At 42.2% G+C, this 141,065-nt stretch overlaps 1 protein-coding gene across 1 annotated transcript; it reads right to left on the bottom strand.

Moving 5' to 3' along the window:
• Positions 1–45,240: 45,240 nt before the first annotated feature.
• FAT2 (FAT atypical cadherin 2) lies at positions 45,241–131,969 on the bottom strand. Its single transcript, XM_040440299.1, has 24 exons — positions 131,792–131,969; positions 95,548–98,817; positions 94,539–94,853; positions 76,280–76,341; positions 75,786–76,097; positions 75,130–75,340; positions 72,414–72,553; positions 71,336–71,611; positions 70,802–71,012; positions 64,800–68,846; positions 64,470–64,666; positions 62,568–62,721; positions 61,835–62,068; positions 61,177–61,563; positions 60,346–60,560; positions 59,700–59,837; positions 58,821–58,964; positions 58,541–58,738; positions 57,300–58,101; positions 56,998–57,143; positions 50,548–50,953; positions 50,294–50,447; positions 48,715–49,271; positions 45,241–46,600 (listed from the first exon to the last, which is right to left on the bottom strand). Exons 2-24 carry the CDS (start codon positions 98,801–98,803, stop codon positions 46,140–46,142), a joined length of 13,023 nt encoding a protein of 4,340 aa, XP_040296233.1. The 5' UTR covers positions 98,804–98,817; positions 131,792–131,969; the 3' UTR covers positions 45,241–46,139.
• Positions 131,970–141,065: the final 9,096 nt, after the last annotated feature.

The raw sequence follows: 141,065 nt of genomic DNA, 5'->3' as shown, positions 1-141,065 counted from the left end.
CTCAGATTGGGTCACTGTCACTAGTGGAGTACCTCAGGGGTCAGTATTGGGCCCTATTCTCTTCAATATATTTATTAATGATCTCGCAGAAGGCTTGCATAGTAAAATATAAATTTTCGCAGATGACACTAAACTGTATAAAGTAATTAACGCTGAAGAGGACAGTATACTACTACAGAAGGATCTGGATAGATTGGAGGCTTGGGCAGATAAGTGGCAGATGAGGTTTAACACTGACAAATGTAAAGTTATGCACATGGGAAGGAATAATGCAAGTCACCTGTACATACTAAATGGTAAAACACTCGGTAACACTGACATGGAAAAGGATCTAGGAATTTTAATAAACAGCAAACTAAGGCTACTTTCACACTAGCGTTCGGAGCGGATCCGTCTGATGTTTCATCAGACGGATCCGCTCCGATAATGCAGATGTTTGCATCCGTTCAGAACGGATCCGTCTGCATTATTACTTAGAAAATTTTCTAAGTCTGAAAGTAGCCCGAGCGGATCCGTTCAGACTTTACATTGAAAGTCAATGGGGAACGGATCCGCTTGAAGATTGAGCCATATAGTGTCATCTTCAAGCGGATCCGTCCCCATTGACTTACATTGTAAGTGTGGACGGATCCGCTCGTCTCCGCACGGCCAGGCGGACACCCGAACGCTGCAAGCAGCGTTCAGGTGTCCGCTCACTGAGCGGAGGCTGAACGCTGGCAGGCGGATGCATTCTCAGTGGATCCGCCTCCACTGAGAATGCATTGGGGCCAGACGGATGCGTTCGGGGCCGCTCGTGAGCCCCTTCAAACGGTGCGCACGAGCGGACACCCGAACGCTAGTGTGAAAGTAGCCTAAGCTGCAAAAAACAGTGTCAGGCAGCTGCTGCCAAGGCCAATAAGATAATGTATTGCATCAAAAAGGGCATAGATGCCCGTGATGAGAACATATTCCTACTACTTTACAAATCATTAGTCAGACCACACATGGAGTACTGTGTACAGTTCTGGGCTCCATTGAACAAGGCAGACATAGCAGAGCTAGAGAGGGTCCAGAGGAGGGCAACTAAAGTAATAACTGGAATGGGGCAACTATAGTACCCTGAAAGATTATCAAAATTAGGGTTATTCACGTTGGAAAAAAGACGACTGAGGGGAGATCTAATTACTATGTATAAATATATCAGGGGTCAGTACAGAGATCTATCCCATCATCTATTTATCCCCAGGACTGTAACTGTGACGAGGGGACATCCTCTGCGTTTGGAGGAAAGAAGGTTTGTACACAAACATAGAAAAGGATTCTTTACGGTAAGAGCAGTGAGACTATGGAACTCTCTGCCTGAGGAGGTGGTGATGGTGAGTACAATAAAGGAATTCAAGAGGGGCCTGGATGTATTTCTGGAGTGTAATAATATTACAGGCTATAGCTACTAGAGAGGGGTCGTTGATCCAGGGAGTTATTCTGATTGCCTGATTGGAGTCGGGAAGGAATTTTTTATTCCCCTAAAGTGAGGAAAATTGGCTTCTACCTCACAGGGTTTTTTTTTTGCCTTCCTCTGGATCAACTTGCAGGATGACAGGCCGAACTGGATGGACAAATGTCTTTTTTCAGCCTTATGTACTATGTTACTATGTTATGTACTATGTTACTACCCTTTTGATAAGTGATCTGAGAGTTCAGTTTCCATGAAAAGAATGGACCAATATTTGTTAATATTCTCCTTGGTCTCCCTGTTTGCTGCATCAAAAGTTGAAATGAGCCTAATTACTTTTTGGTCAGTTGGAGAAGGTTTTTTGAGGACCAGTAGGTCATTCCTATTCTGTGTCTGTGCATTATAAAATGCTTCATGCAGAATATACTCCGGATATCCCCTCTGTGAAACCTTTTGTACAGTTTCCTGGCTTCTATATGCCATTCTCATTCAGTATCACAGCAGTTTCTACAGACTCTTAGATTCTGGCCTTTGGGTGTCCCTCTTTTGAGTTCCGGCAGGTGGTAGCTGTTCCAATGAAGAGGGCTGTTTGTTGCCGTGGGGTTTAAAAACACCCATAGAGACCAATTTGCCCCCTTGTTTCCAAACTTCCACGTTGAGGAATGTAATGGAGTCCAAGTGTACTTCACATGTGAAAGAGAGACCTATATCGTTGCTGTTATGGGAAGAGATAAAATTCATGTTTTTCATCCCAGTCCAGATGACAAAGAAATTTCAAGTAAATACCTTGTTTTTAAATAGTATGTAACAGCAACCAAACTCCAATAATGTAGGATTTAACTATATAAGGATTCCACATCTATGCTCGCTAGAAAACACGATGGCTCAATATTCAGAGATTTGATTTTCCACAGAAAATCCATTGTATCACGAGTATTGAATTCAGCAAGGCAAACTGATATTCTGACTCACAGGTAACCCTGTCCCTAAGGCCTACATCAAGTAAGCATTTAAGGTCAGAAAGTAAATGCTGTGTTGGATCTCTGTATCAGTAGTTGGGTCCTGTATGTTTAAGGGTATTTTCAGAATGTCATGCTATGCTATGTATATTGATGTAATTCCTTAAACCACCACTTCACATGAACTAGGCGGTGCTGTTGCTAAAAATATATATAGAACATATAGGGAGTATGAGACAGAACAGTGCAGATGAAAGCCAGTTGAAACCAGCAAGGGCAGCGCCAGTTTGGTTCTTGGCCAAGGAAAGCTACCTCCAGCATTAGACCTAAGATGTCAGATGCCTTAGCCAGACTGAAGGAACAGATTAAGAAAGTGGACAACCAAAGCTAGGGTTTGACCTGCTGTACCTGAAGTAAGCTGACATTTAGCCACCCCTCTGAGTTGCGCGCAGACCAAGAGTAAGCCTGAACAGAAGAATACAAGAAACCCTATGTGATGACAGAGTATAAGGCGAGCCTATTGGAGGTGAGAGTGTTACCTCAGCCTATAGACTCCATTAGCAACCAATGTGAGACAGGAGTTAGCCTACAGTGCCTGTTCACAGTTTACAGTGAAGTACAAGCTGTATGCAGAGCCGCATTCCTATATGGACAGTGTGAACACTTATGGAAATTGTGAGTAAGCCAGTAAGGCAAGACATATGTATAATGGCCATGTGAAGCAGTTTATTGATGTGAACTCCACACTAGAGATGGCCTTGCGGTTCACCCGGCGGTTGTTTTGCAGCGAACTTTGGACATATGGCGATGTCCACCGGCGCCATATTCTTTGCATTGTGCACTTGTGCATGACACTTCCATCACATGGAACAGGACAGCCAATTGGGACGTTTCAGCACATGGACACACCGCCTACCCTATAAATAAACCCGATCTGGCCGCCATTTTACATTCTGCTTTTTGCCAGTGTAGGGAGAGGTTGCTGTGTGGAGCAGGGACAGACTGTTAGAGAGTATAGAGACACCAAACGCTAGCTAATAGGGCCACAAAAGTCCTTTTAAGGACTGGAATAGGTGTGCTATCGATAGGTGTGACATAATGAGGGGTGTAATATACTTATAATATACTTTCTAACATGGAAAGTTTATTATAGTGCATATGTATTGTGCAGCAGTTGTGTGTGGTTCTGCTGCGATACTGAAGCTATACAGAGGAACAAACGCTATTGGAATAAGTAATTGCAACTGGTGTGATATACCAGTTGTCCCTAAAAAAATCTGATTGAGGCAGGGGTGTGATATACCTATAATATAATTTCTATATAGTGCATTTGTATTGTGCAGCATTTGTGTGCGGTTCTGCTGAGATACCGCAGCTATACAGAGGGACAAACACCATTGGAACAACTAATTGTAACTGGTGTGATATACCAGTTGCCACCCCAAAAATCTGATTGAGGCAGGGGTGTGATATACCTATAATATAATTTCTATATAGTGCATTTGTATTGTGCAACATTTGTGTGCGGTTCTGCTGAGATACTGCAGCTATACAGAGGGACAAACGTCATTGGAACAACTAATTGCAACTGTTGTGATATACCAGTTGCCCCCCCAAAAATCTGATTGAGGCAGTGAGGTGATATACCTATAATATAATTTCTATATAGTGCATTTGTATTGTGCAGCATTTGTGTGTGGTTCTGCTGAGATACTGGCCTGAAGTAAAATTGTTATCGAATGACCGTCTAATATACCTCCAGCCACATAATCACTTGATGTTTTCTGTCCGGTGAATGCCTAATGTTTGGGGCCTGTACGCCACTCGCCTGCAGTAAAATTGATATACAATGGGCATCTAATATACCTCCAGCCACATAATCACTTGATCTTTTCTGTACAGTGAATGCATAATTTTTGGGGCCTGTAATCTAACTGGCCAACAATAAAATTGTTATACGGTGACCGCCTAATGTACCTCCATCCACATTATCAATTGTTCTTTTCTGTACGTTGAATGCTTAATGTTTGGGCCATCTACTCCACTGGCCTGCAGTAAAATTGATGTCCAATGACCTTCTTATATACCTCCAGCCACATAATTACTTGTTCTTTTCTGTTCAGTGAATGAATAATTTTTGGGGCCTGTAGTCCACTGGCCTGCAGTAAAATTGATATCTATTGACTGTCTAATATACCTTCGGCCACATAATCACTTGATCTTTTATATACTTTGAATGCATAATTTTTGGGGCCTGTAATCTAACTGGCCAACAGTAAAATTGTTATATGGTGACCGCCTAATTTACCTCCAGCCACATTATTAATTGTGCTTTTCTGTACAGTGAATGAATAATTTTTGGGGCCTGTAGTCCACTGGCCTGCTGTAAAATTGATATCCATTGACCATCTAATATACCTCCGGCCGCATAATAACTTGATCTTTTATGTTCAGTGGAATGCATAATTTTTGAGGCCTGTAATCTGCAATCTAACTGGCCAACAGTAAAATTGTTATACAGTGACCGCCTAATGTACCTCCAGCCACATTATCAATTGTTCTTTTCTGTACGGTGAATTAATAATTTTTGGGGCCTGTACTACACTGGCCTGCTGTAAAATTGATATCCATTCGCCGTCTAATATACCTCCGGCCACATAATCACTTGATCATTTATGTACATTGAATGCATAATTTTTGGGGCCTGTAATCTAACTGGCCAACAGTAAAATTGTTATACGGTAACCACCTAATGTACCTCCAGCCACATTATCAATTGTTCTTTTCTGAACCGTGAATTAATAATTTTTGGTGCCTGTACTACACTGGCCTGCTGTAAAATTGATATTGAATGACCTTCTAATATACCTCCAGCCACATAATTACTTGTATTTGTTCTTTTCTGTCCAGTGAATGCCTAATGTTTGGGACCTCGGAGGAATTCAACACCTGTGACGACCACGTGTTATCGAATTTCAACTATTATCATTTGGTTTTTTTTCAAGAGGGGGGATTTCGTTACCCATGTTTTTAATCCAATGTTATATTTTTTCTTCTTTTAAACATATGTATTTGACATCTTTTTGTACTGGCCTGCAGTAAAAGTTATATCCAATGACCGTCTAATATACCTCCAGCCACATTATTACTTGTTCTTTTCTGTCCGGTAAATACCTAATGTTTGGAGCCTGTACTCCACTGGCCTGCAGTAAAATTGATATCCATTGATCGTCTAATATACCTCCAGCCACATAATCACTTGATCATTTATGTACGGTGAATGCATAATTTTTGGGGCCTGTAATCTAACTAGCCAACAGTAAAATTGTTATACAGTGACCGCCTAATATACCTCCATTCACATTATCAATTGTTCTTTTCTGTACGGTGAATTAATAATTTTTGGGGCCTGTAGTCCACTGGCCTGCAGTAAAATTGATATCCAATGACCGTCTAATATACCTCCAGCCACAACATAATTACTTGTTCTTTTATGTCCGGTGAATGCCTAATGTTTAGGTCCTGTACTCCACTGGCCTGCAGTAAAATTGATACCCAATGATCATCTAATATACCTCCAGCCACATAATTACTTGTTCTTTTCTGTCCGGTAAATGCCTAATGTTTGGGGCCTGTACTCCAGTGGCCTACATTAAATTTTTTATCCATTGTCCGCATAATGTACCTCGAGTCACATAATCACAATTTCTTTTATGTCAGGTGAATGCCTAATTTTTAAGGACTGTACTCCCGTGGACTAAAATTTTTTTTTTCTAGGCTCCAGCAGTGCACATTTCTGAGAATTTCCCTTTAACACGCATAAAAATGTCCCCTGATTAAAATACATATTTTTGGGGGGAATTTTTGCCATTGATCCCCCTCTGGTATGTCACTGTCCATGTTGTGGGATGATTTTTGCACTTCTTGTAAGTATTTGGTGGCTGCAAATATGACCTAAATGGTTTTTTAGGTTTGCCTGCCATTAAAGTGAATGGGGCCCTCTGCGAACTTGTGTTTTGCGAACATTTGATCGCGTTCGCGAATCGTCCCAGCCGATGTTCATCCATCACTACTCCACACCTTGAAGATAGTCAGCCAGAAGTTGAGTGTGACCAGAGTCAATACCTCACCAAGAGCCTGTTTCTAGGATTGCAGCCACAGATAACTGTGATGTGCTTTGTATGGATTACAAGACAACTACCTCTTTCTGTCACCGCCACTTCTGTGAGAAGGTCTGACAGACGTCCTTCTCTACCTCTTGCATGATGTTCTTTGTTTTGGTTTCACTTTCTCATCTAATTTTCTTCTCCCAGGTGTCACCTATTTAGACTAATCCTCTTTCCTTTATATTCCCTCCCATACTGCCTCACTTTGCGGTTTATACTACTTCCTGGATTTAAGTGTTAACTGCTGGAGTCTTCTGCTGCTGCTGCTTGTTCAGATAAGTCCATTCATGTATTGTGTTTCCTTGCTGGCTTGATTCTAGGTGACCCTGACTCCCTCCGTATGAAGTGCAGGGAGCCGGTGGTCGTGTCCCCTCACTATTATAAGGTTTTCAGGTGTCACAAAGTCTTAGGTACGGGGCCATACAATCATCTACCTTTGAGACCCTTGTATGTGCTTAGCAGTCAGGGTGAGCTCTTAGGGTTTTATAGGGGTCACCTATATGCTCCTTAGTTTGGGATCAAGCCAGTCGGACGTTTATTCATAACTTCCAGCTATCTGCAACTTCATCCGTGACACTTTCATGTAAATGAACCTTTACATCTACCTCAAGGCAAATGATTAACAATAAATGTTCCAGTTATTTATACAAACTGACTCCTCTTTATTTCAACACCTCATTTGCACACGAGGGTGCTGGCATCACAAATCTCAGAGACCCTGCCATAGCTGTACCTAAAACCCAATACCACCAAGGGCACCTCAACCAACATCTGGCAGGAGATCCCTCAACACCAGAGTGTGCCCCACAGGAATCCGGTGCTATCCCTCCTGTCACTGCATGCCGGCCCAGGGAGCTGCATAAACATGAGTACCAACCACTGCACCAATCAGCCCACCACACTCACACCTTGCACATCTGTCGCCCGGTTGCTGCATAATCACCAAATTACACCCCCTTATCCAAGGATTTGATGTAGTGATCTTTCTCCAAATTAAGTAGGGCCTCCATTTCTACCTGAAATGAATTTTGGAAACGTGCCCTTCTCGCATCCATTCCTTCCAAGTTGGAGACAATCATTTGCAAGAAAATATTGATATAGTCTAAATTGACTAAGGGGAGCAATCTGGTGCTCCTAGGTCGCAAATCTGTAATGGTGTCTCACCAGGTTTCTGGAAATCTTGGTCAAATAAATCAATGAGTAACTGTAGATTGGGGATATCAGATTCAGAGATACCCAGATTCTTGCAGGTGCGTCTATTTTAATTTTTGAAAAATTTGTGCCACTTGAGTTTCCTCACAAAGAGGTGCAATTTTTTAACCCATGTGAAAATGTTAAAACTGGTTGTGGGCACAAAAGATAAACCTTTCTTTAATAAAATCTCAATCTCACTCGACGACAAGTTGATAATTTGCATATTATCCTGGTTTTCTGTTGTGACCCCCCTTGATCCGACAGTCACGGCGGACAGGATACAAGATGCACAGAATATAAACAAACAAGTGTCTAGGCAAGAAGCTGGGGATGAAGGTCACCTCCTGACAAATCCCTACCAGCTCTCCCTAGACTTCTATGCCCACGTTCAGACCCTGAAGGTGGGAATGACCGTGTCCCCGTGCCTAGGCTGAAGATACCCTAAAATCTCTAAGATGATGAAAGGGGGAAAGAGGCAGCCTGCTCCCTCAGCCTAGACAGACAACCACAAGAAAGCAACACCAACTTATCTTTTACTGAGCAGGAACAGCAAATCCTTCCTTCCTCTGAGCCAGACAAAAGCTATAACCCGCACAGGACACTGGCAGTGGGCCGTAATTTAAACTCAAACCAACGACCCCACCCAGTGCACCTGAAGGGAGGCGGATATAGCTCAACTTCAAACAAAAACAAAAGGATACACACGTGCTGCTAATCTGGCAGACCTCCGCACATAGCCTGAGCAGGGCATAACAGTACTCCCCCTTCTATGGGTGACCTCCGGACACCCCGGCCTAACTTTATCCGGGTGGGATCTGTGAAAAGCCTTCACCAGTCGGCTGGCACTAACATCCACAGCCGGAACCCACATCCTCTCCTCAGGGCCGTATCCCCTCCAGTGTACCAGGTACTGAAGGGAACCCCGAAGAACTCTTGAGTCGAGAACCCTGGATATCTCGAGCTCTAAATTTCCATCAACCAGAGCAGGGGGAGGAGGCAATGGCGATGGTTCCACTGGTTTCACATATTTCTTTAGTAAAGACTTGTGGAACACATCATGGATCCTCCAAGTCTAGGGAAGATCCAGACGAAACGCTACTGGATTGACCACCGCAGATATTTTGTAAGGTCCAATAAATCTTGGACCCAGTTTCCAAGATGGTATTCTCAGTTTAATATTTTTAGTAGACAACCACACCAGATCACCCACACACAGGTCCGGACCAGTCACACGTCTCTTGTCAGCCATTCGCTTTTACCTCTCACCCATCTTCTCCAAATTCACTTGGATCCTCGCCAGATAGAAGACAAGGCAGAAGAAAATCTCTCCTCCTCTGGCATCCCAGAGGAACCAGTCGCAAAAAAGGTACCAAACTGAGGATGAAAACCGTATGCGCCAAAAAATGGCGACTTACCCATGGACTCCTGCCTACGGTTATTCAAAGCAAACTCTGCTAGGGACAAGAATAAGGACCAGTCCTCCTGATTCTCAGCCACAAAGCACCTCAAGTAGGTCTCCAGGTTTTGATTAGTACGCTCTGTCTGCCCATTCGACTGCGGATGAAAAGCCGAAGAGAACGAAAGTTGAACGCCCTGCAAAACCTGGAGACAAACTGCGTGCCCCTATCAGAAACCACATCCGAGGGAATGCCATGCAATTTCACGATATTATCAACAAAAATCTGAGCAAGAGTCTTGGCATTGGGCAGACTGGCTAACGATACAATGTGAGCCATTTTACTAAAACGGTCAACAACCACCAAAATTACTGTTTTCCCGGAGGAACTCGGCAGATCCGTAATAAAGTCCATAGACAAGTGCGTCCAAGGACGAGACGGAATAGACAAAGGAAGAAGTGAACCAGCAGGTCGAGTGTGAGCAACCTTTGACCGTACACAGGTTTCACAAGCTGCTACGTAATCCTTAACACTCTTACGTAACCCGGGCCACCAGAACTTCCGGGACACAAGATCAAGGGTGTCCAGGATGTCCAGCAAGGACAGTATCGTGATGTTCCTTGAATACCTTGTATCGTAGTCCATCAGGAACAAACAACCTCCCTGGGGGACAAGAACCATGAGCCCCCTCCTGGGCTCCCAACACCTCCATCTCCAATTCGGGGTACAGGGCGGAGACCACCACCCTATCAGCCAAAATCGGAGCAGGATACTCTGAATCACATCCCCCAGGAAAACTGCGAGACAACGCATCAGCCTTGACGTTTTTAACCCCCGGGCAAAAAGTAACTACAAAATTGAGCCTGGTAAAGAACAGTGACCATCTGGCCTGTCTAGGATTCAGAGGCTTGGCAGATTGTAGATAAGCCAAATTCTTATGATCCGTATATACTGTAATGGGATGAGACGCCCCCTCCAACCAGTGACGTCATTCCTCAAAGGCCAATTTGATGGCCAGCAATTCCCTATCTCCTACATCATAAGTCCTCTCGGCGAAAAAAAAGCACACGGAACCCATTTGCCAGGAGATGAACCCTGCAACAGCACTGCTCCAACCCCCACTTCTGATGCATCAACCTCCACCACGAATGGTTGAGACACATCTTGCTGCACCAGAATGGGAGCAGACGCAAAACATTGCTTAATAGCCGAAAAGGCCTGCAATGCCTCATCCGACCAGACATAGACGTCGGCGCCCTTCTTAGTCATATCGGTCAGAGGTTTTACAATGGTAGAATAGTTCAAGATACATTTTCTATAATAATTAGTAAACCCCAAAAACCACATCAAAGCTTTCTGATTCTCCGGTCGGTCCCATTCCAGAACCGCCCGGACCTTTTCGGGGTCCATACGAAAACCAGAGTCAGAAAGCAGATAACCCAGAAACGGAAGCTCCTGCACAGAAAACACACATTTCTCCAATTTGGCATATAATTTATTCTCCCGAAGGATCGACAAAACCTGTCTCACGTGATCCTGATGGGTCTTCAGATCAGGAGAGTAAATTAGAATGTCATCCAAGTAAACTACCACAAACCTCCCCACAAAATGATGGAAAATGTCATTGACGAATCGCTGAAATACCGCTGGCACGTTAGTTAACCCAAAAGGCATAACCAGATTCTCGAAATGACCCTCGTGCGTGTTGAAGGCCGTTTTCCACTCATCCCCTTCCTTGATTCTGATCAGATTGTAGGCCCCTCTTAAATCCAACTTGGAGAACACCTTGGCTCCAACAATCTGATCAAAAAGATCGGAGATCAAAGGAAGGGTTTACAGATCACGGACCGTAATACGGTTCAATTCCCGGAAATCCAAACAAGGTCTCAGCGATCCATCCTTTTTCTTTACAAAGAATAAACCCACTGCAACCGGAGACTTAGATGGCCTAATATGACCTTTTGCCAAACTCTCGGCAATATACTTCCGCATGACCTCTCTTTCAGGTTGAGAAAGATTGTAAAGCCGAGGCTTTGGCAACTTAGCCCCTGGGATGAGATTAACTGGACAATCATAGTCACGATGAGGGGGCAATTCCTGAGCCCCACCCTCCGAAAAGACATCCGCAAAATCGGAGAGATACTGAGGTAAAGCCGTAGTAGACACACCAGAGATAGATGTGCCAAGACAATTGTCCGAACAAAATTCACTCCAACCAATGATCTGTCTTGCTTGCCAATCTATAATTGGGTTATGTTTTGTCAACCACGGTAACCGTAAGACTATAGGAGCGGGCAAGTCCTTCATGACAAAACAAGACATGATCTCAACATGTGAATCACCCACCCTTAACAGAATACCGTGAGCAATATGAGTGAGACTCCTTTGAGAATGAGGGGAAGAATCAATTGAGAAAACCAAATCTCTCTTTCTAAAGTGCAAGTACTTAGACCCAGGTTTTGAAGAAAAAGAAAATTAATAAGGTTTACCCGAGCACCACAGTCAATGAATACTTCAACAAAACAAATTCTTGAGTCTAGCGCCACCATAGCTGGAAGGAGAAAATGAGTATTACAGGGAGCTTGCATACCTGCTTGCTCCACCACCTCATTCACACTACCAAGAGTCAGGGATGTTTTTTTTTCTTTACGTAAACCTCTTTGTGATTCTTTCTCATCAACATGCGGTTTAACAAAAGGACAAGCAAAAATAAAATGACCACTTTTTCCACAGTAATAACATAGTTTATGCAACTCAGACTACACGAATACAATAAAATTAGCTATCTGGGTACCCTCACATAACATAAAATACAATTCCAAAGACAGATTTAAGCTGTGCGGCCAGTCTGTCTTCTCCTTTAAAGTTAGTATGGGCCATAATCCTGAGGCAAGAGGCTGGTAGCCAGCCCCCTCCGAAACCCAGTGGCGAGGTTGTTTTCGCCACAACTACCATGCATAGAGCTGAGCCACTGTATCTAAGCCTGCCATATAAGAAAAGTTGTATTATAGATATAGATAGATAGATATTTTTGAGGAGAAAGAAAAGACAAAACATATGTCTTGAGGCTTGTGTCTCTGATCTTTTAAGACACTAGCAAGGACCGGACTGCTAGTGTTGTATCAATGGGTCACATTTCAGTGGCGATGCTGCTGAAAAGGTACAGAGGGGTTGCAGCAGACAAATGTGTGGAGAAGTTGTACATGTTGCCCAAGCTGCTCTTGTGCATCAGATGCTGTGAAACTTTAATTACATCCCTGAATATGGCTCCCAAGTCAGAAACTTCTCCACCACCATGCTGTGCTACAGCATCACTGGAACAAATAAGTACAACACCTGCTAAAGGGAGAACCACCACCTGAAATAACAGTTGCAATAACTATATCAGTATTATATAGCAGTGTCTTGAGAACCTGTTAGAAGGACCATATGATCACAGGTCATGTAGCATGTAATGACAGTGGCAGGCAGTATAGCAATCAACGTTGGACTGGCCCACCAGAGTACCAGACGATCCTCCGGTGGGCCCGGGCTCTGAAGCCATAGGGGGCCCCAAAGGTCTAGGTCTAATATTTTTCTCTCATTTGTTTGATTTGGTTATCTTTATCTACTTTTAGGATTTCTGGCCTTTGCTATGGGGCTTCATGATTTCTGTGTACACCCAAACCTATATATTAAGGGATAGTGCATAAATTGGATTCTGGGGGAGGGCGGAGCTTGCGCCGGTCTGAGATGGCCGCTTGATTCCGAGCTCCGTCTTACTGACAATACTCAGCACAAGCAATCTTTTGCCTTCCACCCGAAAATGGTGAAAATAGGTAACCCCAAGGCAGGGGAACACTCCAGATCTAACAAGAACCATGCCCAAGGTGGTGACATGGACAGATTTATTAAAAAGGCGGCTGCAGCTTTTGTCGCCAGAGACCCCAAGATGGCGCCGGCTCAGCAACAGAAAGCAGGCCAGCATGATAAATCGGATGAGGAGAGTGAAACCGAAGAATTACAAGGTAGAGGGGCTCTTCCGATTACTAGAAACTACCTGAAGAATACTTTAAACAAAGCACTGGAGCCCTTACTCAGCGAATTCGCAGCGATGCGACAAGATATGAGGCAAGTGGGCGAGAGGGTCGAAACGCTAGAGAATAACCAGGCCCAGATGCTGGATCACCAGAGGGCCACAGCAATCTCATTCCGAAAATGCAGTACTTACCTGAATGAGATGCAGAACGCCTTGGAGGATCAGGAGAATAGGGGACGCCGGAACAACTTGCGGATAAGAGGGATCCCTGAAACCGTCCTCCCTTCTGATGTTCCTGCGGCTGTAGTTTCCCTCTGTGCCTCCCTCCTAGGCCCTGAATTCACCTCAGAGATCACAATTGAGAGGGCACATAGGGCATTGCGGCCTAAACCGAAAGTGGATGAACCCCCAAGGGACGTCATCTGTAAGTTTTTGAACTTCCAGGTTAAGTCTGCTGTCCAAGAAGCAGCCAGAAATAAATCCGACATTTTATTTGAAGGTGCGCTAATTTCGGTTTATCAAGACCTGGCCCCATCCACCTTGAAAAAGCGAAAACATCTTAAGCCTCTAACGGAGTGGCTGAGGGCCAACAGAATCTTATACAAATGGAACTTTCCGTTTGGCCTTTCCTTTTCCCAAGGTGGCAGACGTTTCAACATTGCCTCACATGCTAACCTAGAAGCCGTTTATGACCATCTTCAAGTTCCACCTATGCAAATTGAAAATTGGGATCAATTCCAAGACCTCTATGCCTTACCAGAAGTCCCGGAGGTGGCAGCCTTCTCCCTCCAACATACTCCTAAGGCTCAGAAAACAGGGAAGAGAAGCCGTCAACTGACACCTAAGAGACTGGCTCAAGATTGACTCTCCTGCTCTCCTAGCTACAACCATGGACAGGGGTGATATTCTTTTGCAGGACCTTAGCGGATCTATCCAGAACTTTAGCCTTTTTCTACATAGTTTTACCCATTTCTGCTAGTAGATCCACTATATAGCCTCTTATTAGTCATGTATAAGATAGCTATTGTTAGACAGTATTCACATAACACATGTCTATCTGTTATTTACCCCTGTCCATCATCAATATTTAATAGGCCTTCTTCAATACTTATAACCCTAGGTCCCTTCATTATAGCTAAACAAGGCCTTTATTCCTTCCTTTCTTTCTTTCTTTTACCCACCTGGGTTCCTATCAATTATTGTTTAGAATAATAACCCGTTACTGGGTTGCACCCATATGTGCTGAATGTCATGTAAACTGGTCTTTGACCAAATATCCCCCATGCTTTACATTAGTGGTTTTCACTCCACTTCATGTTATTTTTTGTATTTTTCTTTTGTTCTCATTGTTTCCCCTGTCCCGTTACTTTATTTTAGGTACCTGACACAGACTTCTTTGATCAATCAGTGGTACATGCAGGTTGGCGGTTTCCCAGCTTCTCCTCCAGATGGGGTAGGACCTCTTCAGATCGTGAGTGTCCTCTCTTGGAGGTTCAGCACACATGATACCCTAATGTTCACAATAATATTCAACTATGACTGACATCCATATAGCTTCCTATAATGTGAAGGGGTTCAACTCACCCTCTAAGAGAAGCCAGATCTTCTCCATCCTGCGTAAGGAGGGAGCAGATGTGCTGTTCCTCCAAGAGACACACTTCAGATTTAACCACTACCCCAACATGGAATTTTCTCACTACCCCATTTGGTTTCATAGTGGGGGGGCTACTGCCTCATCTGGAGGAGTCAGTATAGGTTTTAAGAGGAAAATACCTTTCAAACCAACTAATCACCTCCTAGACCCAGAGGGCAGGTTTGTCATGGTGAAAGGCTACATAGGTTCCCAAATGTATTCTTTCATCAACCTATATGCCCCTAATAGTAACCAGGCTAAATGGCTCTCTTCCATTGCTCAAACAATCTCCTCCTTTAGGGAAGGTATAGTCTTAGTGGGAGGAGACCTTAATATAGCCCTTGACCCGCAGTTAGACTCTTCCTCACATAAAACCCCCCACACTAGGCGCTCCCTAAAGTTCATTAAGAATATATTCTGGGATCTTCACTTGATAGATGTGTGGCGTACCCTGTATCCAAGCACATTGGACTACACATTTTACTCACATGCCCACGGTTCATATCACCGTATAGATTACATTTTTGTATCTAAAGAGCACCTACAACTATGCCAAAAAGCTACCATAGGGTCTATACACCTATCTGACCACGCTCCTATATATCTAATGATAACTTCCCCTATACAAAAACCCAAAAGCTTCAGCTGGAGATTAAATGAATACGTCCTTGGTAACGCTGAATCGGTTAAAAAAAATAACCACGTTATTGGATGAATACTTTAAATTTAACTCCCTTCCAGAATTATCACCACAAGTCACATGGGATGCTCATAAACCCTTCATTAGAGGCGAATTTATTAGTATTGGCTCCCACTTAAAGAAACTGCGGGAAGGCAAAATAAACAGCCTCCTCTCTACAATAAGAAAGCTTGAAACAGGCCATAAAAAAACTAGGTCTGAGAACCAACTTCAAGAATTGTCCAAAGCCAGAGCAGAACTGAAGGCCTTATTACAGAGTAAATCCGCAAAGTACTACCTTAACTCCCAATTCAAGTTCTATGCACACGGCGACAAAGCCACCAAATTTCTAATAAGTAGGATTAAGGCCAGGAGGGCAGACAATTATATACATCAACTCTCCTCTCCAAAAGGCGAGTCAATCTTTGCCTCATCAAAAATAGCGGCCCAATTTAGAGACTTTTATGAGGCTCTTTATAATATCCCTTCCTCATTTTCCCCGTCTGCTCACTCTTCATTAATTGACACCTTCTTGAAGCCCCTGTCATGCCCATCTCTATCTGTCGAACAGAAACATTCCCTAGAGGCCCCATTCTCCATCAAGGAGCTTTCCATAGCTTTGGCCCAAATGCCCCAGGGTAAAAGCCCAGGACCAGATGGTCTCCCTGCATCCTATTACAAGACTTTTAAAACACAACTCCTACCCCACCTACTCAAGGTCTGCAATCATACTTTGCAAAATATCCCCCTTTCTAGAGACATGACGACCGCACATATCGCCTTGATTCCTAAAGAGGGGAAGGACTCCAAAGTGTGCGCTAATTATAGGCCTATATCTTTGCTCAACATTGACCTTAAGCTTCTAGCGAAACTTTTGGCTAACCGCTTGGCAGTCCTTCTCCCTCTTTTGGTACATGTGGACCAGGTGGGCTTTGTTCGTGGTAGGGAAGGTAGGGACAATACGGCCAGAGTTATTAATATACTTGGCCATGCCAAATGCACTTCTTCCCCGCTATTACTCCTCAGTACTGATGCTGAAAAAGCGTTTGATCGCATAAACTGGAATTATTTAGACCACGTTCTAGATCTGTTCGGCCTGCCTGGTCCATATATCAAGGCGGTATTTGCCATGTACGAGCAGGCCACAGCTCAGGTCATGGTCAATGGTGGTCTTTCTACTCCCTTTCGAATACACAATGGTACACGCCAGGGATGCCCATTATCCCCCCTCCTATTCATCCTAGCTATTGAACCCCTCTTAATAAAACTTCGAACAGACACTAGGATTGAGGGAACGTTTCTGGGAGGTAGAAGCCATAAACTAGCCGCCTTTGCAGACGACGTTATGATCATGACCTCTAACCCTAAAGTTTCCCTTCCTTTAATCCAGGAGCATCTAAGGAAATACAGTGAAGTCTCAGACTTCAAGATCAATGAAAGCAAATCCATCATTATTAGTACGGGTCTATCTCCTCAACTTAAACGCTGCTTGATGGTAGACTCCCCATTCAACTGGTCATCCCCCACTGTAACTTATTTAGGTGTAAAGATTAGTCCAAACATCTCTGACCTCTTCTCTCTCAACTTTACTCCCATGAAGTCCATCCTATTTGATGCACTAGAAAAACTCAACAAATCAGCTCCGACACTTTCTTGGTTTGGCAGGAAAAATCTTCTCTCTTCCCTTGTCATTACTTATCTTCAGCAAGTCCTACCAATTCCTATCCCAAAATCTTATTATACCGCCCTCAGACAAAAATTCAGTGCATTCATATGGAAAGGCAGAAGAGCAAGACTCTCCTACTCCTTCCTATCTCGATCCAGAGCTACAGGTGGAATTGGCTTGCCAGATCCCGAACTATATGGGAGAGCCATATCAATGACTAGAGTCATTGATTGGTTGAGAAACTCAAAAAACAAATCTTGGGTCGCCCTTGAACAAAACATCATTGGCATGCCAACCAGAGCTTTATGCTTAGGCTCTGACCTACCTCCATCCACTAGCCTTCAGTCATATCCAATAATTAAAGCCACCATTGAAACATGGAAATGGTGGAACCAGTCACATTGCTCAGTCCCCTTTCCTTCCCCTCTGACCACGATTAGTGACATTCTTGGTTCAGCCTCTTCTGGACCTCGTAACACCTTCTCCAATTCAATCAGATCTTCAATAGTCCCTATATCATATCTTTTAGAGCCTCAAGGTTTAATGCCCACGTCCGACACCATCAAATCATTACTTAAACCTCAACCATGTGATCTTACACTTATTCCGCTTATTAAAACCTTCATTCGAAAAAATAACTCAAAAGGTGAGCTCCAACGACCTCTTACATGGTTTGAAGCGTTAATTATAAATTTGAACCCACCAAAAAAACCTATCTCTCTTATCTATAATAAACTGAGATCCCCTCCCCTAATTTCCAAACCGGCTTTTATCCTTCATTGGGAGAAGGAGACGGGTCTAGAGATCCCTTTTCAAACCCTGCCTTTATTATTTGAAACCCCTCATAAATTATCTAGATGCGTAAGAGCCCAAGAAAACGGTTACAAGATACTATCGCAATGGTATATTACGCCTATTAAATCAGCTCACTTTACTAGACCCTCCTCTAATATATGCTGGAGATGTCATGAAGAACCAGGCACCTTCCTTCATATATGGTGGTCATGTACTCCCATTAACAAATGGTGGAAAGAGATCTTCAAATTATGCAACCAGATTTGCTCTTCAAATGTGGCCATCTCTCCATATGGGGCGCTGCTTACTCTTTTTGACAAAGAGACTTCCTTAGTTCCCTCCTACCTTTTTAAGCAACTCTTGTTAGCAGCTCGTTTATTGATCCCCAAATATTGGCTACAAACAATTGTTCCCACAATGGAACAGTGGAGGCTTAAGGTCGATCAAATGCATCGATTTGAAGAGCTAGCCTCATGGGAATCAAGATCGCACCTGATATTTATGAAAACATGGTCACCTTGGACACAATACAGGTTCCCTTCTGCCGCTATAAACTCATCATAATCCTAAGTATATAAACTCTATAGGTCATACTAAACTACCCTTGCAACCTCCAGTCCTACCACTTCAAAAGTTTCTGGCCATGGGATTATTATCTAAATACATTATAACCCACCCTTCCATAAAAGATGGTAGTGTCCATCCACATGGAACTATGATCTTTTTTCTGCCATATGCTGATTGTGATAAACAGAATAATTAGGCTGTGTTTCCTACATTCTGAACTGTAACAGCTATATGTTTGTGCTCGCACTGCCTACACCATAAATGCTCTGTATGTGCTCGGTACCATATTACACCACTGTTGGTGTTGTTCATATTGTATTTTCTTAATTTGAAAATAAAGCTTTTTAAAACCTAAAAAAAAAAAAAAAAAAAATTGGATTCTGTTCTATGAAATTAAAAAAGCAAACTTATCATCAGGTTTTGCCCCTAATCCATCATTGACACCAAATACATGATATAACAATTACAGGCATTTGTCAAAGGTTTATAAGGATCCGGAAAATGCAAACATAAACATCTAGACCCATTGCATTGTCAATTCTTTGAACTAGAGATGAGCAAAACTAATTTTCTGTCATCACCAATGCATCTAGAGTGGCCATACACTTATTAGGTGTTAGCTGAATGCTTAGTTAATATTCCTACCTCCCCATACACATGCACACTTGGCTCATCCAAGCATGCATATGATCTCAATAGGGAAAGAGGAGTCACTAGAAGATGCCTCAGAGAACAACAAGATCAAGCATGTTCAACATTCAGTTAGGGTCCATTCACACATCCGCAATTTCGTTCCGCATTTTGCGGAACGGAATTGCGGACCCATTTATTTCTATGGGGCAGCACGATGTGCTGCCCGGATCCGGAATTGCGGACCCGCACTTCCGGGTCCTCAATTCCGTTCCCGAAAAAAAAATAGAACATGTCCTATTCATGTCCTATAAGGGAGTAAGTATGTATGCGGAACGCACACCGCCGATGTCCGTGTTTTGCGGATCCACGGATCCGTGGATCCGCAAAACACACACGGGCGTGTGAATGGACCCTTGATGTGTTTGGCCATATTAAAATAAATACAACAAATGTAGTAACTTTGCAAATAGTCTTGATTTCAAATCACCTACCGTTTTCTGTTTATGACTCCTAAATATCTGCATCTGTATTTATGGTTACAGAGTACAAACAAGCCATGTGTAGTCTGATCCTGCATACATACTTACTCCCTTCCGTTCCATCGCCCCTGTTTCTTGCTAACCGATGGAATGTACACTATATGGGAAACACAATTTTTTTATTGAATTCAGGTGTTTTATTTAGTCCCATTGCCACAGGTGTATAAAATCCAGCCCCTAGCCATGTAGTCTGCCTTTACAAACATTTGTGAAAGGATGGGTCATTCTAAAGAGTTCATCTAATTCAAGCATGGTACTGTAACAGGATGCCACCGTTGCATCAAGTCAGTTTGCAAAATGTCTTCCCTCCTAGATATCCCACCATGAACTGTTAGAAGTATTACTGCAAAGTGAAAATGTTTTGCAACCACAGCAACGCATCCACAAAGTGGTAGACCATATAACATTACAAAACGGGGTCAACATTTTCGGAGCTGCATCGTGCATAAAATCATCAATGCTCTGCTTACTCAATAACTGCAGAGTCCAAACCTCCGTTGGCATCAACATCAGCACAAAAACTGCGCCCCAGGTGCTCTTGGCATCAGTTTCCATGGCTGATCAGCCATGCAAGCCTTACATCACCAAGCGCAATGCCAGGTGTCTGATGTAGTAGTGTAAAGCGTGCCACCACTGGACTCTGGAGCAGTGGAAACCTGTTCTGTTGAGTGACAAATTACGCTTCTCTATCTTGCAGTCTGATTGATGAGTCTAGGTTTGGCAAATTCCAGGAGAACATTACCTGCCTGACTTCATTGTGTAAACTATAAAGTTTGTTGGTGGAGGGATTACCTGCCTATAAAATATGTTGGTGGAGGGGTAATGCTATGGGGTTGTGCAACATCCCCTGGTGGCAGTGCCAGGAGGAGGGTGGGAGTGGTGGCACTCTCTTGGGCCATGCCTTGGGGCACACCATAAGCCTATTGGGGAGTCCTGCCTGACGATAATTGGGAGGCCCTTTGGTCATATATGGTTGGCAGGGTGCAAGTCAGGAGTGCAGGTGAAGGGCTGGTAAGTTTAATGGAGTCAATGACCAGACCTGATTGCTTGCAATAAATGAAGTATCTCTTTACTGAATAGATAATGAGAGTAGTAGTTCGTACCGCAGCAAAAGGCACAGTTCTAAGGTATGTTACAGAGTAGGATTCTCCCAATAGTTGTGGAAAGGCAGAAGCAAAGATCATCCAAAAAAGCATAACCTCCAAATATTTTGTGTGACAGTGATTTTTCAAGCGTTTCTATGGACAAGTTCTTACTGTTCTGTTTTCCAGATTATCATGGTGATGTTTTTGTGTAGCACTGCTGAAAAATTGCTTGTCCTCATGCTCATGTGTCTTGATGTGTCATGTGTAATACCTTCCTTAGCCCATTCTTCATGCTCTGTGGAGTGAACTTTGACAAACCTGACTGCAGCAACAAATTATAAATCATTTGCTTGCACATTGTGTAACCTGCTGCTGGCAGTTAGATTGTAAATGCTGTATACATGTACCTCTATTTTTATACAGCAGGCATACCATTCCACAAAAGCATATTAACACAGATGACAAGCTCTCCTAATCCTTCAAAGGTGCTTTCCATGACCCAGCAGGCACCGCAAAGTCTCCTTACAAAGAACAACTCTGTAGGCTGGGAGTCGGAATATACTTCAGTTGCTGAACTGTCCATGATTTCTCTTGTTAGGGTACATCCACCAGAAGTGTAGCTAGGCTTTTCAGCACCCAGGGCAAGGGCGCACGCCCCCCTTCCCCTGCACTTGCCACCCAACTTTATAAGATCATAAAGAGGGATCAGCTGCCGCGGCACATTTCTTTTATATCAAGCTATGCCTCTAACTCTGACCAATACATACCTATACTCACCCAATACCCTTAGGGTTATGAGTAAATAGCTTACAATGTAACTTTTTATCTTATCCTTATAAATGTGCGACTCCCATGCCTAAAACAGCCTTTGACTGAGGTGCCGAGGGGTTGATTTAAGGGTTTCAGGGGAGGGCTCTCTGTGCCAGAGAAGACTTGTGGTCTGCACCAGGTGAAAGTTTTTGGGCACAATGGCAGAAATAGCAGATGCTACCCTACTGGACTTACAGGAGAAAGTTGCCCGGGAAGGTTCAGCATGGCTAGCCCCCCTTCTGTCAGCTAGTGTGTCGGGAGCTCTGTGTTCCCTCAGGCAGCTGCTACCTACACTACCTCCTGCCCTGCGAGTTCATCTTGCCGCCCCTGCCCATTTATCTCCTTCCCCTGTCAAGCACCACAGGCTCGGCCGTGCTCCGTCCAGGGCACCGGCGTACCATGCAGTTAACCCCCATCTAATCCAGCAGCTCCAGTGGCACCTCCCTCTGCCACCATCTCCAGGCCCCCTGTGAATGTGCCCAACATCAGCACTGCTGTAGTGGTCCCGCTACAAGGAGCGCTTGTACAACCCCCTCCTTCCTCAGCAGTGACACAGCTTATTGTGCCCCCTGTGGCGGTGTAGTCTGTGTTAAAACCATCTGTCAGACTGTGTAGGTGGTTTGGCCAACTGTCATTGCCTTCCCATGCAGCTGATGCTGTTCTCCCTCCTCCTCTGCCCCCTGTTCCTGCCCCATCTGATGCCTTACCAGCTGCTGCTAATGCTCCTGCTTCAGGGAGGCACAGGCTTTTGCCACCAGAGATACATCTATGCTGCTCCAGATAGCAGTGATGAGTTTTCTGAATTAGAAGCTGTCCCAGACACCCCACAGTATAGGCAACGTTCTAGTCCTATTGACAGCCATACTTTGGTGAGTGATTCCAATGCTGTCAGTGGCTGTGGTCGTCGGGGCGCTCACAGTTCCATGGCTTCCTCGAGTTTGGACCGTGGTGTGGAGCCAGTTGGAGTCCATTCAGTAGGTCTCACAGCTGTAGATCGGATCACAGTGGGCGGTCACGTTCCAGTGGATCCTGTAGACATAGAAACCAGGTGGATTAGTCACCTTCCAGTGTAGACAGCCAAAGACGTGCATCCAGAGATGATCATCGCAGATGCAGACAAAGTCATGGGAGGCGTTTGGACATTCGTTTGGGAGGTGTCCAGGACGATGGCACCTGTGGTACTGGCTACAGACACTCCTGCGCTGCCTTCTCCTCCGGTTTCCATCGCAGTGGCTGCCCCACTGCCACATAGTGTTATTGAACATGCAAATTTCCGGGCATGTTAGGGCTAGGGGTGGAGTAGTGGTTCTCCATAGACTAGAGGGTGACAACTGTAATTTGATGCTACAGTGTACATCCTACCGTTTTTGGTTTAGACATTTTACTCTCTGGGTTACAGGATGAAATAGACAGGGTCCTATTCATACTATTGGGGGGCGTTGGTGCTCAGTGTAGGCCGTTGTCGTAGGGGGGACCTTGTCTAAGAAGAAGATGGAGAAGTTGCAGGCACCTGAAGGTTTGTCATGCTCACCGCGGCAGCAGTGACCTGGCATGCGAGGTGATGCAGATGTACAATGGTTTTGGCGTTAAGTGTTAGACAAGGTCCTCCAATTTTTGTTAATTATGCTGTGGCCTCTCCTCCCTTTTTTTTACTACAAAGAATTGGTGTCCCTCTATTTATTTCCTAAAATAGAGAGCTCTGATTTGGTTAGGGTAGTGACAGTCACGTCAGTCATTTTTAGCCTGTTGTTGGAGTAAAAATAGTCACAAACCACCTTTTTACAATTATTTAGGAGTGGCGACGGTATGATGGGGGCCCGGACTGAAAACAGGTGTAAAAGAGGAGTAAAAACGACTCCAGTCAGAAGAAGTTTTTACTCCAGGTGCACGGGCTGCAGGAGGTGCCCCTTATTCATAAATTAGGGTAATCCTCGGGCAGTGAAGACAGGGAACAAAGATCAGAGTAAAAAGCCAGTCTTTATAAATGACCCTCAATATGTACGCCTGATAAAATCTACCATAGAGTACAATACACACCTACTGGCGGTACCAATACACCTTGGGATAAATGAACTGGTCCTACCACATCCAGGGTTTCGCTGGCCTGTTGGCGTGATGTCCACTGCATCCGGAACAAGGTCCCTGTGGTGAAAAAGAATAATCACATAAACATGGCACAGTAACCAGGGTTGCCAACTGTCCAGAAATTTCTGGACAGTCCGTAAAAAAAAAGTCTAATGTGTTATGTGCCACTTGTGCAGGGGGTGGGGCGCTAGGTGCCTATTTTGCTTAGGGGCCCATCCAGGGCCGTCTTTAATATTGATTGGACCCTGGGCAAGAATTTACTTGGGCCCCCTGGATCCCGCCCCCCCCCCCCGCACTTTGCTGTACTTGCTATACAGCAGCACTTACCTGTCACGTCCAGGGCCTCCAGGTGACGTCTCCTCTCTGTCATCATCTTCTCTGTAGATCTTCTCTCTCATCATCTTCTCCACTCGGTCTGGACAACTTCTCTCAGCCGCCTCGTCTCTGCAGAGTGTGACACACAGACATCTTAGCTTCCTCACATTCTATCATTATCCCCCAACTGGAGTCCCCACAGTGTTATCCTTCTGCTTGCTGTACCCCCCCCCCCCCCAGGGGTGTAGCTACAGGGGGTGCAGAGGTAGCAGTCACCCAGGAGCCTGAAGGGGCCCAAAGACACTTGTGCCGCATAAGAAGACACACAAAGCACTGAGGGAAGGGGGGCGCCCAAGCTGAACTCTTGCACCGGAGCCCACGAGCCTTTAGTTACGCCCCTGCCCCCCCCCAATACCCCCAAATACTATCCTGAAGAAACATTACTGCCCCCCATAGTAATAGTGCTCCTCATAGTCCCACCAATAGTAATTCCCTTCTAGAATGCCCTCATTAGTAACACTGCCCCATCCGTGATAATGCTCCTCAACAATGCCCCCATTATTAGAAGAGTCCTCCCATATTAATAATACCCTCACAGAGCCCCCCAGTAGAAATAAGGCCCCCTATTGTTCCCCCAGTGGTAATAAAGCTCCCTACTGACCCCTCAGTAGTAATAAGGCCCCCATAGTGCGCTTAGTAGAAAAAAGGCGGATCTATAAGACCCTCCTATAGAGCCCCTAGTAGTAATAAGACCGCCTATAATGTCCCCTGGATCTGCAGTGCCCCCTGCAGTTATAATCCTCCCTTCACCATACAGTCCAATGTAAATAACATCACCTCCTCCCCAGCCGCCTCCAATGCACAATCCCATGTAAACATCACCCCCTAAGGCTACTTTCACACTTGCGTTCGTGCGGATCTGTCCTGTACTTGTACAGGACGGATCCGCACCGATAATACAAACGAATGCATCCGTTCAGGACCGATTCGTTTGTATTAGATTTGAATTTCTAAGTCCCAATACGGATCCGTCCTGACTTACATTGAAAGTCAATGGGGGACGGATCCGTTTACAATTGCACCATTTTGTGTCAATGCAAAGGGATCCGTCCCTATTTACTTACATTGTAAGTCAGGACGGATCCGTTTGGCTCCGCAAGGCCATGCGGACACAAAAACGCTGCTTGCAGCATTTTGGGGTCCGCCTACAAAACGGAACGGGGGGCTGTACGGAGCCGAACTAATGCATTCTGAATGGATCCGCATGCATTTGGGGCTGCTTGTGAGAGCCTTGAAACGGATCTCACAAGCGGATCCCCAAACCCAAGTGTGAACGTAGCCTAAACATTAAGTCCCATGTACATAAACATCATTCCCCCCCACCATCCACTTTCAACATACAGTTCCATGTCAATAACATCCCTCCCTTCAGCCCTAACATACATCCTAGTTAAATAACTACAACTCCCAGCATTGCTCTGCCTCTCCCTTAACTTACCTCTCCTCATGTACAGACATCAGCATTAGGCTCCTTCTCCTTTTCACTCCGGTCCAATCCTGCACTGGTCACATGATGGTGACATCATCCAGGTCATCCTATCACAGCCTGTTTTGCTGATCACATGACCTGTGATGTCACCACAGGTCCTTCACCTCTTCCCAGACAGTGTATATTAGATTCAGTTGTATTGCCGTTCTGTGTACGGCAATACAGTTGTATATAGCAGGCAGGACATTCGGGGCCTGGGACAAAACATCAGGGGCCCAGGCCCCGAATGTTTTAACCTAGTGAATGGGAGTCAGGAAACGGAGCTCCCTTGGGCCCCAAGGAGCAACTGGGCCCGGGGCAGCTGCACCTTTTGCCCTGCGGCAAAGACGGCCCTGGGCCCATCAGGGGATTTACCTGTACCCCTGTTTCCAAAACTTTTTTTCCTGTGTCTGTGAAAAAATTGATGTGTCCATTTTTTTGAGGCTGGTGGTACTTAGCTAGATAATTTTGGTGGTAATTATCAACATTTTACAGCTCATAGTAAATGCTGGTAATGAGTTCTTATCAACATATTGAGCTATAGACACATCAAACGTATAATCTTTATCATTCATTATAGTTTTCGTAAAAAATGTTGTCTGTCCGTGATTTTGGGATAAGTTGTCCAGAAAAAAGAAAAATTCTGGTTGGCAACCCTGATGGTAACTGTCCCTGTTAACTCCCCAGTAGGGGGCGGTGTCCTGGCTCTGTAAGATCTAGCTATCCTAATGTATAACAGGGTAATCCAGGGCATTGCTTTCCGCTTAGTGTGACCACACAGTACTAATGCCCCCTCACAGTACTAATGCCCACATTGTGCCGCCTTACAGTAGTAATGCCCACACAGTATTCATGTCCACATTGTGCCCCCTCACAATATTAATATCCACATTGTGCCCCCTCACAGTAATAATGCCCACCTTTTGCCCCCTCACAGTAGTAATGCCCAGATTATGCCCCATCACAGTAGTAATATCCACATTGTGTCCTCTCACTATAGTAATGCCTACATTGTGCCTCTTTCACAGTAGTTATGTCCACATTGTAAACTCTCACAGTAGTTATGCCCACATTGTGCCCCCTCACAGTAGTCATGCCCACATTGTGCCCCTTACAGTAATAATGCACGCATTGTGCCTCCCTTACAGTAGTAATGCCCTCTCTGTGCCCCCTCACAGTAGTTATGACCACATTGTGCTCCCCACATGGTAGAAATGCCCACATTGTGCCCCCTCACAGTAGTTATGCCTGCATTGTGCCCCCTCACTGCAGTTATGCCCATCTTGTGCCCCCTCACAGTAGTTATGCCCACCTTGTGCCCCCCTCACAGCAGTAATGACCACATTTTGCCTCTTTTAGTAGTGCCCCCTCCAGTTCCATTAATAAAGTTTAAAAAAACGCCCAAATGCCCACCTGTTTCTCTGATGCTCGGCACATCCGGTGCTAACCAGCAGCTGCACAATGAGACCACACACACATTGCGCTGCTAGGCTGTGTAGGAGGAGGCTGATTTCCAGGCCTTCATGCCCCTCTCACACAGCCCAGCATTGCGATGTGTGGACTGAAGGGGAGTGCTGCAACTCAGTGTAACAGTGAATCAGAGAGCGGACGGCTCCCTACTTCACCATCTAAATTATATGCCTGGGTGTGCCCTTGCTACGCCCCTGCATTCACAATTTTTTTATGAAAATGTAGACCTTTTTTATTATATATAGTTCGTTTTTTCACTATATAGGAGAGAGGCAGTAAGACTCAACAACAGTGAGGAGGAGCGTCCTTACTGTTCTGTACTGCACTGTGAAGACGGATTAGGGATAACTCCAGAGACAGTTTTGTAATGAAAAAGTACAAAATCAACAAATAAAGTATATTGTGCAGCACCCACAGTGGAGGATGAGAGTGGTAGTGGCTCTGACTATAGGATATGTTACAGTGGTTTCCTTCAGACTGTCACTCCCTAGCCCAGTGCAGTGAGAAGAGGGTGCACCCTTTCTTCCCTAGGGGCCCTCCCTGTAGTTGGGTCTCCTGCCTGATGGTAGTTTGGGGTGCCCTTGATGCTGGTATTGTATGGGTGTCTGGCAGGAGGTGTGGTAGTGCAATGGAGCGTATGGTATGGTAGGAGTACCTCTCTCAGTACAAATCCTTTTACCAGATGGTGAGGTATGAAGGCCGGCAAAGTGGCAAATAATGGCGCTCTTGGTATGCATATCTAGAATCTATGTCTAGCAACTGTAATTTGTCAATTATGGCTGTAATGTCCACTGCAGGATACAGGTTTTAGAAGCAATTCTGGCCAGGACATGGTTAAATGTGATGGGTGTCTTAACCGTAATTGTAGCTGGCCAGCTAAGACCTGTCCTAGGTTGCTAACATAGCTTATATGTTTATACAGCTAGACCTGCCAATGACCTTAATACAGTTCCTATGTTTGTGTGTTAAAGACAAAAGCAGAGTTATTTACAGTGACTTCATGTTTGGATGTCATGTAATAGTTATATTTTGTGCCCACAGAAGCAGAAAAAGATATTGTGCGTTTAAGATTCATTATATAATGTAAGGTAAGCTCAATGACACAGCAGACACAGCAGAAAGCATATAGTTAAACTGTCGCCTGCTGGGCAGGAGTCTTGACCAATCACAGCCAGCCTCACACACAGCTTGTGTGGGAAATTTCCCTAGCAGGAGCTGCTGGAATAATTATTCACCAGAGAAAGAAGCTGAACAGACACACACTCCACTAAGAGCTGTGTTTTATGGAAGCAAGAAGCCAAAATAGGTATTTAAAACAGTTATATAATGGTCCTACTGTTTATATAGTGATTAGAACTGTATACTGAACTGGTTATATGTGTGTTTACTTACAGTTCCACCAAACCACAAATTCAATTGCATACAAACGAACTACTGAGCCATACAATCCAAACAAATTGCATACAAATGCGAACTGCTCATACCAGATCATAAGCAATTGTATAGAGAAAACTGCAAACCAAGTAGAGCAAGTGAACTATTGGTTAACCTCAGATTTACCTCTCAGAGAAATCATAAAGTGCTTAAATAATTTAAAGCGAGAGTACAGATACTGGAGAAAGAAATATTTCCACCATTTTATGTTGAATGACAAGATTGAACAGTTGAACCACCATCTTATGCATACTGCCATTTTATGAATCTTTATGCAACACGTGTTTTGTACATGGACTATCTGCTGCGGAGGCGGCAGTGTTATATATATGAAGAAAAGTTGAAGTTAATAAAAAAGTTATTTCAAGCATTTGGTGTGCTCTTTAAACCTACTGTTTCCATAAAACGGCGCTAGAGGAATTACAGAGTAATAGACTAAAAGTCAGAGATATCAAAATTCTTCTAATGCCACAGCACAAAAGGCACTTCATAGTGCTGCGCCTGCCACAGTAATCCCTTACAAGCAGCAGTGTGTATAGCTGTAGTGGCAGGTTACCTTGCTGACTCCTATGGTTGGACTGCAGATTCTCTTTCATTCTCCCTTTCTTTGTGTAGCAGAAGCAGTAAATCTCACAGAGATCGGTTAGTCTCTGGATCCTGAGACCTAAGAAGAAAGAGCACATGGACTTGTTTCCTCCCTCATTACTCACTAGAACTCCCCCTCCAGACAGGAAGTCGGACCAGCCCACTTCTGCCAAGAGGGGACGGACAGGGTGGTAAATAGTGTTGAGCGCGAATATTCGAAAAGTGAATTTTTATCGCGAATGTCGGCACTTCGAGAATTCGCGAATATTTAGAATATAGTGCTAGATATTCGATATGACGAATATTCAGGTTTTTTTTGTTTGTTTTTTAAACACAGTACACATCAGGTGATCATCCCTCCCTTCTTCTAGCTTGTGGGCCAATGAGAAGGCTTTGTCACAGCTTAGCAACATCCCTAGCAACCAATAGAAAAGTTGCCTGCCCCTAACTATACAAGTTGCACGTATAGCGAAAAAATATGCGCATCATTAATTGCCGAATAAAGCTATTCTAATGTTCTGCCGTGCCAACCATTTTTTCCAGTCTTAGGAAACCTATACCAGCTTGAAAAATGTAGCATAAGTGACCCACGCTGGTATTTCGAGCGCATTACGCGAATAATACATTGCCGATTTTCGCAATCATGAATATAATCTCTAATTCACAAATATATGACGAATATTCTACAAACCGGATTCCAAAAAAGTTGGGACACTAAACAAATTGTGAATAAAAACTGAATGCAATGATGTGGAGATGGCAAATGTCAATATTTTATTTGTAATAGAACGTAGATGACAGATCAAACGTTTAATCCGAGTAAATGTATCATTTTAAAGGAAAAATACGTTGATTCCAATTTTCACGGTGTCAACAAATCCCAAAAAAGTTGGGACAAGTAGCAATAAGAGGCTGGAAAAAGTAAATTTGAGCATAACGAAGAGCTGGAAGACCAATTAACACCAATTAGGTCAATTGGCAACATGATTGGGTATAAAAAGAGCTTCTCAGAGTGGCAGTGTCTCTCAGAAGCCAAGATGGGTAGAGGATCACCAATTCCCCCAATGTTGCGCAGAAAGATAGTGGAGCAATATCAGAAAGGTGTTACCCAGCGAAAAATTGCAAAGACTTTGCATCTATCATCATCAACTGTGCATAACATCATCCGAAGATTCAGAGAATCTGGAACAATCTCTGTGCGTAAGGGTCAAGGCCGTAAAACCATACTGGATGCCCGTGATCTCCGGGCCCTTAAACGACACTGCACCACAAACAGGAATGCTACTGTAAAGGAAATCACAGAATGGGCTCAGGAATACTTCCAGAAACCATTGTCAGTGAACACAATCCACCGTGCCATCCGCCGTTGCCAGCTGAAACTCTACAGTGCAAAGAAGAAGCCATTTCTAAGCAAGATCCACAAGCTCAGGCGTTTTCACTGGGCCAGGGATCATTTAAAATGGAGTGTGGCAAAATGGAAGACTGTGGTCAGACGAGTCACGATTCAAAGTTCTTTTTGGAAATCTGGGACGCCATGTCATCCGGACCAAAGAGGACAAGGACAACCCAAGTTGTTATCAACGCTCAGTTCAGAAGCCTGCATCTCTGATGGTATGGGGTTGCATGAGTGCGTGTGGCATGGGCAGCTTGCATGTCTGGAAAGGCACCATCAATGCAGAAAAATATATTCAGGTTCTAGAACAACATATGCTCCCATCCAGACGTCATCTCTTTCAGGGAAGACCCTGCATTTTTCAACAAGATAATGCCAGACCACATTCTGCATCAATCACAACATCATGGCTGCGTAGGAGAAGGATCCGGGTACTGAAATGGCCAGTCTGCAGTCCAGATCTTTCACCTATAGAGAACATTTTGCGCATCATAAAGAGGAAGGTGCAACAAAGAAGGCCCAAGACGATTGAACAGTTAGAGGCCTGTATTAGACAAGAATGGGAGAGCATTCCTATTTCTAAACTTGAGAAACTGGTCTCCTCGGTCCCCAGACGTCTGTTGAGTGTTGTAAGAAGAAGGGGAGATGCCACACAGTGGTGAAAATGGCCTTGTCCCAACTTTTTGGGGATTTGTTGACACCATGAAATTCTGATTCAACATATTTTTCCCTTAAAATGGTACATTTTCTCAGTTTAAACTTTTGTTAGAAGTTGGCACCTCCACATCATTGCATTCAGTTTTTATTCACGATTTGTATAGTGTCCCAACTTTTTTGGAATCCGGTTTGTACAAACTATTCTAAAAATATCGCAAATTCGAACATTGCCCCCGCTGCTCATCACTAGTGGTAAATACTGCCGCTGCCAAGCACATACCAGGTCATGCTGGGTATTTATGAAAAAGGATCTGTCACTCTGTCACCATGATCAAATAAATTAAACCAGGCATATAGCATGCTAGGGTTGATCATTCTGTTTAAAACTATACATGTCTCGCCACTGTATGTGCCCTACACATTTAAGAAAAAAATTAATTAAACGACAGTTACACTCAGTGTCGAACTGGGGTACCTAGGGCCCACCACTAAAATTTATTTTGGGGTCCCACCATATAGATACATTCAAATATAATAAATAATCTAACAAGTTTTTTATATATGCACATAGGTTGGTGGAGGTGCTGTACACTGAATATATGTATGTAGTGCAGTAAGTCTACTGTGTTATGTGCCACTTGTGCAGGGGGTGGGAGACTAGGGGCTTACCTTGCTCAGGGGCCCACCGGGGGATTCCCCTGTACCCCTGTAGGCCAGTCCGAGCCTGGTTACACTTGAAGCTAAGTGCTATATATCTGATAGATTATTATGGGTCAGAAAAAAAGTTGCAATGTGCTTTATCAACACGGTGTTCATCCTGACACCATATTTTTCAATGTATTTATTCCAGCGTAAATACACTGATAAATCCTGCATATTTTCACTCACACTCTAACTAATGCATGTATACATATGCTCAGTGTCAGACTGGGGTGCCTAGGGCCCACCACAAAAATTTATTTTGGGGGCCCACCGTACAGATACAGTACATTCAAATATTACCTGCTGACACAGCAACAAGATGCTACAAGATGATTGCTTATGGGGGTCCCTGCAGCGACTTTCAGAAGGCAGGTCCCTGGGAAAGGAGGATACTGGCTGGTGGCTTCTGTGCCTAGAAGTCATCTCAGCCACCTGATTGCATCTATAATAATATAATGGGTACACTGGTTTCTTAAATAATCTACCTACTTTTTTATATGAATTTAGGCTGTAAGCTGCCTATCTGTAAGTCTAATGTGTTATGTGCCACTTGTGCAGGTGGTGGGAGACTAGGGGCCTATCTTGCTTAGGGACCCATCGGGGGATTTACCTGTACCCCTACATACGCTACACCATTATGTAGTGTACGGGGACTGTAATGCCCGTCACTACAAAAGTGTCACTTGGTGTGCTGTCGTCCCCCCTTACTTATGGGGAAGTTGGTATATGTCATCTTTATAAAATGTCATGTAATGTAATGCTATGTATTTCTCTGTTACTGTGAAACTTGCATGTACAGGCCTGCTAGGGGTGTCATTCCAGCTCTTAGTCACTAGAGGGAGCTAGAGACTAGTTTATATAAGGCCCAGTCAGGGAAGCAAAAGTCAGTCTAGTCTAAAGTAAGTCTTAAGTGGGAGTCTGAAGCTGCAGCCTGTAGTCTGAAGTTGGAGCTTAGACTATGTCAGAGACAAGTCCAGGCCTGAAGCCTGCGGACCAGGAGAGGGTATTGCAGTCCCTGTAACCGGGTTCCAGATCCAAGGAGAAGGTTCCCCTCCTGAATGTATATATGCAGAAGCAGGAAGACCACTGTTAAACAGCCTGGCAGTTCAGAAGTTTCTAGAGCCTGAGGAAGCTGAGAGGGACAGAGGCAAGCCAAGGAAAGCAAGAGGTACTTAAGACCACAGAGGAGGTACTTTATAAGGATAAAACCAAGGATATACGCCAGAGTTAAGGTATTGGACCTTGGAGAAGAGTTTCTATGTTCCAGGATCAGTCAGGAATAGAGTGCAAGCTGCCTGTACTGCAAGTCCTGAGTTAAACACTCTGAAGTCACCTTGCTGTAACTGTATTGCCTGCATCGACCGTATTGAAAAATCGACTGTATGCCAAGGAACTGCGTTTCCGTTAATGTCCCTATATTCATGATAACTACTAAAGTTGGAGTTCTGCTTTAACCTCACGTGTTCCTCAGTTATTCCTGCTATCAGCAAACGGCGTGCCACCGTTTAATTGGCACTGGCGTCACGAACATTTCTTACCATCACCTGCCCTTGCAGAGAGTCAGCTGTCTCAGGTTAGTGTCTATTGCACTACAACACCCAGGAACATTTCTACACCTAACTTGAGTACGCTGCACCTCTCTTTTGGCGTCACGAACAGGATACGCACGCTTTCTAGTGCAAGAAGCGTGAACTTTGTGCCTTATACAGTTGCCCTGTGACCAAAGTGACAAACTACCTGTTTTATTAAAGTGGACTTTGTGGACTGAAAAACATACCCAAAGTGTACCTAAAACCTCCAAAAAGCGCTGTGCAGTGTTGCGCTATCAAGAGGAAGGAAATCGCCACATTGGAGTGTGGTTTTGTGGACTTTTCATCATCCTGCTTGCTGTCAGTGAATAGACAGCGTTTCTACCCAAAGATGGCCGCTGAGGCTACTGAAATAGCTGCTGCGTCATCTTCATCCCGAAAAGGCGGGAAAAATTGGCGCCTTTCTGAGGAAATAGCGGGAAGGAGTTCAAGGTCAGGCGCCACTGCTTATCTGGACATTTGCATGTCGGCCAGCATGGACTCCGCCTTCCATATACTGGAATACCTGGGGGGCGGCCTCCCAGTGCAATGGGAGGTGCTGGCTGATCTTATTGGCGCCACCCTATCGCTCTCCAGAGAAGGATCGAGCATGTTGGGAAGTGAACAGAGCGTTGCTGCAACGTCCGCGCCTGAGATCCCAAAAATTAATGATGTTGGTGTAGAGCCAGAAGAGGCTCCACCGGCCTACTCTCCGGGACCGGAGAAACCCGCCTGCCCGCCACGGGAGAAAGAACCAGAGCCCTGCTACGGCTCCTGGAGAGACTTCTTTCAGCCCTCTTTCAAGTGGTCATCACTTATGGCAGAGATCCGGGAGGCCGCTATAAAGCGGAATACAAAGACTAAAATCTATTATGAGGAATTGACCAAGACTATCCATGAACGACACACCAACACCCAACCCCGCCTGGAAAGGAGAAAGGGGTTGGTGGTGTCCTTTGACAAAGCCCGTGGCTACGGGTCCATACAAGATTACCTGACTGGCAGAGACCTATATGTTAACAGAAGGTCTGTCAAGAGAGACTACCTCCCTTCCTATCAGCACAGCCTCCGCGAGGGAGAGGAAGTGGAGTTCACCCCTGCCGAGAGCCTGAGAGGCCCTTATGCCACTGCCGTGACCCGTCCCAAGCGAGAACCTGAGGACTGGGAGGCAGAAGAAGAAGACTACTCTGGCTGCGAGCGGGAACCGGAACGCTCTCCAGAGTCGGCCCATCACGCCTTCCAGGAGCGGAGCTCCTTCATTGGGCCTAACGTCTTCTGGCAGCCAACCGTGTTGGAAAAATGGGTGAGCCCTTATCCTTCCCCCGAGCTGCCCCGTCGGGAGAAGACCATACAAGATATGGAAAACTTAAAAGGACTTCGCAATACCTTTGAGAACATCCGGAGGGGTCGGAGACCCGATGCACCACCAGAACCTGCAGAGGCCGAGTCCGCGCCATCGTTGACTGTACCTGCGCCGGCGGCGCCATCAGATGACAGCGACTCCGACACGGAGAGCATCGGTGAGCAGATTGTCCGGCTGGAGGAGAAGTTGCGAGAGCTGCGCAAGATCGCGACCGCCAGGATCCAGACGCCGCCAAAGAAGGACGAGGTAAGGGTGCCTGTCACCACCCGTAAACCACCGTCTGCTAATGTTGCTCCGTCAAGGCCCCAAGGAAGACCCGTTATTCCTGTGGGTTGCTGCACCGAGCCCACCGGACCGCTTGCGGCGGCGGTACCAACTGCCTTACATCCCCCAATCATCATGCCGGGACCGGTACGGTCCACCCAAGGGTTTACCCCTAGGCCCATGGGGCCAATACCTATTAGGGGCCCCTTTACCTTGCAGCTGCCCCCTAACACCGTTATGTGGGCCCATCCTCCTGTAGAGGACTACTACAGGCCGTATTTGCCAGCAGGGCCAAGTGATTATGACATGCCACTGTGAATCAGCCTGCTAGGCCTTTGATTTATTGCACCAAAGAATGATGTTATTAACCCTTCCAGGACAGGAGTCCTATGTTTCCCTGGTCCTTTGTTGCTGCTGCCAGTTCATCCACGGCTTAGTGGTAGGTGTTAACCGCTGAAATTACAAGGTCAACAAAGCCAAGTTTGTTTCCAGGATCTCCTGCCTGCTTTTGCTATCCCACGCCAAGTTGTGCCTGTTCCTTTGTTGCACCTTTTACCCTTTACCCCCTTTTCAGGTTGATCAGGGGTATTACAGCACTTGTTTTATATTGTGCAACTTGATACTAAGGAACCGTGCCCGGAGACAGACTCAAAAGAACCTGAGCCTCTGAGATTCTTATTCTTTTTAAAGGAAATGTGCCCAGAGATGGACTCCACCGCACGAGAGCCTCTGTGATTTAATAGGGAAATAACCTGGGTACGGACTCATATTTGTTCTTTGAGCCTCCAAGAACTTTTATACTGTTTTATCTATTTTACTGTTCTATTATGGACTTATTCATTGTCATGGACTATCCTGGTTATAATGTTACACTGTGCCAGGTCAGCGCCCCAGTTCCATTCACTATCCTGAGAAGAAGAGAACGACGCCCCTTGTCACTACCCTTCACCTTTATCAATTGGACCTGATATGAATGTAAATGCAGATGAACTACATAAATGTATGCCTGCATGTCTCTTTTTCTGTTTCAGGTAGAGATTCCAGTTGGGCGAGCCCTGATGGAGTACGAGGTCGTACTCAGCTTAAAGCAGTGGGGTATGTAGTGTACGGGGACTGTAATGCCCGTCACTACAAAAGTGTCACTTGGTGTGCTGTCGTCCCCCCTTACTTATGGGGAAGTTGGTATATGTCATCTTTATAAAATGTCATGTAATGTAATGCTATGTATTTCTCTGTTACTGTGAAACTTGCATGTACAGGCCTGCTAGGGGTGTCATTCCAGCTCTTAGTCACTAGAGGGAGCTAGAGAGCCCTAGTTTATATAAGGCCCAGTCAGGGAAGCAAAAGTCAGTCTAGTCTAAAGTGAGTCTTAAGTGGGAGTCTGAAGCTGCAGCCTGTAGTCTGAAGTTGGAGCTTAGACTATGTCAGAGACAAGTCCAGGCCTGAAGCCTGCGGACCAGGAGAGGGTATTGCAGTCCCTGTAACCGGGTTCCAGATCCAAGGAGAAGGTTCCCCTCCTGAATGTATATATGCAGAAGCAGGAAGACCACTGTTAAACAGCCTGGCAGTTCAGAAGTTTCTAGAGCCTGAGGAAGCTGAGAGGGACAGAGGCAAGCCAAGGAAAGCAAGAGGTACTTAAGACCACAGAGGAGGTACTTTATAAGGATAAAACCAAGGATATACGCCAGAGTTAAGGTAATGGGCCTTGGAGAAGAGTTTCTATGTTCCAGGATCAGTCAGGAATAGAGTGCAAGCTGCCTGTACTGCAAGTCCTGAGTTAAACACTCTGAAGTCACCTTGCTGTAACTGTATTGCCTGCATCGACCGTATTGAAAAATCGACTGTATGCCAAGGAACTGCGTTTCCGTTAATGTCCCTATATTCATGATAACTACTAAAGTTGGAGTTCTGCTTTAACCTCACGTGTTCCTCAGTTATTCCTGCTATCAGCAAACGGCGTGCCACGGTTTAATTGGCACTGGCGTCACGAACATTTCTTACCATCACCTGCCCTTGCAGAGAGTCAGCCGTCTCAGGTTAGTGTCTATTGCACTACAACACCCAGGAACATTTCTACACCTAACTTGAGTACGCTGCAATTACATTCATACACTGGACACATAAACTGCACACTATACTCCACTTACCTTTAGACATTATACCTTGCCAATGACAATTTTTTTTTGCAGGCTGGGTCATGAGATGGGCAGCTTATTATCCCCTTACCTATCTGTCAGACAGCAGGAGAGGGGGCAGAGACCGACTGCTCCTGCATGATAGTGCAGAACCAATAGACCGTGCACGATATTTCAGAAGTAGGTATCCGTCTGGTTTCCTTTATGCAGGGCTAAAAACAAAGTCCTGCATAACGGAAACCGGATGGAGCAATTATGCTTGCCCATAGACTTCCATTATGATGGATCAAAACGTAATGCCTCTAAAGGTTTCCGTTTTGATTCCCGTCTTATGGATTCCTTTATTTTCCGCTATAACCATGTTATAAAGGAAAACAGTAACGAAATGCATAATAACGGTGATGTAAACCCGGCCTAATGTGAAAGAAGCCTAAGGCTGAGTTCAAATCACAAGCTTTCTGTTCTCCTGATCCGTCAGAAGGAGAGAGAGAGAGAGAGAGAGGAAAAAACAAACAAGATCCTGTAAAATAATGGATCCTGTTGCATCATTTGGCATCCGTTTGGGCCATTTCCATCTAAGATCCCTTTTTTAGACAGAAAAAAAGTCGTACACGCAGTACTTTTTTCCTCGGGTCTAAAAAAAAAGGATCTCAGACGGAAATGCCTCAAACAGATGCCAATATAAATATATAAGTATTTAGGGGGTCATTTATCAAACTTTTGTGAAGTAGAACTGGCTTAGTTGCCTATAGTAACCAATTAAATTCCACGTTTCATTTTGGACAGCTCCTTTGGAAAATGAAAGGTGGAATCTGATTGGTTGCTATGTGCAACTAAGCCAGTTCTACTTTACACCAGTTTGATAAATGACCCCTTTACTTTTTGCTTCGTTCTGTCTCGCCCTGCAAGTTTCCTCACTTTAGGCACTGGACCTCCAGTACCTAGTGGGAAATATGGCCCTGTCTGTAATAGAAAGTTTGTAATATACTTACTGTTCCAAAGTTGTGAGAATTAAACTCTAGGGAACCCAGTCACTTGACACTCCTCTTCTTAAAATCCAGCTTCTGCCAACTTCACGTCCTTTACCAGGATTCTGGCCTGGGCTATGGACAGAACATCACTTCTACTCTGGGTGGGGCCAGAACTATTTGTGTGCCTGGCTCATAGTCAAACTCCTAAATCCACTTCATCTGCAGATGTGCCAGGGAAAAGAATTGTTCTGGCCCCATCCACATTGGAAGTGTGGTCCCATTTATAGCTCAGGCCGGAAACCTCGTAAAAGACATGTTGGTGGAAGCTGGATTTTCAGAAGAGGAGAGTCACGTGACTGGGTTTCTGGGAGTCTTATCCAGACAACTTCGGAATGGTAAGTATATTACAAACTTTCTCCCTACAAGGGTATTATATGTAATTAAAGTGGGTTTGTGGGGCTCGCTTGATTCCCGACAACCTCTTTAAAGTAAATGTTCACCACTGTGTGTTAGGCCCAAAAGTCTACACTAATTTCTAAATATACCTTTATAGTGTTTAGAGCTCCATTTGACAATTAACATTTCTGTAATTTGTTCCAAAGTTTTGTGGCAGATATTCATATGCTCAACCAACACTTCTGGTTATGGCTGTCAGGAAGAAGATGGTAGCTGTATACCAAATAGAGGAGGACCTTTCACCTCTCCTGACATGTCTGTTTTAGTAAGTAATTGAATTCCACATGGGATGAAAAGTATGGAACATTTATTCTTATGACTCTATGTCGTGCCATAACTTTTATTCCTACTAGAAGTTTATGAATAAAGGTCCATCTGGGTCCGACACTGTCCAATTAGTGCTGGCAGTGTCGTTTTTGCATAAACGTCTAGCAGGACTAATAGAGCAATGGCACAACATAGAGTCATAAGAACATATGCCCCAGAATTGTTACTGCAGGGGCACTGCAAGTACTTACTAAAATGGACATGTCAGTAAAGGTGATGGGTCTGAAGTCTTTGCTCTGACTAAACATCCCTAAAAAACTATCCTTGACTTGTGCACTTTAGGTCCTGTGTTCTTGAATTGTAGCCACAATTTTGTCATAGGGGATCCAAATCATTATCTACATCATTGTCCACAAACCAGCTGCCATTATACAAGGTATTAGTATAGCCAACAGTTATCAGTGTGCATGATTATATCAGAGGTGAGATAATAAGCTGCTGTCGTACCTCTCCGGGTATGATCTTGGATTTAAACATCTGCTGTTGGTGGAATGTCAGGAGGCCCTCATACACATTAGATCAACCAATCCTAATGAACTCTGCTTGGTCAGCCAAATTATTCTAATGTGAATGGCCAGCTTTACATAGGATATGGACAATGATATGTATCTTCACAATATGCATATGACACAGATGAACTGCCACAATACACCAAGCATTGGACTGAATTTGCTTATGGTCATTCTGAAGGACTACCCTCTGTATATACAAAGTATATGTATGTTCACCTTTAAGTAATTAAGGACTTGTCAAGAGGGTTTTATACCTGGTAGTTATTGGTTCTGTTTTGGATCTGGTCAAGCTGCCAGTTCGGTTGATGTACTGCTCCAAATCAATGTTAAATGAATCCGTGCACGGAAAGATCAAACTGAGACACACACAGCTGGGGGTCAAAGCAAGATCTCTGGTTTATTGCGGAACAGCAGACAGTATATAGGACTGCGAATATAGAACAGGAAGGAGTGGGGGTGTAAGGTGTATATCTTTTCTATTGGCTATAAACTCAGTATTTTCTGTCACGTCTATGTTCAAGAAGAAGTTCCCCCCTCCCCTCTTCCAGATGGGGGAAGCTGCTTGCTTGAGATGAACAGAAACTGTCTTAAGGCACATAATGAAGCATGAAAGTAAGATTCTTGTTCTAGACTTTGGCTGGGTGCCTGGCCGCCATTTTAGCTAAAGTATAGTTCTCAACAAGCAAGTATCCATTTTGTCTCAATATTCCATAACAGTTCCAAGGTCAGCTCCAGATTATGCTTTGCTGTATTATAGGGGTCCTGTTTTATAAGGAGCCCATTACTGTCATAGCTTTGGCCCACAGGACGATCCTCTGGTGGGCCATTCCAACCCTGAATGCAGCACAGGTAGTGTTGTCATGGGTAACTTGACCATTTAAACTTCAGTTTTCAACATCAATCAGTTATGACCCCCAAACGCCTAATATGATCTTTAAAGTGAAGTATGGGAGCTTTTATATAATTCTTTCCTTAGTCTTGGGTCATTGACAAATCACCAAGTGACAGGTATACGTCAATGACAACTCAAGGGTCCTGTTAAGTCCATAGAGTTGCACTCTGTGTTGAAGGTGATTATTAACCATCTCTTCTATTGTACAGGGATTGCTGAAACTTGTCCTGTCATTAAGTCATTGTGTCACTGTCCCAACTTGTGTCTATTTACATGATGTCATCATACAAGCAGCCATTGATGTCTCTAATTCCTGGTATTCTATGTCTTGATCATATAAGACCGTAACTAATTCAAACAGGATTCCACCACTTGAAACTAACCAAGATGACCTGAAATTATAGGTGGCTCCTCATAAAATGACTGACTGCACCTGCTGACCTTCATGTGGGATTCCTCACATCAAACAGGCAATGTGTGACATAATTGATGGGCTGAGATGACAGCAGGTGACTGGAAACTTAATGCATGGACACATCTTTGAACATTTGTTGTGCAAACATTCAATTTTGTCTAGAAATTATTATATTTTTTCAGTATGATGATCTCGAATAATCCTGTAATCCAGAAAAATTAATTAGTGATAAGCCAAAACTGCGTCTTTCAGCCCACCGCCCGACTAACTAGCAGAAACTTACTATATTAACCTCGGGAACAATGCTGATACTGATGGTGATATCAGATATGTATTTGGGTGTTGTCCTTTTTTAGGTGACAGCTTCTCCTTCTACACTTGGACTACTTGGTGTTTGTGTGTGAAATGTTACGCAGCAACCATTGACATTAATAGAGAATATTGATACAAGGAATCGTCCAGAGTGAGAGACCCTTTTTTCTGCAGTTTTTTGTTCTGGTTAATAGAGGGTGGGTTCCTGATTGGGGGATGTCTCTCTAATAGCTCATTATGACTTAAAGGGGTTGTCCGACTCCCACATCAAATTTACTTATGGCCAGAAAGTGCTCAGCCTACAAAGAAAAAAAGAAAAGCCATTTACCTATACTCAGTAATTATGTTCCAGTGCCAAGGCCCCTGTCCCCGCTCCTCCTATTCCACTGTCTGCTGAAAGTGTGATATCCCGTCTTTCATCACGTGCACCGCTGCAGCCATTAACTGGCCTCAGTATTCTGGTGCTGCTTGTCACCACTGAGGCCTGTGAATGGCTGCTGTGGTGCATGTGATAATGGGTGAGACGTCACACTTCTAGTTCATAGGGGACCCTCAGCTGAGCACTTTCTGGCCATGAGTAAAATTGCTTTGTGGGTCTGAGAGCCCATTTAATAGGGTATATAAAGAAGTATAATTAAAAAGGAGCTACACATGGGCGTTATCAGCTCAAGGTAGTGCTCACGGTTTACTGCTAATTGCTGTGATGCATCTGAACTTGCAAACTGAAATAATGGCAAGTCCAAGTGCAGCCGCTAATACACACGCATGATAGCACCCTAAGGCCCCCTTTACACTAGTGAGTATTCCGCGCGAGTGCAATGCTTGATGCAAACGCATTGCGCCCGCATGGAATCCGGACCCATTCATTTCAATGGGGCTGTGTACATGAGCGTTGGTTTTCACTCGTCATCACTTGTGCATTGCGTGAAAATCGCAGCATGTTCTATAGTCTGTCATTTTCACGCAACGCTGGCCCCATATAAGTGAATGGGGTTGCGTGAAAATCGCATCGCATCTGCAAGCAAGTGCAGGTGCGACGTGTTTTTTACTGATGGTTTCTAAGAGATGTTGTTTGTAAACATTCAGTTTTTTATCATGCGCATGCAAAACACATTAAATCGCATTGCACCCACGCGATAAAAACTAAACAATTGAATGCGATCGCAAACAAAACTGAATGGACTTGCTTGTGAAATCGTGCAGTTTTCACTGAAAGCATCCGCAAAGCATCCGCAAAGCATCCGGACCTAATCCGGACATGATCGTCTGCAAGGGGCCTAAGGCTTCTTTCACACTAGAGCTAAAATCTTCCAGCAGAGGAACAGCTTGCCGGAGTTCATCGTCTCTGGATTGCTAGATACTATCTTTCCCCGCTGGAGCCTATTGACCATGATTTGTCTTGCCCTGTTTCCGGCATTAGTGCTTGCAAACAGGCTGGATACCAGCCGTGTCCCTTTATAGTCAATGGGCTCCGATGGGAAAAGGTAGTATCCAGCTATGCCAGATACAATGAATTTTGGCAAGCTATTACTCTGCCGGAACAGCCTGCTGAAATATTTTAGTGCTTGTGTGAAACTAGCTAGCTAGCTAAGAAGTACTGAGGTTGCAATCACCCCTGGGCTCTAATTGCTTTAAGTGCCCTAGTGGCCACTCTAGGGCCTCATGCACATGACCGTAATTTCAGTCTGCAGCCGATTTGCATTTTATGCGGGTTGGATGCGGACTCATTCATTTCAGCTTTTAGCTCCATCATTATGTTTTTAGCTCTGTAACGTGACATCACTGTGTTCATTACTGCTATACTGCTCCATCACTGTGTCCATTACCTCTATACTGCTCGATCACTGTGTCCATTACCTCTGTAACGTGACATCACTGTGTTCATTACTGCTATACTGCTCCATCACTGTGTCCATTACCTCTGTAACGTGACATCACTGTGTTCATTACTGCTATACTGCTCCATCACTGTGTCCATTACCTCTGTAACGTGACATCACTGTGTTCATTACTGCTATACTGCTCGATCACTGTGTCCATTACCTCTATACTGCTCCATCACTGTGTCCATTACCTCTGTAACGTGACATCACTGTGTTCATTACTGCTATACTGCTCCATCACTGTGTCCATTACCTCTGTAACGTGACATCACTGTGTTCATTACTGCTATACTGCTCGATCACTGTGTCCATTACCTCTATACTGCTCCATCACTGTGTCCATTACCTCTGTAACGTGACATCACTGTGTTCATTACTGCTATACTGCTCCATCACTGTGTCCATTACCTCTGTAACGTGACATCACTGTGTTCATTACTGCTATACTGCTCGATCACTGTGTCCATTACCTCTATACTGCTCGATCACTGTGTCCATTACCTCTGTAACGTGACATCACTGTGTTCATTACCTCTGTAACATGACATCACTGTGTTCATTACTGCTATACTGCTCCATCACTGTGCCCATTACCTCTGTAATGTGACATCACTGTGTTCATTACCTCTGTAACATGACATCACTGTGTTCATTACTGCTATACTGCTCCATCACTGTGTCCATTACCTCTGTAACTTGACATCACTGTGTTCATTACTGCTATACTGCTCCATCACTGTGTCCATTACCTCTATACTGCTCCATCACTGTGTCCATTACCTCTGTAACTTGACATCACTGTGTTCATTACTGCTATACTGCTCCATCACTGTGTCCATTACCTCTATACTGCTCCATCACTGTGTCCATTACCTCTGTAACGTGACATCACTGTGTTCATTACCTCTATACTGCTCCATCACTGTGTCCATTGCCTCTGTAATGTGACATCACTGTGTTCATTACCTCTACACTGCTCCATCACTGTGTCCATTACCTCTGTAACGTGACATCACTGTGTTCATTACCTCTATACTGCTCCATCACTGTGTCCATTGCCTCTGTAATGTGACATCACTGTGTTCATTACTGCTATACTGCTCCATCACTGTGTCCATTACCTCTGTAACATGACATCACTGTGTTCATTACTGCTATACTGCTCCATCACTGTGTCCATTGCCTCTGTAATGTGACATCACTCTGTTCATTACCTCTGTAACATGACATCACAGTGTTCATTAACTCTGTACTGTGACATTGCTGTGTTTATTACTTCTGTACTGTGACATCCCTGTGTTCCTTATCCCTGCACTGTGACATAACTGGGTGCCTTTTCTTTATATTATGATGCTGTGTTTATAGTCCCTATGCTGTGACCTCACTGTAGTCCTTAGCTATTAGCTGTGACATCACTTTGCATCTTTTTGTTTTATCCAGGCACTATGAAATCACTGTGTGCAATTTCTGTTTTGTGACATCACTATCACTATGTGAAATATACCTGTACTGTGACATCACTGTGACAAATATTCCTAGGCTGACACGGTGACATCACTGTATTTATTTTTCTTCCTTATAGTATGTCTATAGGAAAATGTATTGGGGACGTATCTGATGAAACATGGCAAACCTCTGTACAGTATTTGCCGCCGGTAGATTTTATAATTTCCATATTAAACCTCTGTACAGAAAAGAACTTAACCTGAGCCATAACATAGTTGTGTGCATGAGACCTAAATCTATTGTAAATGATCTGCTAAGGCTATTTTCACACTAGCGTTCGTGTGATCTGGCAGGCAGTTCCGTCATAAGAGCTGCCTGCCGGATCCGCCGATCAGTGTGACATCCGGGTGCGGATCCGTCTACAAATGCATTGCAAGAACGGATCCGTCTCTCCGCTTGTCATGCGGATGGACGGATCCGTCTTGCAGTCTTTTTCACAGTTTTCCCGGTCTGTGCATGCGCAGACTGGAAGGATGGATCCATCCTTCAGTTCTTTTGCAATGCCGGATCCGGCACTAATGCAAGTCAATGGGATCCGGCTTTCCTGGCGACTGATCAGGCATTTTGGACGGACATAATACCGCAGCATGCTGCGGTATTATGTCCGGCCAAAACGCCTGACAGTGACTGAACAGAAGGCATACTGATGCAAACTGAACGGATTTCTATCCATTCAGAATGCATTGGGATATGCCTGATCAGTTCTTTTCCGGCATAGAGCCCTTTTGACGGAACTCTATGCCGTAAAAGAATAACGCTAGTGTGAAAGTACCCTAAGATCACTATGCAACACCTAATGCCACTCTGCGGTCCAGTACAAAAGCACACTGCTAGATTTTAGGAAATAAAGCTTGTTTTTTCTCGATAATATACATGCAATTATGTTAACAGAACTATTTATAAAAAATTATATTTTATTGTTTTTAAAAATACAGCTATATACACCAAAAGTTGGAATATAACAATATGGAGGGAATAGATGCATCCAATGCCCTCAGGGCCCCAGTGGCAGCATATACAATATACATAGTTTGCCATATCACTGTGAGTTAGTACATTGATGTGCTCTGGCGATGGGACTATAAATGTCCTGTAAGTTCATTAGTTGTTGCAGACTTTATTGTACCTGAGCTGCCAGCCATATATATTTTGGTCCATGACTTCTCTATTCCTAGAATTTTGGCAGCATTTTTGTCTTTTGATATAACACTGCTTTTATCATGCAAGCAACCTACAGTAAACAAATATAAAAATGCTGAGTTTTGCCTCTGCTTCTCCAATGTGCACCTACATAGTTTCAATAATAATAAGTTAATTGTATTGGTTTGTGAAAGTGTGCTCCAAAATAGTTTCTTTGCTATAAAAAAGACTTCAGGGTGAGGTTACCTTCCACGGGCTCAAAACAACATTCCCTGCCAGAGGCAATGCTGTATGCCGTGCAGCTTTCTAGGGTCACCAGGACTTAAATGTGTCATGCACAGCATTTTATTGGAATATATGAGCTCTGTACTATCTTACTGCAAGATATTACCCTTTGTACATAGTTCCTCTATGCACACACTGGATGAACATTTTTTTCTCTTCAAGATTATTCAGCACTGAGATGCTGAAACACAAGCTCTGCTTATGATGGCACAGATGAGAACCCCATGGCGGTCCCCAATGTATAGTTGCAGAATACCATCTGCTCTTTCTGCAGTGATGTTATGTATGGCCTCTTTCCTTTGCTTTCTTTAGTACTTCTTATGACCGTTTCCAAATGTATCTTGTTGTAACCAAAGCACTGGTCAGTTTTAAAACATGACTTCTTCACAGCTGCCATAGTCACTTTCTGCCAGATCTGGAGCCTGGTAATTTGAATTCGGCATTGGTGGAACACCACAGTCTGCATAGGATGGTTGTGCCACGCTCAGTCGTACATTAAGACGCTGGAGTCCATCCTTGGCTGGGTAAGATTGGCCTTTGGGCTGTGTGAGTTGTGAGGGATAATAGCTAATTGCAGTGTATTGGTCCTGGCAGGTAGATGGTTGTGGAAAAAAATCATCCACATTCCGGTTGCTATAACAAGGAGGCATTGGGGCTCTCTTGTGGTTAGGTTGTAAAGGAAAGGGGAATCCACCAAATAAGGGCTCTTGCTCTGGTTCTCTTGGAAGGGGCGGAATAGGGGGTGCAGTCGAAGTTTTCGGTTGTGGATATCTCTGTATTTCTGCAGGACTATAGCTGGATTGCCAAAATGATGAATCTCCCGCATACACTAGAACACAAGAAAATAATCTGTATTAGAATGAGGGTAATAGCTATAAAGTATACTACTAGCTCTTGATGGATATTACCACCTAGGATCAAAAATTCACAGTCCCTAAGTTGTTGTCTTATATCAACATGGTAAAAATTATGTTTTATCATCTCTTGGTGCTAATCATTTATGAGAAAATGGAGTGACAACCAATATGATTGCCATTATAGATCCAGCAGGGGTTGTAGTTATGTAGCTATACATCCCATCTCCATATCAAGCTCATCTAGGTAGGTCTGCAATTCAGGAGTCTTAGAAAGCTGGGTTAAGAAAAAACACAATCCAAGTTTCCTTGCCAGAGGAGAAAAGAAAATTGCATTAATTAGACTACTTGTCATTCGACCTCAAATGTGTGATAATGTTGTAGCCTTCCACTCCCAGAGATAACTTACACAGGTAACAAAATCACCTTGGCATTCCTGGAGCTTACAGAGAGTAAGGACTGTCAATCAAAAACATGTAGGTACACTACGGGGAATTCCAGACCTCCAATTAAAACGAGTGACAACAAGTAGCATCTTTGCTGCTGTCACTAACTTCATCCACCAGGTGTCAGTAGCACATCATGTCTACTTATTGTAGTCCTGTCTTCTAATACAGACATCAGATTTGGCCTCTCCAATCAAGTTTGACTACCAAAAAACTGTATTTAAATGTATTTAGCAGATCCATTCACTTCAACGAAGCTGAAAAGTTGAAACTTTGTACTCTGTCTGACAGGACTTCCATCTGTGTAAGTCTTTTTGAAGGCACAATAGTGTGATAGACTCTGCTATTGTGGACTCAAAAAGCAAAAACAAAATGTAAACCGACAGAAGTAAATGGAGTTTTTGGGGTATTCAAACATAACCCCCTGGTGGAAAGCTCAGTGGAGCGCTAAAGCATTATGTGAACAGCCCCTTAGGCAAGTGTAATTTTTAAGAAGAGCTTTAGTGATCAGTTAAATATGTTTAAAAATGTGTCTGCAGATTAACATACAGTGATATATGTTTGGTTCAGTAGAAACTGCAGGAGATCTGTGTCCATTTAACACCAGAATTCTGAATTTACCCCAGTGGTAAATTGCCACAAAGATACCAAGCGTGACCCGACTTTACTCTCTATAGCATCAAACAGGTGGACTGGACATATTATCAGGATTATCTGCTTTCAGTCAAAATATATTCTCCTCTGGTGAGATAATCCTATACTCAGAGTTAAGATATATGTTCAGTTCTTCTGGAAAGTTTGTGTATTTCTTTTCATATCGGATATAATAAAATACATTCATGACTAACTTGACTGTATATAGAATAGGACACATATGCGAAAGGGTTCAAGCACAGTTGTATTGAGCAATGATATGGTATTCATTGATGTCTATGGGGCCCTACTGTAAAAGTGTATGCTCCCAATTTCATACAGAGGCATACAGATTGTTGGGTTCATATGGAATGAGACGTGGTATGTTCCACTACATGTCATATCAAGGGCATGCCACATATGGCAGCACACAGAGTTGTACAGAGCCATAAGGACTCTGTGGGCCATCATACTAGGTCCATGCACTCAGGTCTGGATGAGGCCCAAGCCATATAATCCTCTGCCATATTTGCTGCTTTATTAATGACCCAAAATATATGCTTTAACGTCAATGAAGGAGGGGAAAAAGTATCTATTGATAATCCATGTTTATTCCCATTTAAAAGTACCACCTAATGGCATCTATAAGATCCCATAACATACAAACATTAGTGGGTGCCTATTCTTCGCCATCCCCTTATTAGGAATCCAAAATGTTGCCATATAATATGCAAGTTAAGGAGCCTGGGCCTTCTTGGACAACTAGATGCACCAAGGGGGCTGATGTACTGGCTCCTTCCAGCTGCCCTATTAAACTATATGGATGTAATAGATCCTATTAGGTTGTGGATTCTCTTTGTCTATGCTTACACCGATGGCCTATTGATATTCTCCAAGATCCAAAAGTAATCAGATCACCAAGAAATGCCAGTGTAAATGAAGCCTTCCTTTGGTTACTGCCCTTCCATCTAGTTGAGCTTGGTATTTGAGAATATAGAAGAAACACTTACTGCTCTCTTCACAATCCCAGTTGTTTTTAGCAATGGACTCATTGTCAGAACTGGATGGAGGTGCTGGAGGTAGATTGGGTGCTACACTGCAGACAGCAGGGCCCCGGGTCCCCTGTGGTTTACAGAAGGTAAGTAGCTCTGGAACATTGTTTCTCCTTGACTGACCTTCCGCATCCAACTGGTTTCGAGGTACAGAACTGAGAAGGTTAAGTTCCATTGGTGCCCCTTGGGTGCCCACACCTATGTCTCTGGATATGTATTGTTTTAAGTCTGGGTCTTCTTGTGGGGCAGGTTTGTGGCTTCCAGCTCGTTTGCAAATGCGTTTTCTAAAGATGACAAAAAGTCCCACTAAGAACAGGACTGCAAGGACTCCTCCTAAGATTTCGACAATCTCCTGAGTTCCGGATATAAGGGATCTTCTATCTCTTTCAGGGCCATCTACTTCAGCACACAGCTGCCCACCATTAATGTCACTGCAATTGCATGTGCTGCTGGGTGTGCAGAGGTCTGCCTTCCCACAGGAACCATCTTGACAGCTTCTCACTACAGTCTCGCATCTGCAAGAAAGAGAACATTTATAATTGTTCTAGTAAAATTGCGGTCTTTAGGATGCATCAAATATAGTTAATGGGCTATTTCAGAGAAAAATGTTTGCACCCTGTATTATATGTAACACTTGTGTGTACAGTATTGCTCAGCGAGCAGAGGTGACAATGACATCAGGAGAAAGCATCTTCCAAATGGAAAATTAAAGGGAACCTGTCGTCAACTTTCAGCTGACCTCACTGAGGGCAGCTTAAATTAGTGACAGAAATGTTTCAGCAGTGTGTCACTCATGAGCTAAAAGTAAGGGGTTGCTAAGAGAGAGACTTTTAAAATATGCTAATGAGTCTCTAGGTGCTATTAGGGCGTTGCTTCAACACCCAGAGGCTCAGTCTATGCATCCTTTGGCACGCCCAGGTCCAGTTGATTGACTTTCGAGTTCTCCTCATCGTTCTCCTCATCCCACGCCTGCACCGTCCCCTTTAGTATTCGGCGCAGGCGCAGTGAGTGAAGAACGCGCTCCTGCTGCCGGCTTCCTTCCTTCGACGCAGTGAGGAAGCCGGCAGCAGGAGCGCGTCCTTTACTCACTGCGCCTGCGCCAAATACTAAACGGGACGACGCAGGCATGGGATTTACGGGACACTGAGGAGAACTCGAAAGTCAATCAACTGGACCTGGACGTGCCAAAGGATGCGTAGACCGAGCCTCTAGGTGCTAAAGCAACACCCTAGTAGCACCCAGAGGCTCATTAGCATATTTTAAAACTCTTTATTTTAAGAGAACGGCGGCAGGCAGGGGGTTATAAAGCATACTGTTATGTACTGCTGACATTAGCACATCGCTAATGTCAGTCAGCTACATAACGTTATTTCTCATAGCAGAAACCCTTTAACCACTTGAGACCAGAACACTTGATGCTTGTTTGCTCCCCACCCAATGCAGAGCTTGAGAAAAGGTGATGTGGCCAACTTGTTGTTGGTTGCCGTTTTTCCCATACAAGATGCATGACTACTTGGTACTATAATATTATACTCACCTTTCACCTTGAAATCCTGGAGGGCAGCTGCATGTGAAACCATTGGAGATGGATGTGCACATTCTACCTTGCATACAAGAAGATGTGGCACATGGGTCTATACCCAGATCACACTTAGGACCCAAGAATGGAGAATGACAGAGACAAGAATAACCTGTAGGAAAAAGGTAATGTAAGTATATAAATATATTTTCATATCAAACATTGATCAGACATCTCTTCTTAGCCTTGTTACTTTTTAGTCAAGTACTTACCTCCGTTAACCATCTCTGCACACATTCTGCCACTTGGACATGGCTCCTGGCTGCAGGCTTGAGTATTTTCACAGCATGGCATAATGTTCTTTTGATGAAGAGCTGATCCCAGGCTTGCCACGGTTTGTCCATTAATGGTGATGTTATCCATGCAACCATGAAATCCTTTAGAGACGAGACCGTCGTCTTGTATGAGTCCACCAATGATCAGGTGAGATGACTTCCCAATGCACGTGGGTAGAGGTTGCTCCATGTCCACACCATCCACATGGAATTTGACAGCAGAACTTGTTACTTCCAGCATAATACTATGTAAAGCTCCGTCATTTACCAATGTCTCCAAAAACAGATTCTGGGTGGAAATTCCTTGGCAGAGATGCTTATAATGTACGTAACCGTTATCAAGCTGTAAAATGGTCAAGAGAAAAAATTAAATAACAAACTTACATTAGAAACTTATACAAACAAAAGTAAATTGTGTTTGAGATTGAAAACAAGAGGAATCTATGCAGTTTTCTTTTCTCCAAACATAACGCTTCTCACTTAAACCAAAACACTCTATTTTAGTCTCATCCATCCACAGTACATTGTTCCAATAGTCTTCTGGTTTGTCCAGGTGATCTTTATCAAACTGTAGATGGGTAGCAATGTTCATTTTGGAGAGGAGTGTCTTTCTCCTTGCAATCCTGCCATGCACACCATTGTTGCTCATTGTCCTGCAGATGGTGGACTCATGAACATTAACATTAGCTAATATGAGAGAGGCCTTTAGTTGCTTAGAGGTTACTTTGGGTTCCTTTGTGACCTCACGGACTATTACATGCCTTGCTCTTGGTGTGATCTTTGTTGGTTGACCACTCCTGGGGTGGGTAATAATGGTCTTCAGTTTCCTTCATTTGTACACAATCTGTCTGACTGTGAATCAGTGTCAACACTCTTTAGAGATGGTTTTGTAACCTTTTTGACCCTGATGAGCATCAACAACTCTTCTTCTGAGGTTCTCAGAAATCTCCTTTGTTCATGCAATGATAGATTTCCACAAATATTCTGTTTTGTTGTTAAGATCAGAAGTTGATAGATCCATGTTCTTTAAATAAATAGGTTGCCTACTCACACCTGACTCTATTTTCACCTTTAAATTATCTGCTAATCCTAAAGGTTCACATACTTTTGCCACTCACAGGTATGTGATATTGGATCATTATCCTCAATACAGAAATAAGCCTAATATTTTTTACTTATCTTTATCTGCTTTTAGGATTTGTGTGAAAATCTCTTGTAGTTTTAGGTCAAATTTATAAGAAATATAGAAAATTCAAAAGGGTTCAAAAACTTTCAAGCATCACTGTACTTCATTGGTCCACTGCTGCCATTCCATCTCCTACTGGGTGTTATGGACAATGGTTGTGGAACCACTGTGGCAACCAACTGGTTTGATTTGGGGCTAGATCTAAGGACGGTCCCCTGGTATACACCCTTTAAAATCTATACAATGACTTCACTGTAGAGGAGCCACCAGATCGCTACCGCTTGGAATAGTCCTAGTGTGGTTGGCTGCATTGATGTATGGCACAGAGGGAACAGGCAGAGGTCAGGGCTGGATGAGTTCGTACAAATCTGGAATAACAGCTCTTATGCTCCAGCAAGCTAGAGAGACCTTGCAATATTTGTAGAGACCAATTACATGGTCAAGGAAGTGAGGTCAACAGCACAGCTATATATGAGCTCATTAGTCAAGAAGCTGAGCACTGAATCAGAAAGGGCATTAACCTCTGCAGTGCTGCAGGGAAAGGTCTCTATCTTGAACATACATGGGAAGAAACCTTGCAACTAGACTGCAGCCTGCAGCATGGGAGACAGGATACTGAGCAGGGGCAAGGTGAGAAATGCAACGCCCTTGCCAGTTCTGGATAGCGGGACAGTGGTGGCCATGGAGTGCCACCATAACACTGGGTCCCCCAATGCTCCCTGGTGGCTCTTGACACACAGTTAATTGCATGTTTTTTTTTTCTACATTTTCCTACTGTTTATCCTCCTGACAAGCCCTTTAATGTGAATGTTCACCCTTGAACACCATTTTATATATTTTTTATCATTGAAAGAACAGCAAATGCTGTTACACATTAATGAACAGTACTCAAAGTAACCAGTGGGGTAGTTTTAACATTTCTGCTCTATTTCCAGCATAGTGATTAGCATGTTAACTAAAGGGATTGTGTAATAATGACTTCTTCAAGGACACAAACATAATGAAGAAACGCAGCAAACTGACTTAATTATTTGTTATACCAGACGCCAAATCTACAAGCAATTAGCAAGCAGAAACAGAACCAGCGCATATAGCAAACACATTATGTGCGAACAAATTTTGAGACAAATTTTTTTATGAGCTACAAAATGTTAAAGACACAATTAACTTGCTTTCACTTGTAGCTACTAGAGACCATGCCAGTTGCAGCCTGTAATTCATGAACTTGTAGCCTTTTACTCGGCTTGTGGTTATAGATGTAATATTGATTGATGTACGGTATTTGAAATGTCCTTCACCTTTCTGTAGTACACAGTGCATGGGATTCTGCCTTTAGTAACACTCATTTCCTGTCAAATCATGAAATCTTCACCATCCATGATCAAAATGTTCAGTTCTTGCTCAGAAGATATACTGCAGAGCAAGCTGAGACGTGTCAGGATGCCTTTGGGTACAGCTGCCTGCTCATCCTTACATCCTTCCTGGCTACAATATGACGTGCCAGAGCTATAAACCCTTCAGCTATATTGTGTATTAAAGAAGTTGTATCATAAAAGCAACCCTTGTTCATATGCCATATCAAGGGCATACCGACACCATAAAGGGAACTCCACTATTTGAACTAGAACAGAGCTTTTTTATAAGAGTGCCTTCCACTGAGGTGGACCGGATCCATCCAAGCATTACCTAGATGGCCGTTCATTTAATTATTAAATTGCCATTGGTGAGGATTATAGAAACTTCTATTTGAAAAGAGGTTCTCTTGAGGAGATAACCCTTAAGCTAACCTAAAAAGTTGTGCTTCAGGATCCTCTGGTGGATTTAGGTCCTAACACTAGATCCAGCAGTGGACAACCATATGTGAAACTCATTTGGAGCCTATAACTACTTGTAAGGGACAGTTTCTATTGGTCTTGCTTCCTTTACGCCCTTTAAAAACGCATGTTTTAACGATATGACCTGTGTTTACAATAATGATAGTGCAAATCATACTCTCATGGTAGGCCCTAAAGATGCCCATAAATATCTGACCAGCCGACCATCTAATATGAATGGGGGAGGAGAAAGACTAGACATATCAGTTTTAATATGACTAATCCTTAGTTCTCATGGAAGATTAGTCACGATCATATCCCTATTGAGATCACAAGTATATATCGGGGTGGTCAGAGCTTTCTAAGGTTTATGGCCACCTTAAAGAGCACCTGCCATCAGAATCAACCCTATTAAACTAGACATGCTGCCTGGTAGTACTGACCCTGCTGATTAACATGGTATGGTAATGGTATATATAATGCAATGAGCACAGGTATAATTGAATAAGCTTTTATGGAGAAGTAAATAACCACAAAGTCAGGAAAAATACATCCCCTATACCTATTTCAGTGCTGCCCCTGATCCCTGTGGCCCTATGCAGGAGCACAGTTTGCCCTGGTTTGTCATATTGGTTTGTTTTGTAAGACTAATTGCAAACAATTGTTCATGGTGACAGTGAGAAAAAATGCCTTTTCTGACTGAAGGAAATTGATGATGGGAATGATTAGGCTCAGTTTACATTTATGTCGACTTTTTTGTTGTTCTCTGCCATCAGAGGACCAGAAAAACATGATCCATTATATGGCATACAAAGGATATAATGAATACAAACAGAACACCTTCTATTTCCAGACGGGATGTATTGATGTCATTGTTGAAAAAAAAAAAAAAAAAAAAAAAAAAGTTTCCATCGTGTTTCCATTATCCTGCAGACATTACTTTTCTCCCATCAAAAATAGCGGAAACATGAAGGAACAGAGTCAAGCTGATACTAACGTTACACCATTGAAATCAATGGTTATAACAGTGGAAACATGTTTTCCATTTTCTGTTCTTTATCAGAATACAACAACTTAAACAATTTGTGCTCATTTTAACTTTTTTTTTTTGCCAAATTTTACATGCTCAGAGGTCTCCATTAGGCTCCATAAACGTCTGCTTTGGAGGCTCCGTTAGGAGCCTTCATTGTAGATTCTGTAAAAAATACTGACAAAATAGTGCAGTATGCTGCTCTTTTTTTGTCAGGTGAAATGGCAGGTTTTCTAATAAAAATTAGATCCTATTATAGTAAATAGGGACTGTAATGTGGTATTCATTTATATTATTTGACAGAAACGTTGCGTCCTTTATTTTCATAGTTCTGCTTCTATAATGGAGCAGAACAATAGAACTAAAAATGCCAACATTAACCCAGCCCTGGGGTTGAATAGCACCTAGATATATGAGTTGACACTAAGGTTGCCACCGAGTGGGTATACCACCAGTTTTGCCTGTATTACCAGCAGGCGGCACATAGAATTGACACTAATTTTCAGTAACCTCCTTGCTTTTAACGCCTATGGGGGTCACTTGCTATCAGATATAGACCAGTTTTCTGGTGTATATCTGTCGCATATTGCAGCCCAAAGGTCATATGCACCACAATCTGTGGATTTTCCCCGCTTATGCCAGGTCTAAAAAATTATACGTGGCGTGTGTGGGGAAGGGACAGGCCAGAAGGCCTGTCTCATTTATCATCTTATATGCCTAGATAAGCATAGATTCTTATCTTTAAAACAAGAGATGCAAATAACCATGAGATATAGCGATACAGCCCTTAGTAGCAATGGGGTATAACTATTGAAACTTACTGGCACTTCTATATACCGGCCCCTGGCTGGTAAAACTGACTAGTGGGAACCCTAGTAATAGATAGTATGGTAGTCATATTTGTGGTGACCCAGCTTACCTAAATACAGATAAAATGTCTTGATAATGTCTTCATAGATTTGTAACAACTTGACAAAAGAAGCTATATATACTATTTACCTAGTGAAAAGTCTTCTCAGAAAATTGTCAGCCTTTGGTTGTCCTCATTTAGAGTTTTTTTTTTTTCTAAGAACCACACTGGTTCATAATCTATGTCTGACGTTGTGGCTCAGCCCCAACTGAGTAGAGTTGAGCTGCAATAACATACACAGCCTATAAATCTATGGTGCGGTTTTCTAAGCCCGGATAACCGCTTTAAGCAATGTTTGATTAGTAGGTACAGGCTTATGATGGGTAAAGCATCTCTGCAGGTGAAGGTGAGAGGTAAATTATTTGGTGAAAGATGCATTCTGAAATCGGACATATTTTTATAGGAAGAATTTGGTGCCAGTATCATCTGTCGCCATAACTGTTGAGTAGGACTATAAAGGAAGCCTGATGATCATGACTTAATGGTGACAGACATGTCAAGAAATATAAATTTTCAAGAATGTCATGACATTTTGTTTGTAAAGGGTGGGACTCACATATTTTCGCCCCAGAATGTCACACTTTGGTGGGCCATTTAATGAATGCAGTTAGTTAAAAGGGGTTCTCTGGGAATTCACATAATAAAATGACTGAAAATTCTTAACTATTACTTTATTATAAATACATTCCCAAATACCTTTCATTAGTTATAATGGCTTGGGAACAATCATCAAGGGGGAAAAATGCCAGCCGTCCTATTAGTACACACAAAACCTGTCCTAATCACGCAATAGGACAAGTTAGAACACTGAGCTAAAGAGCTTCCTCAGCCTCCTCTCTGCTCTGCTTGTCAGGGATTATGATCCTGAGCACAGCTGACAGGATCTTCAGCTGAATCTCTGTAGAAATGGAGTTTATGAGAAGACAGTACTCTGAAGTACAGAAAGGATAGACAAGCCAGTCTGTGGTAATGTGAGACTGTGGTAAAGGAGACTGCGTGTAAGTGCTGCTGCTCATTAACCTTATCCCTACCAATCCGTCCTCTGAACTTCATTCCTACAGAGATTCAGCTGGAGATTTTATCAGCTGTAATCAGGATCATGGTCCCCAAGCAGAGCAGAAAGGATGATGAGGCAACTCTTTAGCTCAGTGCTCTGAAATAACTTGTCCTTTTCTGTGATGAGGATCGGTTTTGTGTGTACTAATAGGATGGTGGCCATATTATTTTCCCTGATGATTGCTTCCTAGACAAAATGAGCCATTATAACTAATGAAAGGTATTTGGGAATATATTTATAATAAAGTAATATTTCAGTATTTTCAGTCATTTTATTTTATGATTTCCCAGAGAACCCCTTTAATTACTTAAATATTAGCCTGAATAAAGTTTAAATCATACTGTTTCATGCATACCGCTGATGCATTTACAGTACAACATCTTAACTTACCTCCAACAGAAAAGAGGATGAACCATTAACTTGCATCAAAACAGACTGGGGTTGGCGGGTCTTAATATGTAGTTTGACTTTCCATCCTCTGGAGACATTGTGGCGGTAATACAAAAAACTGTGGCTGTCAAACCGCAAAGCTGTACCTAAAGATAAAAGAAGAGGGATACATTAGATAAGACTTTAGACATTAGCAGACAATTGATCTGTTTCCCTTGTCTTCTTGATGGAGAGCCCAAAATAACTGTACAGAAATGTTACATGCTCCCTTCCATAAAAACCACATACAGTAACAGACTTACTGTTGCATATGCAGACTTGTTGTAGACTATACTGTGGTGTAATAACGCTCAGTCGAGCAGTGCTGTAAGTGGATAGTACTGACTGGTCCAGCTTTATCACTTCATGGCATGTGCGGCTTTTGCACTGGGCTCCATGACAGGGCAGGTAAAATATGTTGTCGATGTGTAACCCCACAGACTGGTCAAGCTCATGTCTTGCTGCATGGATTTTCTCTGAAAGAATCTGAGGACTTGCATATGAGTTGGAACCTGTTCCAGTCACCAAAACAAGGTCCAAAGACTCCTCATCCTTCTGTAGACTGGCCATCTGAATCTGTTGGCGGTCTATTGTTAGAAGGTTCCCAATGAACCTTTGAAAACTTCGCCAGTGGTCACCTATGAAGTCTCCTGGAGATAGGTTTTTGAAACGTAAAACCAATGCTTGCTGAAGAGCCTCCTCACTAAAACACCATACATAGATATGTACAAGAGCTGTGGATGAAAATGTCCCATCAGTGACTGTCACATTGAAGAAGTAATGTCCTTGGTGAAGACTTTGTAGTGCTATAACTTTGCCATCTGTTATCCCTACAGAAAAGAGGCCCTTTTTCCTTTCATCTTCAGTCAATCTGTACATTAGTATGTCATGGAGATCCTGGTCTGTGGCATGAAGCTTGCCCAAAACACTGCCATGGAAAGACACTTCACTACTGGTGATGAAGATTTCTAGTGGCAATACTGTAGGAGGGTGTCTGCTTTGGTCAATGACTTGAATACTGATAAAAGTGGATGAAGAGAGATGTGGGGTGCCACTGTCAGTAACCTACAATAATAATTGGAAAGAAGTGATGGTTACTTCTTTTAGAAGTTCAGTTTTGGATACATTTACATGCTTTTGTTACACATATAGGCTATAACATTGGGTCCTATAATACAACTTGTAAGTGCCGCAACATAGTCAATAGAAACCTCACTTGTAAATGGAGGACATATAACTCATGGATTTCTATTGGAATGACACTCATGAAAAAGTCATCACTGGTTTCAATATAGATGACCTTGCAGTCTACTCAGCTCAAGCCTTATGTTTTATACAGCCATATTACACACAGATTTGTCCATTGAGAGATTAAAACTGTTCTTCATGTACTATGCTGTGAATCTAGGTTTATGTATCATGTTATCGTTATCTTCTTCTAGGGATTTATAAAGAAGGGAATTGTGGTTAATTATGTTTTAAAACATTATGAACCCATTCTTACCTGGATCTTTAACAGATATTTCTCCTTCAGAGTTCTGGTGAGAAGAGATGTTGTAGATAGGATTCCATCTTGACTGATATGAAACACATTCTCCTCATTTCCTTGAAGGATTCGGAAGTTGAAGGGAGGTCCATGTTTGGGGGAATCCTTATCTGTTGCAATAAGTGTCATGACACTAGTACCAGCTGGAGAACCATCCTAAAGAAAAATTATGATGATTAAACGAAGAAAAATATGAAAACATTGACAAAGAAGCTTGTATAGTGTTGGTGATCCATACCTGAAGTACAAGACTATAGTTGGACTGTAAGAACATGGGAGGGTTGTCATTCACATCCAGTAAATGTACATGGACAAGTGCTTCGCTGAAGAAAGATGGAATACCATTGTCTGTAGCTTGTACCACGAGGGAATATTTGGATTTCTAGTAACGATGAAAAACATTGAAATGGAACAGATTTACATATTAGGTGACCCCAACAGTTGCTGTAAGCAGTGCCTGCATTCCATTCTGCTGCTGACGAAGGGAGTGCAAGCAGGGAAATGTGAACTACCTAGAGCTACTCCCTCTTGCATACATTCTATCAGTCTTTAATTAATTCTTGCAGTCTATGTATACCATTTTATGTCTTGTATGTCATGATGTTTATGGTCATGAAAAAACCCCTTGTACATCACGTTCACAAGATCAGTTTGCCTATGTCTCTTTTTAGATTAAAAAGAAGATTGAAACACAATGTAAGGGAGAAGGGTAACATTTTCTAATATGCACAGAAAATGATGTTTTAATGTGATAGAACAGGGATGCACAACCTGCAGGCTTCCAGCTGTTGCAAAACTATAACTCCCAGCATGCCCTAAAAGCTGCAGGCTGTCCAGGAATGCTGGGAGTTGTAGTTTTGCACCAGCTGGACGGCCGCAGGTTGGGCATCCCTGTGATAGAACATTCTATATAGAAACAACATAGCATGTTAAGAGTAAATTGAGGAGAACGGAACATACATACTTCAAAGCTAACGTAACATTTTGAATCAAACTCTAAAAATAACCTGTAGAACGGAACTAGACATGCCCTGCATATTTCTGTGCTTTCTGCTTAAAGTGATTCGTTTTTGAAGTAAGCAAGACAAGTTCAACCACTTTGTGGGAAAACGCTCACCTTCTCTCTGTCCAGTCGACTCAAAACTCTCAGATCTCCTCGCTCTGGGTGTATTGAAAAGTGGCCAAGAGGGTCTCCTCTCACAATCTGCAAAGTGACTTTATTGTTGTTTGGTCCATCCAGATCCGCAGCAGATACCTATAGAAAATATGTAGAATGAAACTAACCTTATATATAATACACATACACAACACAATATACGTTACAGTATGTCTAGTCACTACCTACTACAAGATCAACACACTCATCTCCTGCTATAACTATTTCTATCAGAGGTGTAACTTGCAGCTACTGGGCCTCAATGAAAAATATGTAGCTGGGTACTATGGGAAATTTATAATACTGGTGTCTTATGCGACAAAGGGGCCTTTGACCCCCTCAGGCACCAGGACCTGGGAGCAACTGCTGCCTCTGCCCTGCCTATAGCTACACACCTCATTCTAATGATCTAATAATTCCCTCCTCAGGACTTATTCATGGCGTAAATAAAGGCTAAAAACACTATGGTGTTCAGAACCTACTGAAATGTCACTATGGAAATGTGCGTTGTCTTAAAATGGCCTAGCTGGAAACCCAAAGACAATAACATCATGCGTGGCTCTGTTATCTTTAGTGTATACTCATTTTAAAGACTCCCCTTTCTTACCATCACAATTAGATCACCCACAACTGCATCCTCTCTGATTTCGGCCTCATATTCCTCCAGGCTGAAGATGGGCTTGTTGTCATTTACATCAGTTATGTTCACCACAAGAACTGTTACATCACTCATGGGTGGAGAACTTGCCCTTGTACCTTCGACTGACAGGTAATACTGATGCTGAGATTCATAATCCAACTTCTTGTTCAAGTATAACTTGCCTGTAACAGAAATTAGTGTATAACAGGGATTGCCAAGTATCTGGATATAATTAGAAGTACATTGAACAAGTAATGACATCATCATGGATAAAAGGTAGGAATTAATGTAGTAGTGAAAAGTATTGGGTATGCTAAATTTGGAAGCACAAATCCAGTATTAAAGGGGTTTATAAGATTAGATAAACAGTACACTGCAGCTTTCTTCTAGAAACAGCACCACTATTGTTATTTGGCTGTATGGGATATTGCAGCTCAGTCCCAGAAAAGTGTTTGGGGCTATGCTGCAATACCACACAGCTACATTGATGATAACTGCAGCATTGCTCCCACTGAAGTGAATGGGAGCAGGGCTGCATTTACCAGCTCTGTACAATACACAATGGACAGAGCTGTGTAGTTCTGGCACCAACTTCCGGCGCTTGGGCTACTCTGATGTTTGTGGGGTTGAATGGTGCCAGTAGTTTTACTCATTTACAATGAAGATTTTGCCTAGAGGGAGAGAAGAATTCTAAGGCTGGTTCCTGGAGTACGAAAATAAGTTGTCCCTCCATGAATATGAACAGTCTCTAGTCATTCTGAATCTATACAGTACATCTCATCATGCAGACTACTCTACCTGTATCGTGCAGAAGGAACATCTTATTTTCATTCCCACTCAAGATTTCATACGTGATCTTTGCTTTGTTCTCCAAATCTTGACTCAAGTCTGAAAGATTCAGTAGCTCTGACCCTACAGCCTGGTCTTCTGGCAGCAATATAAGCTTTTCAGGGTTCCCGAAAACTGATCGGTAATAACTCAGAGACACTACAGATACCGAAATGGGTAGACATGTTGAAAGTGGACGGGGCAAACCACGGTCTGTTGCACAGATGTTCAACTCAATTACTTGGTCTTCCATATTTTCTAGAGGCTTTTCCAGATAAACCACTCCAGTGTTTTCGTCTACTATGAAAAGTCCATTGGCAGAGGTTTTGAAGTAATATCGAACTTCAGAATTTAAACCTAAATCACAAAATCCACAAAACAGTTTAATTCTTTAGAGTTCACCAAGAAAAAAATGTCCAAATATTGTACTTGCCCCAATGTCACCAACTTACATAGGTATTTGGATCACACGCGTATGTGATATAGATTATCATAAAGTAAGCTAAGGTCATTCAAGCAAGTCAAGTCTGTTAATCCTACCATTTTGAATGGAATTCCATCCCAGAATTTGCCCACCAATATCTCCATTTTGACTCCCAAGTACAGTAGCATAATTATCTTGCATTACCTTCATCAGGATCTCTAGCAAAAATCACTGCAACTGGAGTCTTCAAAGTAGTATTATCAAACACAGTGACGGAGTAGTGATCCATAGAGAATACAGGGCCGTTGTCATTTACATCTTCCAGATACAAGATGATGTCTGCTTGACATGACAGTCCTCCTCCGTCTGTGGCCTTTGCAAGCATGTGGTAAGAAGCTTTCTTCTCTCTGTCCAGTGGAGCCAATGTTGTAAGCTCACCTGTTGTACATGATAAAAAAAACAGGTGCTTGAAGCTTAATGTAACACGGATTTGTCAAGGGGTATTTTCATATATTCATTATACTTATGTATACATTCCAATAACAAGTGATGGCATAACAGAGGGATCATGACAATTTGTGGAAAGCCAAGGATTTACATTTTTTACTGCATTGCACCATTGCCTTCCATATACTGTGCCAAAGGGTGCTTGCAACTTTCAATCTTGTGAGTGGTAGGGGTCTGTGGAGTCAGAGCCAAATAGATCAGAGTGGCTGTCTAAACTGGTTATATGGCCTTTTTTTTTTGCTATAAATGGATTGACCCAAGAGAGTAATTACCATAGTTTGTGTTCAGTATTGGATGGAAATTGAAAGTAGACAGGATGGCATTTGTAAAATTAATGTTTAACTGACTCTGGATGGTACTTAACCATACATAAGTTATATAGAAATGAGTCAGATAAAAACACAAAGCAACAGTATTTGGTAATACTTACCAGTATATGGATCCAGTCGGAACTGATCATCTCCAAACCCATAAAGTCTATAAGTGACCATGGCATTGTGACCTAGGTCAGAGTCTTTGGCTGATATCTTGAGGATAAATACACCAGGGGGCGCATCTTCAGCTACCCTTGCTTGGTAAAGCATCTGATAAAAAGAAAATTATCTTAGTCTCTTTATATTTTCCATGGAAGCAATTCAACCGTTTCAGGAATGTGAAATCCCAAACAGAGCTGAATAAGAGCGACTGTTCTGTAATTCTGGTGTTATTTCTATCTCAGTGACGACTAGGTGTCTCCTCCTTAGGGCTCATTCAGACGGCCGTATGCTGTCCGCAAAAATACTGAATGCTATCCGTTTTTTTGCGGATCCGCAAAAAAACGAATCTGCAAAAAAACGGATAGCATTCAGTATTTTTCCGGACCCATAGACTTCAATGGGGCCATGTCCTGATTTTCACGGACAAGTATAGGACATGTTTCATTTTTTTTGCGGATCCGCAAAAAAACGGATAGCATTCAGTATTTTTGCGGACAGCATACGGCCGTCTGAATGAGCCCTTACTGAGAGGAGCCAGTTCCTCAGTGCACTCAAACAAGACACGAATCAAGATGCTGCTGCTTATCAGGGTGATCAGAGCATTGGCCTACCCCTTCATGTGCATTTCTTCAGAAGCAGTCTAAACAATAAGGAGATTTTAAGCACCAGAATTTTTTTTTATTTTTTATCTCTTCTTATCTAAGTCAGTGGGGAGAGTGATGAAAAATGTGGCATGACAGAACCATAGTAGTTTTTGTCTTTTAGAGGTCTTTCTCTGTAGCAACATTTATAAAACCTCAGCCCAGCTACTGTAAATTATCTGTAATTCCCTGTATAACAGTCTTCAAAACTCAAGAACAGATGTTTTTTTTTTGTTGCCAGAGACGGATTATTAAGTCATACATATCGATGTAAGCTTAAAGGAACGTTTGAGCTAAAATGATGCACTGTGTGATACCAAGGGGCAGAGCATTATCTTGGCACAGCACAAGGCATAACACGGTGCATACATTTTGCCTGGAGAGTTCCTTTAAGACTAATTTCTTAATATAACTTATTAAAAATATTTTTTTTCTGTAGCAATTCTGATCTAATTTCATTACAGAAGTAATTAAAGCATTTGGGGTACTATGCTGGAAATGTTTTTTGTGACTATATAAAAAGTTCCAAATGCAAAAGTTCTTGTTCACAATTAGATTTTTTGGGGCAAAACTGGGGACGAATCCCTAAAATAGCAGACATAAAACTCACAATTATAGTTCTGCTACCTTAAAGGTTTGTTTTTGGCAGACCCCCCTCCTGGCTATACCTGCAAAGAGAAACATACTTACCTGCTCCCCACCATTTAGTCCCAGTTTCTTTTCTCCCTGGCTATGGCTGCCTCTGTCGGGTTCCCCGCTGTTAACTTCTACTTTGATGCCCCATTACGTCACATGAATAATTGACATGATGCAAAGGGGCTAGATCACCGTTCCAGCCAGACATTGGCTGCAGCAGGGTCAACGTGACAGTGGGGAACTCAGCAAGACAGCCGAAGCTGGGGAGAAAACAATCCGGGACCCAGAAATAGGGAGCAAGTAAGCATCCTTTCCTTTACAGGTCTGCCCAGAATAAGGAGTCTGCCAAAATAAACCCAAAAGGTGGACAACCCCTTTAAAGCTCCTTTCTTGCTTTTATGTAAAATAACTCATTCATAAAAAATATAACATTTTTAAGACTGGAAAAATCTAATTCAAGAGAAGCTACTCTGGCACATCAATGTAAAACAATACTCCGGGAACTAATTTATAGAAATATACTAATATTATATTGTATCATTAACACCACATACTGTATTTACCACATCAACCCCTTACCTGACGACAATGAGGACTATTGTCATTGATGTCCAACACAGTGATTTCCACATCAGTAGTAGTTTGAAATTTCCCATCAGAAGCCATCACACTCAAAAAATGTCTCTCTGTCTCTTCCCTGTCCAAGGGTTTTTTAGATGAAATTACCCACTGGTTCCCAAGTTCATTAATGCTGAAGAGGCCAAATGGGTCTCCATCTGTCAACAGAACATTATAATTTCTATTGAAAATACATGGAACATATATAGATTATGGAGACAGATAAAATTTCCATGCACTTTAGAAGGTCTATATTATGAAAATTTGATTGTGGAATGTGAAAATGCTCACCTGTTATGTAACATGTGACTTTCCTGTTGCTTTCAGTCATATCATTGTCCCATGTCTTGATGGTTGCTATAACTTGTCCAGGCTGGCTGTTTTCAGCTATAGATCCCCGATATATCTGAGAGGTGAACCTTGGAGGGTTATCATTATCATCAGTGACTGTGACCTCTACTAGTGCTTCTGAAGAAAGACGTATTTTTTTGCCTTGATCTGAAGCCACCACATAAAAACGGTATACCTCTTGTTTTTCACAGTCAAGCTCCTTAAGTGTTGTGATCCAACCACTGTCAGTATCGATGGTAAATAAAGTGTGGATCTCATTGTTATCTCCTTTCAGACTGTAAACTACTATCCCATCGTAGCCTGTGTCCTGGTCATTGGCAGTAACTTGTATGACAGTTGTTCCTGCAGGCATATTTTCCACTAATGAAGCTCTGTAAATATCTGCTTCAAAAACAGGTTGATTGTCATTAATGTCTTTCACTTGAATGCTTACTGAGACTAAACTCACCAACTCTTTCCCTAAGTGAGGGCAGTTAGCCTGAACATCTATGTGGTACCATTTGGTTGTCTCATGGTCTACACCTTTCTTCATAATCACTGCTCCTGTGTGCTTATCTAAACTAAACACCCCATCTTTGTTACTTTCTGGGGTGGTTCCTTCTACCAGACTGTAGATTATTGGTTCTGCAGCTGTTGCTTTCACCAAACCCACTTCTGAACCTGTGGGCAGATCTTCAGATGCTGAAAAGCTGTATAGTGCTTCTGTAAACTTTGGCAAAGTGACCTCTGTTGGCACAATATGAAGATGAACAGGTACCAGTGAGCTCCAGTTGGGTGGTGCCCCATCCTTTGCGATAACTGTAAAACTAATATCTTTGTTTTCTAATCCAAAAAGACTTTTCTTTGCTATGATAGTACCATTGTAAGGATTAATCTGAACCAGATCTTCATCATATTTAGCTATAGAATATGTGACATCAGCATTTTGCCCTTCATCAGCGTCGTAAGCTACCACCTGAATAATAGGGGTTCCTTTACTAAGGTTAGATTGGACAGATAGTACATACTCATTTGCTATGAAAACTGGAGCATTGTCATTCTCATCTGTCACAATAATTTTGACTGTGCAGAAAGAAGCTCTTCCTCCTCCATCTGTGGCCATGATTTTAATAGCTATAAATCTTTCCGTTGCATTCTCCCGATCTAATTTTCTCAAAGTTGCTATATGGCCATTATTATCTATTGAAAACATTTCTAAAGCCAATTTATTAATTATCATATAATTCACAGTCCCATAAGGTCCATCATCAGGATCATTTGCTCTCACTTCAACCACTGTTGTTCCTATTTCTGCATTTTCCACAAGTTCCACCTCGTATACATCCTGTTGAAAGGACGGGGTATGCTTATTTGCATAAGTGATATTGATATATACTGGTACAATATCCCTGTAGACACCATCTGATGCTGAGACTTGTAAATGGTAAGACACATTTAAAGTGCTTCTACACAGATTTGAAAGGGCTATAACTCCAGAAGCTTTGTTTATGGTGAAATGTCGATGGTGATTGCCAGAAAGGATCAGATACTCCAGCTTACCAGCATCAATGTTATCCATGTCAAGGGCTTGGACTTTGACCACAATATGTCCACAGTTGGCCAGTTCACTTACATTGGCCTCATACTGCTCTTGCCTGAATTTTGGAGAGTTGTCATTTACATCAGTAACATTTATGATAACCAGAGCATCTGAGTACAGAGGAGGCACACCATTATCTGTAGCCCTCACTTTGAGATGAAACTGACGGGTGGTTTCATAATCCAGCTCTTGGGCAGTGGAGATTTCACCTGTTTTGTGGTTTATGTAAAAGAATTCATGAGCTCCTTCTGTGTCATTTCCTATAATATGATATGAAACCTCTTGGTTTTTCCCAGAGTCTTGATCTGAAGCTAGAAGTTGAATGACAGCTTTGTAAGGGGGCAGTTTTTCCAGGACATGGCCAGTGTAGACTGACTGTGAGAAGACTGGTGAGTGGTCATTAATATCCTCCACAATAACTAAGACCTTTGCTTCTGAAAAGTAACCCAAGGCTGAATCAGTAGCTCTTACAGTTATAAGATGACTTGGTTTGGTTTCATAGTCCAATTGCCCTGAAACACTCAAGGATCCTGTCTTAAAATCTATGCTAAATAGACTAAGGGCCTCATTCTCAACAATATTATAAATCACACGGAACCCCTCTGGACTCCGAGCCTGGACATGTAATATAGGAGTATAAGCTGGCACATTTTCTGGCACTGTCACCCTATAGTACAGACTCTGAAAAATTGGGTTTGATTTGTTTCTGACAATGATGACGACTTCTTCTTCAGCTTGCAATGCAATTTTACCATGATCTCTGACAATGACCTTGAGAACATACTGATTTAATGCTTCATAGTCAAAGGGTTGTTTCAGAATAATATCTCCAAGTGAAGGATCAATCCGAAAATATTTGTAATCTTCTTTTAACTGGTATGTCAGATCACTATTTCTCCCAAGGTCTTTATCTATAGCAGACACCTGGAAAATAACATCTCCAGGTTCTAGGTCATCCTCCATAGCTACATAATATGGGGTGTTAATGAATTCTGGAGCATTATCATTGATATCTTCTACATACACCTTAACCCGACTTTGAGACACACGGGGTGGATTTCTACTATCTTTTACTTCCACCACCACCTCAAATTTGTCTTGATACTCTCTGTCAAATTCCAAGCCTTTAGTCTGGAGGAGTCCAGAAGATACACTCATCTGGAAATGCTCTGTACAAGTAAGAACGGAGAAATAAACTGGCTCATTTAGTTGGTTTCCCACCACATCTACCACCGTTAAATCCAAGATGCGAGAATCATTTTCCGTAAGATTGACTGTATAAAGTGGATGATCAAATTTTAGGTTGGTTCTTTGCATTTCAGTCACATTAATTTTTATTACTGCAGTATCTTGGAAAATCCCATCCCAAGCTTTTACTGAGAGTTCACAGTAAGAATTTAAGATTGAAGAATCACTTACAACAAGAAGACCATTGTTGGGATCAATTGAAAATGCACCATCTGTGTTGCCTTCTGAGATGCTATACTCCACATTGGAATCTTTATCTTCAGCTGAAACAGTGAGGAGCTGCATTTGGTTATAAACTGGTAAATATACAATCAGTTCATACACATCTTGTAGGAATTGAGGTGGGGAGTCGTTGACATCAGTGACCTGGATGGTAATCTTGGCTGGCTGAGATGCATACAAACCTGGATTTCCTGAGTCACATACATGTACATAGAAAGAAAACTGTGTGGTCTGCTCATAATCAAGCTCTGCCACTGTAAATATTGTTCCCATACTTGGATTGATATTAAAGTAATTACGCATTTCATGGTCTAGTATTTGGTAACTTAACAAAGCATTTGACTCTGTATCATTGTCAGTAGCTTGAATAATTAGAGGAGTGAGGTCCAAATTGGTCACCATGCTTCCAAGGGGAGCATCTTCATTAACTTGACCAAAGTAAGATGTTTGTGAGAAGACAGGTGAGTTATCATTTTCGTCAATGACGTAGATAAAAACTGTTGTGTCACTAGAAAATCCAAGGGAGCTATAACTGCGTATCTTGAGTTGGTAAGATGAGGTTGTTTCAAAATCCAATCTTTTTTGAGTGGTGATAATTCCTGAATAGCAATTTATGTAGAAGACGCCTTCCTTGTTCCCATCCTTGATCTCATAATTGATGGAGGAACAGCTGGTTGCAGAAACCATAGCGACAAAAGAGCCAACAGGTACTGATTCACTTATCTCCACCACATGTTCTGTAGAGATAAATTTTGGTGGTGATGCATCAGTTGATTTGACTTGCAGGTTGACTATGGTAACATCTTGAAGTTGTGGCGTGCCTTGATCTACAGCAAGGATTGTCAAGGAAAATTGGCTTTTCATAGCTTGTTCCAGTGCTTTTGCTAGGGTCAACAGACCTGAAGAGTCATCGATATTAAAATATCCTTCATTGTTACCTGTCAAGCAATAATAAATAATGTCATGTATGAATATTTATTTGTATAAAAATGAAGTTCTTTTTTTGTTTTCCGGTAACAACATTGCCTTTGTCCATGGGCTGTACCTGGTATTGCAGAGCACAACATTTAAAGTTCTCCATGGTTTAAAATAAAATAAGTCAATGCTCACCAAACATATCCACCATTGTTCCCATTCTGACACTCTGAGATATCACTAGGGAAAGGCATGTCCCCGGGTGCTGAAAGCCAGTGGGTGCCAAGAGGTCATTTTGTCTTGGGTAGGCTAATTCAAGACAGGGCTAGGTCAGCAAAATTAACCTTTGGCATGGGTAAGCCTAGATATGGCTCTGCTGACACTTCATGGTCCCCTGTCGATCTCTGTTTCCTAATCCCTTTCAACACACAGAAAATGCCCACTCGGGCTTTCAATGCCAGTGATAGGCTGAGTGGGCATTTTCTTGTGTGTCAAGAGCAGAGACTGCTGAGGAGTCATAAAGCATCAAAACGGGAGTACCAGGGGTACATTGTGGTGAGTATTGACTTATCATTTTAATCCATGGTCTATATACCGTATATATATATATATATATATATATATATATTTACAGCCACACAACCCCCTGTGTTTTACATGCAACTATGTTTTACTCATATTTACATAATAAAAGTATATTGTTACCAACGAAAGCCATAGATATGAGTGTGGCAGTGCCTGGTATTGCATCTCACTAGAATGGATCTGAATTGCAGTTCCAGGCTGAGCCACTGTGCCTGAGTAAACAATAGAGTGCCGTGGCCATTTCATTCAACTGATCGTGTTTGGACCCCTACCGATCAAATATCCGAAAGTACAGTCCTGCTACATGTCCTTACTTTTTCTTGCAAGGCTATAAGGATTAGGCTTGTTGTTAAATTAATCTGCTTTCAACGTACCTTTCATAACTGAATATTTCTTCTACGCACAATAAACTGTGTCCATGTTTCGTTTTTATAGCATGGAGTGGCATTGGTATGGCACAAGTGAATAGTACTCGGCAGTGGCATACATAGAGAAGTAAGGGCCGCATAGCAAGGATCAAACCAGGCCCCTCACACAGGACAGAAGCGTTTCGCCTAATGACCCCTCAATGACCCTTGGGCTATTTTTTCCACTGCCTCATTTGCTAAAAGTTGTTCCTTTAGAGGGCAGAGTCCTGACCAAGTTTGAACCTCGAGTAGAAGAGAGGATGATCCGAACTGGGCCCCCTCTTGTCCTGGGCCCCACAGCAGTTGCATGGTCTGCCGCTATGGTAGTTACGCCCCTGGTACTCGGCTGATTACAAGACAGGAATGTCAAGTCAGCAGTCTTGAACCTATTTACCATCCTGCTCTCACCACATTCTTGTGATAATAAATCTAAGGTCTCAATCAAGGAAGGTAGTTGTTTATCCAGTTTAACAAACTATTGTTTTAATCCGGTCAGTGCATTTGTGCAAAGATCCAGAATATATGTTTTAGACAACTACTGACAATTATACTATAATATTATAAACTATCGATTGGGTCTCCACAAGATACAGGGCTCAGAATTATTAGCAATTTGCTAGAAGGTTCCTTGAAAATTCGATGATCACAAGTTTGGCCCTCTGCTGGAAACCACAGTGATTAGCTATAATCTGCCGGTAACCTGGCAGCAAGTACTTCTGTTTAATTCCTCTGCCGCACCACCACAGGAGAAATGATGCATTGCATAGTGCAATTTGGAATTAAAGACTTATAAGTGTAATGCATGTATATCCTGGGTCCTCCAAAGTGAGAAAAGCTCTTTGAAGGTTCAGCTAATTAATGGATGTTTAAAATGGGGAACCCTCCACTCAGAAAGCCTTTAAAGGGTATTTAAGATTGGTTTTCTAAACCACTCATCTAAATATACTTTAACTGAAACGTCACTGTAAGTATTTTGGAATATTCACCTGACTGTATGGAGTATTGGATCTTTCCATTAAGTCCTTGGTCCTTATCTGTAGCACGTACTTGCAGCACCTCAGTTCCTGCAGTTGATGAGTCAGAAACACTTCCTTCATACACAGATGTAATGAAATGAGGTGAATGGTCATTAATGTCTTCTACCTGAATTGTGATTCGTACAAAATTACGCTTGGTTTGAGCTTCCTGATCTCGCACCTAGAGGAGAATGAAAATGCACATATTAGTTACACAAATCTATGGTCTACTTAGAATATGTTTGTCATCATCAATGGACACTGCTCTGTAAGCGTGGTCAAACATCGTGGAGATGTTTGCTATATTCAAGTGCTGTTGTGGCCTAATGTGTGTGACCAAAGACAACAAAGATTACAATGCAATTAAAAGGGGACATGCACATGTTTTGCATAGATTGCAGGTGAGCCCTCAGAATTATTGATGGTGGGCGCATGGCAACTTAGTCTAAAGCTTATAGGTATTTAGTACAGCTGGTAGTTTTTTTGTGAAACTGTAGTACATACCATAACAGTTAGAATATGAATTGTCATTGATTCATAGTCCATTGTCTCTGTGGTGTACAAGGCACCAGTTTTGGAATCCATCCTGAACATTTTGGAACTTCTTGGGTCTGCACTACCTTGTATAGTGTAAACCAGACTCGTCCCACTATCTTCATCTGTCGCATTTACTCTCAGCACCTCCGTACCCAACTGCACATCCTCTGGAACTTGATTTGTGTAGTGATCCTGTACAAATTCTGGACGGTGTTTATTAACCGGAAGGACATTGATGTGAACCTATAAAGGAAGTTTAGTGAATAAACCAGATTACAATGAGGATCTTCTATTCTATGCAGAAGATCAATAATTTACCATGTCAACAAATATATACCTGCAGATTAATGCCTCTTCATAATGTAAACAAGTATGTATACCGTATAAGCATTTGCTGATTCACTAACATTTACTGAAGAGTTATAATTATACTAATTACAAAGACGATGATAGGCTTCATCCATAATTCAATTATTTTGAAAACATTAGCAAGCAATCATGTAGGGCTTGGCTGGGACCTTGCACCCATAAAGGGAAGAGTATAGTAAGAATCTAGAAAATATTGGCAGGTAGAAGAGAACTGGAATAATGGAATAGCTTTAGAATTTGAATTGGTCCATCACATTTTCAACTGGGACTATTACTACATCCATATATTGCTACAGAGTGCCAGTTTGTGTATCTTCCGATACAAGGTCATTGCTATGGCTAAGCCTGTTGGCTTGGTGCAAGATAGTAAGGACCTGGCCAAGCATATTTTCATATGACTGCTGTTTTAAGGATTTAGACCAGTACTGTAGGATGTATGAAATGTCTGAAATAGTCTTCTAACATGATTATCAGGTATGCTTGAAAATGTGGTTGGAAGGTGATCATAGACAACTCCTACTAGGAACCGGCAGGATTTGGTCATGTATAACTAGTATTTGATAATAACAAAGCAAAATAATGCAACTGTTTCATCTTTACTGTATGTTGAGGTTTTTAGTAGTAGTAAAGCTGGAGACTATATACAACAATATAAAATGACATAATAAAAGATTACCTGGGTGCTTATTGAACGGGAACCATCTGTAACCTGTACAGTAAGGTTATAGAATGATTTTCTTCTTGACTGCAAAGGCTGAGCAATGAGCAAACCACTTGTGCTCTTGTCGATGTCAAAGTCTAGGTCATTGTTGCCTCCTTGAAACAGAAATTGGAACAAATGTTAGTTGTCCTATTGAGCTTCTTCTGAGGAAGATGTATATCACATTTCTATACTGGTTTTAAGGAATCATGTGTAGGTATTTGTGCTTCATGTTTGCAAGTTCATTCTTGCTATGTCCATAAAAATCAAGTCATACACTTAGTTTTGTTATTATCTCAAATTATACCAGTGATATGACTCTTTAGGTTGTATACATGTCATAGGTTGAGAGCTGATTAGACCAATTTAGAAGTAAATGTCTTGGAACATGCAAATAAATTAGACCCCAAAGACCAGTGAGCAGAACTGAGTAGTGAGTAGAACTGAGATGACAACTGCACTGAGATGACAACTGCACTGATTAATGCATAATACCATAAATATACAGTCAGGTCCATAAATATTGGGACATCGACACAATTCTAACATTTCTTTGCTCTATACACCACCACAATGGATTTGAAACGAACAAGATGTGCTTTAACTGAAGACTGTCAGCTTTAATTTGAGGGTATTTACATCCAAATCAGGTAAACGGTGTAGGAATTATAACAGTTTGCATATGTGCCTCCCACTTGTTAAGGGACCAAAAGTAATGGGACAATTTGCTTCTCAGCTGTTCTATGGCCAGGTGTGTGTTATTCCCTTATTATTCCAATTACAATGAGCAGATAAACGACTCAGAGTTCATTTCAAGTGTGCTATTTGCATTTGGAATCTGTTGCTGTCAACTCTTAAGATGAGATCCAAAGAGCTATCACTATCAGTGAAGCAAGTCATTATTAGGCTGAAAAAAACAAAACAAACCCATCAGAGAGATAGCAAAAACATTAGGCGTGGCCAAAATAACTGTTTGGAACATTCTTAAAAATAAGGAACGCACCGGTGAGCTCAGCAACACCAAAAGACCCGGAAGACCACGGAAAATAACTGTGGTGGATGACCGAAGAATTCTTTCCCTGGTGAAGAAAACACCCTTCACAATAGTTGGCTAGATCAAGAACACTCTCCAGGTGGTAGGTGTATGTGTGTCAAAGTCAACAATCAAGAGAAGACTTCACCAGAGTTAATACAGAGGGTTCACCACAAGATGTAAACTATTGGTGAGCCTCAAAACAGGAAGGTCAGATTAGAGTTTGCCAAACGACATCTAAAAAAGCCTTCACAGTTCTGGAACAACATCCTATGGACAGATGAGACCAAGATCGACTTGTACCAGAGTGATGGGAAGAGAAGAGTATGGAGAAGGAAAGGAACTGCTCATGATCCTAAGCATACCACCTCATCAGTGAAGCATGGTGGTGGTAGTGTCATGGCGTGGGCATGTATGGCTGTCAATGGAACTGGTTCTCTTGTATTTATTGATGATGTGACTGCTGACAAAAGCAGCAGGATGAATTCTGAAGTGTTTCGGGCAATATTATTTGCTCATATTCAGCCAAATGCTTCAGAACTCATTGGACGGTGCTTCACAGTGCAGATGGACAATGACCCAAATCATACTGCAAAAGCAACCAAAGAGTTTTTTTAAGGGAAAGAAGTGGAATATTATGCAATGGCCAAGTAAATCACCTGACCTGAATCCGATTGAGCATGCATTTGACTTGCTGAAGACAAAACTGAAGGGAAAATGCCCCAAGAACAAGCAGGAACTGAAGACAGTTGCAGTAGAGGCCTGGCAGAGCATCAGCAGGGATGAAACCCAGCGTCTGGTGATGTCTATGCGTTCCAGACTTCAGGCTGTAATTGACTGCAAAGGATTTGCAACCAAGTATTAAAAAGTGAAAGTTTGACTTATGATTATTATTCTGTCCCATTACTTTTGGTCCCTTAACAAGTGGGAGGTACATATGAATACTGTTGTAATTCCTACACCGTTCACCTTATTTGGATGTAAATACCCTCAAATTAAAGCTGACAGTCTGCAGTTAAAGCACATCTAGTTCATTTCATTTCAATTCCATTGTGGTGGTGTATAGAGCCAAAAATGTTAGAATTGTGTAGATGTCCCAATATTTATGGACCTGACTGTAGTTGTTCTGTGGATCCCTAATTCATCACACACCGAACTTTATGGACTCATACTGTAAATGTGTGACACTTATTGCATATATGTACTGTATGAATACATGCACACATACATACATAGGAAAAATCATGGCATGTTCCATAACATGCTCCCCTAAAAGCAACAGGGGTGTAGCTATAAGGGATTCAGAGGTGAGTAGCAATTGCACTCAGGCCCTGCAGCTCCTGAAGCAGACACAAGTACCATAAATGTTGTATGGCAGGTGTGGCCCTGTCACAGATTTTTGCACTGGGGCCCAGGAGTTTTAAGTTACGCTGCTGGTGGCACATGAACTGCGCATGGCTTCGTAATATGAAATTGTAGGAATTCCACAAGATTATGTACAAGCTACATGCAACAGCTTTACCTTCAATGAGCTCCAAATTCCAGTGTATATCATTTTAGACATATAAATGAATCCATTAAATTTAACTGAAATCTATGGAAGCCACAAAAAAGCCATCTTCATGGATTTTATACTAAGTTAAAAAAGGTGAACTTTACCTGTTATATCAAACCAACATTGACTGTACATCGGCTCTGTACTGATGAGCCCCAACATATGGTTCACAGGATCGGTTTCCATAACTTCAAAAGCAAATTGTGGCTCATCAAATGCTAGTGATTCATCTGAAGGTCCTGGATTTTTGATCCACTGTACATGTAATCTCACAGTGGAAGATCGAGAGGGATTACCACCATCTGTAGCTTTTACCTAGACAATTTAACAAAAATATTCAACTTTGAAACATTGGTGCTATACATCCTGACAAAATTCATGTGGTCAATTCCAGGAAATTGAATGATAAAATTATTTGTTTTATGATTCGATTTTTTTTATGAAATAGTGTCAGACCTGTGTATGGGTTGTGTCTGGTATTGCAATGGAGAATGGAGCTCAATACCATCCACAAGTCACTGAGATTTGTTTTTCCAATTTAGTTCAAGCTCTCTAAAATATGGTAAATGAAACAGCCATAAACCATTAAATGCATCTTTCTCCAAGCCTATGACAGGTCAGTGTTCTTTGCTGTATTTGCATTTCAGATGGATAATTATAGGGTCTAAGAAGAAGTGATTCCTAATATGATATTTTGTTGGAGGTAAAAAATGCATTTGACAGACCAACACTGTATGTTTCTCAAGATTCCCTAACTTACCGTCAATATGTTATACTCTCCAAATGGAAATGAAGCAGCAGATGAGATGACACCAGTGTTGGAGTTGATAATAAATTTTTCTTCATTTTGTTCCAGAATACTGTATGTCACTTGGCCATTAATTCCTTGGTCTCGGTCCATAGCTATAAGTCTGTAGATGGGAGAAGGTTGGGACGAGGTAACACGTTCTGGAAGCTGTACAGTGAACAGTTTCTGGGAGAATGTTGGAGTATTGTCATTTACATCTAAAACGTTTATGACAACACGAGAGAAGGACTGAAGAGTAGGCACCCCATTGTCCGACACTGTGACCTGTGGGAAAGGCAGCATATTGATTATAATCCAAACCTATGATATAAATTTATAAAGCGAATTATAACATTTAAAAAATCCACATAAATTTACTTAAAAACAGGGCTCATATAAATATCAGAGTGTACATTATTTTACTGACCGCACATTAGAATATTATGTAAGCCCAACCAATGTCCTACCTCAAGAATGTGTTCTTCACGATTTTCTCGGTCTAGCTGTTTCTCAGTTGTAGAAATTAAACCTAAAAAGATAATTATAAAATCTTGTGTTAAAGCTTTATGATACCACCTTTAATTGTAACCTGACAATTTTTATGAATAAAACATAAAGTTACCTGAAAACTCTTTTCCACTGCATGGAACCAGCTCAGATGGATTTTTTCACTAGACCATTTTGCAGATAGCACCTGGTACCTGGTAGTTTTTCGAACCCCATCTCAGGAAGTTCCAAGTGAGCCAAGCAAGTACCATGTAGGACACATGACCACTCTGCTGACTAGTGATTGGTCTTAACGAATTGTCACAAATCAAACTATCTGGTACCAAAACCAACCAGAGAACGGTAGAGCTGGTACTATGCAGTGAAAAAGGGGTATATAAGACAATGGTTTCTAACTTATAGCTTTAGCTGTTGTGAAACTGCCAGAATGTCTAGACATACATAGCCTTGATGAATTTTTTGTTCCACAACAGCTTGAGTGGTTAAAGGCCATGGCTCTAAAATGCGGCATGCTACCTAAATTTTCACTAGCTCCTTATCATCAGACTACAAGCTGTCAGTTTGTAGTCTGTTGCCAAGGATACCATTTAGGAGATTGATTATGTATTTGCATGTGGTAAACCTCAACTGAACCCTTCATAGTGTCTGCACGTACCACAGTGGTAAGAATACTGATACATATCACATCCTATGGTGGTTGGTATGTCAGCGCTACAAATGACAATAGTCATAATAGAACACATTGAAAAATACTATTAAGAGATGACTAATAACACATAGAATATTTAGATTTTTTCATCTAATGACCATGAACTTTCTAAACAATAATTTACAATCTTAAATTTGATTGAGGGTACAAGTTCCAGTTTCGAAAGACTTAATGGTAGTTGTCCAGCTCCATGTTAATTGCTCCTAGATTGGGAAATAGAGGTCGTCCGTAAAGAAAGTCTACACAAGCTGTTCTTCCTTTATGTACAGGTACATTACACAGTCTTGAAAGGACACAGCTGTGTGGGAGGGGAGCATTGAGCCTACAGCAATGGTGAATAGCTGCTCAGCATTGTTAGCGTGCAACTCGTGTTGGGACAGGCAGAAGAAGGATCAGCTGGGTATTGTTATTTGTTAAGCAGAACCTTTCACCAAAGGTTGTTGGGCTGTTTATCTGTGTGAAAGAAAGCCAGGAATTTTAGGGCTTAACCTACTTCATACAGGATAGGCTATCAATGCCAACTTGAAAAAAGTTCCCCATGGTATAATGTTTACTATTACAAATAAATAGTCTGTAGGTGCTGGGTGCAGACAAGCAGAAAATAGCTTTGCCTAACCCCAAATATTCTCCTTCACAAAGGAACCATCAAAAATGTTGGCACCAATTCACTGTAGGTTCCACACTTTATATGTTGTGTGAAATTATTTACTTTGTACAGCTATTTATGTTAAACATGTAACCTCTTGTCTACTTCTGCCTCTTTAAGAGGTTTGCATTTACTTGGATTAAACATCTGCTAATTGCGTTTTTATGAATTTTGTTATGGTAGCCGTAGGTTAACGGCATACAGAACTACTGTAGATAGCATCCGCTATTCATGTTCAAGCCCACCACAAACAATGAAGCCCCATATTGTGTGCATTATGCCCCTTCTTCACAGTCACTTTTTGGAATATTCCAGTGCTGTAACATCACTGTATTATCCCTGTACTGTGACATCATTGTTGTTGCATTGTAACATCACAGTTTTTTGTTCTGTGCTGTGATATCACTGTGACCACTATGTGCACTATTGGCATAATTCCTTTACTGTGACATCACTATGTGCATTTTTGCAGTACTGTGACATCACTGTTTATATAGCTGCTTAGCCGTAACATTACTAGATAAATTTAACACTGTGTGAATTATCTCTATGACGAGATCTCATTGTACATAATTTCCCACCACTGTGACATCACTATGCTTCTTATTCCTATGTTGAGAATTTATGAGTTATTCCTTAGATATATCACTATCTGTATTATCTCTATGATGTAACAACACTGTGAGCTTTGTCCCTGTATTATGACATCCCTTTGTAAGATATTCCTGTGCATTGGGGAAAAGACACGGCAGAAATGAAGACAATAATAATCATGAGCTTTTCATGCTCTGAGCTCACTGTTGAAGGTGGTCACGTCTTGTTATGGGGCCCCATGGTTAGTTGCTTGCTAAGAACTAGACCAGAAGACTCCTTGATCCAATTAAAGTTGTACAGTTTTTCTGTCTTTTCATGGTCAATACATAAAGTGCAATTATATTACCCACTTTATATTGTCATCATGCATGGGTGTCTAATGATGTAACTTTTAAAGGGGTTGTCCAGCCTTTTATAATTGATGCCCGATCCTTTGGATAGACTATTAATATCAATAGGGGTCTATAAGTGAATGGGACAAAGCTGTGTAACTCTGCACTGTTGCTACTATAAGTACAGTCTGGGCATTGCTAGGGTCTCAAAAGATCTGGGGCCCAAGCCCCAATGCATATGGCCCAATTCTCTGAGTCAACCAAACGCACTCCCCCAACCAAACCCCCTTCCCCCGGAAAACACTAGCACTGAAGACATTTTGCTGTACTTACTATACAGCAGCACGTACCGCTCACATCCAGTGCCTCCCAGGTAACGTCTTCTCTGATGTAGATCCTCTCTGTCATCATCTTCTCCATTTGGTCCGTACAACTTCTCTCAGCCGTGCCTCATCTCTGTACAGTGTCACACACGGACATCTTAGCTTCCTAACATTTCTATTATCATCTCCCAACCTGGAGTCCCCACTGTGTTATCCTGCTGCTCGCTGTACCCCCCAATACCCCCAAATACTATTCTGAAGGAAAATGAGCGCCCCCCATAGTAATAGTACTCCTCATAGTCCCAATAGTAATTTCCTTCTAGAATGCCCTCATTAGTAATACTGCCCCCTACAGTGCCTCCAACAGTGATAGTGCTCCCCAAGAGTGCCTCCATTAGTAGAACAGCCCTCCAGTATTAATAATGCCCTTACAGAACCCCCAGTAGACATAAGACCCCCTATTGTTCCCCCAGTGGTAATAAAGCTCTCTACAGACCCCTCAGTAGTAATAAGGCCCCCGATAGTGCTCTTAGTAGAAATAATGTGGATCTATAAGTCCCTCCTATAGAGCCCCCAGTAGTAATGAGAACGCCTAATGTCCCCAGTATTTATAATGCCCCCTACTGTTATAATGATCACCCTGAAGTGCCCCAGTATTTATATCACCCCCTACTGTTATAATGTTCCCACAGTGCCCCCAGTATTTATATCGCCCCCTACTGTTATAATGCTCGCCCTGAAGTGCTCCCAGTATTTTTAATGCTCCCTGCAGTGCCCCCTGTAGTTATATTCCTCCGTTTACTGTCCTCAGAAATTATAATTCCTCAGCCCTTCCACCACAGAGTCCCATGTAAATAACATCACACCATCTCTCCAGCCCCCTCCAATACACAGTCCCATATAAATAACATCCCTCTCTATCTACAAACCCCTTCAAAATATAGTCCTATGTAAATAACATCACACCATCTCTCCTGCCCCCTCCAATATACAGTCCCACGTAAATTACTTCACCCCCTCCCCAGCTGCCTTCAACCTACAGTCCCATGTATATAACATCACCCCCTCCCCAGCTGCCTTCAACCTACAGTCCCATGTAAATAACATCACCCCCTTAATATTCAGTCCCATCTAAATAACATCACCCCCCGACACCTTCAACATACATTCCCATGTAAATAAAAATCACCTCCCTCCCCAGCCACATCCAACATGCAGTCCCATGTAAATAGTATTACCCCTCAACATTCAGTCCCATAAAAATAATATTACGCCCGCCCACAGCCACATCCAACATGCGTTCCTATGTAAATAACATCACCCCCCTCAACTTTCAGTCCCGTGTAAATAACATCACTCCACCCACTGTCCCATGTAAATAACTTTCCTCCCTTCAGCCCTAACATACAGTCCCAGTTAAATAACTACAACTCCCAACATTGCTCTGCCTTTCACACTGAGTGATCTACCCCTTCACTTACCTCTCCTCATGTACAGACCTCACCACAGCTTCTTCCGAGGACTTCTCTTCACTGCTGAGCCATCCTCTCCTGCACTGGTCACATCATGGTGACATCATCGCAGGTCCTTTTCAGCTAGTGCATTAAGAACTGATCACATGGACTGTGATGTCATCACAGGTCCTTCAGCTCTTGCAGGGCATGCAATACAGTTGTATCTATCTGGCAGGTAGGACATTCAGGGCCTGGGTCAAAACATCAGGGGCCCAAGCCCTGAATGTTTTAAACTAGCAAAGCCCCTGGGACTGATGTAAACAATGAAGAGTCTTCAGCATCCACATGAGCACCATGGCCCTTTAAACAGCTAATCAGTGGGGTTGTTGAGAGTCAGACCCTTACCAATCTAATATCCTAAAGACAGGCGATACATTTTAAGGTTAGATAACCCTTTAACATTGCATGTGAAATTGATATGGGTCGTTTCCATTGACTTCAATGTAGATAAGCTGCATCAACATACACAGCAACATACCATGGACAAATACAGTATATAAGGCTGAGCTGGAAATACCTTACTCAGCCAATAGACAAAAGTGGCACAGTTTCTGGGAAAAGAAAATCATAGTCATTTTCCTAATCCCTTTAAACCCCTTTAAACCCCAGCTAACAATCTCTGTAGAGGCCTTGCTGGCCAATGTGAACTATGGTTTTATAAGATACATTCTGTACAGCAAGTGTGCTGTCACTTTAAAGGGTGACCTAACCAGTCAATTGAGCTTGTGACTGTCAAAGAGCTTTTAAATTAGACAACTACAGTACATGGTAAATATTATCACCAGTTAAAAGAAAGGCCTCAAAGGCCTCAAATAGAGGCTTTACAGGGCATATGTTCAGCAGTTGTCAATATACAATGTATTCATAATGTTATGTGTTATAGTGCTAAACGTTGAAATTATAACACCAAGTAGGACAAACTGTAAGGTTATACAAATTGAGAAAGTAGCAGATTATTAAATTTCAAGCACCTAGCTCCAATATGGGTCATATAGGAGGGGCATAACAGCTAGATTTAAAGCTAAGTTGCTATGGGGCCACGAGACCTAAAAAAATCTGATAAAGTCATACGGGATGACTGCTTGATGCCTTCTGTTTGTCAATGTGCCAGTTATCACCACTTGTTGCAAACTGAAAGGGACAGAACCTTGAGAGACTTTGGTTTATCACTCAATGTTGTGTGTCCTGGTGGTTGGGAGAACAGTGGACTGGAATGACAGTCAGAAGTGCACCTCTGTATGGACGGATTGTTTGATTAGAAGAGTGGAATGTGGTGATCCATTCTGTACTACAAGTGAAACTGGATGTCCCAAACCTAGGGTGGCAAACAGTGTCTATACAAACTGTCAGAAGTTGTTTGCACGGCATTGAGCTACAAGACAGATGTCCAGCTACAGTCTATTATGGTGCACAGCAAAATGGCAATGGAGGCTGAAATGGAGGTCTATGCTCTTCAATGATGGGTCTCGCTTATGTCTCGAATGCAATGATAGCCAGCGATTAGTCTGGAGAACACATGAGCAGAGGACTTCACAAGAAAATGACACACTAGTCCTACTCCTGGAACTATGGGGGTAGCATAATGTACAGTAGCTGTACCCCTATTGTCTTCATTTAAGGTACACTAACATTGATTTGGTAGTGGAACCAGTGGTACAGCCATTTCTCCAAAGTATCCCAGGGCCCATTTTATAACAGGACAATGCCAGGCTGCATATTGCTTGTGGTACTGTGAGCAGCCTGCATGACCTAAACGTGCCTACCATGGCCTGCAGCATCTACAGACTTGTCTTGCATCGAGCACATCTGGGATATCAACTGATAACATGTTAAGTTGTGCAAGTGTGTGTATTTCTGCGCGTGGCGCTCATACTCAATACTGAATAAATCAAGATGTTTTGAATATTTTGTTTCCAGTTTTTTTTAAATCATTTTATATCATTAACATGTCTTTCCATCTTGTGATTTCTATAATTCCATGATTCTAATAATTCTATAATTCCTTCTTGGTGTTACAATTTCAATATTTAGGATTGTAAGATAAAACTTAGCTATTTACCAAAGTTTCCCTTAAGGTGACCAATCCAGGCAGGAAACTGTTAAATTTACGTTAAATATCTGTGAGTGTGAACATTTTTATGGCTCATGCATATGAGTATATTATGGTTTCATAAAAGAGGTACTGTATAATTTGGTGGTAATTAGAGATGAGCGAATCGAAGCTGACAAAGTGGAATTCGATCCAAATTTCAGGAAAAATTCGATTTGCACCGAAGCCGAATTTTCTCGCGCTTGATGGTAACGAATCACATTTTTTCCTAAAATGGCTGCTGCTTGTGTAAGGACATGGAGAAAGGAACTCTGGGAAGGCGGGATCACCCATAATGCCATGCATGCAGTCAATCAGCAGCCAGCCAGCCCTGTGATGTCACAGCCCTATAAATAGTGTCAGCCATCTTAGATTCTGCCATTTACCAGTGTACTTAGTGCAGGGAGAGACGTCAGTAGGCGCTAGGGACAGTGCTAGTAAAGACTTCATTGTGCTAAAAGATTTACAAGTTCAGGGAAAGATTATTCAAGGTGTAGGGAAAGGATAGGGAGGAATCATTCCACAGCATTTATGTAGAACAGCGTTCAGTTGGGGAGGTTACAGCCTGGGTAATAGGAACAATCCTATTACACCTTGCTGCACTGACTGGGGATCCAAATTGCTATTATTCAGCTCTGTAATTCCAGCAAAACGTTCTTATTAGGGTGCAAGTGCTGTTTGATACAGGCATTAACAGGGTTTATTACAAGGAGATATTTCTACGTCTTATTTGCCCTTGTACGGTGCAGTTATATGTTCTAAAGCATTTTTTCGCTTGTATTAGTGGGGAAAAAAGGGCTTATTAGCCGCTGTGTGGTGAAGTGCGAAAATTACAGCCCTTTTTGTCGTGTATTAGTGGCAAAAGTAACATATTTGCCGTTCAGCGGTGCAGTTATATGTTCTAAAGCCCTTTTGTGGCGTGTATAAGTGGAAAAAGAAAAAATATATTTACCGTTCAGTGGTGCAGTTAAATGTTCTAAAGCCCTTTTTGGCGTGTATTAGTGGTAAAAAAAAAAAAGGGCTTATTAGCCGTTGTGTGCTGAAGTGAGAAAATTACAGAGTTTTTTGGGGTATTTTAATTTCCTTTTTATTTATTTATTTTATATAACAGTATTTAAGACAGAGAAGTGCCAGGCACTGCACAGGGGAATGGCAGAGGGCTAAATGTTTCTGGCGCATGCACAGGTCGCAGCAGAGTAAGGGGGCGTGGCAGCAGAGGTCGCAGCGAGAGGCCTGAGCTCCCGGTGTCATCTAGCGGTCGGGTCTTGACCAGCAACCCAGCGGTTCTTGAATGGTTGACTCGGTCATCCACTTCGTTCCAAGTGACATCAGACACCCCCAGCCAAGAGTCGGTAGGTTCCTCTGACACGACGCTTAGGCTACTTTCACACTGGCGTTTCTGGGTCCGCTTGTGAGATCCGTTTCAGGGCTCTCACAAGCGGCCCAAAACGGATCAGTTCAGCCCCAATGCATTCTGAATGGATAAGGATCCGTTCAGAATGCATCAGTTTGCCTCCGTTCAGCCTCCATTCTGATCTGTAGGCGGACACCAAAACGCTTGCAGCGTTTTGATGTCCGCCTGACGATGTGGAACCAAACGGATCCGTCCTGACTTACAATGTAAGTCAATGGGGACGGATCTGTTTTCACTGACACAATATGGTGCAATTGAAAACGGATCCGCCTCCCATTGACTTTCAATGAATTCAAAATATTTTTTTTTCATGGTAATGCTTAACGGATCCGTTCTGAACGGACATAAGGGTTTGCAGTATAGGTGCGGATCCGTCTGTGCAGATACCAGACGGATCTGCACCTAACGCAGGTGTGAAAGTAGCCTTAGTTGGCACGGCCCGGGAGCAGGCCCTGTGCCCTAACCTTTCCTCAACCTGCCTCTGTCCTTTTCTGTTCCCTCAGCCAGAGAAGTATTGTATGCTGTAGGCTCAGCTCCACTATACAGTTAGGACGAGCTACTAGAAGACAGTCAGCAGCTACTGGCCAGCCAAGATGTGGAGGAGACATCTGCCGCTTCCTCTACTAGGCGGGCAAGTAGTGATGAGGAGAGTGGCGTGGAAGCTGGTGTTTCGAGCGGTCAGACTCCTGACCCAGAGACAGTTGAGGAGGACATCAGTGATGTGCAGACAATACTCGATGATGATGATGATGTAGCTGATCGCACTTGGTAGCCAGGTGACGAAGCGGCTTCATTTTTTTTCTCTTTATATAATAATGTAATATTATAAAATCCAGTGTCTCCATGATAAATCTGCAGTGTGGGGGCCCCGTGTGGCTTCTGCACACTTTCAAAATAATCCTTCAGCGGGGCGAATAGATGCCGGATGAATGGGACGCTCCATGACCTTCCCAGGAGCTGCTGTCTGGAGCAGCGGTTCATTTCTGAGACGTCCGTATAGAGCGGGGGGAATCCGAAGATCCTCTCCATCTCCGTGCCCCACAGGATGTCCTCCTTCCCATCCATGATGACTGGGAACTCGTGATGTTTTCTCTGATGAAGAGACCAGGGGGCTTGTAGTTATGGTTTAAATCTTGATGAACTTTGCGACTCTTCTGGGCTCCAAGCAATCTTGAAGCTTTGTCTTCTCATTGACTGTAGCTACTAGAGGCCTGTTCATGCCAGGCAGGTTCCCCCAGAAGTATCTGGCTCGACGAACAGCCGATACCACACTTGCATCAATCTTGACAGGATTCGTCTCCAGGTGGAGAGAATAACCATAAAGGCCTTTCCGGTGCGGGTTAACCACAGATAAGTCATTACAAGGACTGCCGCCAATTATCAGATCAAATTGTCCCCATTCTTCTACCTGTTTCCTAGTTATATTCTGTATGTCACCCACATATACAATCTGCCCTGGATAGCGTACCCGTCCTATTGTGATGGCGTCCTCACACACCTCTGATGCCATATATTTTTCAATGTTGATTCTAAGCTTTTTGAGAACCAGTAATCCTGTCTGTCCTTTCCAACACAACCCTAGCAAACAAAAGTCTCGCCAAGAACATTATTTTAATCAAAAGAATCCTTTTATATTTTGGACATTCTAACTAGGTGAGGTCACTCAGTACCCAACATTCCACCGTAAACGGAATGTCAACTTTCAATTCCCGGATAATAATATTATAAATTGCCCCCCATATTGTTTCAACTCTACACATGACTAAAACATATGCAAGTGATCTGACCCAGATAAATCACACCATGGACAATTAGAAGTATCCCTTAAACCACATTTATTAAGCCATAAAGGTGTGATATAGATTTGGTGCAAAATATTAAATTGAACCAAAACGTGATTAAAATTATAAGAAACTAAACTTAAATTCGCCAATATATTATCCCAATCTTCAAGGGAAATTCCCGGACAATCAGTTTGCCAAGCCTTTTGTCCCAGAGAAGGTGTATTATTAAATCGTACTTTAAGTAACACTTCATAAAGTTGAGAAATTTTTACCTTCTGTCCCATATTCCCTAAAAATGAATAGACGAAGCGGGGAGATCGGGAAAACAATTACACAGGGCATGGGGGAGGTGGGGTCAAACATGGAGGCAGAGGAGGACACGAAGCAACATATATTTAATACTTCCAACTTCAAACCTGTAACCAGTTCCCAGCCAACACCGAAGATCCAAGGAGGGGGGCGGCAGGAAGCATCGGAGACCGAAACAACAGAAGGAGGGCAACCGCCCCGTTTGCAAGAGAGGCAACAAGCAGACACCGCCAGACAAGGCGGACAAACGCAGGGGATCTGCCGAGAGTCCGGTCCAGCAGAACGCAAAGGGCCCAGAGGTGGTGGTGTCCCGCGGTTCAGACCGAGTGGCTTGGGAGAAGAGGGTAGCAGCTTGCCTGTGAGGCAGTGGCGGAGCCAGCAAGCAGCTAGCATGGCCGGGAGTCAGCAGGGTGACAGCAGTGGGAGGTCAGTAGCCAAACGTGCCCTGGGTAGACCACCCACTTCGTAGGAGCCTACCTGCCTGGGAAGTAGCGGTGCACGGGTTCATGGAGGCAGTGGCGGTAGCAGTTAGTCAGTGCGTAGTGTTTCGGGTAAAATCACCTACTCAGCGGTGTGGCAGTTTTTTGTTAAGCCGCCGGAGGAGGTGAACATGGTCATATGTAGAATCTGTGGGCAGAAGGTGATGCGTGGCCCAGTGGCCTGCGATTTCAGGCAGTCAAGGCTCCACCACCTCAGCCGAAGGGAGCTGTCTGTCCTTCCCATCATCTACCGGTCCTGATGCTCCTGCTCCTCATCCTTCTACTCCTCATCACTCATTCCGTCAGCAATCGATCACCGAAGCGATTGCCAAGTTGCTGCTCCTGGCCAAGTTGCTGGTGCTGCAGGCACTCCCTTTTCAAGTGGTGGACTCTGCACCTTTCAGAGAACTGATGGTTTGTGCCGAGCCGAGGTGGAGAGTCCCAAGCTGTCATTTTTTTGCCAAAAAGGCAGTACCAGCCACGCACACGCATGTAGAACAGAAGGTGAGCCAGTCCTTGAGCCTGTCGGTGTCTGCCAAAGTGTATGGCAGCACCGACGTGTGAAGCTGTAACTACGGTCAGGGACAATACATGTCCTTTATGGCCCACTGGGTGAATGTGGTTCCTGCACAGCCACACCTGCAACTTGGCCAGGTGACACTACTTCTGCCTCCACGTTGTCACGCTGTTGGTCCTGCGACAATGTCCAACTCTGCCTTCTCATACTCCACCGTGTCCTCAGCCTCCACTGCAGGGACAATTCACAGTGCCCCTCCAGCATACCACATGTGCAGGGCATGGAGGTGTCACGCTGTTCTGCACCTCGTTTGCTCCACAGACAGTGGGCGTTTTTTGGGCGTTATTGTTCTGACAGATAAGAGGAAGGGCAAAATAATCAGTGACATCAACACAAACTTACTGCTGACACCCTCTCTACTCTGTCGGGGGCTCTACTTGTATAAGCGTTTAATAGAACAGGTTCTGATAACATCTATGTGGAATCAGCTGGCGACGGTGTAAAAGGAGTGCGATTCTTGGGGCTAACATCGACCTGTAAGGCTGAGTCCATACTTGACTGCCCAAATAAGTGAAGTGTGCAGTGATTCTAAGAGCGACGCCTGTCATCTGCATGTCATACTCACTCACAGTATTATTTCACTACCAAAGCAGACTCCCTATGAGTGTTACTGCAAGGCACAGTGTTCTACACCACTATAAAGGCTCTCTGCAGCCAGGAAATAGCCGAGAAAAATAGAAATTTTTAACGCAATTTGCCACGAATAAATTCGGATCAAACCAAATTTTTTCAAAAAATTCGGTGAACTGGACGAATTTTTGAAAAATTCACTCATCTCTAGCGGTAATGTTATGCTTTGTAGGTTTTCAAATCTCTATATAAACTGAATGTATGGCTGTATTTTGTATGTTTTCTATGTGCCACAATGTAAAAAAAAAATGTGTCATGCTCCATCAGGGTTCCAATTTAACTCTGAAGAAGTCCATGTAGAATAAGAAAATGAATCCCCATATTCAGAGTTCACACTTCAGTTATTTGGTCAGTTATTTCCATCAGTGATTGTGAGCCAAAACCAGTAGTGAAGCCTCCACAGAGATAAGGGATAATGAAAATATCTGCACATGTTCTGTGTTTTTGACCCACACCTAGTTTTGGCTCACAATAACTGATGGAAACAACTGACCAAATAATTGAAGTGCAAACCCAACCTTAGGCCTCTTTCACACGGGCGTTGCGGGAAAAGGTGCGGGTGCGTTGCGGGAACATGCACGATTTTTCCGGGCGAGTGCAAAACATTGTGCGTTTTGCACTCGCGTGAGAAAAATCGCGCATGTTTGGTACCCAAACCCGAACTTCTTCACAGAAGTTCGGGCTTGGGATCGGTGCTCTGTAGATTGTATTATTTTCCCTTATAACATGGTTATAAGGGAAAATAATAGCATTCTGAATACAGAATGCATAGTAAAATAGCGCTGGAGGGGTTAAAAAAAATAAAAATAAAATTAAACTCACCTTAGTCCACTTGATTGCGCAGCCGGCATCTCTTCTGTCTCCTTCTTTGCTGATTGCAGGAAAAAGACCTGGGGTGACGTCACTCCGGTCATCACATGGTCCATCACATGATCCATCACCATGGTAAACGATCATGTGATGGATCATGTGATGACCGGAGTGATGTCACCACAGGTCCTTTTCCTGCAATCAGCAAAGAAGGAGACAGAAGAGATGCCGGCTGCGAGATCAAGTGGACTAAGGCGAGTTTAATTTTTTTATTTTAACCCCTCCAGCCCTATTTTACTATGCATTCTGTATTCAGAATGCTATTATTTTCCCTTATAACCATGTTATAAGGGAAAATAATAATGATCGAGTCTCCATCCCGATCGTCTCCTAGCAACCGTGCGTGAAAATCGCACCGCATATGCACTTGCTTGCGGATGCCTGCGATTTTCATGCAACCCCATTCATTTCTATGGGGCCTGCGTTGCGTGAAAAACGCACAAAGAGGAGCATGCTGCGATTTTCAAGCAACGCACAAGTGATGCGTGAAAATCACCGCTCGTGTGCACAGCCCCATAGAAATGAATGGGTCATGATTCAGTGCGGGTGCAATGCGTTCACCTCACGCATCGCATCCGCGCGGAATACTCGCCCGTGTGAAAGGGGCCTTAATAAAAAAACACCTACTATCTATAGAGATTGTGTCCATGCCCACTTTTAACCACATTGTAATCTTTTTTGTGATTCAAGAAATAGACTCTGGGCTCAAGAGAGGATACTTAGGTACTCTGATGGGCCACTCTAACCCGGGAGAGATACAGAGCTACAGGCACCACATGTATCTTCTCTCCTTGTAAGGCTCTCAGTGCAGCCCATGTAGTGCTCTGCAGACTCTAACCCTTGTACCAAACAAGCCCCAACCTGTCATTAGACTCTGCATCTCGTACAAATCCTTCAGGCTTTTGTTTCTAAAACACACATTTTAACTGCCGCCTCCCTCAATTACGTACAAGTCCAAGAGTGAGAAGAGAACACAGCAGTAATTGTCATTTTCACTCAGAGGAGGCTTTTTTGCCACTGTAAGCAAACAATAGAGCACAGAAAATCCAGGTTCATCCCTTACAATAGGCTTTGTGTCTTTCGAGCATACCGATAGAAAGAGCATGGTATTTTCTGATGGATCAGTTATGAGTATGACAGAATTGATGCAATTACCTCTGCCCACCTTCCTGCCACTATCATCATTGTGTCATGTTCCTAACAGTAAACTATCATTCTGAAATTTTAGCTGCTGCATTCTTGACAAATTGCAGAAGAGATTCTTGAAGCCTTGACTTGTCACTCATGTCTTGCAGATCCTACAATATAAGATATTTTGGAGGCCTAGAATGACTGAGAGATAACATTGGGGGATTGTACCATTAAATTCCCTAAAAATAATAAGGCAAATAGGTAGGCAACACTTCTCCTATAAGCAATGACTGCATAACACATTAGATGAAACTTGGCCAAATCTGCCAAATTTGGCATGATTGGCCTAACATCTAATGTGTATTAGGGTCCCCAGAGTGGTCCTTGATGGCAGATGTCAATCGGTATGGTTAGATTTTAATATGCCTTTGTACCACTTGGAAGCAAGCTGCTGCTGGCCATGCTGCCAGCTAGACTTGGCATATATAATTAGACAATCTTACCACTATCTTCTCTACTTACCTCCCTCTACCACCAAATTGTTGCAGTTCCTTGTGCAAGCAAAAAGTCAGAGGGACCCAGGTCTCTTCATTCTTAGCATTGGCAGGGGTCCAAGATGTTGGCCCCCCATCTATCATAATATTATGGCGTATCCAAGATTTTACAATAAGAAATGCCCATTTAAAAGAAATGTAATGTGATGATAATATGACCAAGATAGAACATCCAAACTTGGACTTTTTTTTATGATCTTTTTAACCCAATCAATATCCATTTTGAATGAACTAGGTGGAATTTAGATGTGATAAACCGATAGCCTAGTTCCAAATAATATCACAGTGCACGTCTATCACAATTAGTTTATTATTATTCTGAAAAAATATATCACATGTGGGGTGTTATTAAGTGGAGATGCACCTTTAAGCAGGGAAAAGCTCATTTGATGCTGGACTTGCACATCCAAATTGCACCCAAGGACACTGGTACTATTTATGTTCCTTTAAGTCATGTATATGATAATGTAAGGATCATACAGTATGGTGCAGATGTCAAGCTGGTGGTACAAAAAGCTAAGCACATACAGTAGGTCAACTGGTATTTTAGCTCTCTGCATTAGGCAAGTCTTATCTAGTTACAATTATAGGGCTGGGTTCACACGGGCGTTGCGGATGCGTTGCAGGAAAAGATGCAGGTGCATTGCGGGAAAATGCACAATTTTTCCGCGCGAGTGCAAAGCGTTTTAATGCGTTTTGCACGCGCGTGAGAAAAATCGCCACGTTTGGTACCCAGACCCGAACCCGGACTTCTTCACAGAAGTTCGGGTTTGGGATCGGTGTTGTGTAGATTTTATTATTTTCCCTTATAACATGGTTATACGGGAAAATAATAGCATTTTTAATACAGAAAAGTAAATTAGGGATGGAGGGGTTAAAAAAATTATAATAAAATTTAACTCACCTCATCCACTTGTTCGCGCAGCCACTCATCTTCTTTCTTCTTCTTTGATGACCTGGGAGGAAAAGGACCTCTGGTGATGTCACTGTGCTCATCACATGGTCCATCACATGGTACATCACCATGGTGATGAACTATGTGATGAGCAAAGTGACGTCACCAAAGGTCCTTTTCCTCCGAGGTCCTCAAAAAAGAAGACGAACTGGGCTGCGCGAACAAGTGGATGAGGTGAGTTCAATTTTTTATTTTATCCCCTCCACCCCTAATTTACTTAGCATTCTGTATTAAGAATGCTATTATTTTCCCTGATAACCATATTATCAGGGAAAATAATAAAGATCGGGTCCCCATCCCGCTCGTCACCTAGCAACCATGCGTGAAAATCGCACCGCATCGGCACTTGCTTGCGATTTTCACGCAGCCCTATTCACTTCTATTGGGCCTGCGTTGCGTGAAAAACGCTCAATATAGAGCATGCTGCGATTTTCACACAACGCACAAGTGATGCGTAAAAAAAATAGCTCATCTGCACAGCCTCATAGAAATGAATGGGTCCGGATTCAGTGCAGGTGCAAAACGTTCACCTCACGCATCGCATCCGCATGGAATTCTCGCCCGTGTGAAAGGGGCCTAACACTTCTGTATGACTTTAATTGCTCAGCTTTGTACATTTCACATCTTGTCTTCCTTATCTTTTTCAATAAAAGTAATATTTTGTTGCTAGGCAGTCATACATTACTGTTTGGGAGGGGTGGAGGTAAAAACATTTAGCTACAGCTAAACAATCAAAAATCAAGATGACATTGTTGTGTCGTGTAAATCTTTCTTATATGTAACTCAATGCCATCTTATTGTCTAATAAATGTACCCTACCATTCTCTACTAGTGCCTTTCTATCTGGACTGGACTGCAGTGGGCCACCTCTCTCTGCATTATGGCTTGTTTTGTCTTTGCATGGCATTAACTATATATGACCATGGCAAATTACGCTGTATTTACACCGTGCCAATGAGCAAACGATTGTCGGGAAGGAAGTGTTCCTTCCCGCAGTGGCGTGCCTAAGGTGTTTGGCACCCGGGGCGGGTCCTGTCTCTGGCACCCCCCACACGTTAAAACATTGTACCTGCTCACAGTAGTAATGCCCTCATCGTGCCCTTTCACAGTAGTTATGCCCACATTGTTCCCATTCACAGTAGTTATGCCCTCAATGCACCCCATCACAGTAGTAATGTCCACATAGTGCCCTGTCATGGTAGTAATGCCCACATTGCTCCCCGTCATAGTAGTAATGCCTACATTGTGGCCCGTTTCTGTAGTAATGCCCTCAATGCACCCCTTCACAGTAGTTATGCCCGCATTGTGCCCCTTCATAGTAGTTATGCCCACATTGAGCCCCTTCACAAAAGTTATGCCCTCAATGCACCCCTTCACAGTAGTTAATCAATTGCCTGCTTGTTAGTGGAGATGAAGAGCTGCATTTACATGCAGCAATCACCTCCACCGTATGAGGACGAGTTATGGCGTGTAAATACAGCATTAGTCTAGCTTCTGACGAGACCCTCCATCCACTTGGCTAGCCTTATAACTATTAGGCCTCATGCACACTGACGTTGTTTTGGTCCGCATGCGAGCCGCCGTTTTGGTGGCTCGGATGCGGACCCATTGACTTCAATGGGGCCGCAAAAGATGAGGACAGCAGTCCGCATCCGTTGCTCCGTTCCGTGGCCGCTTTGCGGACAAGAATAGGCATTTATATTAAAGGCTGTCCGTGCCGTTCCGCAAATTGCGGAATGCACACGGACGCTATCCGTGTTTTGCGGATCCGCGATTTGCGGACCGCAAAACACACCACGGTCGTGTGCATGAGGCCTTATTCTGTATTTTCCTTTGGCACTGTATAGGTCTTTACAGCTTTGGCCATGGCTGAGACTGGCCTTTGCTGCCAGCAGCCATCTGTTTCATCCCAACCCAGTCCCAATTAAAGCTACGCAGAGAAAAGGGTTTTCTGAGATTTAAATACTGATGACCTATCCACCTGATCGGTGGGGGTTCCACACCTGGGGTCCCTGCCCAGCAGCTGTTTGAGAAGGCACCAGTGCTCCTGTGAGTGTCGCGGCCTTCTCTCTGTTCACCAAGCACACCGCCGTACATTGCTGCCTGCTCGAACAGTTGATTGGTGGTGGTCCTGTGCAACCATTAATGACTGAATATATAAAATTATTTAAGTATCATATTTTCTCTAGTGGCTTCACTTTTGAGAACTTTTGGCAACAAGCTTGTCAAATTTTTCCAATGACAATATTAAGCACGATGAATGCACACCCTGTCATTAGGATTCATACAAGAGTCAAAAATAGGCAGAAATACAGAGGAGAACCTCAAGCTCCTGGGCACCAATGTAGAATCTCTACCAGGGCCAACATTCATTAGCTATAACAGCCATCAGACCCTTTAAGCCCCAGGGCCCAGAGGCAGCTAACACACTCCCTATAGTTATGCCCCTGTTAAAATATGTTTTCTATCACCTCAATGTCTTATGGGCACCTGTTATCACAAGCCTTACAGTAATGCTTCCTAGAAAGAGAGAGCTGTGTTATGGGAACATCAAGTCCTGAAATGCATTTTTAAAGACGTCTTTTGTGATACATTAATGCACTCATGAAAAAAAGATGGGCTGCAAATGATAAAACTGTAATTTACAGTGAAAGTGTAAGCAGGTAAAACAAACATTTTCAGCAACGTCATTCATCTAATCTGCTTCATAGTACACAGTGGATCAGAGTGAGGATCAGTGTGCGGTTTTGGGAGTGGTTATGTGGAGGAGTAAGATTAATAGAAGTCAAGGGCAGGACAGGTTTAAAATCTGATGAGTCCGCTAGTATCAAAAACTATATTAGTCTGAATAAGTTGCTGTTCAAAAAAACAACAACTAATTCTAGATTTTTAATAACTTTTGACCTATTTTAATTATTTTTAGGGAATTATTACAGCATTCACAGTCATAACTAAATTATTACCATACATAGTCACATATGCATGACTGGGTAGGTTTTGACAAAGGGCTCACACATTTTTTATTAGACTTTTGACCCAAATTCAGCCTTAGTTCCAGTAGGTGGTACTTATATTAGGATGTGGAGAAACAGTGGTCTGCAAGAAACTCACTTTGAATACGTCTCCACATTACTAGATTGCTGCGAATGTCAGAAGAGGGTGGTCCAAGATGGATCGTAGAATATAATGGTTCCAATCATTTCTCTATATTTATGACTACTGGCAGTAACACAAGTCCTAGACAACATGCAAAAGACAACAGCCTGGATTATGAAAAATTACATACTAAACCAATAAATTTTAACTTACCAGTATTTGGATTTAACATGAAAAACCCTTGATTATTTCCACTGGAGAAATGGAAGGAAAGTTTGCCAGCTGAAACAGAATCTGCATCGGTGGCATCTAGCTGGCGGATGGAAACATTGGGAGGAGAATTTTCAGGCACAGAAGCATAAAATACAGCCTTGGATAACTGAGGGATGTTATCATTTACATCTTCAACTTCAATGTAGACTTCAGCCACTGAAGACAGTGGAATGGAACCCAAGTCTGTAGCACAGATGGTCAACCAGTAACGAGAAGTAGACTCCCGGTCTAGAGGAGCCTCTGTCTTGATAGACCCTGAAAAGTACACCAATGCTATGATTACTGCTGAATCACAGTTAGATCACACATTTTGGAATACACTGTAAAAATGCAGATAGCACACGGATGAAAAATATGGTTATGTGCATGAGGACTAAGAAAACAGGAATAGAATCCTATACTGATGAGTGTGTTCACATCACATTTGTATCCTATGTTAAGCACACACATAGGACATTACTCCCATGTGCACACCAAATCTTTTCATAGGATATAATGGGTCTGACATATGCCAAAAGAGTTGTCTCTCATTTTTTTTCAGTGTGTTGAATTACAAGTGACTCTAGCAAAGAAACGTTTACCACATGATATGCATTCTTCTACTATGGGAATCAATGAAACTGCATAGCATACATTTGTATACTTCAGGATGATATGTTGAGCATATGCATTGGGAGGTTTTCCTAGTGTACATGCTGAAGATGTTTCATAAATGTGCTACAAATAGGGCCAAAGCCAATGCTGTATTACTGACAACTGTCTATACATATCTTTTTCACATGAAGTCCCACCACTACCTTCTTCATTGAAGCCACACAAAGGCAGATTATGCAAATAGATTTCATTAAATTGGATTTTATCATATCAGGCAGAGTATTTATGTTATGATACAAGAGACAGCCAATTAAATATGACCAAATAACATTTACATCATCTGGTTGTAACTCACCAGTCTCCTCATCTATGCTGAAAACTGAGACGTCTGTTCCATCCTTTATGGAATAACGTATTTCACCATCCTTCCCTTTATCTTCATCCTGAGCTGTGATTGAAAGGACTAGTGTCCCAGGTGGAGAGTTTTCCAATACTGAGCTTGAGAAGACAAATGTTCTAAATAAAGGTGTTTGTAGATTTTCATTCACATCGAGCACTTCTATCTCCACGTGGCATATAGAAGAATGTGGAAATGGGTGGCCGGCATCTGTAGCTCTGACAGTCAAGTTGTAGAACGTTCTAGTTTCAAAGTCAAGTTCTTTCTCTAATATCAAAGCACCCGTAAACTTTTCCACACTAAATATCCCTTGCTCATTGTTAATAAGGGTATAAGATACCTCTCCATTGGGTCCAGAGTCAATGTCCTGAGCATCTACAAAGTATAAAACAGTTCCTATGGGAATGTCCTCTGCAATTTTTACATTGCCAGTTACTGGTCGGCAATATGGGGCATTGTCATTGACGTCTTCCAGTGTTATAACAACATCAGTGACAGAAAAAAGTTGCCTATCTTTCTTTGGCTGATCTCTGGCTTCTACTTTAAGCTTATATTTTGGCAACAGCTCTCTGTCTAACACGCTCTTAACTGTTAAGTCACCTGTGACACTGTCAATGGTAAACTTATCAGTTGGGTTTAGAAGTGAATACCTTACCCAGCCATTGTCTTCCTTGTCAATGTCATTTGCCTTTACTTTAACTACAACACTACCAATCTTAGCATCCTCTTGTATCATCACACAGTATCCAGATGAAGGAAACTTTGGTTCATTATCATTTACATCCAACACATTAATAGCTAGAAGTTTCCAAGATGATTTTTGAGGTGTTCCAAGATCATAAACTGTAATATTAAGAATATATGAACTTGTGGATTCATGGTCTAAAGGTGAGGAGACAATCAGCTCTCCCGTTTCCATGTTGATGTCAAAGCAGCCATCATCTTTTCCATCAGATATCACATAGACTAGCTTGCTATTCAATCCAGAATCCAGGTCAGTGGCAGTCAATGAAGCAATGGAAGAATTGACAACTGTATCCTCATTCACATCTTTAGATACTGGAAAATTGTCATCAAATTGAGGTGCATGATTATTTATCAGATGGTTGTTAAATGATGTGTCCTCCTCAAAGGTTTGCTTTTCAGGTTGTAAACTGAAGTAATTTTTCATGTTCTCCATTATCTTGTTAACCACACCAGTTTCTTCACAATGTGCAGATCTGGGAGAACCTTCATTTAATATTGTGATATTAATAAATGTGGACACAGCTTCATTTTCTCCATCACTGGCAGTAACAACTAATGAGAAATAAGAATGTGAAGATGTTGGGTCATACAAGTCACCTCTGATTGTAATTTCTCCAGATGTTGGATCCAACCGAAATTTCTGTAGCTCATTGCCAGATAGAATTTGGTACCGTATGGTCTGAAGCTCATCTACATCCACTGCTGAGAGTTCAGCCACCTTTTCCCCAATAGACATGTCTCTTGTAATGCTTATATTGCAGTTGACCTTCTCAAAAACTGGAGCATTGTCATTTAGATTGTTCATGATGAGAGAAACATAAACTTCACTTTGTCTACGATAAGGTGAGCCCAGATCTGATGCCCAGACTTTCAGATAATATATTCTTTGATTTAACTCATAGTCAAGCACCTTACTGTTAGAAATAACTCCAGTTATTGGGTCAATTATAAATGGAGCAAATTTTGGACTAACCAGCTTATAATTTACCTTGCCATTGTTTCCCGTGTCTGTATCAGTTGCTGAAACTTTTAATACCTTTGTTCCAATAGGAGAATTTTCATTGAATATTCCATCATATTTGGACTGAGTGAATATAGGGGAGTGATTATTGCAGTCTATAAGGTCAATAATAACAGTAGTGGAGACCTGGCCATCAAGTGCTGTAACTTCTAAATGGAACTGAGAATGATCTTTTACATCCATATGTTTACTGGTGAGAATCAAACCACTGTTTCGCATAAGTCGAAACTTATCAGTAGAAGTTTTCAAATAATATCCACCCACTGGAGCTGCTGGATGAATTTTTACTATAGCAACATGGGTACCGGGAGGGGAGCATTCGCTAATCTGTACTTTATAGACATCCTGTTCAAATCTTGCCATGGCATATCTCCATGGAGGGATGTAAATTGATTTGAGGGGGGAATAAACTGGTGGCTTTCTCTTGTCTTTGGCTCTAAGAGTTAGATTAAAGCCTTGTGAATGTTCTAGCCAGTTTATCTGTGCAGTTGATACCACAGTAAATTCATTTTTCCCCACATATGACCTTAGCACTTTAAAGTAACCAAATGAATCTCCATCAACAATCTCAACAGAATCTATACTGCACCCTGGATCTAAGAAGTCCATGACTACAGTGGCATAAAGGAGTCTCTCAGATGAGTCAGCCATGGCTGTTGTAACAGATGAGATAAATGGAGGCATCCTTGGGGCTGGCTGCACAAATACCTCCAATGAAGCTACATTCCCAAATCCATTACCCTCTGCAATTTTTCTCATACGGTCAACAGCTAAAATTTCCAGCTTGTGAACATTTCTATGGGTTGCGTTTAAGTGGCCAATTAGCATGACAATCCCACTTGTTGGATGGATACTAAATAGTGACGACTTGGTGTTAAAGGTATAATAGAACATAGCATTCTGTCCGAAATCCGCATCTGTGGCACTTATCTTTCCAATGATAGTTTTAAGAGGAGCATCTTCATTAATTGTAAATTTGTATGATGTTGTTGAGAAGAGAGGCCTTAGATCATTCATATCTAAAATTTGGATTGTAACTTTAGTCCGTGCTTCATAATCTAAGGATTTCTCTGAGGCAAGAATGAGTAGATGATAATTGTCTTTAACTTCTCTATTTAATAGGGCTGTATTGCCACTCCTTATCCTTATGCGCAAAAAGCAGAAATCCCCAACCACCATCTCCTCTGTTTTAAAAAGTCCAGTTGGGTCTCCAGACACAATCCGATACTTTACCGTCCATTGAGGATCCTTCAAGTAAATGCCCATCCTTACTTGGCTCAATACATAAGTCTTAGGAGCAGAATTTTCATAGATAGTTGTATGATACAAACTCTGGGTGAAACTCAAAGAAGAGTCCTCATTGTTGGGTCTTTCTTCAGTAGATGTATAATGAAGCAGCAATATGACAATAACTAGGACTTCTTGGGTGATGGTAAAGCAAACCATTGTGTAATGTCTTCCTAAAAATGGAACAAAGACACGTTATAAGTCCAAAAATAGTCTAAACATCCAATCAAATGTCAAATAACATATATAATTCTTTATTGATAAATATAATATGTATGTTGAGCCAATTCTAATTAACTTACCCTTTTGTTGTGGATAAGGGCCCATTTTTTGTGGGCAACCAAGACCCCATTATGGCTTGGCCTAGTTGCATTAGTTTTGTATCTATAGAATTACAATGATCCTGATGAGGACAACCCTTTAGATGCATGGAGTATCAAAAAAATTTGTGAATGCGATCGTGTAATAAATTGTTTATTGGGGAAACAGTTGCATTTACACTAAAAGTGTGGGTGATGTCCATCCACTGTGGAATCATCTGTACTGAAAAGGATATCTTTTTACACTTCTGGAATTCTGGACGATGAATGATGATTTAGGTGTAACAAGAATGAGAAACTAAACAATTATCGCTTGTTGTTCGATCGTTCGGTGCTTTTATAATAGATAATATATCACTTTTACTTGATTTTATGACTTTTTAAATCATTATCTACTCTTGAAGGGGGCTGAAGTCAACCAAAGTTTGCTGGTCACCTAAAATACATCTAATTGGTTTTCTCAGCTATTCAGTATACATAGTTTTATTTGTAGTTCTATATTTGCTTGCTTTTATATTCTTGCTACATTGATTACACAAAAAAGGGTAGGGTTAATATCCATAAAATATTTGAACTAAAGGCTAACAAAAAATAAAAAATATAAATCAACTGTTATGCTGACTAAGTACTGAAAACCAGTTAGCTTGTTTATAATCGGAAACTTAGCCAAGACACACCCTAATTGTGGTTTCACTTCTGCAATCTTAATAGAACAGGTTTTCTTTAACATACCCATTTTACTGGTCCAGTTTCTAGGGGACCTAAACAGTAAGTTTTGGTAACATCAGAAAATTATTTTCTTTAGTTTTGGGCAAAGATGATCTGTACTTTAATTGGGTGGATGGGACAAATATAATTAATGTACACGGCGTAGTCATGAATTTGTCCCATACAATAGGACTGGCACATGGGGAAGATTTTCCACAATGAAAATCTACACCAAATTGAGAACAAAATATGCATAATGTTACATGAGAATTAGGCCTCATGTACACGGCCGTGTTCCGTGGCCGAGAGCGGTCCATGGTAACACGGCCTGGATTCCTGTTGAGAGCAGTATAGTGTATTACTGTAGTGCAGCGGCGGCATGAAGCGCACGCGTCATAGCAACCAGTGACGCCGTGCGCTCCTGCTCTCAACAGGAATCCAGGCCGTGTTACTACGGACCGCTCTCGGCCGGGGAACACGGCCGTGTGCATGAGGCCTAGTCACAGATTTCACCCTATGCACAATGGCGGAATACAATAGGGTTTTATGGGTGGCTACATTTCTACTTTTATTCAAAAACAGCGTCACATTTGCCATGGTTTTTTCTGACATTGCAGCTCAGCCACACTGAAATAAATAAGGCTGAGCTGCAATACTGTACTCAGACTGTGGACAGGTGTGGTGCTATTTCTGCAAGAACATTTACTGTGTCTTAAGGTGACCATACACTTTCAATATCCTAAAGTCCCCCCCTACTCCGGCACGCACACATGCATGCTCAGTTGACTGTATGTGTGTTTTCAGTGGAGAGGCAAGAAAAAAGCGGTTTATCTCCAAGGAAAACAAAAGGATCGGTCACTGAAATTCACATAGTGGTACACCAGTCCCACCGAAAACAATGTGTGTGTGTGTGTGTGTGTGTGTGTGAGGGACCTTTAAGACAGTTTACGAGAGAACTTGATGGTGGGTGCAAACTGCATGTGTCAGACAACTATAATATATGCTTATCATAGTTATATTGTCATGTGCAACCAATTGCACTTTGCTTAGATGAAAAGACTGAATAGTTAAACAAAATGTCTACAGCAAATAGCGGATGTATGCTTTCATCTAATTCATGTGAATAAAACTCATCAAAGCAAAAACTATGACTTCCCTTTCTTAAACAAACATCCTGCTTTTCCCTCTCTTGGCTATAAGATACCTGTGTATCAGATTTATGTTAGAATATTCTTTTCAGTGCCTTCTGTGGTGACACATGGTCAGGGGCGGATTGGCCATAGACCTTACAGGAAAAATTCCCCTGGGGGCCGCCTGAGCTCTCCTCACGGCCGCTGGAAGTTTTTGGGGATGTATTTTGTGCAGCTGGCGGCATTATTTTGTGATGGACTGTGGTATTGTCCCGGTCATATTGGTGTTTGACCGTGACGCGGTTGCCATGCAGACTGGTTGCCGGTGGCAACGTGTTGTTGGTAGTTTGCATGTGCACTTCCCCTTTAAGGTTTGCCTTCCTGCTGTTTTGTGAGCAAGGGGTTAATCTTTATGCTAGTGGGGATTAAGGTGTTTCCTGGGTGTGGCCGCGGGCTTGATATATACCTGTGGCTTGCTGGCTGGGTGCAGTTGTACCACAGCCTTGCTTGGTGTTGGAGCTTTGCTCCTTGCCTGGGCTTTTCTGCCTAGTCCTTGAGGGCCACCTTATGGAACATAAATTGTCCTCCCTTATGTACCCTCCATGTACCTTTACCCTCACTTGTTGTATGTGTGGTGTGGGTTTATGTTCTGGGTGTGTGAAGCGTTTTGTTGGTTGTTACATGTCTGGGCTGTTGTTGGTGTTGGTCCCTGCATGTATGCTATACGTCACCCGGTATGTTGCTACCTCCGGAAGGGGCCTGGTTTCCCGGAGGGGTGAACCATAAGTCTGGATGCAGTGCTGCCTGGGGCTGCTGTGCACCTTGCTGTATGTACCAGATGTGCTGGATTCCGGTGTGTGGTGTTGTTTGTACGGTGTCCTACTGTGTGGGCACCTGGACTTATGCACGGGTTCCAGTCGTGGTGTCTGCGGCAGGTAAGTGTGTTTTTGGTGTTCTTACCTGCCGACTCTTTTGCTGTATTCAGTCGTCTACTTTTCCCTGCAGCTAAGCCTGTGGAGACTCTGGTTCTGGTTCATCCGTGTCTTGGATGAACCTGGTTGTCTCTTGTCCCTGTCTCCTAACCTCAGGAATATTCAGGGATTTCAAGATTCTGAGGTTTCCAGTGTATGGGCCCTCCTACCTTAAGGGTCGGCTCATACAGTTAGGAGAACAGGGCCAGATTTAGGGATGCTATAGGAGGTGACCAGATCCCTTTTCTTGGTAGCCTGGTCTAGCTGCTACCCCTATCCATTTTACATTGTACGGTGGGGGGTTTCCCCCACTCCCCACCGTGACAGATATTTGGCTCTTTTGGGGTGATCTAATGTGCCACACAATGGTATTGCTGAGCTCGCCTACTTGTGTTGGCCCTGCCTTCCATCAATTTGGAGCTGTCTACAAAATGGAGCAACTTTTAGTAATTTTTCCAGGGCCACTTTAAGTTCCCAGTCCGCCCCTGTACATGGTGCATATGATAAGGCTGCTGGGAAATAGGGGAAAATATGCTCAATGTTTTTTTTTTAACTGGTTAACGGATGGAACATTAGAGTGGTTAATATTGGTACACGTTAAATCCATTTTATTATTCAGTATGTATTTCTTTGCTTTGCTCTGGCTGATCTTTATAAATCGAACTAGATCAACTTTTAAATTTTCACAGCCTACAATCACCCCCATACACATTAGATAAAAGCCGGCTGGACCCGCCAGTTTCAGTGACACAGGCTTAGTTTTGAATGTGCCAGGTTTTGTCCTGCATCTCCCATGATCGTAGACATTCAAGGGAAAGAAGAGCATATTGAGTTTCACCATGGGTGATTCTTTCTTCCTACCAGAGGTATGCAGCTCCAAGAGAAGTCTAGCAGAGACTTAAAAAAACACTTCCATGTTTTTTTTTCAGACTTGCATTTCAAAGAGATATTAAACCTTTTTTACTAATAAAGTTACTGTTTTAGATGCTTTATTTATACAGAAATCCACATCTTCATTTTCAGTTACTGCATCATGTGACATAGATAGAACTAACTTTTCTGTCCTTATACTTATGTCTTCCCCAGGAAGCCGATATAGCCCTTTCTGTGCAGATGGAAACTACAAGCAGAGTCTGAAGGAAGATCGTCATCTGCTGTACCTCCACCCCTCAGCAGCTCTTCATTCCTCCCACTACATCCTCCTCCTCCTCCACCCCAGCATAGAATGCCTAGAATCACTAAGCTTCAAGGACCTTTTGACATCCCATAGTCATGTGACCAGATCAAGTCATGATGAGTCATATGACCAAGTGACATCATAAGGTCCTGTCAGGATTATGAGAATACAGACTGCCCAAAGGAGGATCAGTGGGTGGAAACAACATTATGGAGGGAATGCCTACACTCTCCCTCTTAGGATAGCAGTATTCTGGGACTTGTAGGCAAGACTGCAGCAACATGTGAAGGCATTTTGAAACAGCAGTAGCCATTTTTAATGAATATAGTAGAGAGATATGGCAGATGAGCACTAGTGTTGATCGCAAATATTCTAATCGCAAATTTTTATCGTGAATATTGTCACTTTGAGAATTCGCGAATATCTAGAATATAGTGCTATATCTTCATATTTGCGAATATTCTAGATTTTTTTTCATCAGTACCCATGATCCCTTACTTCTTCTTGCTTCTTGCTTGTGGGCCAATGAGTAGGCTGCAATATCTTTGATTTTAGGTAGTAGTTTTGATCGCAAATTTTCATATCGCAAAATAATGACTGGAGATCATGAATTCTTGAATTCGGGAATATATGACGAATATTCGCCTAAATATTTGCGAAATATCACAAATTCGAATATTGCCCCTGCCGCTCATCACTGATGAGCACAAGAAAACCAGAAGGCAGAAAGAGGACTTGTAGCAGGGATGAGGCAACAGTATAAACTGTTTTGACATACTTGTAGAGATTTCTTTAGGTTTATGGAAAAAAACTATGGAAGTGCTTCTTTAATTACCTCTCTCTGTTAAAAACACACTCCCGCAAGCTGAGTGATTTCCAGAGGAAATTACACCCAGGGCCCAACCCCTATATCATCGATAAAGTCTAATTGATTCAAAACCTAAGACATAGACCCAAGTGGACAGTGATTAGTTCAAAAGGCAGCTCCAAATGCAATCTTTCTCTTCAAATTTTGGGGCCCATTATATTATATTTGGGCCCACCGGAAGATCTTCTGGTACTCTCGTGGGCCAGTACGACCCTAGACATAACACAGTGGTTGAAGGGCTAGTGAGTTGGTAATGCCTTAAGGCTAGGTACATACCTGAGCATTTTACAGCGCGTTCCTACGCGCTGTAAAACGCTCAACAGGCAAGAACCAATGTTTCCCTATGGGAATGGTTCTCACCTGAGCGTTTCACAGCACGTACGATCGCGCTGTAAAACGCCCGACGCCCCAAGAAGTACAGGAGCTTCTTTGGGGCGTCTTGTCGCGCGTTCCCGTACATAGACTGACGGGAAAGCGCGACAATGGGCGTTCGCTTGTTCCGGAGCCGTGTCTGTAAACGCGCATAAAATCGCGCATACAGAGCGCTCCATCCCGTACGCTCAGGTCTGAACGCAGCGTAAGATGTCACAAGAAGAAATGTTTTCAATGTAAGGGGCTCCTGCATGAACTACAGGATCAACATATTTTGCTTTGAATTTTTATATGCTTGATCATTGGTTCTACTACCTCCACCACCTTCATGCTAGGTTCATGTTGGGAAACAAGACATGAAATAGATAACAAAAATTTATCCAAACCCTAGTCAAATGTACCGTAAAAGGCAACCTTGGACGAAGAAACATACTTGTTACTGAACAATGGTAGGTCTACCCTAAAACCTTTAATGACTCTTTCCATATATGCTCATGCCACTTAAATATGACTTATATAAGTGATAGATGATCTTGAAACTGGGATTTGGCTCATTATGACACTCATGGCTTTGGATGTCACTTGGGGTGGTGTGTGTGAGAATCACCAAAGCGGTCATAAACTTAATTGACTTGTTAAGTCTGTCACTGCTCGGCATTTACGTTGACACATGTCAACTCACTGCTCACTGAAGTGTGGTGTGTGCTTGTCTTTTACACTGCCCAACAACTTAGATATCACAAGTCTGTTCGATATGTAACTGCTACCAGCAGCCAGCGGAGTGAAGTTTCCCCAAAACATCCTGTTTGCCATTGAGAGAAGAGTCTGGCTGTGGGTGGCTTGTGCACACAACTGGTGGGAAAAAAGGATAAAGAACCGGGAAAACTAACAAGACCTTCATTGTGTGGACTAGAGTATTAATAGAAATCTAATCCAACTATCATTTGCAAAATTAATTTCCAAACTTAAGAACTTAGGGTACTTTCACACTTGCAGCAGGACGGATCCGACAGGCTGTTTACCATGTCGGATCCGTCCTGCGGCTATTTCGCCGTGCCGCCGCTCCGTCCCCATTGACTATAATGGGGACGGGAGCGGAGGTCCGGCGCAGCACGGCGAAAGCCACCGGACTAAAAAGCCTGACATGCAGTAATTTTAGTCCAGCGGCCTTTCGCCGTGCACCGCCGTGCTGTGCCGGAGCTCATTATAGTCAATGGGGACGGAGCGGCGGTCCGGCGGCACGGCGAAATAGCCGCAGGACGGATCCGACATGGTAAACAGCATGTCGGATCCGTCCTGCCGCAAGTGTGAAAGTAGCCTTAGGTAAAAAAAAAAATCTTTTCCATGAACCTGACACCTTAGCCAGCAGAGCTAACATATGATGAGCTTGCAAGTTTTTACCTTCTGAATATTTAATCTGATTATTAAATTTATTCATTCTGGCACAAAAACTGCATTAACAGGTAGAGCTGACATGTTGAGACTATCTTCAAAAGACCTTGAGCTCTACTGGATGGCCTGCTACATAACCCAAAAAGTCTGCTAAAACTTTCTATTAGTCAATACAATTGTTGTGATTGCTTATATCATTGTATTTATAATTTCCAGATTCCTTATATCCATGATGTCAAAAGGCTTGGTGGCCCACATCCACCCTAAACACTCTATAGACCAGGGATGCTCACCCTGCGGCCCTCCAGCTGTTGTAAAACTACAACTCCCACCATGCCCTGCTGTAGGCTGATAGCTGTAGGCTGTTCAGGCATGCTGGGAGTTGTAGTTTTGCAACAGCTGGAGGGCCGCAGGTAGAGCATGCCTGCTATAGACTGTCTGGTGAGAGGTTGCACTAGGCTGAGGGGTAGAGGAAAGAAGAGGTCCCCTTGTAACACAAGAGATAGTGATGCTATAAGTAAACAGTTAAGTGAAACAATATATAATATTCTACTGAGCAACATACACTGTACCAATTTCACTAGAAGGAGCTACCTATATGTATATATTCATATTAAAAAAAAAAATTATAACACAGAGTCACAGTTAGGCTTCAGATAATGCAGTAGATAACTCAAGATCTACCATTGGCAGGTGATACCACAGCTCATATATTCCCCCCTTCTTGCACAACGGTCTTCACAGGTCACAGAACATGTCTACAACACTCCCACAGTGAACATTTCCAGTCTACTGGTTCCTATGGTATATGTGGATGCTTCTGGCAGTGTTCTACTGTGCACCAAAAGAGCCTTCTAAACATACCTTTACTAGCATTTGTGTGAGTAGCTTGCAGCATATAACATAATTTTATGCAAGTGCCCAGGCGGCGGCGTTATCCATCATGCATGAGCCCAAGCCCTCCAGTCCTAAACATTCATATATCCTCCCCTCTCCTCACTAGTGCCCGTCCTCTCTCCCTGTGACGTCATTCATTTCCATTGATGAAATGCTGTAAGGCTCCTGCACATTACAAACACAGCTGTGGATGTGGGCATCGGCTTCACAACTTATAATGCACATGCACAGTCAAGCAGCGCTCCACAGGCCTCCACAGGAGCTGTGAAGCTGATGCCACAATTAAAACCCCTTTACACTGGCTGAGCATCAGCCAGATAATTGCCAACAAGCGTTCCTAGGAAGCGGTGTAAAGGTGCCGCTGATTACCCGATTGTTCATTGGGTAATTGGATCTTCCATGTGGTCACCTACATCATCGTTTGCCGGCAGTATATCCGTGCCTTTGAAACAGACTCTGCTGCTGGCAAGCAATGATTCTACAGTATATGGGGACGAGCGATGGCATTAGTGATCTTTCCTCTCCATACAGTGGAGGAGATTGCTGCATGTAAATGCAATGGTCTATTTCACTGACAAGAAGGCACTGGGGCCTTTACTCCTCTTCTTCCAAAAGGTCTGAGGTGCTGCTTGACAGACCCATGGTGCACACGCATTACAAATTGTGAAGCCAAAGCCCCCACTGATTGTAATGAGATGGCACTGGACAGCATTTCACCAAGGGGGATGAATTACATCGCAGAGAGAGGTTAAGGGCGTTAGAGAAAATAGGGGAGGAGCTATGTACATTTAGGACAGGGTGGCTTGACTTCATGCACCATGGATAATGCCCCTCCCTCGTGACACTTTGGGCCTAATTTGCATAGCACATATAGAACATTTTATGCTGCAAGCAACTCACACAAATGCTAGTAGAGGTATGTTTAGATTGCTGTTTTGGTGTACAGAAGAACACTGCTAGAAGCTTAATAGGGGGAAATGAGGTGACAGACTCCCTTGGACAGAAGTTCAGGCAAGGAGGCTGCTCCCATAATCATGTATATAAAATAGCATAAAACATCTATGATCAGAAAATAAAAATAGATTACACAAAATATGTTTCAGAATCTGGTTTCAATTATTAAAAAAACATCAGTGACCAATTTCCCTAAACTAGTTGGGAACACATTGTAACCTTTTTATGCTCCTCTAACAGAAATGAATTTGACAGCCTATTTTATCAGAATCATTACACATAAATCTAGGCATGTAACTAGAATTCAATGCACACAACCTGAAAGTTCAGTTCAGTTGAGTAAACTTTTAGCAGTTATATGTTTGATTTGATTAGAATCTTGTCCATTAACTACTAGAATATAGAATAGCAGCTTAAAGGGACACTAACCCCTAGTAGTATGGAGCCTTCATTATGGTTAACTCAAGAGTCACCCCTTAGTGTATATAAGGGTGCTGCACTGCATCCAACCTGATCTAAATACATTTCTTGGTTGGTATCTGTTGCTACAATTTGCGTAATCCAAAATGATCTTGACTTATACAGGTGTGGGAATTAGTTCTGTACCGGTAGGTAAAATATATCCAATGCAGTTAGTGACAGTGACCCAGGAGCCCCTTTCAAACAGGATTTTGTTGGTTCTTTATTTTTGTTGCGCAAGATAAATGTATAGGCTGTACATTTGGGCCCAAAACGCAGATAAACTGCTGCTTAACTGAGTGCTAAGGCTACTTTCACACTTGCGCTAAAGCAATCCAGCAAAGCAACAGCCTACCGGAGTTCTCTGGATCTAGTGTAGCACCTCCAGAGCCCATTGACTATAATTGGAACAGTGGGGATCAAAGCCGCTTCCCAGCACAAATTCCGGAAATCGGCAGGACGTGCAGAGGGCATGAGGAAGTAACCGGCTGGATTACTTTAGCACTAGTGTTAAACTAGCTTAACTAAACATATACATTTCCCTGACTATACAAGTAGCTTATTACCCACCACTAGGACAAAATTACATTAATGTGTGTTACTTCACAGTAGGAGTAAATGTCCACTTTGAGGATAGTAATAACAGTACCAGTCTCTCCAGATAGGTTCTGTCTCCTCAGGTGGCCCTCTCTCTAGTGCACAGCTTGCACCCAAATTGCCCACTAATAATCTGGACTGTTTGCAAAGAAAACTTGTACTGGCCAGGAAGGGAATGAGAAGCCCCACTACCAACCTGCCAACATTCCATAAAAATCCAGACTTGAAAACAGGACTTACAACAGACCCTAGCAAACTACTCATCGCTAGGTATACTCAGCTTTCCTGGATTCCTTATATCTCATCCATCTTCCCCTGGAAGAGATATATCCTATCATATGTATACTAGGCTCCAGGAAGTAATCTTGGAGAAATATAATGATCCCCAATTACTTTTCCTGTCACTCACACTGTTTTACGCTGGTGAAGAAAAATAGGGAGGTCTAGAAAACTAAGATCCCAGTTAAGGCCTTTATACAAAATAGATATATTGTTGGCCGATTGACAATAATGTCCACACATGGCATCACACATTATATCAGGGGATAGAAGAATCGGGTGCTTTTAATTTCAATGCCTGTTCCTTTTGTTCTCTCAGGATATAGGCCACCACCAAAGGTGTCAGGCTGACACTTTCTTCTCTCTCCCCATTAGACGAACTAAGCAGGTATGTGTATGGGGGAGTCGGGAGACAGAGCTGTTGGCTTAATGAGCATTTGGCTGCCAACTCTTCGAGGTGTATGTGCCTAGATGGTAAAGTTCAGGAGGCAGATGGTTACCATTAGTTTTGCAAACTTCAGCCAACAAAATATATGCTGAGTTTAAATATCTATAAAATCTAATAAGGTTGGCCAGTACAAGGAATAATCACTTATGTTAACTGTGTTGAGAAATCGTTGATATTTAGGACATGTACAGAACACATTGTTTTCAGCAGGTAACATTGTGTCATACCAGTTCTGTGCAGATTTCACAGGCTTCTTGAAACTGAATACCTCATGTGCCCCGGCTGCTTGAAAAACATGTTAACTTGTAGCAAATGCAGTATAATTTTACTTTTCCAGTACTATAGACACATGATGTAATACAGAGCTCTGCTCTATTGTCAGCCCATGGGGTAACATAATGAGGGCACCAATCCTCTAAAAATAAATAAATATATATATAAATATATATATAAAAAAGGAAAATAATAGCGGCACCGGAAGAATCACACAAGGAGGGTGCTATGTCCAGGGATGTAGCAGCTTACCCCGTCAATAGAAGATGAAAAAACGGACAGCACTCCAAGTAAAAGCTGGTGGTGTTTATTCACCCATGTGGAAGGCAACGTTTCAGCTTATACAAGAGCCTTTGTCAAGCAATGAACACAATACAAAAGGGGGTATATATAGGCCAACCCCTATGACATCACAGTGTAATCAATTAACAGCCCAATACAATAAAGTGCAAATAGTGCATAAGTAATACATAAAAATGTAAATATAGCAGTATAAAATGCAAAGATGAATCGATAGGATATATCAAATATATTATATAGTAAATGCATAATCGCAAAAAAACACACTTTTTTTGCGATTATGCATTTACTATATAATATATTTGATATATCCTATCGATTCATCTTTGCATTTTATACTGCTATATTTACATTTTTATGTATTACTTATGCACTATTTGCACTTTATTGTATTGGGCTGTTAATTGATTACACTGTGATGTCATAGGGGTTGGCCTATATATACCCCCTTTTGTATTGTGTTCATTGCTTGACAAAGGCTCTTGTATGAGCTGAAACGTTGCCTTCCACATGGGTGAATAAACACCACCAGCTTTTACTTGGAGTGCTGTCCGTTTTTTCATTATATATATATACTGTTATGTGTTATATTGAATGACACAATAAAAAAGTTTCAAATTGACATACAGTACAGACCAAAAGTTTGGACACACCTTCTCATTCAAAGAGTTTTCTTTATTTTCATGACTATGAAAATTGTAGATTCACACTGAAGGCATCAAAACTATGAATTAACACATGTGGAATTATATACATAACAAACAAGTGTGAAGCAACTGAAAATATGTCATATTCTAGGTTCTTCAAAGTAGCCACCTTTTGCTTTGATTACTGCTTTGCACACTCTTGGCATTCTCTTAATGAGCTTCAAGAGGTAGTCCCCTGAAATGGTTTTCACTTCACAGGTGTGCCCTGTCAGGTTTAATAAGTGGAATTTCTTGCCTTATAAATGGGGTTGGGACCATCAGTTGCATTGAGGAGAAGTCAGGTGGATACACAGCTGATAGTCCTACTGAATAGACGGTTAGAATTTGTATTATGGCAAGAAAAAAGCAGCTAAGTAAAGAAAAACTAGTGGCCATCATTACTTTAAGAAATGAAGGTCAGTCAGTCAGCCGAAAAATTTGGAAAACTTTGAAAGTAAGGGCTATTTGACCATGAAGGAGAGTGATGGGGTGCTGCGCCAGATGACCTGGCCTCCACAGTCACCGGACCTGAACCCAATCGAGATGGTTTGGGGTGAGCTGGACCGCAGAGTGAAGGCAAAAGGGCCAACAAGTGCTAAGCATCTCTGGGAACTCCTTCAAGACTGTTGGAAGACCATGCAAAGCAGTAATCAAAGCAAAAGGTGGCTACTTTGAAGAACCTAGAATATGACATATTTTCAGTTGTTTCACACTTGTTTGTTATGTATATAATTCCACATGTGTTAATTCATAGTTTTGATGCCTTCATAGTCATGAAAATAAAGAAAACTCTTTGAATGAGAAGGTGTGTCCAAACTTTTGGTCTGTACTGTAGGTCAAAAATGCATATGTTTTCACAGAAACTGTGTTAAATCTTTCCATCTTACAGGTAAAGGCTACAGCTACTATAATAAGATGCCTTTAGGCTGGTGCCAATTTTGCCATTAGGAAACAAGCAGTTGAATGGAATAAAATATTTTACTACCTGTACACTACAGTTTTGACAAGTTTCAAGTCTATAATGAAGGCTGCCATGTCACACTAATGAGCCCTGTTCTGTTTCATGAAATGACTGGCGTGAATAGGCATTCTGCGGGCTGAGACATGTATCAACCATCCCTTGCCTTGCCTCATTTTTGACTCTGTGACCTTTGCAAAGCAGACTGATGTATATCACGTATGATTGGGAAAGAAGAATGCATAGACCACTTGAGTCCACAAACTACTCCTCACGGACATAACAGATAGATGATAGATACCTGCTATGTAAATAGCGGGGGCTGCCCATTGGACCCCCATAAGGTTTAAATCTAAGGGTAGAATTTAAGTACCCAAATATATGTTAAAGTTCAGCACGGGTTTTGAGATCACCCCTGTTACATTTCAAATTCTTTGCCTTTGCTTTATGTCCTTAAGGCCCCTTGACACTGCTCAATTGAGCAGACAATTGTCGGGAAGGAAGCGTTCCTTCCCAGCAATTTTCTGCTCGTCAGTTTGGGGAGGAGCGATAGCTAATGCCATCGCTAGTCCTCATACACAATCATTTTTTGCTGATGGCTAAGGCTGTTTAGATGGCACAATCTACTGCAGACAAATGATGATTTAGGTGTCCACAAGAACAATGGTATTACCCAATGAACGAGCATTTCACTCTTTCATGGAGGTAATCGGTGGCACCTTTACAAGGACAATGACCTTTGTCCATACTGTATGTCTTATTAGGACATCATAGAGAGGGTCTTTTGCAGTCAAAGTAGAGCGCTTCAGCAAACAGCAATACCCACTTTGTAGGACTGAGTGCTATGTAATACCACATTTTTCTTGACGTTTACTATATCGTACTCCAAATCTATGTGCTAGTGAATACAGGAAAATTACCGCTGAGTCTGTCAACTGCTTTCAGTAACGGCCTGCATCATGAACCCCTCCCCAGCTGTATGTGATCGTCTTTCATGTTTTCATGGGCTTCGTAGCTACTAGGCCTTCTGAACCCTATTGTGACTGAGCTCCGTTATACTGTCTGAAGCTGGACCTACCAGAGACGCCACAGGTGGGTCTCTAACCTTTTCCTAAGTTGTTGATACCTTTACTGAAAAGATGATGGCAAATGGCAATTTTGGAGACTACCTAAAGATAATTGGCTAAAGGATCGTTTTGCCAAAAGCTATCTCTCCCGACTCCCTCACAACTCTCTCATACACATGCATGTTCAGCTCAGCCGAACTTGTATGTGTATTTAATGGGGAGAGGGGTGAAAGCCGCTGCCAGACAATATCCAATTACCCCTAACCTTGGGAGCTCCCCATACACATTAAACTGTCGTCCTAACCTGCCACAGTTGGCAGGTTCATCTGACAATACACTAATGTTTACGGGAGTCTTTAGTTTCTTCATCAGGTAAGGTTAGTAGTATAGGATCTGAATTTCCCTAGCCTTGCTTCTTCTGTGTTTGAAACTATTCTGAATACAAAGCTACGGAAGGGATTTGCTGAATATTTATACACATTAATAATACAAAATCACAGTTTCAGACATTTATGCAGAGTTAAATGCTGGAGTATTTATCTTCACATGCAATGCATGCCATAGAGATGTGATAACCTCTCCTGACATAGATAAAGCTCTGCAAAAAACTATTATTCTAGTTTACAGAATGCAATCCACAACGGCTGGTAAGAAGAAAGATAAAGACATTATTCTGTTGCAGATTAATCTCTGGATGTATCATATTTCACGAGATGCTGAATGTTTGTATCTGATAGAAATATAATGGTTGATAAGAAGGTAGGATAGATAAAGTCCTGTATTAAGTGAATAGTGTGTAGAAACAAAACCCTTCAAGTTGTCTGAGGGCGAATAACTAATTTAATCTACTTATCAGTATTAGGCAAGTCTTGTTTATAAAAGAGGCATCCTACTCATAATTCAGACAGTCGAAAGATAATCGCTGCTTCTGGTGTGTCTCGGACACTGGAGTGATATAATTTGCTTAAAATAGTGGGTACATAAGGTAACATAAGGACTCTAAATGCCAGATTTGCCCGTCTGCAGGGCTGGATCATAGGGAGGACACAATGAGTACATGTCCCAGGTTCTCTACCACCTTAGGGCCTCCACTCCTAACCCTTCCTGTTAAGGTCAGTTCTATCTATCTATCTATCTATCTATCTGTATGTAGCTAGAGCGGGAGAAAGTCTTACTATTCACCACAGCATCTAAGAGGTTAAACAGAATTGTATGCCCATACAGTTATATCCATCTGCAAGTCAGATATGATTGAAAACTCCTAATCATTACATATCAGGGTTGACAAATATGGCAGGGTACACCACCAATGGTTCCTTTTGAACATATTCCCCTGGAACTTCTCTAAGCAGGAGCAACCACCAAACCTTCCTCCATGACAGTGAGTTCCCATACCTCCAATGAGCCCTGCCCCCATCCTTAATAAGTGCCAACCAAGACCTCCTCACCACTGGCCACTGCAATTAACATAACACTACACAAGTCCTCTCATCTAATCCAGTCATGTATTGGCCTACCCTAAGGCCTTTCATGAAGATGTTTTGAATAGTAAGGATGCAGAGTTTCCTGTGAAGAAATTTGAAGACCACGGCGACAATGTTGAATGATTAGTCATCTGGTTATGTATTAGTGTACACACATCTGTGAACCTATTAAACATACTGCACATTATTAAACAAGCATTACAGACTGAACTGGACGTGTATTCTTTCCCTATGATTGCCAGGTGTGTTCCTTCAATGAAGCACACTCTTCAGTAAGATCTGCACATGAATTGCTAGCAAATCTATCTTGTTGACAAGTTGTGCAAGTCGGAATTTGTATTGTTCATTTATCTTTTACAGCCTTCTAAGCATTTACAAAGGCAAACAACATTTTCTATCATCTATCTATCTATCTATCTATCTATCTATCTATCCATCTATCTAATCTGTCTATCACTATCTCAATCTATGGATTCTAATCCAATAGATGAAGGACTGACTATATAGAGAGTCAATTGTTGTTAGATGTATAAAGGGCTATAATGAGCTCTTTGCTCTTGATAAACTACTGTAGCCATTGAACACTAATATGCCTATGTTCTTTTCTTGCACAGGGGCCTCCTAATATCTATGCCTGCCACTGTTACTTTGCATAGCTGAGCATGGCTGGGGAACCAAGGCCTTATAGAAACTCAATTTACAATATACAGTATAGATGAATTATTCCATATACTTATTTTTCAAGAAACCATGTTGAGTTTCATATGTAGGTTTTGCAACAGTCTAGAGCAGGCATGCTCAACCTGCGTCCCTCCAGCTGTTGCAAAACTACAACTCCCAGCATGTAGTTTAAGAAATACATACTTACACCCAGGCCAGTTGTTACTAATAGCTAAGAACCAGAGAATGTGCCACTTCCTACACGCTGACCATTTCAGCACATATGGTCAATATATGAGTCTATGTGTTAGATTTTTAAAAAGGACTGGTAAATCTGTTGACATCACACAGTAATGTCAAGACCGGGCTGTCCTATAGATCTCTTAGTGGGTTGTCCACTGGGCGCAGGGTTTCTGAGATGTCCAAGTTCAAAAGAACATGTACAGTCATGCTTTCATTGCAGGCCAGTACCAGCTCATTCAGGGATCGGTGAAGTCACTGTTGACAACTGATGAAGCTGATCACCAGATGATGAATGATAGCAGTAGTTGCTCAGGGGTAAAATTTCATCCAGTAGAGAAATTATTGCTTATACAGCACTTTTACTGTCCTGAGAAGAACAAATTAATGGAAGACAAAGACAAGGTAATGGTAGGACATGTACCAAGTTTTGAACTTTGTGCCACTCAATTCAAATTTTCTTATGGGAAATAGTGATGCTGTTAAATGTAAAACTTTGCTTCCCACCCCCAGTATCAGTCTCCTGGATGCTATCTCAACCTCAGTAGTGCTTTGTCCTATGTACTGTATGTCATAACATGTGGCTGCTTCTTATAGCAGTTACTGATGTAACATCAATAGGACTGAAAATGTGATCATGGTCTGCTATTGGAGATCACAGGAAAATGACATGATGTGACATGGATAAAGCATCACGGAGACCAAGTATCACCATTGATTAGTGGCTGGAACATAGAACAATTTCTGCAAATATGAGATGGCAATCTTTAAAGACGTTGTCTCAAAACATGAAGCCCTGCTCTAATAGGTCATATGTACTTCATATAGGTGGGTCTCTGGTGTAGGACCCCCAGGGGCGTAGCTATAGGGGGTGCAGAGGTGGCAGTCGCTACCAGGGCCAGGAGCCTGAGGGGCCCAAAAACCCTTGTGCTGCAGAAGAAGACACCAGTATTATAGAATGTACAGTACAGACCAAAAGTTTGGACACACCTTCTCATTCAAAGAGTTTTCTTTATTTTCATGACTATGAAAATTGTAGATTCACACTGAAGGCATCAAAACTATGAATTAACACATGTGGAATTATATACATAACAAACAAATGTGAAACAACTGAAAATATGTCATATTCTAGGTTCTTCAAAGTAGCCACCTTTTGCTTTGATTACTGCTTTGCACACTCTTGGCATTCTCTTGATGAGCTTCAAGAGGTAGTCCCCTGAAATGGTTTTCACTTCACAGGTGTGCCCTGTCAGGTTTAATAAGTGGGATTTCTTGCCTTATAAATGGGGTTGGGACCATCAGTGGCGTTGAGGAGAAGTCAGGTGGATACACAGCTGATAGTCCTACTGATTAGACTGTTAGAATTTGTATTATGGCAAGAAAAAAGCAGCTAATTAAAGAAAAACTAGTGGCCATCATTACTTTAAGAAATGAAGTTCAGTCAGTCAGCCGAAAAATTGGGAAAACTTTGAAAGTAAGGGCTATTTGACCATGAAGGAGAGTGATGGGGAGCTGCGCCAGATGACCTGGCCTCCACAGTCACCGGACCTGAACCCAAGCGAGATGGTTTGGGGTGAGCTGGACCGCAGAGTGAAGGCAAAAGGGCCAACAAGTGCTAAGCATCTCTGGGAACTCCTTCAAGACTGTTGGAAGACCATTTCAGGGGACTACCTCTTGAAGCTCATCAAGAGAATGCCAAGAGTGTGCAAAACAGTAATCAAAGCAAAAGGTGGCTACTTTGAAGAACCTAGAATATGACATATTTTCAGTTGTTTCACACTTGTTTGTTATGTATATAATTCCACATGTGTTAATTCATAGTTTTGATGCCTTCATAGTCATGAAAATAAAGAAAACTCTTTGAATGAGAAGGTGTGTCCAAACTTTTGGTCTGTACTGTACATGCTGGTCAAGTTACACCTCTGGCTGGAGAAAAGGGGTTTGGTCAAAAATTTGGCGGGGGGGGGGGGTCCAGTTTCATTCTTTGCCTCAGGCAGCATGAAGGATATGTGCTTCCCTGGCCACAAAGCTCTGAGGGAAGGGAGGCCCAAGCTAAACTCTTGCACCATGGCCCATGAGCCTTTAGCTACGCCCCTGAGAACCTCCATCTGTCTGTCAGAATGGAAAGCCAATTTGGCAAACCTAATGCATGCATGCATTACATGGTTGAGCATTCATGTGAAAGGCTGGCACGTAATACTACATTTCCCCTGCTGTGGCTTCTGCAGGAGAAATTTGGACTTAGACTCATCTTTCCCTAGTGTTCAGCAACTGATTGCCAATGGTGAGAGAAGCGAACATGTGCTGATCAGCTAAATGCCACACTGCTACTTTTAAAAAGGATATATATCTATCTGTAAATACCAACCAATAAAGTGATTTGTTGGTGCCCATCTGGCATCTAACACCCTAAGCACATGTCCCTCCAGCTCCTCCACTTGTTACACCCCTGATTATTGAACTGGTTACGTGGTCACCTTATGACCTGATCACATAGAGTAGGATCAATAGATTTTCCTGTTATCCCATTTTTGGTTAAATTGCAATAATACCCTATAGGTCTTTGATAAGTCTAAAGTCTATAGCTCTTTATGTCTGGGTTTTTTTTTCTTTATCCTATTGAAGTAAAAAAATTGCATTCTAATGAATATTGTCTCCGTTTAGGCTACAAGTAAGGCCTAGATCAGTGAGAAATGCCTAACTTGGCAACATTTTTCTCTGTCCGTTTTTCCCCAGACATGCTTGATGTGTGACATCTTCATTTACAACACTTAACGCCCAGTGAGTGCTCTATAGAAGAATAAAGGATTACTACATGTTCGCACTACAGAAGACGAGGTATTCTAGAACATGAGGCCAGCTTGACCCTGTCTCCTTGCTCCTGTACCCAGCATTATGAAAGTGTCACTCAGCCCAAACCACAAGCTTCCCAAAGCTAGCCCAGTAAAACCTGTAAGCACACGCCTCTTGCTTTTATAGACATGCTGGGAGCAAATTCTCTGGTTACACAGCCTTTTTATTGCAGTCATTCTGCCTGGGGTCACTGAGGAATAGGAGGCACAGCCAAATCTTTATTATAGGACAAGAGAAGCAGGGGGGCTGGGGAGGAGAATTTACGGAAAAACTGGTTACTTTGATGTTCCTGACAGAATGAGCAGGTTCAGTGATGGCACGTGTTGGAATGAGTTACCTCTAGATGCTCACTAATCATGACCCTCTAACTACATGATGTGTGGTGTAAAGGTGAGCGTATAGCTTCAATGGATATAAGACACGTAGGCTATTTCCATTCTGATTAAGTTGTTCTCAATCTAAAGTAACAGTGCATTAGTAAAAATATGGACTCGGACAGTCCTTCAGGATGGTCAGAGCCATCAGACAGTTTAGATAAATACTCAAAATTGGAAGAACTTTGATAAGGTCATTTGTTCATGGATGGCCGCCTCATATGTGCTTTAATGAGCTGCGACTTCACACATTCCAAAACGGGTTGTTCAGAATTACAAAAACATGGCTGCTTTCTTCCAGAAACAGTGCCACAATGTCCATTGTTTGTATCTGCTATTGCTTCTCAGTTCCGATAAAGTGAATAAGGATGAGCTGCTGTGCCAAACACATCCTGTGCACATGTGTAGTGCCTTTTTATGGATGAAAGCAGCCATGCTTTTTAATTTTGTGCAATCCCTTTAATCTCATATATCCTTTATTCTTAGTCCACTTGATTATCTAGCGATCTAATATCCTAAAACTTAGAATTCTCTAAATCACTTTCTGTCATGGTCACCTATCAAATTTTAATCACTTGCCTGATCTATGTTAGAAGACATCAGCTAAGGTGAGGGTGTACAAGGATATTTAAACCAAGGGAAGGGTACAAATTATATCTAGATGACCACTATAGGCTTTGCCTAAAGATGTTGTAAATACCTACAATATTACGTGATAAAGGGGCTTTTTGAGATGTTATCGATGGACTATCCGTAAGCTAGGTCATCATTATCAGCTTGGTGGGGGTCCAACCCTCTGCACTCTCACCGATCACCTGTTTCATGAGGTTCCTTTGAGATTTACTAAGCACAGCGCCATCCATTGGATAGCAACTGTGCTTGGTATTGCAGTTCAGACCCATTCACTTGAATGGGACTGAGTCATGCCACAGCAATATGACTGATGAATGTGACATTACTGGTCTAGGAAGAGGCTGAAACGTGCACTAGAGACAGTGGCCTGTTCCAACAGCTGATCTGCAGGGTTCCCGGGAGTTGGACTGATCTGATATTGATTACCTATCCTGAGGATATGGGCAGCACAGTGTCTCAGTGGCACTGGTGCTTTGCAGCGATGGGGTCCTAGGTTGGAATCCGACCAAGGACAACATCTGCATGGAGTTTGTATGTGGGTTTCCTTTGGATACTGATAGGGCACTTAGATTGTGAGCCCCATTGAGGATGCTAATATCTATAAAGCACTCCTGGTCCTGGAAAGCTCCTTTAATAAACCTACTGTTATTAAAGAAGGTTACAAATTTAATAACCTAAATGCCCTGCTAAAAGAACAATGACTTATGGAAACACCACTGACACCAAATTCCCAGATCACATGCCCCTTCTAGCTACACCACTGCTCACCCATATACTTGAAGCACGGTCCTATACACCCTAGCATATAAAGCATACACGGTTCTCTCTGCAAGGACTTCTGTGAAACAGGAGAACATTAGTTTACTTGAAAAAAATCTCCTCCAAGGGTCATAACGTCTTTGACTGACTATCCTGTACTTGATCTTAACTTTGAAGATGGCTAAGGGTACTTTCACACTAGCGTTTTTGTTTTCCGGTGTTGAGGTCCGTCCTAGGGGCTCTATACCAGAAAAGAACTGATCAGTTTTATCCTAATGCATTCTGAATGGAGAGCAATCTGTTCAGGATGCATCAGGATGTCTTCAGTTCAGTCTTTTTGCCTTTTCAAATTCCGGAACACTTGCCGGAATGCCGGATTCGGCATTTTTCCAAATGACATGCATTAATGCCGTATCCGGCCCCGAGTGTTTCAGCAAAATGGATCCGGCATTGCGGTCTGTGCATGCTCAGACCGAAAAAAAAAGTGAAAAAAATAAATGCCGGATCCGTTTTTCCGGATGACACCGGAGAGACGGATCCGGCATTTCAATGCATTTGTCATATGGATCCTGATCCGTATGACAAATGCCATCAGTTTGCATACGTTTTGACGGATCCGGCAGGCAGTTCCGGCGATGGAACTGCCTGCCGGAATCCTCTGCCGCAAGTGTGAAAGTACCCTTAAACTGCTGTCATGAAAAGGAGATGGAAATGTTTGGTAAGGACTGGAACTTATACAATTAGTCTTCAGGCACTCTTGAAGACTGTCAATGGTAGAGAGGCTGATACCAACATCTGTACATCAAATGTGACAACCTGGAATCTGGAATAGAAGTTCTTTCCTTGCACAAACCCCAAGCAGCTACAGGTCAGATATGTTCCTATAGATAAGTTATAAGTGATATCTAACACTTTTTGATCATTATAAAAAAAAAAAAAGTTTGTCTTGTGTTTGCAAATCATCCCCATTCTAGTGAAGCTGAGATGCAATACCAGATACAGCCCATGGACAAGAGTGGTTCTGTTTCTTTTTTCTTATTCTGGAAAACTCATCACTTGAAACTGGTTGTTAGGGCATTAGGGATATCCTGCCTAACAACTGGAATGCTGTCAGGCAAGGTTTCCTTAGCAACCAATCTGTCTCTGACTACCCATCACTTCAAGTCAAGCTGGCCATGCTCAAGGTATAGCCAGAACAGCTAATTGTCCTCTCTCCACCAGAAACATGCATGTGTATTTCAGTGTCGACAGTAGTTTATCTCTTGAGGTTATGAAGGACCATGACGTCAGATTTTACATCTGCCATTAGATGGCAGACAGGCACAGGAAACCTCATGTTACATTTGTCAGCTAAAATCATCAGGTTTGGCCGGCTTTTAGCTAGTGTACTGTATATGGTGGCGATATTAAGAAGAATTTAGTTGCCTATAAATGTTGATAATCTCTCTTAAAGCAATGGCTGGTCTCTGATGTCCATCGCTGTTATAGAAATGTTACTTTTAAGTGCTTCGACTGTTTTGTTGTTATATAGGCGCTCTGCTATGTGTACGCACCTGTCTCTGTACTGGCACAATATGTTGTGTCCCTTCTTTATGGAATAATATGTTTGGCGGGTAACATTAACAAGCATAGACCTGAGTTGATTCCCAAGCACACAAATTAGGTAAGTCAAAAGTCTTGTCGCCACAGGTATTGGCAATCAAAAAACAAGCTATATGACGAGGATACGTGACGGGTGTAAGCCTGATGTTAGTATGTCCACTGCCAGCACGTACCAGGCAAGATGGTGACGTTATCACTTCTCTTAAATCTACAATGTGTATGTAAAACTAAATATCAGGTGGGGTTAAGGCAAGGTTCACATCATGTATCATCCCCTTTGCAGATCAGTTTAACAGCTAAGGCTCATGCCTTTTAGGCGTTCTCCCTGAGGAGATATAATATCCCCGGAATCCTGACCTAGGCCTCTCACCCAGTTAAGCCAGTACGCTGCACAGATGAAGGGCAATTTCCCCGAAACAGCTTTCTGAAGATAACGTGTTGTCTTAATTATTATCCAAGTCATGTCTCCAGGCCTGTTTAAAAGGTTGAATGTTGACTTATAGGATAGCTACCTGACATCTGGTGTGAATAGATGATCACTAAGGAGCGTTACTACGAATGCTCATTAGCGATCATATGCCGAAAGATCAGCAGGTGTAATACAGGCTTAAGAAATGGTTGGATCCCATTTTAAAGGACTAGAGAGAAGAGTACAACTTATTCATGGGTGGTTTTTGGATTTTGGTAGAATAAACTTTTAACTTAAAGGGTTATTCTCATCTCAGACAATGGGGGCATATCGCTAGGATATGCCCCCATTGTCTGATAGGTGCGGGTCCCAGCGGTGGGACTGAGAATGGAGCCCTGAAAGTGGTGGAGGGCGCACTGCGCATGCACAGCCGCCCTCCATTCATTTTCTGTGGGGCCACTAAAAATAGCCGAGTGCTGCCACTAAAAATAGCCGAGTGCTGTCTGGGCTATTTCCATCTGGCCCATAGAAGTAAATAGGAGCAGTGGCCTGTCATGCGCGGTGCCCTCCCATTCATTTCTATGAGAGAGCGGTTGATGGTGGCCAGACTGGAGTTCTCCAGCCACCACTTCGGGAGGCTCTGTTCCCGATATAGGTACGGGCCCCAGTGGTGGGACCCGTACCTATAAGACAATGGGGGCATGTCCTATCAATATGCCCCCATTGTCTCAGAAGACAACCCCTTTAATTAACCTGAACCTTCAACTTGAACAAGTGATTGCAACAAAAGTTATATGCAAATGTGACCCAATCATTAGATAAGATGAATACACTGGGAATAGCTGAAGGGATATGGGAAGGGAAGAAATGGACGCGATGAAGAGTTACAATCACAGACATTGCATATACATTGATAAGGCTGAAGACCATATTAATAAGTTGATACAGTTTTTGGACTATTTTGGAAAGTCCTGGGCTCCAAATCCAATAGTCTATTAGGTATTTTTCATTTTTTTTCTCAGCAGAATATGGTGTCAGTAGTAGTAATATGTCATACTACAACGTTCCTGAACATTGGTATGCCGGCTCTGTGTGAGGATATTGATTGAATTATTCACTGTTGCGTTGCAATCTTTCTTCATGATCAAGCAAAGGTCATTAAACAGACTCAGCCGGACCTGAATTTGTTAAATGAGCTTTGCCCAGCCTCACCTTATCTCCTACTAGAGGATTTGGTGTTCCCTTCTTCCTTTGATCTTCTACCCTTTGATAATTTTTTTTCTAATTTGGGTAGTGTAATTATGACCAGGAGGACTAGATTTAACTCCAGCACATGAACGAAAATTCCCTTTAGGTCGTACAAAATGATGTTTTGAGTTTAGAGGAAGTGGAACATCTAATAGGAGATTTGAGACAAACTTAAGGTGTCCATACAACAATCCATGCAATCCCCTCTAAGTAAGTTTCAGAGGTGAGTTTTCTCTCCATGTCACAACCATAGCGTCAGCTATAGAGTTTAAGGATCCCACGAAACATATCTCAGCTTCCTGCATCGGAATATTGAAGTTATCATCAGTTACACTTGGATTTAAAGTGTAACTGTCATTTTGGTCTTCTTAGCAAAGATGTCCGCTAAGGACAGCCTGCATTCAGTCTTCAGTGCTATTGAGTCCTGAAGACACCTATGTGCTACAAGTCAGATAGGAATGTTATGGGCAGTGATAGTTGGGGCACATATACGTAGTGATGGACTGGAGTAGTGACGAGGCAGGCTGGAAAATTCTGTATGTTACAAACAGGGGTCTTCAGCGTTCAGTAAAATGCTGAAGACTGACTCCTTAGCAATTCTCCATTAGAGCTTTTCAGACTCTATTACGCCCTGTTTTCTAGTACAAAGAAACATCTGTCAGTAATAAAGTACATTACAAGAATGTTTAACATCCCTGTCCCTAAACATTATTAAAAATAAACCAAACTGACAGTTTTAAGCTTTACATCTGCATATAGTTGTAAAACGGAAGACTTGGTAGTAAATGATTTGTTCCATTAAACTGGTATATCTGATGACTGCTTAGGCTACGTTCACACCTGCGTTCGGTGCGCATCCGTCTTGTATCTGCACAGACGTATCCGCACCGATAATGCAAACGATTGTATCTGTTCAGAACGGATCCGTTTGCATTATTCATTCAAAAAAAGTCTAAGTCCGTTTGCAATTGCACCATATTGTGTCAGTGAAAACGGATCCGTCCCCATTGACTTACATTGTAAGTCAGGACGGATCAGTTCGGCTCCGCACCGCCAGGTGGACACCAAAATGCTGCAAGCAGCGTTTTGGTGTCCGCCTCCAGAGCAGAATGGAGGCGGAACGGAGCCAAACTGATGCATTCTGAACGGATCCTTATCCATTCAGAATGCATTGGGGCAGCTTGTCAGAGCCCTGAAACGGATCTCACAAGCGGACCCAGAAACGCCAGTGTGAAAGTAGCCTAAGATTATAATAAAAAACAAGCATTTGGTCATATACGATGACAAGCCTAACGAAAAGATATAGATCACAGAGTACAAACACAAATTATGCTGTAATTTTAAAGGTGCAGGGATCATGACTCATGTGTCACCTCACATTAGAGAGAATAAATTATAGAGGAATCAACCTTACATCAGCTTTGAAATTTCTAAAAGTCATAATATAATCAGACACAGTTTGCTTAAGATCAAGCACTTTACATTTAATGATCATAGAGTTGTGCTAATGATCTGTTTACATGGAAATGGCATATGAAGACCTGATATGGAAATATACAAGTTGCATTGCTAAACGGGTGCGGACAGATTACTCAGATGACAGTAAAAACATGATGTACAAACTTTTATTTGGGGAGATTCCTACTAATCTGATAACTCTAAAATTAAAATTGTTTTATGTCTGAGCCCAGCATGACCATAGACAGTTACCCCAATTGGGTGTAGCTATTAGATACCTTTGGCAAAATTAATCTTAGATGTTAGGTTATTGGGACTGAAGTTGGATTGGCTTACCAGAGGACTAGGGGATCTCCAGTACGTCTACAATTATTTGCTTCCAAGACCCAGCTGAAGGCAACCCAGTGTGGAGGGGAGTTAGGGGTGGATCACTTGCTGCTAAGGTCTATTACTTATGGGAAGATTCACAAAAAAACTATTCCTTACTGAAGTTAAGTCCTGTATTTTAAATAATAGCAACAAAGGTTGTGATGTAATTAAAAGTAATTGTGCACATGTTCTGTACAGATGAAGGGTGGGTCCTTAGAATTATTTCATCTGGTGGGCCTAAGAAACCCAAGCCTGGCACTGATTGGGGCAATAAAATCACACAATTTAGTAAACTGGACTTTTGTTTAACTGCAATAATACATGAGTGTCTGACATAAGGTGGCCACACACTGCCTGACTTTTCTGATGGGACTATGGGGCCACTAATTGGACCATGTAGGAGGATGATAATGAGCACTACAAACAGAAGCTCTTGCGAGCCTTTAAAAGAGATTTACAGCATATTGTAATTCTCAGAGAAATGTAATTGGTCCATGTCTTTTCTCATAGAAAGGCAGAATAGCTTCTCTATGCCCCATTGACAGATGTTATTGGTGAGACATCTCCTTGCCTTTGACCAGATTCTTAAAGGGATTGTCTAATCAAGAACCACTTAGGACCCTCCTCTAGGAGCCAGAATGGAGTGCCATTATGTTATAATACATTTAATTTCATAGACCTCTGCAGAGAACATCTGTCACTGATGGAGAGTCAAAATACACATTAGATGGTCTTTTGGTCCTGCTGAAATTGGTGGGTTTGGGTGACATAGGTGGCAGTGGGTGGTTCTACCAACTAGGCCCCTGTGCACATGCAAACATTTGCCCATATAGTATGTTCTCCCAGTGGTGGTTTCATTTTCCACTGGGAAAGCTGATAGACAACCCCTGTGGGAGTAAGTCATATTGGTTGTCAGTAACAAAAACTGTTCACAACTTGATAGGATTAAACAACAAATAATATTCTGCATTTTTTGTATTCTAAAGAGCGATGCTCTCTTAGCCATTTAAAGTCATAAATTTTCTTGGGCTAATCATGTATGCCTTGTTGCTACCTGCAGAGAGGTTGTTTTATGAAAAAGCACAGTAGGGGTTATGTGTTGTCAGTTAGTTGCTATGGTACAAAAACATGTACCATTTCAGTATAGGGGCAAGGTCTGCTTGTTGGAACCAAAGCAGCCGACCAAACGTGTCCCAAAAAAAAAACATTTTAAAGATGTCGTTAATCACTGACATCTCAGAGCTGTTGTGGGGAACTCATCTGTGTAGATGTCAGAAAAAGGGCAGAATTTAGTGTTGCAAATGACATTGTAATTCCTGACCCTGAGTGTAAAGGGCTTTTTCAATTAAAATATATCTTAAAATATGTATAGTTTTCCCCATAGATATTGTGATTATTGTCAGTCCATTTCCAAGTAAAGTCCTTGTTGTCTACATTTCAGCAGGTTATTCACCTCTCTAAAGATCCAGAAACCATTAATAATATTTAAATAAAATCATAAAAGATTGATGGCAGAAAAATACTAAGGATATATCATCGAAAACCTCAAATTGGCTATCTTCTGCTGGACACTTTATCATCGAAAACTTCAAATTGGCTATCTTCTGCTGGACACTTGGATGCTGTTACGCTTCGTTCACATCTCCATTGTGTACTCCAATAATCTTTTCCGGCAGAGGAACTGCCTACAGGACTACACCGTATCCAGCATAGCCAGACACCGCTGGATCATCATTCACTAAAATGACCAAATGCAGTTGTATTTCTCCAGAAGAAAGCTGGCATTTATGTCAGAAACCTGATCCCATTAGAGTGAAAGGGGATCCGGCGGTGTCCAACTATGCCGAAACAGACAACCGGAGTACACAATAGAGATGTGAACCTAGCCTTATTATTCAGCTTTTGCCAGACTCCATATGATGCCATCTCAGAAAGGTAAAAACCCAACCACTCCTTGTGTCCCCCAATGGTAGTTGTCAAGAGATAACATGGCAGACCCTACAGAAGTGACTTATGGGCCAATTTCACTTAAATCAATGGGATCTGCCAACAGAAATTGAAAGTCTTTGGCAAGTTATCTACCACTTTTTTGGCGCTGAAAGGTGTAAGTATCTATCTACCAGTGTGAAATACTTCCTTACATCAACCCAGACACATCTAGATTACCTGGGAAAACACAATCATAAAGGGAAGTGCAATATGAAACCTCTTATTAGCTAGGCTAATGGAAGAATACACAAGTGAGTACAACACCATGAGCCTTGAGCATCCGGCGTGAAATAACAAAGACGTCCATGCTGCCTGTATTTCCATACCCTTTGTAATATTTATTTATTGACTAGAAAGCAATGGCTTGCACGAGCAGTGAGATCTTCTCGAGTAGTCCCCATCAGATAAGTGCAGGGTTCACCAGTGAACTGAGACACAAAACAATTCATAATGAGGAGATTATCTGTAGGGTCTTATTGACATAAGCCAGGGGTAGGAGTTCAGTCCCATCCCAACACATGCGGCCTGGCATTGAGTCCTATACACTGCCCTCCCCCCACGTCCTCTACGGCTCAAGTTTTTTTTTTTTCTTTCCCTCTCTCCTTAAGTATACTTTGGTTTTCCATTGACTACATTCACACCCCCTACTACTTATTGTCAACACCCTTTTGTGATGGCGGGGGATGGGTAGATGCAATTACCATGGTAGGTAAAATAATGACATTTTAATGGAATCACTTAGTAAGATCTTATTGAAGTTTGTATGGTGCACCTTGTACAGGTGCATTAACTTTACCACATAAATGTAGCAGAGTAAAAATTTGCAACTCAGAACTTTAGAGCTGCCCTATTTATACATCATGCAGTAGCTAGACTGTCCTTCGCCTGGGGCAGAGATTCAGGTTGCTGCCTTAGCCCTGTATCTAAAGACCCTGGCTAAGGCAGAGTGTCTCACAACTTCTAGGAGCTAGCATTTGGGCCACATGTCATGCCAGCCATCCCTAGCTGCACCCCTAGTTCTATATAAAACTTTTGATAGCATATAGTGTTACCACAATGAGCTATGCTAAATGGCAAAATTAGCTCTACTACATTTGAATAATCAGATATTATAAAGTGAATACTACTTTCCCATCAGGGATTCCAATCACATGTTTTATTCATTAGTTGTTTTCACCCCTTGGTTCTTGACACTGTAATGATTTTCTTTACATTGGATAACTTTTAAATACTCTAAAGTACAGTAGATACATTAGACTTAGGTTGGCCATGCACATTAGAAGTATATCAGGCAATTTTGACAGGAATGTCCAACCATCTATCCCAACCCTCACTCAATGACAGGTGTCGGAGGAAAGAAGGGTCAGGCATGACATTTTAATAGAATCGCTTTGTAAGAGCTTATTGAAGTTTGTATGTTGCACCTTGTACAGGAATGACCAACCATCTAATGTGAATGGGGGTATCCCAACTCTCACTCAACGACAGGTGCCGGGGGAAAGAAGGGTCAGGCATGTTGGATTTCAATGTGTTCTCAGGGAGATAAGCCAGCATAAGAGGTGTTTGGCAGAGGTGGACTGAGGATTAGGCCATATATTGGGAATAACTAGCTGATGCTGCAAATCACCCGACAAACGAGAAAACGCTTGTTTGTTGGGTGATTAGATCTTTTATGTGGCAACAACAATAGTCTTTTTTTCGGCAATGTATCACCCTGGGTCACATTGGTGTGAGCTCCAGTATAAATTTGGTGGTGCCCACTCACATAATAGATATTTATTGTACTAATATGACAATATAGACCAGGACATGCTCGTGTCAGGCTACGTTCACATCACCAGTAACTTGATCTGGCAGGCTGCTCTGGCAGAGAACAGCCTGCCAGAGTTCACGGGATTCGGCATTGCTGGATACTGCCTTCACCGCTGGACCACATAGACTATAATGGGATCAGGCTGGACGCTTTTTGTGGTCTGGCGGTGTATCCGGCGGCAGTATCTGGTGAACTTCTCTGCCAGAACAGCCTGCTGGATCAGGTTACCAGTGAGGTGAATGTAGCCTTATTTGGGGTGATATATATATATATATATACAGTACAGACCAAAAGTTTGGACACACCTTCTCATTCAAAGAGTTTTCTTTATTTTCATGACTATGAAAATTGTAGATTCACACTGAAGGCATCAAAACTTTGAATTAACACATGTGGAATTATATATATAACAAACAAGTGTGAAACAACTGAAAATATGTCATATTCTAGGTTCTTCAAAGTAGCCACCTTTTGCTTTGATTACTGCTTTGCCACACTCTTGGCATTCTCTTGATGAGCTTCAAGAGGTAGTCCCCTGAAATGGTTTTCACTTCACAGGTGTGCCCTGTCAGGTTTAATAAGTGGGATTTCTTGCCTTATAAATGGGGTTGGGACCATCAGTTGCGTTGAGGAGAAGTCAGGTGGATACACAGCTGATAGTCCTACTGAATAGACTGTTAGAATTTGTATTATGGCAAGAAAAAAGCAGCTGAGTAAAGAAAAACTAGTGGCCATCATTACTTTAAGAAATGAAGGTCAGTCAGTCAGCCCAAAAATTGGGAAAACTTTGAAAGTAAGGGCTATTTGACCATGAAGGAGAGTGATGGGGTGCTGCGCCAGATGACCTGGCCTCCACAGTCACCGGACCTGAACCCAATCGAGATGGTTTGGGGTGAGCTGGACCGCAGAGTGAAGGCAAAAGGGCCAACAAGTGCTAAGCATCTCTGGGAACTCCTTCAAGACTGTTGGAAGACCATTTCAGGGGACTACCTCTTGAAGCTCATCAAGAGAATGCCAAGAGTGTGCAAAGCAGTAATCAATGCAAAAGGTGGCTACTTTGAAGAACCTAGAATATGACATATTTTCAGTTGTTTCACACTTGTTTGTTATGTATATAATTCCACATGTGTTAATTCATTATTTTGATGCCTTCATAGTCATGAAAATAAAGAAAACTCTTTGAATGAGAAGGTGTGTCCAAACTTTTGGTCTGTACTGTATATACATATATATATATATATATATATATATATATATATATACACACACATACAAGTCAAAAAACACATCTTAATACATTTTACATAAAGCACAAACATATTCTGCAGTGTTGTACACTCACATCATTCCCTGCTACTAATGTACCAATGGAACCCACCATTCACTTTTACTATCACTTGCTACATGTATAATAATACAGCACTATAGTCAAAAAGACTATAGACCTCTGGTAACCCTGACATGCAAGCATGGCAAGCTATAGACATAGAACACTTGTTGATTGACATGCCCATTAAAATAGGGCGTTGCAAACATTGTCTGTATTCAAAAATTGACCCTGGAGTGCATTAACTTTTGTAGAGTAAGAAAGGCAGAGAACAATACTTAACCTATCAATCAAGAGAAGTAGTGCTGTGCAAAAACACAGCATGGGAATAGGTAAAAGAACATCAAACGTCATCGTACACATTACCGGAAATTACCGATGTCTCATGATATGTTTTATATCTCATAAATCAAGTGCTAAGACCTCGAGTCATAGTGTAAGTAGTACTGTGCATTTCAACTATAGTACTGTGTATTTCATCGAGTAAAGATGTGCATTTCTCCTTTTTAGATATTTGCAATTACTTTTGTATTTGTTTATTAGGCAATTGACACTCACGTACAGGACTTTGGTGGCTCATGGAGTGCCTTGGTGGCTCCATGTACCCCATGTGGTGCCCCTGAGAAGAAAGAGCAGCTGCATGATATGATATGTGATGAAGCACACCGCAAACCCTCTAGAGTAAACCTCTGATAAAATAGAAGGGGTACAGTAGTGTCCCATTGCAGTCTATGAGCACCATATTGAGGATAATACAACACGCCTCTTATGTGCATGTGCGCTTATGGGAAAGGACAAAAAGCCATGTCACACTGTGGCTTGTACATATAACATATAACACTCAAGAAACCTTATAATTCCCATCATGGTATAATGAAAAACACAGATTATCAAAAGTCCCTATCTGCTTCTTCTTTGGTGACCATGTGAGCTTAAAATAAGTAAAATAAATCCCACAACCTTTATACTAAACAAGGAGAAACAGGACCTACAAAAGTTCTGCTTCACTAATACACCAGAAACATTTTGTTAAAACCTGACTACTGGAAACTATATCACCCAATGTACAGATATCATTGAGTGGGCTCCACTGGCTATCTTCCTGAGACCGTACATCATTCTAGTAAAACTTGGGGGGGGGGAACTATGAAAAAGTCTAATCAAATTACACCTCCTGCATGTTTGATCTGCCAAAGCAACCACCTTATATCTAAGATCAACCTTATTCTAATATACTGTATTACCCAACAACATTTTTTCCACATGCCACATCCAAATCTCATAACCATTATCCAAATTACCAAGGGCATTCTCAGACATTCCTACCTTGTTCATCAGCTCCGAGACACGTTCCTTAGCAGAAGCAACAATTGCAACACAAAGATCCAGAATGCCACTAGCAGGTTTGGTCAGTTCCCATATTCCTAATTGATATTTACCAAGGTTCATAGAAAGACAAACTTAGTTTGCATGGAAAATTGGAAGTGAACATTAGTCATGTCATGTGCCCAGATGGTCTTCTGGTGTACCTGTCAGTACACTATTCTTAAAATTATACATAGATGTCCGACATATACATTTCCTCTGCCAAACCAGAAGACCTCAAGCTTCTAGCTCATACTTCATCCAACATCCATGAGGAGCTCCTAAATCTTTGTAGGGTGCTTAAGCCTGGAGCTAAGACTATCCACAATCCTTAACAATGCCAGGGTTATTTGTGTAATGGAATCATTAAAGTCTTTACTCAAGTTCCCTTTGAATGTTTCTGCATTTTAAGGATATACATCCTCCACTGCTGTAGGACTCCCACCAGCACTGATAATGACCAATTTATTTCTCCTTTTCTTCCATGGCTTCTCTCACTTGTGCCTTCTGGCACAGTCCTATTGTTATAAGCTTCTCTTTTGTTTTCCCTTTGTTTTGCTATACTCTTTTTACTTTTTGACCTACGTTCCTGTTTTAATGCTTTTGTGTCTTTTGCCACATGCACTAGAGCTAACTCTTTCCTACCCAAGCACCTTCAATCAGCAAGGTTACTTTCTGCAAATAAAAATATATTTTGTCACTTACCTTAAGGGGATTGGCTCTTTTGAGGGTGAATTAGGCCTCAGCAGTCATAGACTGAGTGTGTCTGACTTCCCTAAGATGTAGGAAAGTCCTCTGCTCCATGTCTCTACTGAATTAAATTATGCCTGGTACAGTAGTAAGAGTGTCCTACAGTGGAAGTCGAACAGGTAGAAGCACAAGGCTTGCTGGCAGGAGAGGTGTGTCCTGTGAGCCCAGCTCCTGTCAGACAGGCTAGGGTAGAGCAGGAGGAGGAGGAGGGAGTTCTTCTCTCCCCCAAGGTGAGGGATTGTGACAAAGCCAAATCCTAGATCTGTATGCAGATAGTTATATTCACTGCAGCAATTACAGTGGGGGGAAGCGTGAGGCATTGTTATAAACCATGCAAAAGAAGAAAGAAAAAAACTTTCTTAAGGAAAATTACATTGCAAACAGAAATCCGTGTAATGTGCACCATGTACTGTAAGCATTGCAGCCTGACACAATTAACCTTCACAGCAAATGAGGCTAACATACAGTGTGACTGTACTGATGTCCTTTTGGGCAATATCTGGTTAAAGGCAATACACAGTATACAGCTCATCTATACGTGAGAGTCAAGGCTCAAGAAAGAGGTCATGTCTATTGTGTTTATGTTATTATATATGGTATGTAAAAAAGAGGTTGGAATTGCTGATCTCAGGATCTGTGGCTGCAAGAAGGTGGAGATAGTTTATGGCATCCAAAGAGATCTACGCTTGTAACTTTTCTATAGTAGAGACCTAAAAAGCCACTATCATGATACAGTGCCTCATGGGCATATTACTTATCCACAGGTTTTAGCACCTCTTCCCAGGAAAGGTGATAAATGAATGATTACTGTATGATCGCGAAGTTTGAATGGAGGGGTGGTAGAGCATGGGCGCTGATGCTTGTGTCCCGTGAACTCACTGTGTTTATTATCTCTCTACTGTGACTACAGTAGAGACGAATTTCTTGAAAAAATTTGTTTCGATCCGAATTTATTCGCGGCTAATCGAGTTACAAAACAGCTATTTCCTGGCTGCAGAGAGCCTTTATAGTGGTGTAGAACACTGTGCCTTACAGTGGGAGTCTGCTCTGGTAGTGAAATAATACTGCGAGTCTGTATGACACGCAGATGACAGACGTTGCTCTTAGAATAACTGCACACTTCACTTATTTGGGCACTCACAGGGCCAAAACTGACCAAATAACTCAGCCTTACAGGTCGATGTTAGCGCCAACAAGAAGCGGACTCCTTTTACACCGTCGCCAGCTGATTCCACATAGATGTCTACAGAACCTGTTCTATTAAACGCTTATACAAGTAGAGCCACCTGACAGAGTGGAGAGGGTGTCAGCAGTAAGTTTGTGTTCATGTCACTGATAATTTTGCTCTTCCTCTGATCTGTCAGAACAATAACCCCCAAAAAACTGATCCTGTCTGTTGAGCATCTGCCTTCACTCGGTCAGCATTTGGTCAGTAATCCATTAGTATTGCTAATGCCAAAAAAAATCAAATAAATAAATAAAAAAGGAAATTAAAACACCCCAAAAAAGTCTGTAATTTTCTCACTTCACCACACAACGGCAAATACTTTTTTGTGCCACTAATACACGCAAAAAAGGGGCTTTAGAACATATAACTGCACCGCTGAATGGCAAATATATTTAACTTTTGCCACTAATACACAACAAAAAGTGCTGTAATTTTCGCACTTCACCACACAACGGCCAACAAGCCCTTTTTTCCCAGGCCCCAAATTTTTTTTTACAAGCCCAAAAATGCTTTAGAACATATAACTGCACCGCACAAGGGCAAACCGCACTTGCACCCAATAACAAGAACGTTTTGCTGGAATTACAGAGCTGTATAATGGCAATTTGGATCCCCAGGCAGTGCAGCAAGGTGTAATAGGATTGTTCCTATTACCCAGGCTGTAACCTCCCCTACTGAACCCTCTTCTACATAAATGCTGTGGAATGATTCCTCCCTATCCTTTCCCTACACCTTCAATAATCTTTCCCTGCACTTGTAAATCGTTTTTTTTTTAGCACAATTAAGTTTTTTCAAGCACTGTCCCTAGCGCCTGCTGATGTCTCTCCTTGCACTAAGTACACTGGAAAATGGCAGAATCCAAGATGGCTGACACTATTAATAGGGCTGTGACATCACAGGGCTGGCTGGCTGCTGTTTGGCTGCATGCATGGCATTATGGGTGATCCCGCCTTCCCAGAGTTCCTTGCTCCATGTCCTCACACGTGCAGCAGCCATTTTAGGAAAAAATGCGATTCGTTACCACGAAGCATGAGCAAATTCGGATTCTGTGCAAATCGAATAATTCCTGAAATTCAGATCGAATTCCACTTTGTCAGCTTCGATTCGCTCATCTCTAACTGTGACATCACAGTGTACTGTGACCTCATTGTGTTTATTAGCCCCGCACTATGACATCACTACGTTTATCTCAGTATAGTATATAGGGGCAGACACAGGGGCATCTAAGGATATTGGAGGGAGACATAGAGGGGTTATTATAGTATATAGAAGGGGAGTCACAGGGGTTGATAATATATAGGGAGGACGCAGGAGGGTCATAGTATACAGTACAGACCAAAAGTTTGGACACACCTTCTCATTCAAAGAGTTTTCTTTATTTTCATGACTATGAAAATTGTAGATTCACACTGAAGGCATCAAAACTATGAATTAACACATGGGGAATTGTATACATAACAAACAAGTGTGAAACAACTGAAAATATGTCATATTCTAGGTTCTTCAAAGTAGCCACCTTTTGCTTTGATTACTGCTTTGCACACTCTTGGCATTCTCTTGATGAGCTTCAAGAGGTAGTCCCCTTAAATGGTTTTAACTTCACAGGTGTGCCCTGTCAGGTTTAATAAGTGGGATTTCTTGCCTTATAAATGGGGTTGGGACCTTCAGTTGCGTTGAGGAGAAGTCAGGTGGATACACAGCTGATAGTCCTACTGAATAGACTGTTAGAATGTGTATTATGGCAAGAAAAAAGCAGCTAAGTAAAGAAAAACGAGTGGCCATTATTACTTTAAGAAATGAAGGTCAGTCAGTCAGCCGAAAAATTGGGAAAACTTTGAAAGTAAGGGCTATTTGACCATGAAGGAGAGTGATGGGGTGCTGCGCCAGATGACCTAGCCTCCACAGTCACCGGACTTGAACCCAATCGAGATGGTTTGGGGTGAGCTGGACCGCAGAATGAAGGCAAAAGGGTCAACAAGTGCTAAGCATCTCTGGGAACTCCTTCAAGACTGTTGGAAGACCATTTCAGGGGACTACCTTTTGAAGCTCATCAAGAGAATGCCAAGAGTGTGCAAAGCAGTAATCAAAGCAAAAGGTGGCTACTTTGAAGAACCTAGAATATGACATATTTTCAGTTGTTTCACACTTGTTTGTTATGTATATAATTCCACATGTGTTAATTCATAGTTTTGATGCCTTCATAGTCATGAAAATAAAGAAAACTCTTTGAATGAGAAGGTGTGTCCAAACTTTTGGTCTGTACTGTATAAGAGGAGAAACATGTTACAGTATATAAGACACAAAGTCTCATAGTACTAGCGGGGTACAGGGTGTTCATAGGATATAAGAGAAGAGGTCATAGTCTCAGCATATTGGTAATACTTGCTTACAGTATTGCACTAATATCAAAATCCCTGTAATGTGATTTATTCAGCAACAGTATGGTGGTGTTATCCAGTCACAGTGTGAGGGTCAGACTAGGGGTTCCTCTGGTGCACCAGAGGAAATTATTCTCGGGGCCCAACCCCCATATAATTGATAAAGTCTAAAAGATTTTTAATTCAATGAAATACACCCTAGTGGATTTTTTTTTTGTCTCCAAAGGCAGCTTCAGATCTTTTTTTTCTCATGTACCTTTGAGACCCACTATGGTATCAGAGCCTGGGCCCGCCAGAAGATCTCTAGTACTCTTGTGGGCCAGTCCAACACTGCATAGCATGGTGGTGTTAACTAGTTATGGTATGGTGGTATTATCGTCATAGCATGGTGGCGTTAACCAGTCATGATATGGTGGTATTATCCAGTCATAGGCGGGTTCATTTGGCGGGTTGATCTAATTTATATATACAGATTCCAAATTCTGGAATAGTATGCCCTGTATTTCCCAGTAGAGCACATGCATCATAAGGAGCACAGTTCACACCACTGGATAGAAGGACCTTATTATACACTTGGTGTTGATGCCTTTCTTAAATGTAACTGCAACATTTACATTTATTAATTGTCCGCCCGACATTTATTTTTACAGTGTGACAAATAATAGTTTTATCACTGATCTACTCCTTTATTAACACTGACCAGTTATAATTATGATTTCCTAAAATTAGCGAATCATGACAATAATTGGAGTGTAAATGAGCCTTTAATGGGACGTATTGATTCTTAGCATCTAGGGCAGTGTCAGCTGTAAACATGGTCCTGGCTATCTGCATTCATGTTTGTGTGCAAAACCCTCATGCCATGGTATTATTACGATGGCTGTTGAAGGCACCACACCTAACCTGAATATTATTGCAGACGCAAATAAAACAAAATAGAAAGTAGATAGATAGAATCTTTAAAGGGGTTTTCCAAGGGCATGATTTTACTTAAAAACTGGGTCAGAATGAGTTATAAAAAAACAATCATTATTCTCCTCACTGATTGCCCGCTGCTTTGGTCCCCATCCTTTTCACATCTTGGTCTCAGACTAGAGACATCGCAAATGACTTGCAATGCCAGGACTGATTGGAGTCCAAGTGGAGTGGAGCAGGGAGAAGAAATGGCAAACCAGCAGTGATGGGGGAATCAGTAAGGTGAGTAATTATTCTTTTATTAAACTTGTTTTTAAATAAAATGGTTGCCTGGAAAACACCATAAAACTTTCCATAAAATCTATGTAATTTGTATTGTGAGTCTCCCAACCAGTGACTCATGAGCCACATGTGATATATGAGCATCCCATCTGTTGCCAGCTTAAAATACTAATGTCCACTTACGTCATCACAGCACTGGGTTCACAACCATATCACTGTCACTTGGTCCCTAGTTTAGGCTCATATTGGACTTATCATTACTGTCAGCCTTGTAAAACAGAAGTATGCACCATATCAATAGCTCATCACACCACGTGTTACAACAAAATGAGAGGTAGGTTTCCATGCTGCTCGATGCCAGCTGATATATTTAAACATGCAGATATATTGTGTTGTTTGATATGCTTGTTCATGATCCTTGCCAGTTTGTTGTCCATTCCTTCTTTTCAAAGGCATTACTTAGATCATTCATCAAATCAGACTCTGATCCTGACTTACTAATGATGATATAGTGAGTCCACATCTGTGCTACTAACACATCGAATGCTTACTTTAATAAATGCTCTAATCAATGAAGCAGAAGATCCTACATTAATTAATCTCATCTTGTTTGAAGTCTCTCTGTTTGGTAACACAGAGATGGTTGTGCTCACGGTTGTGTTCATGATTTTGTTTGGTCCTTCTATCTAGCATTTTATGTGGCCAAATATGATGCAGAAGAGCTTATATACTTACTTTGGTCCCCTAGTATGTTCCCAATAAAATATTTTTAAGTCATAGCTGAGTTCAGTTTTATATATAGTCCTTCAGCCTAACTTGAGGGTTGAGTGTCTGATCATCATACATGAAGAAGATCCTACATACTTTCTCTCATCTTTATTTATAGTCATCATTTGTGGTAACACAGACTGCTCAGAGTCTCTTATCAAAGTACAAAATTATTATGATCCTTTGCAGATTTTTTTGATAATAGTTGGGTTCATGTTTCAGTTTGGTACCACTACCTAAGGGGTTGAGTGTTAGAATTATTTTATGATGTGGGCATACATGATGGTGAGGAGCCTACATACTTAGGCCCAGTTAACACATCAGGTCAGTTATTTCCATCAGTGATTGTTAGCCATAACCAGAAGTGGAGGCTACACAGAGAGAAGGTATGATGAAAAGATTTGCACCGGTGGACTTCCGGGAGGCGGAGCTTCGCAATGGCCGCATCTTAACAGAGCTCCGGTCCCACCGCTCAGAGACTGCTCCCACAAGTGCGCCTGGACGAGCACTGAAGGACGCCAAGGATCGGATAGGGGTAGGACAAGGGTAGTAACATCAGCTTTCCGGATGGTCCCCGGAAGCCCCAGAGACCATCTTCATAACTGAGGCTCGAGTTGACCAAACCGCCATTACCTCGTGGCGGCAGCGCTCACCGGAAGCCGCCTACTGTAGTCACAGCCCCTGCTTCCTAGCGCTACAGCGCTTTTAATAGAACTAGGCTGCTGACTCCCTCAGGCTTTATTAAAAGACAGGGTGCGACAGAGGGGTGCTGCAGGGACATATATCCCCTCAACACTTAAAAGAACATAAGGGAAGGCGCATCCTCAACTTTGCGCCATTACTGCATAGGTGCAGTCTGGGAGGATACAATTATAGCAGGGCTGCAGAACAGGTCTCTGTGCCACATTCCATATAATTATACAATAGCAAAGCCTGCACTAGAGTTTTACTCCACTGGACTGGGAAAAGCTGCAGGAAACCCCACTGGTCACTTATTTGAGCACATATAACTGCATATTATTGGTTCATATTGAGGGACTTATCTCACATCTGCTATTAGCGTTATATATCCTACACCCCAGGTCTCTGCCCTTGGTACTCTTGTTGAATCCTTATTTAATACAATGGATACTGTGACTCCGCTAAAATCCTTACATTGAAGTTCGACCTATACAGGAAATATCCACCATTTTGTGACAAGATGGACAAGTTCGTGGGGAAAAATACAGCTACTACTAAGGGTCCGCAGTCAAGCTCCTTCCTCCCCGATACATACGCCTCCAGAGTCCAGATCCTATTATGGATACCTCAAAAGCGACAGCCCAGGCTATTTCAGATTTATTAATGCCAACTATTGATACACGGCTGGCGGCCTTTCAGTCCTCGTTGGATCTCATTGTCTCTCAAGTAACGGCTCACAACACACGCATATCTGAAGATGAACAGAGAGTTTCTGATTTAGAGGACACAGTCCATGCATCCTGCGAACAATTGGAAGAAAAAGAGCAACTGCTTGTCACTTTGCAAAACAAAGTTGACGACTTAGAAAATCGATCTCGGCGTAATAACTTGCACATCATTGGAGTGCCCGAATCTTTACATTGGTTTGCCTGGAATATTAACGGCCTTAATACTCCAGTCAAACGTAAAAAAGTGTTAAACCATCTGCATAACCTTAAAGGGAACCTGTCACTGGGATTTTGGGTATAGAGCTGAGGACATGGGTTGCTAGATGGCCGCTAGCACATCCGCAATACCCAGTCCCCATAGCTCTGTGTGCTTTTATTATGTAAAAAAACCGATTTGATACATATGCAAATTAACCTGAGATGAGTCCTGTCCCTGACTCATCTCACATACAGGACTCATCTCAGGTTAATATGCATATGTATCAAATCGGTTTTTTTACACAATAAAAGCACACAGAGCTATGGGGACTGGATATTGCGGATGTGCTAGCGGCCATCTAGCAACCCATGTACTCCGCTCTATACACAAAATCCCGGTGACAGGTTCCCTTTAAATCACATATTGTATTTTTACAGGAAACCCACTCGGTCAAGGGGAAACATCCGCCCCTGCGTAATAAGAGGTTCCCAACCTGTGTTGTAGCTTCTTCTTCTAGGAAAACGAGAGGCGTAGCTATCTTGATTAGCTCGTTAATCCAACATGAAATATTGGAGACTATTGAGGACTCGGCAGGCAGGTATCTCCTGGCAAAGGTTATTATTGAAGGTACAATGTACTGTCTGGTAAACTTATATGCTCCTAATGCCTCCAATAGGGCCTTATTTGCATCTTTGCTGACAGCTATAGCCAGCTGGGATGTAAATAATGTCATAGTGGGAGGAGACTTTAATGATGTTTATTATATGTCATTAGATCTTATCAGCGTATATCTTCCCCCACCACTGATACCAATGCTATTCAAACGCTCATGGATCACTTAGATCTGATAGACCCTTGGCGATTACTACATCCCACAGATTCTGACTATACGAACTACTCACATGCCCACAACTCTCATGCGAGGATTGATTACTGGTTGATCCCACATACCTCCATTCATCTTTTGAAGTCTTCCCGAATCATGGATATCTACATCTCAGACCATGCACCTGTTATTTTTTAGCTGACCTTAACTACGCCTATTCCCCTTTCCAAAAGATGGTGCTTTCCATCATACCTATTTCACTCTGAGGATTTTAAAAATATGATCTCCGGTTTCTGGTTAACTTATGCCTCTGATAATGAGAGATATAGGGAAGACATTAACCTTTTTTGGACCACCTCTAAGGCAGTTATCCGTGGTCAGATCATTTCTAGTGATGAGCGGGAGGTGCCATATTCAATTTCGCGATATTTCGCGAATATTCTATTGAATATTCGTATTATATTCGTCAAAATTGAATATTCGGAATTATTTCATTTATCGCGAACAATATGCGATTAAATTAATCGTACGTTTTTTTTTTTTTTTTTCTGTATAAGGCAACGTTCTTATGACTATGGCTAGGCTAATATGTGTATTTTACGAATATTCTTAATATTGCTCTAACTTAGTCTTTTAGAATATTCGTAATATTCTAAAAGACGAAGTTAGAGCAATATTACGAATTTTCGTAAAATACACATATAGATTGTAATTTAGCTAATATAGTGCTATAATCCTTTTTTTTTCTCTAATTTTTTTTGCCTCTTCTGAACTTCAGTTTTGGAAAATATGTACACTATTAAAAAAATTACTATAGCAGTATATTAGCTAAATTACAATCTATATGTGTATTTTACGAATATTCTTAATATTGCTCTAACTTCGTCTTTTAGAATATTCCTAATATTCTAAAAGACGGAGTTAGAGCAATATTACGAATATTCTAAAAGACGAAGTTAGAGCAGTATTAAGAATATTCGTAAAATACACATATAGATTGTAATTTAGCTAATATACTGCTAAAGTAATTTTTTTAATAGTGTACATATTTTCCAAAACTGAAGTTCAGAAGAGGCAAAAAAAAGTTACAGCAATAATATTCCACTTTGGCATACTGCTCCCCGACAAGCGTCCCCGTCACCATGGGAACGCCTGTGGGTTAGAATATACCATCGGACCTGAGGTTTTACGATCTCAGGGAAAACTCAAATCCGATGTTATTTT

Source organism: Bufo bufo, chromosome 1, assembly GCF_905171765.1.
Source record: "Bufo bufo chromosome 1, aBufBuf1.1, whole genome shotgun sequence".
Lineage (NCBI taxonomy): Eukaryota > Metazoa > Chordata > Amphibia > Anura > Bufonidae > Bufo > Bufo bufo.
Note: the sequence above shows the minus strand (reverse complement) of the source record. Positions and strands in the feature narration are given on the sequence as shown.

What these genes read in the sequence shown, in the direction of transcription:
- FAT2 (XM_040440299.1), bottom strand. Translation starts at nt 98,803, where the DNA reads ATGGTTTGCTTTACCATCACCCAAGAAGTCCTAGTTATTGTCATATTG. An exon ending in ATGTTGGTTTGATATAACAG is followed by an intron (nt 72,554 to 75,129) that starts GTAAAGTTCACC and finishes TTCTGTTTCAAG; the next exon opens with GAGGCAACAATGACCTAGAC. An exon ending in GTCGACTGGACAGAGAGAAG is followed by an intron (nt 58,965 to 59,699) that starts GTGAGCGTTTTC and finishes CATCGTTACTAG; the next exon opens with AAATCCAAATATTCCCTCGT.